The sequence below is a fragment of the Myiozetetes cayanensis genome, unplaced genomic scaffold (assembly GCF_022539395.1).
Source record: "Myiozetetes cayanensis isolate MyiCay16 unplaced genomic scaffold, myiCay2020 scf24, whole genome shotgun sequence".
NCBI classification, from domain to species: domain Eukaryota; kingdom Metazoa; phylum Chordata; class Aves; order Passeriformes; family Tyrannidae; genus Myiozetetes; species Myiozetetes cayanensis.
In genome coordinates this window covers 4,869,768-5,013,946 of record NW_026087456.1, presented here as the reverse complement: position 1 = coordinate 5,013,946, position 144,179 = coordinate 4,869,768, and the positions used below count along the sequence as shown (strand labels likewise).

At 37.9% G+C, this 144,179-nt stretch overlaps 3 long non-coding RNA genes across 5 annotated transcripts; all 3 read right to left on the bottom strand.

Moving 5' to 3' along the window:
* Positions 1–4,192: 4,192 nt before the first annotated feature.
* LOC126642784 (uncharacterized) lies at positions 4,193–13,203 on the bottom strand. 2 transcript variants are annotated; one of them, XR_007629550.1, is made up of 6 exons: positions 13,145–13,203; positions 12,907–13,021; positions 12,229–12,376; positions 8,841–9,007; positions 4,579–4,777; positions 4,193–4,412 (listed from the first exon to the last, which is right to left on the bottom strand). It is a non-coding gene; the product is annotated as an uncharacterized LOC126642784 (long non-coding RNA). The 2 variants fall into 2 exon arrangements; XR_007629549.1 differs by having other exon boundaries at positions 4,193–4,777.
* A 380-nt stretch (positions 13,204–13,583) lies between these two features.
* On the bottom strand, positions 13,584–44,468 carry LOC126642785 (uncharacterized). 2 transcript variants are annotated; one of them, XR_007629552.1, is made up of 7 exons: positions 44,366–44,468; positions 39,773–39,898; positions 39,004–39,067; positions 35,209–35,283; positions 34,613–34,672; positions 30,396–30,570; positions 13,584–13,768 (listed from the first exon to the last, which is right to left on the bottom strand). It is a non-coding gene; the product is annotated as an uncharacterized LOC126642785 (long non-coding RNA). The 2 variants fall into 2 exon arrangements; XR_007629551.1 differs by lacking the exon at positions 13,584–13,768 and adding an exon at positions 25,636–25,750.
* Positions 44,469–57,677: 13,209 nt separating this feature from the next.
* On the bottom strand, positions 57,678–122,299 carry LOC126642736 (uncharacterized). Its single transcript, XR_007629518.1, has 4 exons — positions 121,950–122,299; positions 100,120–100,180; positions 81,919–81,984; positions 57,678–57,737 (listed from the first exon to the last, which is right to left on the bottom strand). It is a non-coding gene; the product is annotated as an uncharacterized LOC126642736 (long non-coding RNA).
* Between the last annotated feature and the right edge of the window lie 21,880 nt (positions 122,300–144,179).

The window sequence follows — 144,179 nt, the reverse complement described above, 5'->3', positions numbered from 1 at the left end:
ACTGAAGATAGCAAAGGCTTCAAAATAATAACTACTGAATGCATTAAGTATCTAGCTGAGGTCATCTAAGTAACTTCAAAGTGACAGCCAAAAAAATAATCATTCAAATCACATTAGTTTTACACAAAATCTTACTTAATAGCAAGCACTGTGTATTTCTGAGAATATAAGTATTTTCCATTAATTAAGAGTTCTCCAAAAGTGTATAACGAATAGAAAACACATGCCATTAATATTCACTTGGGGCTAAAGAACAACTCTGATAATATCTGTTCTCATTAAGCTTTTCATTCCAAGTACTGTTTATCAGACAGATCTCTTGCATCATGAGAGTGCTTGTTTCAGATGAGCACACAGAAAACTTCCTTCTCCAAGGACAAACTCTCCAACTATTACCCTTTTTTTTTGTGCAGCAGAGAGAGGAAATGGAAAAAGAAGATTCCCCATGCTTGAAAGAAGTTCCTAACATGTCAGGATGCCAAAAGAAAATGTACCTTTTTGAGGAAGTAATATGAAGAAGTGGAAATGCCTACAAAGGACAATATTTGAAGAACAGCTACTTAATCTTGTAGCTCATGTCTAAGAGTAATAGGTTCTACACTCAACTAATCTTTTACATTGTATGCTACTTCAAAGCTCTAAACAAAGGAATACTGCTCATATAATTAATGAAAGTCAACATTTTTTACACTAAACCTTTCCTGTATTACCCTCTGTTTTCTCCTAGAAGTCAGTGACAGTGAACAGATGGTGAGTCCACAATAATATTGCTTGTGTATTTTCCCTAATCTCCCAAAACAAACAAGTCCCAGTACAAATCCTCAAGGCAATGCATACAAGCACACACATATAAATATATTTATAAACAAATACATGCATAAATATATAGAAAGCAGATATCCATTATTAATAAGTTTTTATAGAATGCAATGGGAACAAAGTCTGTAGAGTTATGGAGAAACCTTGTCAACTGTGCAAATAGTAGTAATGGTGAATAATTTTCTGTGGTTATTTTAATCATTCTTTAGAATCTTACTATAGCAGCTTATTACATTCCATGTGAGGGCCAACAAAAGAAGAGGAAAAAAAGTAATTTATTCATCATTTATTTGTAATATATTCCATATTTGTAATTTATTCTTCATTTTAAAAATATTTGTTACAATTATTTTAAATTTTTAAAATATTTTAAAGAAATATGTAGGACTTTCTTATATATATCTGCTTTTTTATTCTCCTCTGCTATGACATAATGATATTTTTTGCTAGCATACATAAGAATTGGTATTAAAATGGATATTTAAATATAGCCTGTAGCACTATTAAAGTCATAAATTTTAAGCAACATAAGAGGTTGGAACTGTCATGACTATAGCTGAGGAAATAATTGGATATATTAGTCACAAATTATTGTTTCAATAGATCCTTGAGTGAGTCATTATGACAGCCCTACTTGTAATCACCCCTGTTAATTCAATTTGTTTGCATGAACCCTGGAAAGTGACTATTTTTCAGACAAATCATTCATGTATATGGATCATTTCAGCCCCGACTAAACTCTTACTTCATTTCAGGTATTTTTGTCATTCCTTTTGGAACTGCTGGTCCTCTGCTTTTAAGGTTTTAGATACCACAATTGCACTATTGCTAGCTATTAATTAAATTAATGTTAAGAGAAGAGCTATACCAATTTCTGCAAGCACAAGCCAACTGTGGCTTCAGATTTAGACATCACTTCCCTGATGCCAAGATGGTAGTTTCTCCTTAAAACAAGTTTTAAAATGCCTGATATAAATTCCATCACTGTGAAACTTTTTAAAGGATTCTCTTTAAAACACAGGAGAAACACAGAACCATAGAATGGTTTGGGTTGGGAGGAACTTTAAAGACCATCCAGTTCCAACCCCCCTGCCTTGGGTAGGGACACCTTCCACTAGACCAGGTTGCTCCGAGCCTTGTCCAACCTGGCTTTGGACACTTCCAGGGATGAGGCATCTTTTGTTACACTTTGTTTCTGTTTGGAAAATTGCAAAGGCTATTTTTCAGGATGCAGTTTTATGAAACGCAAGTGTTGCATTAAAGATAGAAAAAGAGGTAAGTTTCAAACAATCTAATCTTCAAAACCATTCCACCATCTTTTGTGTTAAACTTATCACATAAATGGTTTGAGTAAACATATTCTGCTTGAAAAGTTATTGGTTTTAACCTAAAAATATTTTATGGCTGTTTTTATAAGAGCAATTATTAATAGTTCTGCTTCCTATCCCTTTAAACAGGAGTGAAGGGAGAAAGCAGGAGTCAAAAAGCCCTGAAAAAGCAACATTGTCTGAGCATGAAAAATGTAGAGGCTCTGTGTTCTATTGACTGGTCTGTATTACAACTATGTACATATTGATATGTTAAACCTTTTCACAGGCATTGCAGAAGTAGTTATTATTTATAGAGTTTTGCTCCTTTATTAAAGACGCTTTAGTTCAGAATTGTCTTATGAAACTCTATTTTATGGACTCATAAAATAGGACTAAAAATATTCTTCTCAATATAACTTGCTAAACTGTAAAAAGGTTTATAGTGAAAGTAATTTTTATGGTTTGGGGTGGGTGTCTTACTGAAAAAAAACCACAGAAAAATTTTATGTATAGGACTATGCTAGAACATTCCATGATATTTCCAGGATGTAAATATATTCCAGGAAGTATTATCCAAAGACTAAGCAACACTGAAGATGTACTGTTGTTAATAATTCAAAGAAGATAAGTCAAGACATAATAACATAATTTAATATTCTTAAAGACATTCCTAATCTCTTTTTCCCCTAGCTTATTACTCATTAGGATGTCACAAAATAAATTACACTCCATCTTTGCCCCGATTTGGGGTTGGGGTTGTTGTTTGACAGTATAATTCCACGATTCTCTCTCTCTCTCTCTTTTTTTTTTTTCTTTAAGGAAAAAAAAGACATTTCCTGCCAAAGGATTTTCCTAATTCCTCCCTTTTCCACATAAATCCTGTTCTAACCGATGTGGGAATTACTATCGGTACATGCTCACATCTGAATAGGGACACTGATTACAGAAGTAAAAGCAAAAATTATGAGTAAGAGATTAATGAGAGAAAGAATCACTACTGAGAAAATATTTACAATATTTTTTTTTCTCACTACTGAGAAAAATATTTTTGAAAATATTGTTCAGATGTTGAACTAGTTTCACCTCTGGAATAACTTTTCCTTTTTCACTGTTATTACATCAGGGAGCTTTATCCCTGATGTAATATTTTTACGTCTTAGTTAATAAAGCTTCATGGCTTTCCTGTTAGGTACCTATAGTAACTTCTCCTTCCCACAGACATAAATCATCTCCCACTTTATCTCCCCTTTTATTTTCATCAGCAGGAACACTTGTTTTACAGATTTGCAGTGTCACTTTAAATGTTGTATTGTGGCTTTAAATGAGCAAGTACCAATGAAACTCTCGATTTCTGAATGTTGGATAGCAAAGTTGTTCATACAAAGAACTTGCATTTTTTATCTTGACTCTCCCATACTGCTGTTTTCTTAGGAACAGTGGAGAGGCAACAAGCAAACACATAAGGGGGTGTTTTGGAGTTTTAGGTGTAACTTAAGGCCTTCACAATGCTGGAGCAAACACAATTTCTGAAAGGACCCCAGATTTTGACAGACCTATATCACCTTTACTGGGATGTTGAGCCTTCCCCTCTTCTCAGTCCTTGTGAGGCACATCAGGGGTATTGGGGCCACTGCTGGGCTCCCCAGGACAAAGAAGGACACAATGAAGCAAATCCCATGCATCTTCATCAGAGCTGACGAAGGGACTGGAGCATCTTCCTCATGAAAGACTGGGAGAGCTGGAACTGATGAGTTCTGGAGGAGAGAAGGCACAAGGGATTTTATCAATACCTAATGGAGACAGATGCAGACTCTTCTCACTGGTGCCCAGTGACCAGTCAAGATGCAACAGACACAAACTGAAACGCAGAAGGTTCCCTCTGAACATAAGAAAAAAACACTTAACCATGAGGGTCATCAAACACTGACTCAGGTTTTCCAGTGAGTTGGTAGGGAGATATTAAAAACCCAACTAGATATGGTCCCCAGCAATCTGCTTTAGCTGACCCTGCTTGAGAAAGAGGTTGGACTAGACAATCTCCAGCAGTGTCCACTGACCTCAGCTACCCTGTGATTATGCCACTCTGTGAAAGAAAACACTGCCCAAGCCACAGACATTTTGCAGAGCTGCCTCATGGACCTTTTGGCTTCATCAGTTCTTCTCAGTGTTGATGGGATGGGAGCAGGGGGTGGAAGTCTCTTTCTTCCCTGATCACAGTGTCTTGCCTATTTCCCCTCAGAGATAAGTAATCTTCATCCTGCCAGTTCCTATGCCTGCAACAGACTATCAGAGGAGATATTGCATTAAAGGCAGCAATGCTACTGATGTGGTTAGAACTCAAACGTATACAAACATGCCTGGAACATAAGGTCTCTAAATAGCTTTTTCTTTGAGTTGTGTTGGTGTTTTTGATGGTAGAAACTTTCCACCGCTGGAATGCAGACATTACCATCTCATTTCACTGTTCAGTAGCCATCAGATGATGATAACAGTGAACCCAGCACCGTTTCAATGCTTCTGTAACTTCAGCTACTTGGAAGCTTTGAGTTTCAGGTCATCTGTAAATCTCCAGTCAAACAATCACCATCAGGTGTTGAAGAAACAGGAGAAGGTTTCAAAGGCTCTCTGGTGCGAGGGCATCCGGCATACTGAAAGGAAAGGAGAACATAGAAAAGCTCTGGACTTCCTGCCATTATTTAAAAAAGCCCTTCAAATGTCAAGCATGAAAGAACTAAGCTATTGTAACAGCCAGCACTCTCACCTCCCAGGAGATGAAATACTTCAGAGCTTCATTACATCTCCAGATATACCATTAGCTGAGCCCACACTAAAATATCTGCCATTCTTAATTTAGTCCCTCGAAGCAATCAAAACTGAAAACTATGCCAATGTTCCTTCTTCATCTATGAAAGAATTGATTGCCTCTTTCTGGTTATTAAATAGAGAGTAATATAAAATAGTGTATGTTAAATATTTTTGGGTATTCATTGTAAGTGAACTAACCAGATGATTTCACGATCACCGGATGCCCAAGCAGAGGCTGGAAGCAGTTAAACCATCCCACCTATTGCAGTGTTTCAGTACTTTCATGTGCTTCAAATAGGAAGTGGACCTGATATTTCATATACCTTATATATTCATATCTCAGTTACTGAGCTACGTGGCAAAGGAAGTAAAATATAACCTAAGGAAATTCTTTTTAATGTCAGTTTGGGAACAAGGAAGACTTCTCCAACCATAGTCATTTGAATGGTAGTAGCTTTGCTTAGATACTGCTCATAGGTTTAGTTTCCTTTTTGATGGCAGGGAAAGCCAGATTGCAGCCTTTTCCAACACACCACAAAAATTGCATATTAAAAAATAGGATTTGGGCACTTGCCAAGATCAGACAATAAATTATGGGCAAAACTAAATATAGTGCCCAAATACAACCCATTTGTGCTACTGGCTCACAAAGGAAGGCTGGATGGAGGTATGCAGAATTCCCCCTATTAGATCACTGAAAAATTCTTGGCCTTTTATGCCACTTCTGGGCAAGATTTATGTAGAATAGAGGCAATTAAGTCAATATTTAACCCATTTAGTCTTTTATGTAGCTGGATATAAATATCTCATTATGATGTCACTTCTTTTTATTTCCACTGTTGTCATATGGGGTCACTTCACAACATGTGGAAGCTAAAATTAAAGTGTGAAAGTACTTTTAATTAACTTTTTCTACCCTAAAGATTTATTCTTTACAGAAGATTAATAATGTGTAAAAAGGGTCATGCCAATTATCAACACAAATATGTCTTACAGAGTATTTATTTTTTGTATGCAGTTGCAAGCTCTAGCTGAATTTCTTGCATTACAAAATGTGTCAATTTAAGTTTCAGAGCAAGAAAAAAAGTACTGTTTTGGTCCATGTCCTTCAAAGATCATTGATCTCCTGTTGTAAGAGATCTTCAGAAACAAAAAACAAACATGAGGCTGCAACAAAGTCAGTAAAGGTACCTGAATGGGAAGCTGTCATTTGAGAAGCTAAATGGCTTTATTTGCAGTTGTTCAGCTTTCCTTCAGCCACTTACTGCTAGCAATCCTGTAAATGTTTGGCTTATGTTTGCAATGTTTTGTCTTTTTTTTTTTTTCCTAAGGAACCTCTCCACTGAAATTTTGCTGTTTAATGGTTCATGGATTATTCATACATCACATTGTGACACGTATATTTAACTGCAAATCCTGTTTTAATTGGAAAAAGTCCACAACAGTGCTTGATATTCTTCTGTGCAGCTTAGCAGTGATGCTAAGTTAACTCAAGAACTCCTTTAAAATGATTGTGGCATGTTTCCAATTTAAAAAAAAAAAAAAAAAAAAAAAAAAGGAGTAAATGAAAAGCAGTATGATATCAAGAGTTAAGCCACTGTTAAACAGAATTAAAATCATGGACTCCATTTCTAGAAGCAGTCACACACGTTTTGCTTTAAACATGCTGAAGTTGCACTGACTTCAGTGAGTCTCCTTGCATTACTTTGAGGTACTGAAATATTGTATAGAATATATATATGAATATATATATGAACATATTCTCTCAATATTTTATATTGAGAGAAATTCTTACTGAGCTTTTTCCTTAAGAACGCATCCAACTGTTTCTATTGATGTCCATGGATCAAAATCTGGGCAATTAATGATGGGAGGCATTGCTAAAAATCCTTGCTGCCAGCTGAAAACAGTGAACACCCACTCCAAAACTTCAACAGAAATTCTGCTAGAGTAGACAGAAGCATCTGCTTTCAAAACAAGCTTTCCTGCCCAGAAGGCTACAGAGCTGAGCAAAGAATATCCCAGTCTTCTCTTTCTGCACACACTTTCTATTATTTATGATCCTAATTCGTTGTGATATTTCATGTTAATGAAGTGTATTACTTTCGCCATGTATAATAGGATCATAAATATTTGTATATAAATTTATAGATCTTAAACATCTTGTAGGGAGAAACTTACATTTTCTTATGTCAAAAGGGCATACACATCCTCCTCTATTTTTTTCAAGGTAATGTGAAAATATCTGGGCAATTTAAGAGACTGAAACAATTTCAAGCATGTCTGATTGAATGGCTGCCCACCTCCTCACGTGGAAATAAAAGCTTTTGTTAAAGTACAGATGAATTACTTCACTCAAACCCTTGGAAAAAAAAAAAAAATTTTGGCTGTGCATTTGTTCATTATATCCAGATGTACATTATTAGCTGTCCATAGCTGGTTCTACTAATAAATCAGGCCTGAAGGATTTTCTTGTGCAAGACGGAGAGAGAAGAGTGCTTTTGTTTGTTTTTTGTTGCTTTTTTTTTATCACAGCTGATTTATTTGTTATGTTTTGGTTTGTTTTGTTTTCTACTTAGGACCTCCTGGCAGCAATAGTACAATATTCAAATGGCTTTCAGAACAGAAGTGTATGTTGTATCAGGAGTCACGGCTGAAACGTCGAGATCTTACAGAACAGAATGTGCAGAACTTGCGGATGGGAAAACTAAAAAGAGACAAAAAACAATTCCATACACTGTTCAGCTGTTTTGTTAACACCTACCTAGTAACTGAAGAGAAAAATTTACATATGTATTTTCTTTAATGGACATGCAAAAGCAGTTGTTTTCCAGCCAGCCCGCAACTGCATTTAGTAGAAAACCCAGATGTCATCTCCTCCTCACTCTTATCTCCTATGTAAGATGAGGCAGAGGGAGCCCTTCCATAATTTTACATTTTTTTCCTAGCTTTCCTTTAGTGGGAACTCATCTATCCTGCTGTCCCACATAAATCCCAAACATCGTGAGCTGTGCTGTCTGAGCCATTTGTCCATGGAAATACACACTCATTTCTCTTTCTAAAAATGTACAGGATGCAAGGAACACTTATCTCTGCAAAAGCTGCAGGGAAATTAGCAGTCCTAGTGACAGCTGCAAGAGAGAAAGCTCTGTGACATCTTGCAGAACTGGACTTTATGTCATTCTATTGTAACCTATCTTGTCTTTTCAATGATAAACTTTCTCAGAGGATGGAGTGGATTTCTCACAGAGGATACTATACACAAACCCCCTTATGTTTACAGCATTTTATACATGGATAGTAACATTCCACATACATTATGTGGTTATACAGTGCATTTATTACCCTAGTTTATTAAATAAAACCTGCCATTTGAGACACTTAGAAGGTATTGGACAGAATTATTCCTATTTTGCAACAGACAACACTGAACTTTTTCCTAATATACACAATTTTTATGACAACCACTTGTGCTCTAACTGAATTACTTTCCAGAGCTGAAGTCATAATTTTGATGAAACCTTTTCCTCCCCTGAAAACACACTTTTTTGAAACACACTTTTTTGAACCTTTCATGATGTAGCTTTGGAGGTGTTTATTTTCCTCCTCTTTGATGTCTTTTCAGACAGACTGTTAGTTTTTCACTCTCTTGCCTCTGTTACACTGGCACCAATAATTAACAGACCACTTAATGAACTTGAAAAATATGGAAGAAAATTACTATGTCAACTGTTTTTACTGCCCTCCATTTCTCAGCTCCCAAGATCCTTCCAGTACACGTGCTGTCTAAAGACCCTGATATTATAGAAGTAGAATTTGAGCAAAGGGGCTTTATTTCCCATTTTCCTTTTTAATGGATGTTATATTTGGACACAACTAATTCCACAGCATCAAAGTGCTCCTTACCAGCAGAGGTTGGCTGCATTGCTGTCGTGGCATAATGTGGAGCTCTGCTCCTGAAGGTGAAATTTGTCATCGTAGTCACATGTAAAATCTAAGCAGCATCAGCAATTCTGAAGATCTATGATGTCCTCACTTGAATCAGCTGGCTTAACACTTCCTCCATGCTTACACTGTAAAAAGACAAAAACTGCTGTCACACAGAGTGTTTCATGTATAGAACAGTTGAGGGTTGCATGTTGGTGAGAAAGATGAGTTTTCAGTGACAATGGCTCCTCCTTTTTAATGAGAAACACTAAAACTAAAGAGAAACTAAGAGGATAGAGCTGCTTTAGACATAATTTAGAAGCTTTGGTATGGCATAAATTACGGCAAATTCAAGTAGTCCAAAGAGTAAATTTAATCTTTAATCCAGAATTGCCAAAGGACCATATGCTCCGGCCTCACTCCTCTCCGTGCCTTTCCTGACAATAGGATGATGTATATCCCAAAGAGAAAGGACTCTTCTGAAAGCAGCCTTACAAAAGTAAAATCTCCTTCCCAGAGAGTCCTCTCATGACATCTGCACTGTCACTTTCACAAAGCCCATTACGCTGGGGATTAGTGGTAAGCAAAGTCTTTGCACGCAAGCAGCTCTGAGAGGAAGGGAGCTGAGCAGGTTAAGCTACAAGTACAACTTGCAGGAAGTGAGCAGGATGAACCCAGCCTGCCTTTTTATTAAATAAAAAGGCAAAACCCCATAAAACTTAAAAACCATTATTGTAATGCGGGTCTATGGGAAATGAAAAATATTGCAAAAAGGAAAATAGTCTGCTTTGCATAAGTTGGCTAAGGGTGGAGATAATTTCTGACAGAAAATTCTTCAGTTTTATCTTTTCCTGAACACTTTGATTACAACAGTAAAAAGAAATGGAAGCATGTCAGCTCACTGAGATAACTGGAAAAAAACCTACTTTTACTGAGAACCGTAACATACTCTTAGTAAGCATTTATAGTCTATATTTTAGGACTGTTTCACTGTCTTTTCTAAAAATAACAGGTGGTGATTACTCCTGCAGCCTGTGTGACATACTCAGATAGGTATAAGCCATTAACAGTTTCCCAGGTTCTTCAGGGATCACGTCAAACAAGAATTATTGGTTTCACTTGTTAGAAGCAAAAAGCATTAGGCAGGGCAAGGAAAAGTGAGACATGCTAGAGATCATGTTTGACCCCAACCTTGATTTTCAGGGCTTTTGACATGTCACTGTTTATCACCCTACTTTATGCAGCAAGGAAACATATTTACAGCCTCCTGACCTCTTGCATCATGTCTCTAAGCATAACATATAAATTTACATGCATTCCAGGAATCCCTGTGCATCTAGTGAAATCCACATGTGACTTTCCGTGCCCATATTCCATCGTATTTTTACATGAACACATGGCTTTTAGAACAGATCCTGCTCATAATTTGGGGCCCTACTTTTTCTGTGATCCAGCCAAGGGATGGATTTTTCATTAATAGGGCCCTAAGACTTTACACTTGACTTTGGAAAAACAGCAAGCACTGGTGCCAAGTTTTGAACTCTGCACTCATTACAATGCAATCTGTTGTGTTACACACAACCAAAATCTAATTCTGGGAGAAACCAGAGTCCAGATCCAAAAATGGGCCTCAGTGGGCAGCTGGTTTTACTGAGCATGTGGCAGTACCAGTCCTGGGCATGTTGCTGTGGATAAGTGATGGCTCAGGGCTGATCTGTCAGTGTGCTGGAAGTGGAACTGGAGGATTTCTTCACCCAAATAAGTAGTGGGTTATGATGCATGCATGTCTTGGCAAAGTGCCTAAGTTTCAGTCATTTAGCATGAAAAAACCCTTCCTTTTTGTCTAAGTTTTCATTCATCTGTCTTCTAGCTCCCTTTATGGTAACAGATTCCTATCCACCAATGTACAGCCCTAGTAGAAAAGCACATCTCTTATCAGAAGTGTCCATATTTTTAATTTCAAATAGACTTGCATTTGCTGTAATTCAGAGATGCCAGGAAAATGAGGAATACTGCCAAGTGACTATCACTAATACCTCAAACTGTCATTACACGTTCCATCACAGGATCTTCGGACATCAGGAGGAACATCAATAAAGTCTATGATCAAGCACATCACATGTTCACAGAGCACCTATGTTCATCTTCAGCATTAAGTAGGTGCTAGTACACCTCACCTCTGTGGAACCTTGTCATCTCTAGTTTCAGAGTAAGTAACAGACATTCGTATAGAGGAAACTTGAAATACGGAGAGTTAAGAGACAGAAAACCTTTTGGCACAGCCAATATAATTCCAACCCTGCAGTTGCCTTGCATTTCTGTTGTTTTAAATTAAACTGGTTTTTGTAATTGAATAGAGTTGGGTTCAATACAGTTAAATAGCTTTCTGCAGGGTAGATATACCACTTAACTTAGAGGTTGATCTGTGCAGTGCCTGAGATGTGGGACATCCTGAGTTAAATAAAAACAGTGATGATAAATTAGGAAGGTGGCCTATATCTCCTTTGAGGTACCTGTGAATGTGAGCTGCCTATAGAGCTGTGCCTGGGTTTTATGCTGGAACTGGCCATCCTCCTGCAATTCTTTTCTGAGAAAACCATTCAAAAACACTTCTCTACGTTTTGGAAAAAGGGTTGAATTGACACCCACCAAAGCTGAAACTGTCAAAAAATAAAAAGTTTGGGCATTACACATTAAGAATTGCACCAACCTGTCAGCGCTTTGCAGGCTGTTCTAGAAGGACCATTCCCAGAAGTGAGAAAGCCAACATCTAGAATCTCCTTGGAGATGGTAGAGAGCCAACCAATACTAATTGTGGTGATGGTTTATTTCACGTACACTCCAGAACTGCCAAGCAGCAGCAAGGCCAAAACCATCGACTTCTTTAATTCAACCTTTATTATCTGTTTATCATTATAGGCATTTCCAAGTAATGCATCATTGTAGCATCTGGACACACTTTGCAATTACATGGAGCAGAACTGCATCCACTGGCACTGTTAATATTGCAAGCATTTATTATATTCTCATATTGTTTCTTTGCCTTGTACACAGTCTGAAACTGCTGGAAAGACAGACTTTGTCACAGGGATCTTGAAGTATGGACAAGCAAATTTTTCCAAGGAACACAACAAACTATTATGGCTATTTTTTTTCTTACTTTTAGCATCAATTCAAATGAATATACTTTGTGAAGATGAAGGCAAAAAAAAAAAAGACTGTGCCTTTGCAAAGAATGGAACAATATTTTTCATATTTACACAGCACTGATTCTCCAAAAGAAAACCATATCAGGAGTATCTGTAATATATATTCTTCTAGAGAAGACAAATTTTGATATATGCAACTAATAGATATTTCACTTCACCTCCAGGAATTGCAGTTTATGTTTCTGAGTAACTCCTGAGTTACACATGTTCTGATTCATTCCCAGTGAATATGGGGGATGCTCTACACGAAGCATTTCAGATTGTTGGAATGGCTGATGCAGGCTGGGAAGGCAAAGCCAAGATGTTCTGTGTGGTAGAAAGAGAAGTAAAAGAGAAGTGACTGACTGTCAGATTTAAGATTTTAAGACTGAAGTCAGGCAGCAGAGATGAGAGAAGGTCTTTCTGAACATATTTTAAAACTGCTGTTGAAGTGAACAAGCCTTATTAGATTTCATTGTTTCATGGTGTGTGATGTCACTAGAAATTTCAGATGTGAGCATAAACAGATTCCTTTAAATTTCTAGAATAACTTTTTCCTTATGCATTAGCCATTTTTGACTGGATATCATCTTGGATTACACACATTTGGACATGTAACTAATTTTACACCCCTATTCTTACATCCCAGGAAAGCACTCTTACACTGCAATTTTAGAGCCTCCTATACAGCAGGATTTCACTGCTAAGGTTCACTTGCTGTTCTCAGAAATCACTAAAATGTGTTTTCTTTAAGTATATTGGTATTTCTCATAATTCCCTTCAAGCCAAACCAAACAGTATCTTTAGATTAAAAAGGAAAACAAAATTCAAACCTGCTGAAGTTTTCCTTAACTTACAAGAATCTAAAATAAGGATAGTGGAATTAAGCCAATCCATAAGATGCACTTTTGTCCTGTGAATTTTCCAGCTAAAATCATGAATTGAAAATGGGAAGCTCATATTTGAGGCATCCTGAAAGAGAGAAATTGCAACAAATTGGAAAAGACAAGAATATCTGCACAAATACTGTGTCCAGATTTCCAGGACTGTGTTTATGATGAGCAGAAAGCCTGAAAGTGACTGAGTTGGACCAACCTGAGAGTCTGTGGATGTCCAGCAGGGCTGGTGTGTCCACCACAGGTTAACTGTGCCTGAGGGTACAAGAAATGTGAGTCAGAGCCCCAGCATTCAGATATCCCCCTCTGCAAGGAAAGGCTCTGGTGGCAACTTGGATCACAACAAAAAGCAGGTCCCACCACTGACCTTTCAAGCTCTGAAACTGCATTTTTCCAAGTCTTAATCACTATCTGGGATAAAAGAGATGCACAGAAGTGAATCTGGCAGTCACTGATCCCCAAGTTTCCTCTATCCCTTATACTGGGCTGCATTGTGAAAGTAGTGTAGCAAGTCAAAAAATCAGAGGTTTGGGGCTACTCCTTCTTCTTCTGTTAGGTGCAGAAGAAGCTCCCATTTGAAAACAAATTTCTAAACACGTGTGGAAGTGTTGGAGACACATGGATTATCTCACCTGTTGGAGAACTTGTTCACTGCAGGGCTCGGGTTCTTGACTTGCTTTTAAAAATGGTAACGAATAGCTCTGTTTTTCCTTATTTTCATTGTCACTTTAAACACAGAAAATAATCTGTAAAGAAGGTGAGAAGACTATTCCTTTTTGCTCTTTTCTCATGCCAAACACAAATGGCTGAACCTCTTCAAACTCTGCTTAAAACAAAAAAAAGATGCATATCAGTTACATAAAACTGATGTCCACAATAGAAAAGCTTATGCATTACTAGGATAAATATTGTTAGCAATAATGTCTACCAGAGAATAACAGGAAGAAAAGTGACATGGACATGCAAGTCCAAGTACTTTATATCACATAACATCAATAGACACACAGGTGCACACACACACACACACATATCTACAAACATTTGCAACCACATAAGACTTTCAAAGTCTCAGTTAAACAAGCATAATTCTGCATAACCTAAGCAAAAATTCTGGGTGCATTCTGCTTTCTAGATATCCTTCTGACTCTGGTGTTTTGTTAATGGGAAGTGACTGCAAGTAGGGGATTTGAATAAATATTTATTTATGTAAAACTATGTCATCTGCTGGAGGCTTCATTATTTTTTTCTGGTAAAAGGACTGATTAAATGGAAAGAGAAAAGAACGAATGTATGACATGTCACTCTTTTGTTTTTCTTACAGTGAAACAAGAAGGCCACGACACAGAAGCCCTCACCCACATCATGTCAATGTGCCACAGTGGTCTTACCATTGCCAGTATGTCTCCAATATTAACATTTTCCTCAAAAATGGATTAAGCTGAAATAGCTCATTTACTTTTTTTTTTTTTTTTTGGTAATTACAGTCTTTTCTTATTAAATGTAGTCTAAGAATTGGAGAAAATGTGTTGCTCATTAAAGTCATGTTTTATTAATAGCATTTTGCAAGAGTTCAGATTACACAGTGCGCTTTTTTTTATTCCTTTTTAAGGAGGTGTTGTAATTTTGGGAAGCAACATAGGCCCCATTTGAAGCCTGGGTTGCTCTGGCAAACTCACATTTTGATGCAATCATATTATAAATAATAACATGAAATTTTATGCAAATAGCTAGAATAAAGGTTAAATAAGCCTCTCAAATACCCTTAACTTGGGGCAAGATGCTTTTTTTTCTGTCAAGCCTAACAATTCCTGAGACCTCTTCCTGTACAACATCCTTTTGTATCCCTTTTTAACTGCATTTTCTTACTCTTTGGTGTTTTGAACTTCTTGGCTCAGGGACAGTTTCTGGATAAATTGCAAAGCAAAGTTCTATGGCCTTGGTGAAGATGAGTTTTATGAAGAGGCAGACTCCAAACACCATCCAAATCAGCTGAATACAACACAGCCAGCCTGACCCATCTCTTCATGGATTTACTACTTAGGATAAGCACCTGGCTCTTGGTCCTGCCCTAATCTAATGTAACACGGCAGGGGTCTTTGTCTCCCAAAACTGAGAGAAGACTTGTGGTGTTTAAAAAACAATTAGGAATAATAAAAGACATCTCCCAGGACATTCCCTTATTTACTCTTCTTGTACCAGAGGTCAGCTTGTTTCAACACACATTTTTTCATTTGTTTGTTTCTTTGACAATATTTAGTACATGTCAAGAGAGAACACTGATGGTTTGCTGATAGTGTCATATTAATAGAATAGTGAAAAGCTGTGTATTATTGCAGAGCAAATATAAATATACCCTAAGGAGGAAAGAGATCTTACTAATCACTACTGACCCCAGGGTGACAGATGAGAGAGCAGAAATTTGACTGAAAAAATTTGGCTCTGGGTCTCCAGTGCATTCACCCCTGTGGGATTTTGTGCTCCTTCCATAAATGCCAGGGGGTTTTATACTTACAGCTCTAAAGTAGAAAAGGAGGAAATTTTTTTTTCTAAAACATAAGGGAATTAAGTTATTGGTGGATTATAAGACTAAAACTAGCAATTCAAACATAAACAAAAATGATTCTAAATTAGTAGACAAATGAATTAGCTTATCTAATTTATTGATTTCCAAAGCTGAGATAATTTTATACCCTTCTGTGAAGCAGAATATTGAGACTGAAGGCCTTTTTGCAGGAGGCAGTGCCAGGAAGCACTAGGTTACATTCCTTGCTCTGTCTGCTTCTCTTTCTCTCTATCTATCTCACTTTGTCTTTTTGGGTTTCTATTCCCAAAGCTGCAGGGACTTTTTCATCAGCTGCTGGGCACAAGAGCAACCCCCCCAGGGAAAGCCAGGAGGGACGAGCTGAGGGCAAGGCTCGACCTCCCATCTCTTCCCATCTGGCCCCATCTGAGCTACCCTGTGATCCTGCTCCTTCACAGAGGTTTCCCAGGATAAATAAACAATGCAGATATTGGCCACAGAGCTGCAGAGACAGCGGTAGCCCAGAATTTCTGTCGCTTGGGAATTATGATATTTTTAGACCCGTGTTTAAGGTGTGCTGGAATTAAACATTTATTTAACTTCCATATGTCTTGAATCATGTTCTGAAACTTGCCTTTCTGGAATTAAATGTCAAATCAAAATTAAGCTATCATTATACTATTTTCCCACAGTTTTCATTTTCTCTTGTATTTTACTCTGCCACTGGTTGTATTATTAACAATAAAAAACTACAATTATTCAAATAATTGCAATTATTTTAATGGTTTAAATTTATTCAAATAATTTTAGATATCATGTGGCATGTGATTTAGAATAACATACCTTATAAATTCTCTATCTTGTTTTTTAATCAAATTACAGTTAGAACACCACTTAATGCAGACTGAAATATGAGTTGTTTCCAGTCCTTGTTGTAATAGTTCAAATATGAAGAAAATAAACAGAAATGAGAAAAACAAGCTATAATAATGTAGTGGATCTTCACACTACAGATTGCTCTTCAGTCTGGTTTTCCTCCTGATTTTTTTCACAGAAACTTCTGTATTCTTTTTGGTGTTTATTTTTTATTTTTTTGCTGTCCTTCCCAATTACCAAACAATCCAGCATCAGTTATACTGGGGGTGTTTCCCCACCAAAAATTACAAACTACTACTTCCTGTATCCTTCCTGCCCCATACTTGTGACAACACCAATGTACGTAAGGGAGAAAAACTACGTCTGATCTGAGCATCGCCTCGAGAAAAGAGAATAAGATGTTGGGTCTTTGCCAGTTCTACTGTCTTGGAACAACCTTCACTATGAAAACTCACACCACTATTATTGCCACAAAAAATTCCCTTCTCAATATTGTCAAGACCTTTTCTCAGATCTTACCGATTTCAGGCCAACTGTCTTTTCTTCAGCAACAAAGGGTTTTAAATCTCTGCAGGTTTGACCACCTGCAGAAGCCGCTAGCTGTTGAAGCTTGGAAAAATAACAACAAGTAGAGTATTTCCCATGATTTAATTCCCAAAATCTTGCACATGTGCTTAATTTAAAGTATGTGTGTATTCTCAGTGGAATCAGTGGGAATACGCAGATGACTAAAGGTAAGCAGATGTGTAAGTTGTAGGATCTGGGTCTGAAATTAAGACAAGCTTCAAGAAGTGAAAGCTGCAACAGAAGGGGAAATCACAGGTGACAGAAGCAATAAACAGTAATAATATTGTGGAGTCAACCTAAGACACATGTATATCATGACCATCATCACACTGTAATTTAAATTTTAAAAAGAAAAGTAAAAATGAATTCCCATTCACAAATCATTTTCTTAGAATGAGATACCTAGAGGCACAGGAGCTAAGTCACAAGGATGGAGTCAAATGAGGAAAAAGCAGGTTTTCAGAAGGACTGTTGACAAATATTGTTTCAAAGAGCATCTTCACTATACCATATAGAAAAAAAACACAACAAAACAAAACAACAAAAATGTTAGAGACATGCAGCTCCACAGCAGAGATGTTATAAAAGCAAAGAGCACTTGTTTGAGAGATGGCAAAAAAAAAAATCAAGAAAAGGTGAATTTGAATTTGTCTTCTGAAACTGAGGACAAGCAGTAAGCTCCTCTAGGGCTGCAAATGATGAGTCAATGGGAGGATCCAGTGGAGAGGTGACCTTAACCATAGTAGTGAGGAAGTGAAATCATCTATGGCAGCCCTGTCTGAATGAGCATTAGATAAAACAGAGAAGAGAAGGTGACCATTGTCAAAGCCAGAGATGATAAGAGCATTGGTGAAAGTCTCAGTTCTCTGAGCAGGAAAGCATCAGACTCAAGAATACTTTAAAAAAAAAAAAGTGTATGATTAATGTAATAGGAAATCACCAAACCCTTTTCTTTCACTGATTGATTTCAAAATTCTTCCTTGCCACTCATCTACTCAGCATTTTAAATGAACCTATAATATATAATCTGAAGGGATTAAAAAAAAAAAAAAAGAAAACAAAAAGAACTGGAAATGATATTAACAACATCCCCTGATTCACAGCTTCATTTTGGATGATAATACTGGCTTCAGTGTTTTACATAAGCATGCCTTGTACCATGCTGGTATTTCAGAGCTTATTTTGTACCTCCTGTTGATTTCTTTTCAGGAAGAATTCCTCCCCTCAAATTTCCAATCTCCATATCTCTACGGAGTTATTCCTTTGTTGTCACATACATATTCAAGATCTAGGCATTTAGTAAGAAGTAAACAGGTGTTAATATTCATTCTAATAATAATCTAGTTATATGAATTGTATATTTGACATTAAGCACCTGTTTAAAGAGATTTTTCTGGCTTAGCACCTATGCTCTTAGAATTAAGATAGTGAGAATGACAGATGACCTCCAAAGACCATGGGGCCTGTGGGTGGTATCTGTGGGTGGTCTTGAAGGGGAAGGAGATAGGGGTTTAGCAAGACTTTCAAAGGAAAAACACTTAAAAGAGAAATTCTTAGCTCAAATTTATGATGTACATTACCTGTGTCTTGAAAGTTTTATGCTGACAGAATCAGGGTGATTTCTCATGTCTGGCACTCAGTGGGAGCTCACAGTACAACTCAGAAAGGGGCTTTTGTTTTTAATATTCATTTTGACATTCACTCCAGCACAGAGATGGAGCTGAGTCACAGCTTTTGGAGTCGTAGCCACATCAGAAAATCCCTACAGTTTGAGGGCACTTGAACTGATAGTTTTGGCTCAAATCATCTCTGATCTACTTGTAAACAACTTGGCATCCCTCCTATTTGTACATACTCAGTGAATGATGTGAACTAGGAAAGAAAATAAGTATGCTAAAATAATCCTTTCCCCCCTGTTGTGCAAGTGAATGAATCTGAGTCCTTCAGAAAGGTGGATATCTGCCAGTATCAGCAGGGAAGGTATTATCTTTGCATATGTTGTTTCCTCAGAAAAACCCCGTTAAAGGACCGTTGTGGAGATATGTAGAGCTGTGTAAGGATGCATTTGCACTATACCACTATACCCATTGGCATCCATCTGACTTCTTAATTTCCTGGGTCTCTAAACCCCTCCTGTGTGACCAGTGTGACACCCTTAAAGAGATTACCTTGAACTGCATTCTGCCTCTTTTAGGTCCCTGTGTTGCATCGGCCTTCCCTTTCCACAAACCTCCACCTGTAAAAAAGGCCAAAAACCCAAAGAGAAGTGTTTTCTAAACTGCCTCATGTCTTAAATTTAGAGGTTAGCAACTGGCCAACAGGTGAGAAAGAGGGAGGGAGAGACATGACATCATATATTTGTGTTTGTGCCTGTTTGGTCACATCTGTTCCCAAACTCCTGCTTTTGATTTCATATGAGCACAAACCACAAGCAACTGCTGAAGGCTAGAGGAGGAGCAGCACGAAATTAGGGCACGTGAAATCAAGAACAGTCCTTAATTTGGGACAGAGCAGAAGTATTCCCCAAATCACAAGAAACAGCTTGCAAAAGGAGTAAAAAAACCAGTCAATAACAACAAAATTTTTCTTTTTTCTTTTTCTTTTTAGAAAAAGCAGGATCCCAAAATAAAACCCACACCATTGGTGGTCACTAGTGCTGTGCTTAAGCTGTCATCTGTTGAATCTGGCAGTCTGCACGTCATTCAACAGATAAATGCCTTTACCAGACCCCTCTGGACAACGAGAACGTACAGCACACACATTTAAACCAGACTGCTAGGGCTGGGGAAAACTCTGTTGGTGGTCACAGACACTGAAGAATCAGGTATAGGAAACTCTGAATAAAGCAGATGGATGCTCAGAGGAAAAAATAATGAGAAGCAAACCTTTTTCCCCCTTCTTATCCCACATCTTGGTAATCCAGACTAATTGCACTGTAATGCAGCCACTCATAAATCTCGGAATACACACGGATTACGTCTGTGTGGGTAAACTGGAAGTGGCCTTTCCTTTCAGGTAGCCACAGAGCCATACAATCTGCTTTGGGAAAGCAGGACATATTTTATCTTCTCTCATCCCAGTTGCTCTAAGGAACCACATACTGCCTACTCTGCAACCTATTAAACATGCCACAGCAAAGTGTTTTCAACTGAGTGCCATGTGGTGAGCCTCAGCAAAGAAATGGTGGGATCTTTTTGCAGATTATTACATGGGCTCAGAAATCCTGAGCCTGTGCAAACATTAAAAAATACTCAAAATATTTGAACTGGAAAACATGCTCATTTGCCGTAATGCCTATGGATTTCTTAAAAAAATAGAGGATCTTCTTTCCCAGTCATCCCCTCGAATATGAAGTGGGATAATGAAGAAGAATTCTAAACAATTTTATTGTAGCATGTTTTCATAGGCTATTTACAGCCGTTCCAGTTTATTCATTTATGTACATTTTGTCTCAGTTTTCAAACAAAACCAAAGCTTTCCTGGGGGTAGCTTCATCCAAGTTTTGTCTTCTGCTCCATTGTTCTTCAGCATACTCCATGGAAACAGGCATTTTGCTGGAATCTCCTCCATTCACATCAGCATTGGCATGAAGTTTCAAGGGCCAGCAATTATGCCTGGGGCTTTTAAAGGGTATTTCTGGGGCACTGCAGCCCCTGACACTCCAGGAAGAATGCTGAGATTTGGAACAAACCCACGGAGTGTGTTATTTTCTGAAGACACTTCTGCGTGACGCAGTGCAGCTTGAGCACTCTCCTGTGCATTTGCTGCCATCGCTGTGCCAGTGCTCTTTTGAGTATATTATCCAGATTTATAACTTAAGTCTCACTCTTTTTCTTTCCCTCTCATCAGGGATTAGCATTTTCTATATTATCTGTTGCATACACATGTAAGGAGACGAGGAAATGAACCTTTTTATAGCCAAGGGCAGAGAATCCTCTGCACACCATTCGCTTTTCACAAGATATTTTCCATCATATAATGTGGAAGCAAAGTAATTAAAATGTTACTTCTACAGAATTTTCCAGTTCCTTTTGTTTATTCCTAATCTACAGCATCCGGGCCTCCTGCACTTTTGGGCGAGCAGTTGCTTTGTAGTCCAACACATGAATTATCTTCACATGCCAAAGAAAGCTTAGGAATTGCCCAGTATATTTCAAAACCTTGAAAAAGTAGGAGGTTGTATCTGGCAGCAGCAATAAGCATTAAACATTCTCAAAGAAAGCTTTGTTATTAAAGAGAGGTAACCCGTTTGGATCAAGTAGGAACAACATAAATCTTCATTCAAGGCTTTAAGCATACCAAGAGCTACACTGAAATTAAATAAGTCTTTTTCTTTCTTCTTTTCTCCCCCTCTCCAAATGTTTTGTTTGAGGGTTTTTTTTCTGTATTTCCTCGGTCTCTACACTTCTAAATTTTAACCTCTTAGGAAACAAAAGACCTCTCTGATTATCGTTTGGATTATATGTTTTGAATAAAGCAGAATCAAAGGAAAACCCATTTTAGTCATGCATGATATTGTTCCTAAAAATGCCACTCAAGGGTTACTTTGGGCTGACTTGTGAAGCAGACAACCTCTACACCCCTGCAGGCAAAGGAGCCGGCACAATTTCTGGTCTCGTAGAATATCCTGAGTTGGAAGGGACCTTGTGGGTCCCTTCGAGTCCAACTCCTGGCCCGACACAGGACACCCCAAGAACACACCATGTGCCTGAAAGCACTGTCCAAACACCTCTTGAACTCTGTCAGGCTTGGGGCTCTGACCACTTCCCTGGGGAGACTGTTCCAGTGCGCTTTCACCCGCTCTCTGAGTGAAGAAACTCTCCTAATATCCAACCCAGCCACCTCTCATACATCCTCATGCAGTTTCCTTAGTTCCTATCCCTCCACTTATCTACAGAACTTGAGGCCATTAACATCTCTCAGACTGCTTGCCTACAGAACTGAGCCCTCTGCCAAATGTCATGCACATGACTACAAACCATAGCAGCGAGTCAGACCAGACCTGACCGGGCCTTCTTTGACACGTGGAATGAGACTGTGCAATCGTTCCCCTCATTGCTTCTCCACTTCTGTTTACATCCATTCCTTTGTCTCCTTGCTGTAGCAGAGGTTTGGATGCTGCACTGGAAAGCTCAGCCCTAATAGGTTCAACAATAGTTGAAAACTCTCTAGCTAGAGAGTGCAAGAATCTGCCCATCATGAAGTCTTCCTCTCAGAGAGGAGTGATACAATAATCTCAAAGAAAGCTCTTGGTGTGAGAGGAGAAAACCTAAAACAATACAGATGAACATGTCAAAGAAGTTGCTGATTCCTCTGACACAACCTAGAGCCCCCCAGTATTATGGTGTTGGTGTTACGGTCCGACTCTCAGAATCCTATCTGACATGGAAAACTCAGTTCTCATTAATTTATAAATAATTCACTTGTAACTCTTGGGATCACAGAGGAAAAAAAAATAAAAAAATAAACAAGGACTAGAATAGCACAGCAAAGAGGCAAGCAAATTCCTTCCCCCTCCAAATTCTATACCAGTCACATGATTTTTGAACAGTGTAACTTATTAAGGAGTTTCTGGTTTAAGATCTTTAACTGCATAGTACTGGCAGTATTCATGGTACAGCGATTTCCCAAGATAAAGCAAGTGTCCTACGTGCTCCCAGCCAGGCTTGGGAAGAGCAAGGCCCCCTCCCACAGCCCCATGCTGGGGAGGGAATCTCAGCTGGCTGACATTGCTCGTGCCACATGGCTGACTAACCTATACCCTTGAAGATCATGCATTAACGGAGGAAGTTCTGCTTAGGGGTGTCTGGAGGGGTTTTAATTTTATTTTAATTTTTTTTAAAACCTAATTTTAATTTCATACTGTATTTTTTTTTTACTATAAGTTAATTTTTTATTTTAGCTTTATTTTATTTTGAGGCAGAATCTGAGTAGCAGTAGTGGTGCCATATTAAAAAAAAAAAAAAAAAAAATCCTGTATCTTGTCTTCCATCTGTATCAGTTTGGCCCAATAAATGCCAATAGTCCCCTGAGATGGTAGCACAGAGAAAGACCACAGACAGTGAATAATGAATTCTCCTTCCCAAAGAGTCAATCCTGAAAATATTTTGGGTAGCAATCCACTGCTTTGTTGGCTGCATGGACAGGAACAGTAAGGTAAGGACGTGTGGATTTGGAGATGGTGCCTCACATCTGCCTAAGAATCTGAAATCTATGGAATATTCGGAACCTCTGCGGTTGCAAGGCTCTGGAACGTGGTTAAAATAATGTGCAAATTAAAAAATAAAAATCCTGCTGAAACGTTTGACTGAATGTACCTTCACAGAGCTGAGGCCAGCTGGGAATTTGCTTAAGCCCCAGAATGAAGTAAGGTTTCTGATGCAGATAGCCCACGGTGGAGCAACAATGTTCCACGGATTTTATGAGTTTCAATAACTCTGCTTTAATCAGAAAATTAGAAGTAACCAAGAAACCCCCCTAAGGCCTGATTTGCAACTCTATTAAACCAGTATAGCACCAGAGTAATAGCAAGGTTTCCAGTGGAGTTACACTGGCATAAAATTGATGTCAGAGGCGGGTGAATCAAGCCCCAAGACAGCTGTGAATTATTTTCTTTCTATCTGACATTTTAATGTTTAAGTGAAAAAACATGGTGGAGTTGGGAATGAATCCCAAACGCTCTCAACCTGAAAGCCTGATAAAGAAAGATGTGATTTTAGTGCTAGTTTAATCACTCAATTATACAGAATATAAGTTTTCTCAACAGAAAGCACCCTCTAAACAACCAGGCTGCCACAGTTCTTAATAAATTAACAACCCACATTTATACACTGACATTAGTAAAACTTTGTAAAGTATTGCAATGGACAAATCCAAATATTTGTATAAGATTTACTAATTATTATTTCATTTTTCTGAAAACAAAGCTAAAATATTTACCCTATGGTATTAGGAATAATCTTGTAAACTGTAGTGCAAGGAAAGAATTTAGCGGTGCTTTTTCTGTGTCATTTATCTGCAAGAAAATACATAATTACATTAAATTGAAGAACATTATGCTAATTAAAAACAACAAGAAAGAATAGACTTTACAGTGCAGTAAGATTTTAACTTAAGTGAGCCAGTTAAGTTTTGCACCACTTAAATCCCAGCATTGTAATGTTTACTAAATGTTTGCAAAATTACACATAATCACTTAAAAATTGAAATGTGCTAAATAAGCAAAAAGAAAACATCTGTAAGCAATCTAACATCTGAACATAAAAATATTAACCAGGAGACAAATGTTGCCAAACACACACATAATTATTTTAGTTCATTAGACCCAAGCCTGATGAATCTCAGTGAAATTATTATTGTATTCTTATAAATATTGCAAATATATTTGAGATTCAATCCATTCTCACACCACTTTTACATCAATAGAATCCTATTAACTGGAATTCAGTGGAGACCTTCTGGTGGTGTATGAGAAGGGGGAATTCAGGCACTTGGCTTATAGTTTTCCAGGAGAGACAAAACCACTTATGATTTCAGTTTCTTAAGTAGAATGAATACAAAAAAAAAAACCCCAAAGCGCAACTTTCACCGCCAGGAATTGTACAACTCAAGCGTGCAAAATGAAGCAATATGGTATTTTAGTGCCAAAGTAAGTTCACTCAAAATTTCTGAAAAACTACAGTTTGCCAACTCGATGTCTGCTGCGTACAACCAGGCAGTAACGAGGGACAAACACAGGAAGGTAAATGGCCAGCTTCCTGTACAAATACTTGACTTCATCTAAAATATTCGGCTGAAATCCCCCTACAGCCTTAGTTCAAAACTGAATCTATCACTTTTATGCCCTGTGCTTAGGTGGGGTTCTAGCATTTGTGCAACAGTTGGCATCACAGAAGGAGCTGAAGTCAGAACGGATCCTTAGTGAGCATCAATATGCCTTAAGGAAGTCCAAAATGGTGGGCCTTCTGTGCTTTTTCTGCTCCATACCACTGTCAGAACAGCTCAAGATCTTCCACCTAATTTATGTTTGGGTACTTATTTAGAGCTACATTCATCTACCAGTGCAGACTTCACACATTTTTCCTAGAGTAGTCCAAAAGGACCACCTGAGGTCCTGAACGCAGAACACAAATTGTTCTGTTCCATATTACATTTACTGTACCATATACCTAAGCACATCACCAACAAATTTTGGTGCTTTGTTCCCAGCTCAGTCTCACACATTCAGTAGACAACACTAAGCTGCAATCTTTTCAACATTCTAAGGGAGTAGTTACAGAGAAAGCAGAAAGCTTCAAGCATCAAAGTCACCTTATATCTACATTCCTAACCTCTCCCTTAAAAGTAGGCAACAAACTTCCATGAAGAAATGAAGCAATGCAGGATGAGAAATTGCAGGAACAGAATCTCACTGAACAGATCATGCCCTAGTAATGTCCCTATTGATGCTTTTATGTGCAAGAAATTAAGATTAAGAATGAATGTTTCATTGTTAAAAGCAAAGTCAACCATGCCATCTCCTTGAGTACAATCCTAGTATTTTACAGAATAAGGCTTTCACTACAACTCTCAGTGTCACAGGAAACAATGTCTCATTCTTAATCTAGTTGCTACTGAGAAGATCATTTTCAAAATGTCCATGTCCACTTTGATTGAGTCTTCTGGGTAAACTTCTCCAGTTAAAACTTGGGTGCACACTTATAAAAGAAAGTTATACTTGCCTTTTTCAGAGCATCCTTTATGTTCTTTGTTCAGATGACATTTTCAAAGAAAATAGGGGGATCAAAGGTATTTGAGCTTTCTTTTCCTTAATGACCTGCAAAATTCTACAGCTTTCCTGACCTGCATAGACAAAATGATGCTGTTAAGCTTTGCTATACCCAATTCACCATCACAATTACCTGAACATGGGAAGCCCTTGACCAGTGAGAAGAAACCATCCTGGTTTTTGTGCTTAAGTGTCTAAAAAGCAAAGAAATGTTCCTCTTAAAGCCTTATGAGCCACTAAACACATAAGTCTTGATTAATGTACATAAGCTCAGTGGTTCATGTTTTGGGACTGGATTGAGAAGGCCAAGTGATCCTGTCAGGCCAGATACCTAAATTGGAAACAAAATATCTTTTAACAATTTCAATCTACAGGTCTTTCATTAAAAAAACATTTTTCAAGTTGTCCAGAAAATTCATATTCAGTTCTCTGGAAACCATTTCCCATGCTTCAGTATTGTTTATAGTAAATAAATCATGTGCTGGATTAACAGAAAACCCAAGTCAGGCTTTAATTTGAGTCTTTAAGCTTGAGAGTTTACAAAGAGATTCAGCTAATTTTTTTTTTTCTTTTTCTCCATTGCTGCCCAAGACCAACTGAGAGAAATCAAGACTCCAGCAAAGACATGACAGGTAATTTGATTTTGTCACATGATGAATATTCCCCAAAAGATGACTTAATCAATTCTACTAGAGACACGAGACCTCTATTTTTCTTACTTCAGCTCTAATTCAGCAAGAGGTATTTCTTATCCTCCTAATTTCAATTATCCTTGAATAGGTTTTCAGTATATTCATAGTATTACTTCAGTAATATATTGACAGAAACTCTTTTCTCACAGCACCATATCACATCCATGTGATGCTGAAAGAAATATTTTTCTCAGTAACAACAACCCTTCCTCCCCAAGAGCTTTAATACCTTGCCCACTAACAATATGAAGACCTCTCACAAAGAGTAGTTTCATGAGTCCCCTGGGCCTAGAGTTTATTGAGCATGTCTTAGCAGTAAGTATTCATGACAACACTATCTTTATAGCACATGTAATTGTGATAACAATTACCCCCCATTTCCAATTTCTTCCAATTTAGTAGGATCAGTTGCCTTCGAAATCTGGCAGCTCCTTATATTGCAAAGTTTTCCAGTTATTGAAGTAGCACAGGTTTACCATAGCTTCATCACCAGATCCACAAGAAAATATACTGGAGATAGTATATAACATGTGCTAATTAAAAAAAAAAAGTACGTACTAACTTTATCAGGATCTATTTTGACTTTCAATTTTCAACCATTAAAAAGATTTCAAATGTCGAGGTACTGAAATTCTTAACATTAGCTAGGCTACTAAATTAAACTTCCATTTCACACAAGAAAATTGAAGCACCACTTCTTAAAATTTAAAAATAAAATCTACTAAATACGTTACCATTTCCCATTCAGTTTCCTGAAATAAAATTACTTCTTTTTTTTTTAGATAAAGAGCAAGATGTATTCATCCAAGTGAAAATACTCAGAGTGCATAACTAACTTTGTTTATTATGTTCGAAAGCTACAGTACCTAACACAGAATTGCCATGCCCAGCAAAGTACCTAACATTTTAGCACTGTGATATCATTCTGATGGCCAAAGACATGAATTTAGGATCTCTGACTTGCTATTACTATGTCCAAGTCAGTAAACAGATGGGAAAAATCTTAAATGAAGCCTGACTTTACTAATTAGGGCACAATAACAGCACGTCATGGTACATATTCTCTTTTCCCTGCTGCAGAAACTTCAGTCTTTCCCTGACACTCCCAGCAATATCCAAGAGGTCAGCATAAACCCTTGGCTCTTCTGAGCTGCTGGGTGCATCTCTACTTGTGTCTGGGCATCCATAGAAATCATTTCCCCATATTTTGTGCACATTTAGACTGGAGAGTACATTCACTGCAGTAGAGGGCAGTAGTATTCATTCAGAAGCCAGACAGAGCTGTGTACAGTACATATAAATACCAGAGCAGTTGTCAGACAATTTAGGCAAACAGAGTGTGTTGAAGGAAAAACAGTTCTTCCTTGGAAAGGAATTGTATTTTTAATACCTTGATCAGAGAGCATAATGAACTCACATCACACTCTTTACGGATAAAGACAGGTAATCAGATTGTGTAATCCCAATATTAAAATCATCCTACACATGGTAAAATTAGTAACCTCGCAGGAAATCAGTCCCAATTTATGAGTGAACAGAGTCTGCAACCACTTGTGCTTCACACAACAATATGAGTAATTTAAAAATCTGCAATATTGAACTTGGGGCCATCCCTACCCTGTTAAAAAGAAAAGTCTCCTCCAAGCCAGTGGAAACTGGCAATCTTCACCGAGTAACAACAGCTTACAGAAATATATCTCCATTTGTAATCATTTTAGTGTATGGATGATGACATCTGGAAACATCTGGATCTGATGATGTCCACAGGAGATTCCAAAATGGTAGTGTCTAAATGTGATGATACAATAAATACAAGATGTTTTATTTTAGATTGAAATAGCAGAATAAAGACAAGGGCAGATTTAGATAAAGCATTCAAGCCTGGGACTTCAGGTGGCAGCGTGCATGCCTCCTAACTCTGGAGAACACCTCCAGCTACAGCCACCTTCTGAGAGCTCAGAGCAGCCCTGCAGCTGCTCTCCAGCCAAAATTCTTAACAGCTCTGTGCTCACCAAACTATGTGGCTGTAATTCAAACCATTCACTGCTCGACATAATTAAGAACCAATCTCTTAGTCCAGAACAATAGTCTGCTCAAGCACTAGCACATGGGAGCAAAATGAGACTTTATGTCTTGGCTCATGTTTGCTTTCATCATTTTTTATTTTTTTTTTCTCTTCCAAACCTTAGCTTCCCCTCTCCTCCCTGCAGCACAGCCATGGGCAGCTTTCAGGTCACCACAGACTCCTTCAGGCTTTCTTCAACACCGAAACGGAGCCACAAAATGACCCCAAATGTATTGTCATGCACGAGCACTAAAGCAGAAAATTCTGGATCTCTGACTTAGGTGTCTCTTGGAGATCCAACAGACACCAAAAACCGACCTGGCACCATTACTTCTGGTCCACTCCGATGTGGAACAGAGGGGAAATGGTGGGCTTTACACAAACTTCTTAGCTTCTCAAACCCTGGATGACTCAAGAAGTACTTTATGCCACAGCCTGACCAAGGGCAGCCACAGGGAGATCTCTGACAGCCAAGAATAGCTCGTATGGAGCAGCCCAAGGTGATTTCTGGTTTCCCACTACATTCCCTGCTCCACGCAAAAGCTGAGACGGCCGAGAGAAATAAAGTCTCTTTTATGACACAGTTTTCCTCTGTCAGGAAAATTTTCTTCTAGACTGGGCGGGCACTCGGCTCTGTGGTCAGGAGGTTTCCAGTGGCCAGAAGAAGGCTTGGAGGTGGGTCTTCCTCATCCCTGAGGTGTCTGACACCGCTAACCACGTCTGCACAAAGTTTTTGTCATGGGTTACGTACGGCCACTGCTAACGAGATGCAACTCCAACACAGGTTAAAGATTTAAATAAGGAAATAGAGCAATGAAGAAAAACAATTAACACTGACAAAAGTGTGAGACTTTCTCGGCCACAAGCCGAGTGAAGAGCTACCCTGTCATCGAAAACAATCAGAAATGAGTTCCTCTTCCTACATGCACTGGGCTTTTTGAAAAGATCTTTCCCTACTTCAAGCTACTGACAAGATATAAACTCAGGAAATATTTTCTGTTTTACATAACAAAGACCTGCAAAGGAGGCCAGGGAAGGAAGAAAAAATATATTTTGAAAACCTGAAATCAAAACCACGTGGAGACTCATGGAAACATACAGCAGACAGGGGTTAACAAAGAGTCAATCTAAGCAAGCTTCACGTCAAACTTTTTCACTATGTGTTCCTTGCAACTGAATCAGTGTCCTTCCCCATGGAAAGGCTACCACTGGTCTCTGTAGGTCTGGAATTTGCACAAATTGGAGGGATCAGCTGAAAAATCTAAAGAGGGGCCCTACACTGCTAACGTCAGTTCTAGTTTTCAAAGAAATATAAGGGGTATGCAGCTCAGGTGGAGTCTCTGTCTCCTTAAAGGTGACTACCCAGCTTTCCATGGGGCTGGAATGCCTGAGGTTTTGGAGGTAGGAGGGTAATGGGGCTGGCTGAATTGGTTTCTGGTATACTTCCACTGGTAAAGACCAAGGGCCCATAAAACCCCTCCAAACTCAGTGAAAGAAGGATATTGCTGCCAACTTATTTAATCTGGGGCATTTCGTGAGTGGGAAGGGAAGAATCACCAGAAGGGCTGCTCAGCATGCTCCAGCTGGATATGCTATTGGAACCACCATTTGGAGGAGCCAAAGAAAATTGTATTTGCAGTTCAAAACCCTCCACCTTCACCATGCGGCATTGCTCATTGTACCATCTCTCTATCTCCAGCTGACTGAATTAGCATTCCTGAAACACAGAATAATAGGTAGATTAAGTTGAAGCAAGGCCTTTCTATCCTTAATTAACCTTTGCTATCATTAACTTAGAAGCTTCTGAGATTGTCTTTGTAAGAGATACCCACCGAAGCTGATCAGTAACTGTGCCTGTTTACTTACCTAATCAAAAATAAGGTATGTGCACAGTTTATGTCATCTTTCCATGGAAACATGGAAAGGATTAGAAGCCAGAAGGAACTGGAGTCATCCACTTACCATCCATTAGCTCATTTCCATTTAGGAAGTAAGGATTTGTTGCCAGGAGTGTATTTATGAGCTTAGATGCTATTGTGATTTCATTAAAATTGTTCCTAGACTTCCCAAATACTCTGTGGATGGGATGTACTTGCTGCTCACTCCTGCATGTGGCCTGAGTCTTCTGAATACAGCTCTGTATGTGAAAAGAAGGAGAAAATCAACAGAGTTAATGTAAGTCTTTTTGCTACTGGCAGCACAACTAGTCTCTTTAAAGTTAACATTTGGTACTAGAACTAGTTCTCCTTAAAGTTAACATTTTTCTGCAGAAGGTTTCTACGCTACTATTTTACCAGAGTAAAGAACAGCATTTCAAAGTCCAGAGCCATCAGGGCAGTCTTTTTTTCACACCTTGAAATCAACTGCCTGATGCTTCTGCATGTTTGAGCCAGAGGAACTATTTCAAATACTTCTCAGGTCTTAGAGCACAGAGCTCTTTGTTCCCAGGTCCCCTCCTGCCTTCAGAATACTTGTTACATAAATTTATCATTCTTCCCACTTCTTTGCTTCAGAATCCTAAAAATCACGTATTTGCCCCCAATTCCACACTATTATGTATGTTTTTGCACACACAGTCTGAGTGACAAAGCTGGTGTTATCACATCAGAGTTTATCCTACAACAATTCATCCTTCTGTATTAGCCATGTGATAAACTATGGAAGAAAGAGGGGCCTTCTTTCCAGTCCTCTTATCTATGGACTGTTGTAAATATTATCAGGAAAATGGTGACCCACTTCCTTCAGTTTCCCACGATAACTTTATTGGGTTTGTTTAAACAAACTTGTGTCCCAGTCCTCTATACACTAACATGTTTGTTGTAGAATCACTGCAGCTGTTGATAAATCACATATTTTACAAGACTTTTATCAAATTTTTAGATCAGATTTGGCTCTGTTCCCTGTCAGATTGAACAATGATCACACTGCCATGTTAATGAAGGAGGGTAAAATTCGGAGTAGGGATCAAAGCTCTTTGTAGGAGGAGGGAAAAGAGAGAGAGAAATTACAAAAAGATTTTCATTAAAACATACCTGAGTTTGGCCAGAATGAGGTTCTACTTGTTTTTATCAACATACAAAGAAGTAGTCCCTTTTCTATTGTCTTAACTTATATATACAGCCATGGTTCTTTTATTATAGGCATGTTGCTTTATGCTCCTGCATTTTGAAATTAAGCAGTTTAAAATAATATATATAATACTGCTCAAGTGCTTCAGGTCAACACACTGGCTTAAAGATATCTCAAACGTTCACTCTTTCAGTTAATTTTCTTTTCCACTGTAGATCTCAAAACTTTAAAGAGTTGTGTATCTAAATGGTATGTCTCATGCCCTTTAGCCAAAACTCACCTACTGCAGTAAATGCCCCTTATGTTTGATAACATTCTTCACTCCAAATCTGCATTCAGACTTTGAAACCATGCTCTTAATTCTCAGTCATCCAAAACCAGGAAGAGTATACTGTATGGAAAAACTTTTGGAACATCCTCACCTAACGAAAAAAGCCTCATAGTGCCCTGCTGGGATAGAATCTATACACATAGTGTCAGGAAGGACAGGTCAGCCAGGGATGCTGCTGCAGGGCTCTGGGAGCAGCTTTATGTGCCAGGCACAGGGTGTACCAGTGGCCTCTATCCAGCACGGGAAGAGAGACACTATCCCTGACTGACCCCACAGATAAGCCTAGGAAAAGGGATTTTTGCTTTTCTCCTTTCCTGGTCCAATGCAATCTCAACACACTGTTTTCCAAAGGTGAAAGTCACCAATCCTGCCCTTCCTTTCCCTTTTCCTCCCCAGACTCTGGAGGTTGTTTTTTCCTTGCTGGTCTTATCAGTTCCCAGGCCCCACCCCACTGAGATGGAGGCACACTTTTCTTAGAACAGCCTTTTCAACATGAACATTTCCTTCAGCTCTCCTTGACTCATAGACTTTGCCTCCTTGATTCTGAGGCCTGAGGTCTCCGTGAAGGCTGATGGAAATATTCTTTTACACAGCACAGCTCCTTTTAGAGCCTCACTTATGTTACTTGTGTGACATTTCCTGGGAGAAAGGAGCCATGCTTTTTTTCTCATGTGATTTGCTAAAAAATATGAACTGTGTTAAAAACTAAAACCCTGTCAATACCTGAAAACCCTTTGTTTGGGCATTCTCGACCTAAATTATTTCACTGGAAGTGGATCATGTTAATGAAGCAATAAATGGAAACTTAAAGAAAACAAGAAATTTGGAAAAAGTAAACATTGCATATGAATTAGCTGGCAGTCAAGTAAATGTCGTAAGTTTCTTTTCTACTCACAGGCAATTTTAATTCCAATTTTGTGCACTTAGTCAAACACTAACTCTAGGTACCCTGTCAATCTAGTTTTTAAAATTCTGGCTGATTTACAGTTCCTTACTGAACATTTTATAAATAATATATGCTGATTTGTTTTTATAAAGCTGTTGAAAGCTAATGCCTGCCTCCCTTTTGGTATTCAGTGTGGAAACTGAGAGGAGGGAGGAGTGGTGAAATGAGTACAGAAAATAAAAAATCACCAACGTAACGCCCTTCCTCTCACGACAACAAACTGGAAGTGGGGAGCCCTTTTCCCTATCTTAACTCTGGAGCTAGGAAATAATCAGATAGCTGTAACCTTTTGCAGAAATTGTGCTCAGACCTTTCCCAGGGTGAAATGAGCTGGATTTACAGCCTTAGCCTCTTAGGAAACGCCAGGGCTGCATCTGCTCCTTGTGCAGAGATTTATTTCTCCGTGGGCCTTGGCTGGATGGTGTTGGAGATGAGCCTGTTGGGTTGACTCCCACTGCCCTTTTAACCTGTGCAGCGATGCAGCACCTCCCTCCATGGGAGAACATTGGAGAAGAGACAACCTGTGCTCATCAGCTAAAACTGGTCACTGCCTCCTATGCAAGAGAAGGGGACATCTTGTCTGATGCTGGTTTAAAATATACAACACTGCCAACACTGAAGCTATAAAAAATGGACAATGCCTGAAGCCTGTGAGGCTTTGATTTTTATTTTACTGGTTGTGCCTGCTGTACACCTGTGATGTAATGTAACTTTCTACTGGAGATGAAATACATCCATATGAATTCCCACAAACAGAGTAGCACATAACAAAAATAAGACTCTCCTGGGCTTTTGCCAAAATAATTGGAAATCTCAATTTTTAAGAGTTTTAAAACGCAGTACCAGCTGGCAGCTACTGTTTGTAGGGGATTCATTTTGGTTATGGTAACAAATAATTACTTTCTTTTAAGGTAATAACAAACTCTAGTTTCAAATTAAAATCCAACATGGTTAAACAACCTTGCTCCAAAATACCTGTTACTACAGTATGCTGAGAAGAAAGATAACTATTCCTACACAGTTGTTCCTAAGCCAGCACCATGGAAGAGACTAGCATGCCTGGAGTTTGCAACTTTTCCAGCTAAAAGCCATTAAGTGGAATTATCTTTTATATACAGCAGAGCATTAGGTGTGCTCTGTCAGAGCTTTGTATTTAAAATGAAACTTTAATCCTTGTCCATCAATGCCAGTGGCAGAGATTAATATTCTGTACAGAAGGAGATTTGCATAAAGAAAATATTGTCCCAAGATCACTGGATATGCCAGAAATAAAAAAGTGTGAAAGCATGAAATAAAGAACTAAGACTATGGGATGTAGCATAAAATGACACATCAGCATTTTTCAGAGAAAGTCCCTTATTATCCTTTGCCAGATTGAAATCTCCTCTCTGCTGTTTGAGTCATTTGGTCCTGACCCCCCCACCTCCAGATCTAAGAATATATGTGAGGAACTGTGGTATGAAGAGAAACCACTGTCAGGATGGCCAGCATAAAACCCTCAGCAGGCTTATGTCACCAGAAACCTTCTTGAGTCACTAAGAAATTTTTTCTTGTGGCTTTGCAGCACTTGTATAGAATAACCTGGGAGAGGTCTGAAATAATACCTAGTTTTCTCCAGAGTCAGTGATTCTGAGAACAAGTAAACTGTATGAATCACTTAACATATGAAAGCATTTCACTCCTCTCTGACTTCATGTCAACTAATGAGTCCGACTGATGAGTGAACACAGAAGTATTTCAAAGTGAACAAGAGGCAGGCATGCTCAGCAGTCCCAGCAGAAAAGCCATTTTACCCAGATGGTGAAGTAAGCATCCAGCTATAAATGCTTTTACCAATTTCTCCTAGGCTGGCTTCTTCGTATCTCCATCTTTCACATACAACCATTTCCTTACCTGTATGCAGAAAGCACAGAAGCACTCAGGAACGAAAGCAGTAAATATAAAAATCAATTTGGTGAAGGGGCTATGGAAAGAACAGGAAGAAGACTTTCGATACATTCAAGAAATACAGTGGGTGTAAATATAAGGAAAATAGCGGATTCCAGGTTCAAGTTGGATTGGGACAATAAGGATTCATACATGTCCAGAATAAGCAATCCCATGGCTATTCAGTTGTAACCATTGCAATCAAACTACTATCTTTTTTCTCAACAGGACAATATTTCAAAATTTGCCAGATAATTACAATAACTACAGTCTGAAAGAAAACCTGGTATTATCTGTTTCAATGATTTTCATGTAAAATAGCTAACACTTGGTTTTTCAAAGTTTTCAAATTCTTCTGACATACCAGCCAATACAGATTTATAGGCTTACAGGCAGAGCTGGAAAGTGATGGCTTGTTCTCAGCTTCCTCTTATTCTTGAGTTTGGAGGTAGAGGGAGTTGGGAGCCTCAACAAGGTGAAACAGTGGCATGCAGATTGCCTACCTTTTGTTATGAGGGTTGGATGTGAGCCTGATGAGAAAACGAGGGGATCAGCTCCAATGTCCTGAGAATGGATGCCTGCAAAAGATGTCATTCCAAGAAACTGGGGGGACTGAATGCACATGACAGTAATTACATCATCTGGGAGAGTATGGAGGAGTAGAATAAAGTACCTGTACTTCAAATTTAGACTAAGAGATGGGAACGGGAAGAGGAGAAGGGCACAGAAGGCACAGCTGTCACAGTGCCAGCTACTGGTCAGGGAAGTAGGGAGCTGTGAAGCTCTTCCATGAGGACCATCAATCCAGGAGCACAAGAACAAGTGGTGGGAGCTCCTGCAGTGCAGCAGTTCAACATCAAACTGGATCTCTGCCTCCTGAATAAATGCACTAACCATTAGGTAGATCATCCAGCACAGTGTCACTCGGTTCAAGTTCTTAAGAAGGAAGAGTCTATATGCTACTGAGATATTTTAAAGAGGAGTTTAAGATCAGAAAACAGTTTTGGGATCCAGTACAGGGAACCTAAGTTCCAGAGTGGAATCATATTAAAAAGTTATCACCCTCATTGGCTTAACATCCTCTGCATCTGTAGGCAATCTCTTGCTGGCCATGAAGGGCTTTTTGTGATCCCAGTTTAAATTAACTGCTATGGTGGCTTTTCTGCACTAATTTAGAGCCATAATTATTCATTTTCTTGGACTAAATTCTTGATGTTTCACTAAATATATGCCCTGGAACTTGGAAACAATATCACTAATAACTTTGGGCAACCCAAGGTTTAAAAGTTCGTTCACAACCACCAAAGGAACTCTTTACTTCACCTCTTTGTGATGGAGTAGATATTTTCCACATGAGAAAGGGCCATGAGCCACCATAATGCTAAATAAAGTCGTGGATGCATAGGAAATCTGGGAAACAGGTTACACAGAAAACTTTCTTGGGCTTGCACAGAGGGGACTGAGTGTTCAGCTGAGTGTTGTCCCCCTGAGATTCCACAATCACAACATCAAACCTTTCACCTTTTGTTGCAGTAAATGGACTACACCTGCCAGGCAAAATGAATTCTGACAAGGAGAAGAGATGATTTGGGGAAATGCATTTTTCGTTGTCATTGATGTTTTAATAAAACCAGTTTTGTCCACTTTACAAAGACCATGTGTTGAAATAGAGACAATACATCATGATAAGACCCTGAAAGCTATTGTTTATTATCTCTCCATACTAAACCAAAGTTTTCAATGCTCCTCAAGCTGTTTCTGTCTTTTCCTTGTTTGGTTTTGCTTTTTTGAGTGCCTTGTCTGAGAGTTTCCTTTTAACTTCCCTGAGGAAAATAAATCTTGTGGAGTAGAGCTTTCAAAAACTCTTGCAACTGTGAACTCGAAATCTTTAAACAAGCACCTACACGAAAGTTTAAACTGAAAGCACGAGACAAAGCTAATGCTCCTGTAACATTTTACAAATCATAGGAATCCTACAATCACTAAAAAACATGCCTGGCACCAAGGACACCAAGCAAACGTGAAAGAATTTACAGATCTCTGGTGGTGGGTTAATACTGGGCAGAGCACACACATCAGCACTGCTGGGATAAATTACTTATGGGCAGCACTCAGAGTCACTTCTCGTGGGTCCTGGTACTGGTAAATGTACATGAGTGTGGGGCAGAAATTTGAGTCAGGTCTTTTGTCTCAGATTTGGAGAACAAAAAAGATTTTGTGGCATCCCAGGGATGTGACCATAAAAATTACTGGTTTTCCTTTTATTTCTGTGTTATTGTTTTAATTAGGAAACCACAAAAGTTATTGTAATGAACTGAACATCTAAAATAGAAAGGTAAAATTAAATCTGAATGTCCTTGATAGGAGTGCTTTGATGTAATGTTTAGTTTAGCTGAGAGATAGAAGTGTAGAAAAGAGGGGTAGGATGGCTTATGTCTGTCAAGTCTCCTACCAGAGCTGAAAAGAATGATCTGAACAGTCTGTTGTTAAAATGTCTGAGGCAGATGTTACTTTTACCACCACAGTCAAAGCAAGGGTCTTCAGTGTTTGACTTTCGAAATCCCCTCTAAGTTCCTTACAGAGACATAAAATGGTTTGTTTATTAAATCTGTAATTTTACAGAACTTGTGAGGTCCAGAATGAAATGCCTGGTTCTCTGCAATCTCTGGAGTGACAGAGATTTCCTTAATCTCTTTAGGAACACATCTCCTTCACAGCACACCAAGTGCCACATTTATAATCTTTTCCTTATCATTTCAGCTATATTCATCTTTCAATTTAGTAATTTTACTCCCGTGAATACATAGTGAAAATCCATGTCTCATTTCAAATGCCTGAATATATTCATGCTTACTTGCTGCTTTTTTGTCTCAAAAGATTTCAGAAACCTCATATAGTGAAGACTAAGTGTACCAGACACAGAAGATGGATCATTACTCAGCAGCAGAATGCAGGTAATGCTAAACAATGAGGACGAGGTCATGTGAAGAAATGCAAGTAGAACCTGCCCTGAAATACATGTTCAATTAGTATATTTTTGATTCCACAGCAATCTGACCAGGCATTCGCATCTTTAAGTAACAGAAATCAAAAATGGAATAACAGCCCAGTGGTAACACTGGGAAACAATGCAGCTAAATGGTTCTATTGTCTGTACTTAAACTTATCAGGAGTTAGATATTAGTGATTAATCCACATCAAAATCTGAGTGACAGAACAGAGCCAGACTTCAAGTAGGGAAAGAAAGAATCATTTCAAAAGTGTGTAGGATGTATCACCTAATGTGAAGGAGCATTTAAGTTATGGAGGAGACCCTAAACTTACTGAAGCTGGATAGACATTTAGGTTTTTTTTCCTGGCTGCACTGCGTTCACTCACTGCTCCATGTCAAATGACCAAAAGGAGTTTAAAGACATGCACAGCAGCCCCACAAGACCCCAGCATTCACCCAGGAGCTGCCCCCATCTCTGATACCACAGTAATCATCAGCCAGCTCCAAATGTTTAGAATCGCTGTGACTAATTGAGATGAGGACCTAAGCTCTTGCAGCAGGGTCTGAAAGGACCAACAGATGAGAAACACATTACCACAGCCTTAGCCAGTCACCATCAATCCACAGACACCGCCGGAATGTCACATGCTGATTGCCCAAATCTGACACTGAACTGACATAAACCAAACTGCCCGTGGGACAAAAGTGTGGCAGCCTGTCCTGCGATGGAAAGTGAGCTGGGAAGGGCAGGGAAGGGAAATGGGGGGCATAAAGAAGAGATGAGGAATCATCTTGCCTAGTCAGGATCTTGCCTAGGTCTGGTATTCTCCCCAAAAAGGGAAACAGAAAGCACAAGTAAAATAAAGCAAAGGCCATAAGATGCAGAAAAGAGAGAAAGATCTGGTTGAATAAACATCAAAATTCTGTCACTCAGGTCTACACGACCCTGAGACACTGATTACAACTTAAAGAAAGACTTGGAGTTTTCTCTGCTATTACTCCTGCGAAAAGAGAACAGTAACAGACCTCTCCAGGATGGGAATTTTCTTTCTTTCCAAATAGTTTACACATTTTTATATGTCTTGGTACAATTTGTACACAAGTGTGCAAAGAAATCAGCACACAGATGCATCAGTTCTTTAATATGTTCATATAGCAACAATCAGATTCAGGTATAGAAAGAGGAAATATAGGGGATCCCCAATATCTAGGCTTCTCCAGAAATATTCTTTCACTGATTATTTGCTGCAATATATAAGTATAAATATATATATATTTAAAAATATATAAGTATAAATAGGAATACCTGTTATGCAGTGCACTGTACATCCCTTACTTCTTAGGACCAATACAGAAGGAAAGCTTCTCCACTGATTTTAGGAATAAAAAGTAAAAAACATTTGTTAAAAACACTTCAAACAAGAACAGGAATTCTTTTGTGATGTAAGTAAAACTAAGTTTAATGAGAAAGACCTGTAATTCTTTGCATAAATACTGTGTGACTAAACGAGGAAAAGTGTAAGAAAATGAACATCCTCTATTTGGTGCACCAACTGGGAACAAGCACAACCTCAGATGGCATAAACTATTCCTGACCATCTTTAAAGACTTTAAGGATTCAGTCCTTATTCCCTTGACTCAGTCCCCTGAAATCAGTGAAATGAGCTCGGTTACCTTCAGTCACACCTCGTGGACTTTGTGAATGGAACAGAAAGCTGTGTTACAGCAAAGGCAGAGAATCAAACGCACAAGGAAAATAAAGTGAAATGTTTCTTTGATAAATACCATTATTTTTTACTCAAGGAACCCCGAGGTCTTATATAACTGTATGATACTTTATTTTAACTTGAACATATTTTTCCTGAATTTTTCCAGATTATTTTTTCAATTTTTATTACACTGCAAAATTGAGACATGATTTCTAGATTGTTCAGGGTTTGTTTTCTTTTAATTCTGTATTATTATCAGAAAATAAATGCCTCATGCCTGCTGTCTATTTTATTTGGAATCAAACAGTCAGAAATAGTTTGGGGCTGGGGCAACCAGTCAGAGCCATTTAATTGTAACTAACTCACATGACTAGCAGAGATAAGAGGGAAGTTTTGTAAACAACAGCAGAGTTTCCAAACCAGCCATCCTGCAATTCCATCACCCACACAAGAAGCCAGGTCCTGGTGTGCAATCAGTTTATCAGGAGCAGCCTGCAACAGAAAGTGGGGCTGAAGTCAAAGATGAGCTTTACAGAAAGGCAGTTTCTGCCACCTCATTCATCCCTGGGATGATTGAAAAGAAGGGAAATAAAGAAAGGAAAGTAATGAAAGGGAAGGGAAAATGGAATAGGGGAATGCTTATTTTGAACTAATTCTTATAGCCTCTAGTCAAATGAAAAGTGTTAAATTTTCAAAAGCCCACTAGGTGAATTCAGTTTTGGTTTCAGCAGGATATCATGAAGTCCTTTGGAAGGCTCATCCTGTGCAAGTGCCAGTAGAACAGAGAAATTTTCTGTTGGTACCTCTTTGCATTTTATCCCATGCTTCCCCTAGCTCCCCATGATTTTGCTTTCTGCTGGTCTCCCAGTGCTGCTGCTGGAGACCTTCTCCAGGAAGCTGAAGCAGCGGGAGCAAGGGTGGCAGCACTAAGGTCCTCATTTTGCTTGTTGTGTGGAACCATCCTGAGGGCTCTGATGAGTCATAAGCATTATGTTACTTGGCAAAACAGAATTACATTCCCAAAAATCTGCTCTTAGGAGTTACTAGTATCTTATCTGTTTCTGCAGTATCTCTGAAGAACATCAGTGTTTGAAAACACTTGCCAATGTGTTGTTCTCTCTCTCTGTACAGTTCTTATTAACATCTGGTCACAAAATGTACTTCCACTGGTCAATATTACTTCACTCTTCATAAAATATATTTTTTCAGGGTTGTATGAAAAGTGCAACTACTCCCTGGTAGTGCCCAATACCAAATGGTTACGAAAGAGTATCTGGACAAGCCAAGTGTGCAGTGGCAGTTCCTCAGAAAGCCCATTCCATTTCCTGTCCTCTAGTTCTTTATCTGTTGCATTCTGCAGAGAGCCATGTCACTGTCTTGATGGTGAGCTCCAAATGTTCACAGAAACAAGGAGATAACACCAGTAAAAGTAATTCTTGGAAACACAGCTTTAGGGCTCAATGTAAAGATGTGGTCTGACACACTGCAGTGTTTGCTCTCTCCCACTGGCAGAATTTCAGCAGAAGCCTAACATAGATTATTCCACTAAGCAAGAAGAACCCCCAAAACTCTGTATTTCTGTGTACCACTAAAAAGCATTTGAAACCTGAAAGGAGACCTGGGGTGTTGAAAAAAAAAAAAAAAAAAACCAAAAAAAAAACACCATAATTTTACAATAGTTGTAATCTCTTTTGGTTGCCTATAAGCAAAACATATTTTAAAAATCTTTACATTGAGGTCTAACCATGACAACTTTTGGTCCCGTTTCAAATTAATTCTACTTTTCTAGATGCAAAAAAACTTTATTTCTACCAGTTTCAGCAAACAGAGGAGTTCAGAAAACATCACAGAGGAACCTACTGTTGACGGAATCACAGCAATTTTTATGGCTGAGCTTACATTTACAAGCAGGAGTGTCACCGGGGTCACAGCCCTGCTTCATGTCATGTGACAACTGAACAAAGTTGAACACACACAGTCAGACATTTAGGTGGCCAGCTGGCACAGGAGGCAAACACTGCAGTATCACTTTGCCCACCCACATAGCCAGTGTTTTAAAACCAGTAAATAGAAATACAACAGTAGTTTTATAGAAAGGCTACACCATAAATAATTAATCCATCGAATAAATATGCTTACATCAGACAGAAAGGCAGAGCTCACCAGCCAAACCTTACCTTGTATAAAATTTTCTGGAGCACGTATTGTTGCCAAATGTCATTAATACAAGAAATACAGCTCTGAAATTATCCAAACTTTTTGTTGCTTCATGAAACCAGCTACCCTAGTAAAAGCCTTTCTCGGGAGACATGCTATATTTTAATACACAACTACCTTTGCATCATGGAAACAGCTCTGATATGCATCACATAGACAGTTTCCCTCAGAACTCAACTCATTCTGCAGTTATCTCATTAATGTGATGAGAAATGTATTAGCAAATATGAAAGCTTCCTGTGTTATAAAGTTAACTCTGTTAAAGTTATAAAGTATTTGAGAATTTAAGGGAATTTAGAGTACAACATAGGTAGGTATTAGGAAGCGTGCTCTTCTCTATTTGTTCTCAAGAATTTATGTCTGTAACTGTATCAGTTGGAGAAAGCCATACAAGTCTTCCTCATGAAATGAAAAATAACTTTAATTTTATCCTTTACAAGTAATATACATTTATCATTTGCATTGACCTAACTGTGAGCTAGGCAAGCACCCTTAGGACTATCAGATCTCTAAGTTTAAAAAAAAAAAGTTAATAAAAGTTATATTGAAAGTGGGTTTTGCCACTTCATTATAAAAATAATGCTACAGTTTAATATTATTGAGGACAATTCTGTGAGGTTTAATTATTAAAAATATAGGAAAGCTACTCAATAACACATTCAGTTTTTTGAAAGAGAAAACTTAATTTCAATAATTCAAACTTTATTTTATGTACAGGGGACAACTCCCTTCCTTACATAACTGCTGTTTTCACTATGCTGGCAGCAAAGGTAAAGAAGAGGCCAATAGGAGCTGATCTTCCTCTTATAATGATCTGCTCTGAGCTGAAACACCAAAAAGTAGAACTAAATTGTTCCCCATAAACTGCAGTCAGCTAATGAAACCTCTGGTCTTTTAATCCCTGCCCAGGGAAGCTACATGGTTCACAAATCGTGTTCTGGGCTACCAGGAGCCCCAGGAGGAGACAAACAAAGAAAAACTGGAATTAGAGTTTCAAATATCAACACCTACCAATAAATCTAGGGGTTTTTTTCTGTGTTTTGAGGTTGATACATTAAAAATACGGTTCAAGGTATAAAATTTCCTAAGCAATTCCCCTATGTGCTCCCATAACATTTTTCTTAGCTATTTTCCTACAGACTATAAAACAGCAAAATCAACCAAAAACCCAATAACTTTTTTTTTCAAATCAAGCTATTTTGAAAACAGAACTTTATTAGCCTGCCTTTATTATGTAGCTTTACAGACAAAAGTAAACACTTCTCAATGCAGCACACAACTAGCCTTTCTTTGTAGCAAGATAGCATCAAAGCTAAGAATTTATTACCATTCCAGAAAAAACTGGACAGTTATAAGATATCAGGAAGAGTCACTATCATATTGAACGAGAAAACCATACTTTGCTAGACTTATAAAAGAAGCTATAAGTCTCAGAACATGATCCAACCTGTACCGTGACAGGGAATTAGGGAAATCTTAGTTTCATGTGAGAACTAATATTAAGTTTTACAGAACATTGTTTTTCCCACTGACACAAAGCAATGGGCAGGATTTGGTCCTGGCTAGATCGATGCTCCAGGTACCCACACAACTTATCCAAGTATAAAATGAGGTCTGCTTTTTGTGTATGTGAGGATACGAGGCTCACCAAGCCTGCAGTGTGGTTTTCTGCAGCTGCTCCATGAATCCTGCTCATCAGATTTACTGCATGTTCCTTACCCAGAGCCTCAGGGGATTTTAAAATAACTCTGCACCAAGAATCAAAGTCTAACTCTCCCAATTCCCAGGCTGAATCAGGAAGACTAACACTTACTTGTAAGTTTGATTAAAAAATAACACAGCTAATAAGGGGTGGGCATGGAGGACTCCTCCGCATACCTCTGTTTTTGAGAGAGAACAAATACATTTTCAGGTTCTGTTTGAGGTTAGGCACAATTTCCCATTAGTTCTAACTTCATCTTTGCTTCGTTTTCACCTGGTTTTACTAGAATTCCTAAAGTTTGACTTCAGACATTTGCTCAGTTACACTTTATCTCTTTCAGATCACAGGTAGGGTTTCACTGCTGGCACGCTCCTCACAGCTACCGGAGCATGTTAGCAATTAGGGAAGCTCACTGTTTGGCTGCAAGAAGTAGGAGTTGCAGATCTTGGATGAAAACAGATCACTGTTGTTGCTGACACTTGGCTCTCCGGTACCATTTTCCCACTGGGTGTTTTGTCATGCCACATTGCTACGAAAGAAAATCTCCTACAGAAGCACAAGACTGTCATTGATTGCAGCCACCGGTCCATGAAAAATCACTGCAAGCTTCAAAAAGGGCTTTGAAGTAAAAGGACACATATACCAATAATAATCAGATAACAGCTTTCCCCTTCCCTTCCTGAGCTCTCTCCTGGGCCTTTTCCCTCACCTTTTCTCTCTATCTGCCACTCCATTCCTCACCAAAGCCTCAGATTTATGGTTGGACTCAATCTTAGAGGTCTTTTCCAACCTTCACCATTCTGTGCTTCTATGGTTATGACCACTGCACCCTCTCCTCTCTATTTTGTGCCACACATTTAGAAAACCCATTGCTCCACCTGCTTTACTATTTAGAATATGTATTTCTATCTCATTAGTACACATTGGATAAAATTACAGTTTTCAACAGAACACAAAAATAATGTGAATGGGATCCATGTGTTCAGAGTAAAGTTCAGTGTTTTGTTTTTCAATAATTAAGGCACCTTTTTTTTCCTTACCTGCTAGTAGGCTATCTTGATAATCATCACAATAGTGATAGCTACTATTTGTTGTTTAATTTTATTGTATTATCACATGTGCAATCAAGTTGGTGGTTTTATCTGCAAGAGATAAACACAGGGAAAGAAAATGTAATAAAAATCTCTTTCCTTTGTCATGGAGGCAATAAAAGTATCTGACCATAATTCTACCTGTAATGCTAAATGAAAAATGAAAAATCTGAATCATCTACCAGTGATACGATTTCCAATACTCATCTCCTCACAGAGAAGTCAGGTTGAGAAACACAAGAAGACCATTAGGAATAAAAAATGTCGAGAGAGGATGTTCAATAAGGGATTTTTAAAATTAATATTTCAACATGAGTTGAAACTTCACCAAATAACATTCATTACTGTACCAGGGTATCCTTTTGTTTGGTTTTTCTTTTCCAAATCTGTAAGTTTGATGCTTAAAATAAATACCTGTTTATTACCTACTTAATCAAATACCTGAAGAGTCAAAAAGACTATTAGATCATACAATTAAATTAGTGAGAAAAACTGTCTGGCTTTACGTTTATAGAATTCTTCATTAAAAAAAATTTGTTGGTTTTTTTTTTGTTCTGATAGTGAAATACATTTTGAATTAGGCATCTGATATCAAGTAAGGGCTAATACAACACAAATAGCTGAAAACATATTTGGTAAAACTTGGTTTAGTAGTTAAAATACCCCTTTATATCTGTGTTACCTTGTACTTCATGTCATACAAAATTATTTCAAGTTCAACACCTTCATTGTTTGCAGTAATCCTTTTAATATTTGGCATGGAAAGAGTCAACAGGTCACAAAAGTGACTTTCCCTTCCACTGTGAAATTTGATTTGGATTGAATAAAAAGCTCCAATCTTTTGGGGCTGTGACCTCAATCAGGAAGTCCACACAATTTCTAGTGTTCCTCAGTAGGCAGAAAACAAGCTCCTCCATCTCACAACCAACCTCAAAAACAGCCACATCCCTTGAGACTGAGACTTAGAAAGGGCAGCTTTGCAGCTCAGATGGTTGACATCTATGCAAAAATTCTTCATGGCCAAATCCCTCAGAGTATTGTACAGTGAAATTGTTACATTTACAGAGAATGGCATTTTGTGCAGACTGAGTTGCTTTTTTCCTACTTAAAAACAGCCACCTCCATGAAAAGCTGTTTCATCCCAAGGAATGAAGATCAATCCTGAATTTAGGATACTCTGCCCTCTAAGCCTCTTTTTTTGTTTGGTTGGTTTTGGTTTTTTGTTTGGTTGGTTATTTTGTTTTTGTTTTGGTTTGTTGTTTGTTTGTTTTTGTTTTCGTGGGTTTTTGTTTGTTTGGTTTTTTTTTTTAAACATGTTAGGTCTGCCTTGATATCATTAAACACCTCTTTCCCTCTCTTACAGCTCTCTCTCTGTAAGATGGAAATAACAGTCCTGTGTGTCAAAAGGAGATAAACGCCTTAATATTCTCCAGGTACTTTGCTGGTACATTGATAAATGTCCTAAATAAGGCCAAAAGTAAATGTATAATTCCACATTTAATTCAAGCCTTAAAGACAGAAACGACTCTGCAGTGAATAATGAAAAGAAAGAAGAAATAGTACAAAACTGCCTAGAGTAAGTGTGAACATGCAATTACAGACTGTACCTTAATGCAAAAGGCAGATGAATTAGAACTGCAAATCCACTTAGTGTTAGCACTCCTTGCTTCGCAGAACTTCACAGATTAATGTTCTTTTAATGTATTTGTGAGTAAGGTTGTACAAACCTATATATATTTAAGCATTGAAGAAGCAATGGCTCAAGTCTGGTTCAGGAGAGATTAACTGTGTAACAACTAAAGGAAATAAAATCTGGATAAGAAATGCCATTTGCTCTGAAAATTTAATTTCAAAAGCTCTAATAAAAAGGATAGATTTTGCTTTCTAAGTTAAAATTAGCACAGTCATTATATAAAAAAACCCAAAAACACATCATTACCTTAAACTTGTTGCAACCAACTCAGTCAAAAACTTCGTTTATTACAAACTGTAACTTTGCTGTCATACTCCTATCATTATTTCCCTACCATAGTGATGATTTACTCAGCTGCCACCCCTCATGTCTGGGTTCATCTTCCCTGCCCTCTTGGTGATCTCCTGATGGTGATCTCCCTGCAGTCACAGTGGTGTACATTTGAGTCCTGCTTTCATGCTCAGTGCAGAAAGGGTTGAGGACAGGCTGGAAAACAAAAGTGGAAGGGAAAGGCACTTGATTTCTGCATTTTTATGTAGTGTGGATATGACTACACCATCCCTGCTGATAACTTATTTGATGGCTCATTCACCTTCCCCTCTGCACCTACACCAGCAATGAGCCTCCTTTGCTGGGGTGACTTGTATAGGGCAAAAAAAAGAAAAGGACTAAAAAACAGACCAAACATGAGAGTATGCATAATCATAGCCTACATAGATGGTGGCTCCTCTCTGAAAGACCTCTTCAGAAGCTTCCCACTCTGCCCCTTCCTGCTCCTTGCAGATACATAACAGAATGCACATTAGAACTGCACTTCAGCTGATGTTAATTCAGCTCACTTAACTCAAAGCTCCAACAACAAGAGGGAACAAAGGGTAAAATAAATAAAAATAATGAAGCAATTGCTCAGTGAGTGTAATTGCACAGGCTTCAATAGAATTACGCTAATTTCCAGCAGCTGGAGTTCTGCCTCTATATTTTTATTTATTTTACCTCCTGTTCCTAATTTCCTACCCTCCCATTTGTTTGTTATTTTCATGTCCTATGGTGGCTTCATTTGGAGTGTAAATTTCTTGAAGAACCATGGGGGGTTTTTGGGTTTTTTTTGTTGTTTGGGGTTTTTTGTTTGTTTGTTTTAAAAAACAACCAGCCAAGTCTAAGACATAAAGTAAATGCATCCTGTCACAGGATAGGTAGGAGAAATGTGATAGGTGTAGAGACAGTATAGAACTGGAACAAAAATTATATCCATATCCAGCTCCACAAATATTTTTTACTTTGGACAAGATCCTATTTCATACACAATGTTCATTGTTCCATTTTACAATTCATAACTTAGGAATAATTTTTTCTTGGTCAGATTTTGTATGAAAAAGCCTTCATGTATTTCTGGCCAGACTTGCGTAGGTTTCTTGAAAATATGGTAACTTAACAATCACATTTCTTAATGGCCATCTTTTAAATTGACTGTACAACCCACTTCCACACCAACTGTTTGAGTAAGATTGGGGTGAGTGACATGCAAAGGGTTGTTTGGAAAGTATCACAGGACTCTTTGCCTAAGCTACTGCTGATGGGCGGACATGCTTAAAACCACAACAATTTGACATATATTCCACTTTCAGAGCTGTTTTCTACTTTTCAAAAGGAGCTTTGAGAGAACTGATAGCTATTTTTCAGCTGGTGCACCTTTTTTTGATGATCTTTTCTTCTTATATTTGTATCCCTAGCAAGGCAACCAATGGTCCAAATCAGCCAAGTTGTTTGATTTGCTGAAAACTTTTTTACAAACACCCTAATTTGAGCTCTCAAAAGTTTAAATCTGTTAAACCACAAACCAGTCAAAATACAATGATATTAATAACACAAACAGATACAGAGATGCACTGAAATACAGCATAGTACCCTCCCTTCTGTAATAGATCCCTGGAGGCCTTGCTGCTTGTTGACAACCAAAAAATTTATTGCTGACAATTATTGTGACCAACCTGTGACAAAGGTCCTCCAAATACTTAAGTTAATAAATTGAGCTCTGCTTTCAAGTTCCTTCTGAATAGCCAAGTTGAGTTTGCTAATATATTTTACCTGTGTTCTCATTTTTTTCTTAGCAATTGTAATGTCTTAGACATACGAGATTTAAGTATCATTAAGTATTGTATAACTATCACTGCAAATTACCAGCTAACTTAATACTTATTTGATATTTAATAAATTATGTGGAATCAGTTTTATCAATCTGTGGGGGGAAAATAACCCATAAAGCAATAAAATTCCTAGTCAAACAGTTCTCTCAGTACCAGTTGCACAAAATGCTTAGGACTAGGACTGAAAGGACGTAAAACATGCAATCTTGTAATGAAAATGTGATTAGACCTTGACTGTTCCCATGGGGAGGAAGGGTTTTTCTAATACAAAGCGTGCCTGTAGACATGCAGCAGGGGGCTGGGAGCCAGCATGTGCCATTACTGCACAGATGTATAAAGTTTAATTTTTTTCCACTAAACCAGTCCAAATTATATTTACCCAGATAGAGACACAGGTTACAAAACCAGGTCTTGCTTTTTACTCTCAATCTTTCTGGCAGTTTTTCAATTATATTCCTCTGATCTACCTATCAGCAGCTAATACTGACATGTGTTAATGTATAACATAAACCAGTGTTTTACTTACCCCTTGCTTCCACCCTCTCTGTACAGTGCTTCCACAGGTAAAGCAGAAACTTCAGGTGACATCTGTGAAGATATTTTCGAGATGTAAGTTTTAACCTTGGAGTTGTACTATGTAGCCAACTTAATGATAAAATGCCATTTAGGTGTTTATTTTCTAACAACGGGTAGGGGTGATGTCATGAACAACAAAAGGTCAAAATAATCTCGTTTCATGGTTTCTGTGGCAAAAGTTACAACAATCTTCTACAAAAATAGCTATAATCCATTATCAAATTCATGTTATTTAGTATTGACAATGACATTTTAAATACAAATAACAAAACATTTCTACATTTTAGTTCTAAAGCTAGATTAGTTAGGTAAACCGGCTCATAACTTTCACATGAATTTCAAAATAATATATTTTCAGTTAAATGAAAATATAAATGTATCCACTTACAAAAAAAAATCATTTAAATTGAGTCTAAATCATTCTGTCACCGACATTTAAAGATTTTCCTTTATTTTGCAGACCTCTTTAATATAAATATGCTATAAATATTTTCCCATTAGGTTTCCATTCCCTTATGTAGAAATGCCATTCTGAGATATAGTTTACAAAATATCATCCTGATAATTTATACTGGTGTGGCAGCATAGGTGGAGGCAAGTGTGAAAGAAATTGGCTTGTGGGACAAACACTGATTGCCAAGGAATCACGAGTACAGTGTTTTAATAAGACAATTCTCCTGTCAGAAACCAGATTATTTAAATGGTAAGTATGAATTAGATTTGCAACTGCAGAGTGTTACTGTTATTTTCCCAGAAATCTCTTGTTTCTAAGATTTTACACGTAAGACTCATAAAATAGTGCAAAATCCACCCCATCTTCCCCAGATCAAAGGCCCCAGTATTCCCCCTAAAATTAAGCCGGCACTCATGTAAGGATTTAACAAGGACAGTGGGTCACAGACTGAGCTGAAGAACGGAAGTCAAAATGGAAGTTATAAAATTTGGTCTAGGGACTACTGCAGAGCCAGTAGTTAATGAGTTTAGTCCAGCAGTAAATCAGGGAAGGTCTAACAGCAAAGGGACTAAAGAGCTCAATGGTGTCCATAGTGTTTTTCTAATATTTCAAGAGATTTCACTCTCAGAGTCATTACAGTAGATTAATTTGTTCAATTAAAGCCTCAAGGGATTTTCTTTTTTAGTATCAGACAGGAAGAGTCTAATTTCTTCAGTGCAGATTTTATTCCATTTATGATTCCTCTGAAATGTCTTTGCATACACATATTTATATCTGTTTACTGTGAGAACTCTTTCCATAAGAAAAAATATAAACAGCTTTTACCAATAATTCGCTGCAATTTACAACAGCTTTATATTGTAAATATCTGTATCAAATGGTTCCTAAAAATAGCTGAGTTTATACTGGCACAAAAATTACTATCAATTTTCTGAAATTTATTTCTCTTATCTCAGTTATTTTGTGTTGCCTGCATATACTTCTAAAGCCAGCACTCATTAGCATCTTAGTCTTAAAATCCCTTGTAAGACAGACTTTTTCCTGTGATGAAGCCCACCTAAATGAGAACAGAGAGATCTGTTGAAGCAGGAAGGAACCTACAAGTTAAGGGGTTTATTAGGTTTGTTGTGCTCATCTTCTGCTTTTGTGTTAAACCTTTCAAAAATTGCATCCTACCGATCGTCAGAAAAAGCTCTTTTATAAGTTCATCTTGGCACATCCTACACAAGACCTCTAAATGATATTTATTGTATGGAAAATACAAGTTTTATCATATTTCATAGTTATTCTTAGTTTTACATCAGACAAAATACAAATCACAAAGAAACCTGAAAAGCCTACTAAATCCCAAAATGTGCAATGTTTTTTTCTTCTTTTCAAATTAACTTGGCTTTTACATTAATAACAAACTGAACTGTATTGATCAACATTTATAGATTACTCCTCAACTTAAGCACAGGTTGCATAGTGTTTATTCTATTTTTAGTTTGAAATACATACATATTAATATTCCATTATAATTAATTTCAAAAGCACTCCAATTTATCTAGAGCATAAAGAGTTTACTCATAAGTTAGTAATCCCATTGTCAGTAGCATTTGTCCTATACTGCACTTATTTTTACTGTTCATGAAATCTATGAAGTAAAAAGAGAATAAAAATGTTTTTTAAAAATTCCTGGATAATTAATCATGCTGTAAATTTGTAACATATGTATAAAACCCTGGAAGTATCATTTAAAAGGTGTATTTCCCAATTATTGATTGTTGCTGTCATCATGAATTATTTGGTCCTGTCAGGTAAGAACTCAAGTTATCAATTAAACTCAGAAATGAGAAATCCCATTTAACCCAATCTGGTCACATAATTAGCATTCATTTATAGACTATCCCATTCATAACGTCACTCCATTTACAAATTACTATAATCAGGAGAAATAAAAGTCCCAAATTATTTTAAGTTGATATAAAGTGTAAATTGCAATTCCAGGTGTAGCAATAATGCCATTTATAGCACAGTTCTGTGGACAATAAAAATCATTGTAAGTATGCCATATATTTTTATAACCTTTCTACTGCTATCTAATGAGATATTGATAAGTCCATGTATCTTTAACAGTCAAGGCAGGAGTCTCTGGATATTGAAGTTTTTCCAATTTTAGGAAATAATTATTTTCCTGTAATGATAAAATTGGGGAAACCCGGAGAGCACCTTTAGAACCAGTCAAATATGTCCTAAGTGCCACAAAACAGATCGTAAAGTAAATGTTAAATTACTGCAGCCCATTCCATTTTCCTTGTCCTGCTAAAAGTTGAAAATAGATCCCTCACAAGGAGGGGGGGGTGTTATGTATAAATTCTTACTGCTCAACGACACCAAAAGACATAAACCCCAAAATTTTTAGGTCTCCTTTTTGCTTTTCCCAAAGGTAAAGCCCTTTTCCGTGACACACATAACTTACTCATTGAGCATTGCAGGAATTTTGGCCCATTTTAGGGGCTGAGGATGGTATAAATGTATGTAACTAACTCTTTGCCTTTGATGTTTTTTGCCCAGACTGCATTTTTTTTTTACTGTAGTAAAAAGCAGTACTTGCAAGTCGCCACTGTGCAACAGCTACAGCCACTTAAATTCCATTTAGACTTCTCAGAGAATAAAAAAGGAATAGAAGTAAATCGCTGTACTTCAAGAGGTACATCTTGTCATGTGTTAGCATTCCAAGAAATTAATTAAAATATATTCTGCTACAGGACTCACCTGAAGAAATATTTAGAACTCCAAGATTTTGAAACTCAAGCCCATAGTCCTTATGTTTATAGATTACACGTAGCATTAGTTGCATCAAATAAATTTACATTTGAACAGGGATAAATGAAGCAAATTATTAAAAAAAAAAAAAAAAAAGGAAGGGAAAATATATCAATTTTTTTTAAAGTTCAAAATTTTAACTGTAAGATTATTATACAATTTTTAAAAACAAACAGTGAAACATGAAAATACCCATTTTTCTTCTCCTTCAGATGGTATGGGAAAACCCTTCAACAAATGCATGTGTGCATTTGTACAAGAGTTTCAAATTACAAACTGCATTCTCTAGCTATTACAGAAAACCATTGTTTTTGGTGGCAGTATTACATTATTTTTTTATTGGCATAGGATGTGTACTAGTTTAAAGCATAACTATTTAGTCAACCACACATACAGGACTGTTTACCCACAACTAACGCAGCACAAATTAATCACGTGTGAGCAGTACGTGTAGACAGATAATGGGGCTGACTGCAAGCCCCAAGTTCACCTCCACAATCCGTAAATTGTCTCCAGTCAACCACTCAAACATTTTCTCTGAGCACAAAGAGGCAGAAGGACAGATCAACTCCGAATACTAAAGAACTGGCTTTGGAAAGAAGCTCCACAGATTTTAAGCTATTTCTGAAACCTTCTCCTCCTCAGCTGTCACAGCTGTGTTGACCTTACTGCTGCCTGAGTGGGCCAAAGGATGCAAACTTCTCTGTGTTCATTTAGTGACTACATAAAGCAGAAGGAACTTGGCACCACAGTCTCAAAGTACTCTGGAAATAGCACCAGTTACATTTAATTCCAAATCAATAGACCGTCAAAATTATTATTGAAAGCATATGAAAAACCACAAAGAGGGAAATACTTGGGAAACTGGAAAAAAAGTCGAGCAGAAGCATTACACCCCCAAATATGCTTTCTCTCCTCCTGTCATCATCTGCCACAGAGTCAGGAGCTGGATGGAAATGAGTCTACAGTGCTAGAGAAAGAAACCCTCCACTGACTGAAGTAACTGCTGCAAAGTGGACAGGGACAAGATATGCATGAACCTGGGAACACATCTCCACCCTGTTTTGCAGGCACTGTTGTTTTCCTGCTGTTATCATTCTCCATGAAAAAAAGGATACAAAGGCTTTCAATGTCCAACATGACCTTATATGAAATGTTTAAATATGTAAATACTTGTGCTTGGGTTCTCTCAGACAGCAATTCTTAATTTAAGGGTCATGTTCGGAGATAAAATACTATAAACAGCAGCAGTGACAACAGTTTGCATTACCACAGTCCTTGCTGGTTTTAAGATAAAACAGAATCTGTGACACAAGATATTCTAAAGCCTGAAACTGGTGTAGTCACAAAATAACCCAAACCAAGGGAAATACTGGATCTGCTGTGTTATCTGACAACAAATTAAACAATGTGTAAATGTATCCTATAAGGCTGCCTCCCATAATGCTTCTTGGAACACTTTCAGAGTGTTAATCCTACATGGAATCCTAGTTTGCATTTCTCACATGAATATTCACAACATCTCAGAAAGCCTTTTTTTTTTTTCCATTTGGAACCTTTGCTCCAGTGGCAGATTGTAAGGGACAAGCAAATTTTTCTCAGCACCGTGAATGCTAAATTCTAGATGTGGTACTTGGAAATAGCTCTATAAAAGCCATTTTATTCCAAATTCAAGATTCAAAAGCGTTATGCTTTCATTTCTGCAATGCCTGGGAAACTCTCCAAATAAAACCCAGGGTTGTACTATCCACATTTTGCAAACGTTTCCCAATGTTCTATGCTTTTTTCCACAAGTATGGCAGCCAAATAATTTCTATCCAAATTAGCAACAGCCACTCAACCAGAAAAAAAAAACAAACAAAAAACATTTTGACATGTCAAAGTTTTGGAGAAGAGGGTGAGGAAGAAGGAAAACTCTCTGTCAAATGCAGACTCTTCTTGTGGATGATGCAGACACATTGATTCCATCAGCTCACAGCTGAAGCCCCACTGCCACTGTGATAATAAAACACTGTGCTTTTGTGCACCTTTAAGTAGGTGAGACAATAAAGAGAGAATTATACACCTTCCTTGTAAGTCATGTGAAACTGTTTGACTATAAAACATGAGCAGTCCCCATCTTTTGTCCTAGACATAATAGCTTCTCTGTAGTGTGAAGCTTGGATAATTCCTGATTTTTTTTATCCCAGTTTCTTGTCCTCTAAGATACCACCCAGGCAGGGGTTTGGGCAACGTTGTGTGTGTTTGGGTCACAGAAAGAGAAAATTAAACCCTCTGCTTTTCATCTTACTGAGAGTTTGGGATTGCAGTCCATGCTGTTACTATTGACATTCCAGGACACACAACTATTGTTCTCTTTTGAATTTTTCTTATTTCTAGCCAGGACAACTGGTATTTGGACTTCTCCATGGACTTATCCCAGGCCTGTTCCCGTTCTTGTTAAAGCTAATGAGACATTTTCCATGACTCCAGTAGAGTGCCAGGCCTTCAAGGAGGACTTTCACAACACTCATCTTCAGCTTTTTAAGCTCCACATGGTTCAGCTCAAAAGCTGAGTCATTTGGGAGGAGCAATTTTTTGAATTCTTCTTGCCCACCAAAAATCACATTCCAAAAATAGTAGAGGCCAGTTTAGAATAGAAATACTTTCACCAAACATGCCACACTTTTCCCTCCATTTTTTCCATGGTACCTACTGTTTACTGTCACCTTGGTGAGTTCACATTGTGGCTTGCTGTTATTATAAGAGGATGCAGTCTTTCTAAGAGCAAGCCAGCAACAGTGACACTTAGGGACAGTTAATTTGTACAGATTTGGCTACAAAAAAAATACAGGAGTTGAGAGTGGGCTTTATCACCTTAAAAAGCCTCACTATACTCTGACTACAAATATTGACTGAAAGTGGGCTCCTTCCAGAACAAAAATACTCACGTTTGACTGGACCACCTCCTGCATGCATCACCTCCCAGTTGGTGGACAGCTCTTCTGTTTAACCACCAGGACATACATCTTTAATCTAGAATTATCATGTGCATCACCTTCTTGTGACCCACACCTCCCAACTCCAAAGGAATAGACTAATATCATGCATTTAAAGAAGCCAGGAAGGGGATTTATGTTGTCTGAAGAAGTCGCTTTCAGACGAAAGTCGTTTGTGCAACCATTTCCACTTCAGTGCAGGAACAGGATGATGGTCTCCCATCCAAGGAAAATAATATGGCTGCTGCAGCAAGGGTGAAACAGCTTTCATGGGGGAAGCTGACATATTATTTCTTTTGCAAAAATCTTCAGAACTTTCTGAAAAGGGACTCAGGTATTTGATGAAGCATTAAGGAGTGTTTGGAAAATGTGCTTTGCTTCGTAACAAGTTACTCAGACTGTGATTCGAAATATGTTTTTCTAACTAAAGAGAAACGTGTGGTGCATGAGAAAAAAATGCAGAAACCCATGAAAGATATCTTTGTTAAATGTCAGTGATATGTGCCTGTTATTTTTCTGTCTTGCAAGCTAATAAACTTAAGACCAGTTACTTTACAGACAGGGTAGTTATTAGCTCTCAGTAGAAAATAATGTACCACAGGGAATTTACAGTATAAGAAAAATGCTCTTAAATATTTGGGACCATCTGAGCCACCCAGGTTAAGTGTTTTCTGGCAGTAGAGGTGTTATTGTTGTCATAGCCCTGCCACATGATGTTATTCTCCTAAGTAAAATGTAGTTTTCCTCTTAAAGAACTCTGCTTAGGTCCAGTGGCAAGTAGTCATGATTTCCTTCTCATACCTGGGATGGAAGAGATGTTTTTGAGGATTGTGGGGAAAAAAACAAACAAAACCACAAAAACCAGAAAGAACAAAATTGCAATCAGTATTTTAAATAAAGCAGGTGGGCTACAAAAGAAATGCATTTCATTTTTGACAGTGTTCTTAGAAAATAGAACAGTTGAAGGACCACATTATTGTGTACAGTGACTGTAAACCTGTCACTTCTCTTTCATGAAGAACAGAAGACACCCAATCCCAAAAATAAGACACTATAAAAACAGTATCTAACCCAAATGGTTTTGTTTCCATGGAACCTTCTTTGTGCTATTAGACATCTTCTGGTTTTTCTTAATCGTAACTTGAATCTAGTTATTGAAGCTCTAGATCAGCCATAACAACAGCTACTGTTTCAAGCCCAACAGCCGACTGATTGGTGGGATTATCAGCCACGGTCCAGACAGAAAAATAAACATGGAATTGTGTTTTCAAACCCCTCAAACAACGTCTGTCTATATACATTCTTGGCCTTATACTCCGCTTTTAATAATGTAAATAGAAAATCATTCTTCATTAAAACTTGACAAAATTGCTTCATCCCTCATTCCAAGGCACCCATAGCGAAGTTGAGGTTTTATAAGTAGATTAGACCTGCAGTGTTATTTTTAGCCATGTAGTTATTCATGAGCAAAGGGCTTTTTAGATACAAACCAGGTGCAGACCAGCTGCTTTGTGTATCTGTGAAAGTGGCCCCAAACCGAACAAAAACATTGCAGATACCTATCTTTGAATAATAGCATTTTTGTGTCATACAATTCCTTCATGTTATTCTTGTGCAACATTTTTCCACAACTAAATAATTGGTGGGCTCCTCAGCTGAGGTCAAAGCCGTGTGATGTGATGTGATCTGCCTGAGCGTGTTCAGCAGTCTCCAAAGGGCACCCTCATGGCCACGCTGAGGTGGCAGCGGGTGCAGACTGCTCCTTCCCAGGTCCATAGAGCATTCTGGGGTCAAGTGAGCTGCCCTCCCAGCCCCTGCTATGCTCACACAGAGTCGGTACGTGCTGAAAGAGCCACACAATAGCAGCACAGATAGAAAAACAGCACTCTGAGCCAAATAAAACAGGCTGTTTGAGACAAGGACTGTAAATCCCAGGGGAGGTCAGCGTCTCCTTGACCATAAACAAACGATAATGATTAATATTAGCACATAAATTTGTATGGGGAAGGGAAGAGATGCCTTAAGAAAAGCTACAATACTTAGTAATAACCTAAACTTCATTTCATATATCTCACAGTGATTTCCACTCAGCTTCTGAATAAAGGCCGGAAGCAACATTTGATTGGAAAAATATTATGCAGCCAGAAAACAAGAGCTGAGAGAGAGGAGCCTACAGCACTTGAGACTAGGGGCTGAAAGTTTCATCTGATAGAAAAATGAATGCCTGTTGATCTGGAGAAAACATAATGCAAAACATGTTTGCTGAGTGAGAAAAATGTTGGTTGGGCAATATCAAAAGCAGCTGTGGTGTGACAGTCAAAAACCAATTAACTAAATGTGACATGGCAGCAAAATAGTCCATGTGGATTAGGGTCTGTGACGCTACCAGAGGGGACAGTGATGCAGAAGTCACTCTCTAAGCTGTAACTGTGACGACAGCATAGGGGAACTGCCAGGGGTGGGAGGCAATGTGTGTATTACTCAATGTTTCTACGTACCTTACTTTCATAATTATTATAATTACTCATTACATCTTCCAGTTTTCTATTTGATCAGACACAGCCCATGCTATGGCAAAGGTAAGTCACCAACATGTAGTCATGCTCACCTGACATTTACCTGAGAGTCTCCGTTTCCTGGATTTCTCTTTGTTCTTCTTTACACCAATCTTGAAACAAACAAACAAACAAACAATCAAATCACATAACCAAAAAAACACGAAAACCCCTGATGTGCAATTTATTCTTCCAAAACAGAAAAGTGTTAAACTCACTGTACTGTGACTTTCAACTCTGTAAGAGTATAATAAAATATCTATACATTTTTACTACTCTGAGCAGATCTTCTGCAAGCTGCCAATCTTCTCCTTCGAAGGAATATGCAGTGCCTGTAAAAGGATGGGGTTCGTTGCTTTTTGAGGTATTACCACTAGAAAAAAAATCACTGTTTTGTTTATAATACCAGATATAGATCACAGGCTGGATAGGTGAGATACACTGTCTATCAATGTTTTGTAAAGTGGCATGGGATGAGAAACTTCTTTTTGAACTAGAAAATACTGGTAAGTCAAAATTCAAACACAGAGAAGGTTTATGTGCTTTTCATCTTTTTTTTTTTTTTTTTTTTTGTGGGTTTCTTCATGAACAAAGAAACCAGTATTTGATTTTTCTGTTTATTTGAATCACTTAAAATGTTTCGCCAATGAGTCACTGTCAAGAGACTAGATGAAAAGACTTTTATCATCAACAGATAATGTGACAAAACAATGCAAATTCATGTTCCAGACTATTATTTAGTCATTTCAACTTAATGCTAGGCTTCTTGTTTCAATGTATGCTTGCAGAAGTTCAGTCAAACATGAGCTTTTTTATGCCCCAAAAGGTGTTAGCAGTTCTGGTTCCTGAAGCTTTCTACACTTCCATAGAATGGGAGCAACTTTCTTTCAAGCTTCCCCAACACACTCCCACTTTTTCCTTAAGGGACGACTTCAGGATGAATGGATGGTTTAGTCTCCATGACCCACTCACTCGCTGGTGCCACTGTGACTGCCAAGAAGTGACTGACATCAGATTTAACTGCCAGGAGAAGACCAGGAGTAGTTAGGCAGACACCAGCAATTCATCCTTCACATAATGCATATTTCTGCTACTGTTAATCTGCCTGAATCAGTGACCTACAGCTAATGGATTCAATAGGCTTTTTACTTAAGTCTGATCAAGCTACTACTAACACAGCTGGGGGAAAAAAAACACAAAAACCAAACCAAAACAAAACCCAACAAAAATACTTTGAATATGAATATGATCTTTTAATGACCTTCCCTATTCCTAATGCCTTCAGCCCACTTGTTTCCAGGTCAGACTAATGTCTAAAGCAATCATCCCAAGAAGCAACAGGTTATCTTTTGTGCCTACAAACCATTCCACTTGGTGAGCTTTCCTTTACTTTTTTTTTAACAGCGGCTGGGAAAGTAATTGTTTGTGGAAACACATGGACACAGTGAGCTTCAGCATCGCCAGGACTGCATTAGACCATGTGGTTAACTGGAACTGTATGAGTTTGGATTCCCTGTCTTAATTCTGAACCCACAACATAAGGGGAGCATATTTCCTTGCTCCCACATCATTAATTGCAATCACTGTTATCCAAATAATCTGGTTCATAGATAAAAATTGGAGAGAGACAATACATCAGCTAACAATAGACTGGCTAATCATTTAGGAAAACTAATAAAAATACAGTGACATATTAATAAACCTTCTGACTCCTGGCTCGTCAAGTTGTTGGTCTATGAAGTATAACAAATCCAAAATCCATCTACTAAATTCTACTGACACTGAAATCTATAGGAACTCCGATTCTTGTGTAGGGTGATGGGTCAGTTCAGTGAGTTCAGCCAAGCACTAAGGCCTGAAATTGGCTTCAGAAGTTCTGACATGCCTCCACCTCTGAGCGATCGCAAAGGCTTACCAAGGGCTGTAAATAGCCCAGGCACAAGGCTCCAAGTGAGCAAACAACCCAAGAAGCAGCTGCCTTAGGTTTTAGCAATAAAAATGTTGTTACCTTCTGCCTTACATAGATTTCCTACGTGACAAACATCAGAATTAAACAGTTGCAATATTCAGCACATTTTTATCCAGATAAATATTGAAAACATATTTAATGCAATATTGAAGGGATTACAGAATTCTGAAAAGGAAAGTCTGACTAATGCCGCAGCTGTGCAGCATTCCAGTGAATCCAAGCCATTGCCAGCATTTATTAGCCACTCAGCCTTTGACAATAAACAATCTTCAGCTCATGATCATATATCCAGACAGATAGATGTATAGAACTGCCTGCACAGACGCATTAACACTGTCCTGTCTATGCACCATGAATACCCCAGCACTAGCTTTAGTTCAGTGAACCTGATACAAAAGGTGCAGCTCATTTTTATTTTATTCTTTTTAAATGACTGTAGATAATTACACTATAATATATCTTGTTGTACATTTACTTTTGTTTTCTGGAAGAATTACTGTGGCCCGAAGTACGTGAAGGCTGCTTACTGCTGACAATAAAATGAAGACTTCAGCCATTTCATGAAATCAAATTTAAGGTTGGAAAGGATGTTTTTCCTGATAACATTTGGAATCAAACTACTTAAAGTTATGGTAGTAACTGCAATGCAGAGCAGGTTTTCATCCATTGGAGTAAGTGTGCTTTGAAAAAGAAAATACTAGTGGAAATGCCTAGGAAATGTCTGGAAAAGTCACTTCTCCAGAGAAACGCACAGTATTAGAATAATCAAAGAAATCATCGTGATACTATCCCTTTAGATCAGACAAAGAAAAAACTCCAGGACTGATTTAAACCATTCTGTGGAACAAGTAACACAAGTTTTGTTAGGTCTCTTCCATTTCAGCATACAGTCCACACTGCATTCAGATCACCAGGCACACACGGGATGGACTCAAAGCCTCAAAGCTGCCTCTCTTATCTTTGGTCACCACCACATTATAAGCCTCAGTTAAGAGATTTATTTATACTTGGTGTCTAGTGAAGGTTCAAAAAAGGAAGCAAAGAGAGAATTGTCATTAACTGAAAAGAACTTTGCAGCATGAAAGTGCTTTGGTGTCTTGAAATACCTGGTTTCACAAAGTTTATATCATGCAAGTTGAGACACTTGCCCTGACATACAGCATTAAAACTGGCCTAATACCAGGCGAGATGAATCTCCAATCAACCATTCAAGGATGGCCTAAACAAGAAAACAAGAATGCCTTGTAAGAGGAAAGCTAGGGAAATTATTCAATGCTTCTGATAATACAAAGCAGAAAGTCAGACAAGAGGGCCTCTCATGTAAAAATATGTATTTTTTCAATGCACATGATAAAATAATTACCTGGTCCCCTTTCTCTTCTGTTTCTTTTTCTAAATGAAGAATGAAATGTCACAAGTATTATCCAGTTATAGTCTTGTCAAAGTTCAACATATCAGAGAAAATCTCTAATAATAGTGAGAAAGAGATTGTTGTCAGCTGGAGCATGTTTTATTGTGGTACCTTGCTATGAGAGTTTTATAAATAAAATCCAAGAACAAGTAGAAAAAGCAAGAGAATCCTTGCAATATATGGAAGGATTAGAGTAAGAATAATATATCTATTTTCATTTTTACTCCAGTGCAGAATGTTCCAACATGAAATACAATGGGAAAGTATTTTAAAAGCATATTTTTCATTAACATAAAATTTTCCCTTCAGTGCAACCATCTCTGGGGCATCCAGACTTCTTAAAATGATAATTCTCAAGGTAGCCTTGGGTGGTGAGGGTGCAAACCAGCAGAAGTGGGATCAAGCACTCAAATGGGGACCCAACTAACATCAGCTCATTCCTGACCCCATCACACCGGTGTCTAAGCTGCCAGATTCCTTAATTGCTGCAGTCCATAGTGCATTTTAAGTTGAATATTTGGAGGCAAAACAAACTGTATTCCAACTTATGGCTGGAATAGACAGGCGGTTCAAACAGGTATAACATATGATGGGCAAGTCTAGCTAATATTTCATCAGTCATCCCAAACTGCCTGTACTTGTTAGTCATTACAATTCAAAACATCTCTCAGAGAGGCATTTTTGGAAAAAAAAAATGGACCCATATATATGTCCATATCCAGGATTTACAAAGAATTGCAGTTGTATGGACTTTGATCCTTTGACCACTCAGCCAGCAGAGCAGGGATGTCAGCAAAACAGCCCCAGGGAGGCGAGGGACAACTCTGATCACACCGAGCCACTGCTGAGCCCCACTTGAAGTTCAGCTATGGAGCAAGAGTTCTGAAATCAGAACTGGATTCAGCTGGCATGAGACAATTAAACACTGTGGCTGTTACACTGTTCTCAGATATCTGTAGTAAAACAAGCCTTGCACTTGAAGATAGCACTTCAGCCCAAAACCGCTCAGTGGCACAAAGTTGTCAGGTGGTAATCAAAAATAGTCAATGTCACAGAGTCATAACAAATTGGACCATTGATAGCACTTGCATTCTCTGTTATTAATGACTGAAGAATGCAGGAAAACTACTGAACATTAGTTTTGAAAGTCCCAACATAGATAATAATTCACATTTACTGGAATTTCACTATTTCAAATAGAATTCCACCTGGAAGAAGCAGGATATCACCCCTGAGTTCACATCAAGTTCAACTTGAAAAGCACCACAGTACAGTATGTGCTGCTGGATATAACAAAATAAAGAGAATGACTACAGCTAAACTGAGATTATTGAACCTGAGAGAGTTGCTGGAATCAATGATCTTCAATTGAAAGCCTACCACGGTGGTCTGATCCAGAGGACATTTTTTACTGTATAAGGAGCCCAAGGGACCAGACAAAATTCAATAAATACATTTTTCATTTATGAGTGCGGTGATAACCTGGACAGTCAACTAAGATCCTTTAACAACAACAAAAAAATCATTCATTTCTTTGGCCTTTTGTTAAATCTTTTTGATGCTTCACAGAGGTTTAGGAGAAGCTGTGGTCAGGGATCAGGAGCTCAGATGCAACTGCCTGCAGGTTATAGTTATAAAAAAGATAAAAGGGCCATAATACCATATGGCACTCAAGCAATCAAAAAGAACATTGGCACAGAAATAAGGAAAGAAAAGCCTGAGGTACACAACTCAAGTTGTATGTTTCCTTTAAAAAGAGATAAAGAGTAAATCCAACTTCTTTTCCATTATAAATTACTCTTCCTTTTAAATAACATGTGAAATTATGCCAATTAAGGTAACATCTATAGGTCAAAGTAAAAGAGTACCAGCTTCTCAGTTATCCTGTACAGGAAAAATGGATAACATTTGCAACTAAGACTTTCAGTAGCATCTGTCAAAAAAAGTAGCATTCTAAATAAAGGCTATCATTTTTCAATCATGCAACACTATTGTATTATTTCCACTCTTGAAATCAAACCAAATATTTAAGCAGATCATACAGTTTTATCGGCCATTTAAAAACCCAATTCTTTTTATTAGGCTTGTCTCAGTGAAAGACTGCTGAGATTCTCAGCTTGATCTTCTAATTATTTGGTTATGAGCAGAGTTCATTGTGGTTTGGAAGATCAATTTTAGTTCAAATTAAAACGCCATCATAGTTTCAGGATAATCCTTAATTACTGAATGAAGGAACTAAAGACTAGGATGAACAGGATTTGTAAGGAGATGATATTTCATCATATAGTACTCAGTGATTGTTTCAAATCTTTTTTGTACCTACAGGATATCACAATTTGGTAATGCCATGATGATAAATCATTTGAAGACTCATGGCTGCATTTCTATATAATATCAGGCAAAGTTTGCACAGGCTTTATCCCTCATTCTTCCCACCTCACTTTAGGCACCTACACTATTCCAAACACCCTCTAATGGTGAATCAGACAACTTGTATTTCAAAGCCATTTAGAGACTCCTGCAATTTTCCACTTCATAGACTCCCACATGTTATGTCCCATTTTGAGCCTGCAAACTGGATGTCAAATTGAAGGAATCTGTAATTTGCCTGATTTACCCATTGATTTCCTTATTAAATAAAAGCTAAGGAGGCCTCACACTTCTATAAACATTTCATTAGAAAAAACTTCCTAGAATTCCATTTTGATTGAAATTATACAGATTCTTGAAGTGACTCTACCTGTTCTTTGTCAGCTACCACAGCTGACATCTTTCCTTCACATTTACCTCTGATTGGCATTTCCATGGCATATATAAGTAATCATGTGCGTGGGAAAGCAGTATTAAGAATTATTTAATGTTATTCATTTAATATACCTTTATATGACTTAAAAACTGGCAATTAGAAGGAAAAATAGCATTATAGACAACCAGCTGGCTTCCCATGATCCACTAACAGACCATCTGTGAGAGTGACCACAGTATTTTGACCCTTTATCCACTAGAACACTAACCCCAGTCAGGACCCCTGGGAAGTCTGGCTTGAGAATATGTGTTGGCTGTGAGCAGAAATATCCCAAATGCTTTGGAGAGGGAGCTGTATTCACAAGTCTGAAGACATAATCACCTCTTAAACCTAGAAATACTGCCCCTCTGTATTCTGCTGCTCTGGACAATTTCTCCATACGTTAACTGGCTAAGTCCCCAGCAAGCAGTTGTCTCAACACAGTGTGGGAATCTCTGAAGTAAATCATGTCTGCGATCTTAATTCTTTAGAAAAAAAAATAACTACTCTGCAAAGTAAAGTGCTGAAGGGTTGCATCAAATACAAGTGATTTTTGACAAGTTGAACATTGCTGGAGACAATTCCAAAGCCTCAGAAGGACCACTGATAACCCCTTCCCATTAATGGCCTACAAGGCATCAAGACCCCACGTTAGCTTTGAAAATTTTAGAGTTGATGAGGGATATTTGTTCAAATTTCTATTTCACGTTTGGAGGGTCTATTCTGCTACAGTTGAGTAAAACCAGGTTTCATGTTCACTTCAGTAAGATTAGTCTCCTTCATGAGAGGGGACTAACCGAGATTCATGTCTTCCTATTGTTCTCTGTTCAAACTTTATCAAAAAGTGTAACCCCAGAGTGCCGACACCTGATGTATTCAAAACAGGGAGATATACTGTGCTGCTCTGACCTCGCCACATCCTGCTGAGAACCACCAGGTTAATCCAGGCTAAGTGAGACTCTGATGTTTAGAGCGGGTCTGGTTTACAGCAGAATATTCATCTCTAAAAGGAGATGGGAAGAAGTGTCCAGAAGCATTATTTATAAAGGAAGATAAGTGCTGGCTAACTTTCCTGCCTTATGCTTATATCATCTAATTACTTTGGCACAGTGTTTCACTCTTTCATGTTCCAAGTCTGGTTTGTGCTCTAGCAATTCACATCATTCTCCTTCCTATCTCTTAAATTCTCTTTCCCCTCCCTTTAGATACACCATTACCAGTCCTAAGTAAACTGATCTTCAGGGGTTTATACATGCTCAGTGTAACATAATTTCTGCTCCCAGTTTCCAACCAACACTAATTATTTTTTTGGCTGCAAGACATTACACTATGATGGGCACACCTTCAGTGGGATCTCCCAGACCCCCATGTCAATCTCAAAGCACCCCAAACCCAGTGAGAGCTATGAATCTCAATAGCTATTGTTCTATATTTTGGGGAAAGGGAAGTCTAGAACTATGACATTCTTTAAACAACAATGAAAACTAAGTGAGGCAAATAAGACCTAAGATACAAAACCTATCTGGCGTGTTTAAGTGTTCTCTTTTACAGCACATTAAGTTAAATGTTCCAACTGCAACATGGTTTATGGCTTGCATGTGCTATTAAAAGGTTTGTATGTGACACAACTCCTTCAGCCTCAACATCTTAAGATCCCTGAAGCCAAACAGGATTTTTAAATGCTTCATCTCTTTGATCTTCCTAACACTAGCAAACAATCCTTTTAAGCCCACTACCCATATCTCCTTCATTTTGGGTTAGCTCTGAGTTTTAAGAACCTTGTAAAGTTTCATAAATGCATTTTATCTAAAGGACGTTTCTTAATCCCAAATTGAGATAATGAGATATAATTCCTAACTCAAATTGTCTAATTATAGAGTATTAGAAAATGACAAATCACTCTCTTCAAGATTAAAAATAAAATAGCAGGTAGCTGGTAGAACAGATTATGTTTAATTATAAATATTTGCATTCCACTGTTATTAACATGATTCAGAAAAAGATTAGAAATGCAATGTAAATCTTTTTTTTGGATTCATTTTTAAACAAATCTTTAGTTCTTCTATACACAAATGTGTATCCGGCTCTAGCATTAATTTGTAGAAACTAGTTCAGTATCAGGGGAATCTTTGATCTGCACAATTATCAATTACATAATTAAAATCAGAAGAGTGAAGATGCTTTGAAGATTTATTAGGAACTTAATTTATTCTCAGTTATTAATTTTCATTGCCTAAAATTGAAAAACATGAAACAACAAAGCGTGCATGCTGGCTCAGTAGTGGTCTTTGAATTAACAAGTCTCCTATGAGTTCTAGGAAGGATATTCTAGGTTATCTAATAATATAGTACATGTATTCCTAAGAAAACATAGGCAGAGTATATGAGGGGTAGATTTTTAATTAGTATTGTAGCAAATATTTATATTTATGGTTTTATGAAAAATAAGTTTTGAAGGTTTTACTTACATTTTATCTTTCATTTAAATTGACTCTAAAAATGCTTTCTCCCTGAATTAAGAAGAGGGTGGATGTTTATCATTCCAGTCCAGCCCCTGTTTTCTTCACTACTATTGCATTGAGGGAATTAAACATTCACTAAACAATCAGGCAAAGCAGATCATCTTATGATTACACACAATAGCCTGCTGCTTACCATGAAATCATGGCACCTCAACCCTTCTTACATGGATTAAAGAATTTTGAACTTATGCAATGTATTTTTACTTACCAAATATGTTACACAGTGACATTGTACTCCCATGAGCATAGGTAAACCATCTGCCAGACAGTTTTCTTCCATTCCTTAGGTGAAGTGATTACTCTAGAATTACTCCTTCTGTGAAGCTGAGTAATATTGACTATCCAAGTGGTTACTTGGAAGCTTAAAGATCTGAAGAAATCTCTGGACTAGCTGACATAATGGAATCACTAGAAAAATTAATATCCACGTGGTAAAAAAAATATATTGTTTATGGAACACTTGAAACAGTTATAAGCCAAAACAAAGCAAGGTTTAGTCTACTTTATACACTCAGGTACATGAAAGACACATTGGGTATGAAGACTACAAAAAAAAACCATGGGGTTTTGAGGGTAGAGAGTTTTTTAAAAACATAGTGTGCAAGTCAAAGCAATGGAGAGGGATGCTGCATCTGCAGACTATAAAAGTTAGGAGGAAGTAAAACATTCTCAGTACAGAAGTAATGTTCTGAATTTTAGAAGAAACCAACTTATTTGAGAGAGTTTGAGGAAAAAAAAAGGAAGGAGGCATGTCCGAGCACTTTCATCACTAAGTCCCCAGCCTGATACCAACAGACTGATTTTTATAATTTAAATATCATAGAAAAATACCAGAAACAAAGCTATGGCATCATATCAGCCGCATAAATCTACCTCCTTAAGAAAGAATTAAGAGAATTCTATCATTCAAGATGTGATTGCAAACCTGAGTTTGAAGGTTCATGTCAAGTACTCTCCTCATTCACGTCACGTACTCAAACAGGGAGGTGTCTTTGTAACTGTTATGTACAAAGAAAACATGAAAAAGTAATGAAGTTCAGAGAACAGGTCTTCTGCCTGCAAGCCCATGGTCTCTGTGAAGTTTTTCTACAGGTATACAATTTTTCTCTGTATATAAAGGGTGAGTAACTGAAGATGAACTCTCATAATTACTCAATCCATTCATATACATCTACTGTGAACTGTTCTAGGAATCAGGCTTTCCAACACCACCTCATACATGTGATAATTTTAGTATTTCCTGGTTTCAATTAGAAGAGAAATCACAAAAACATAGCTTTTTAAATGTATTTTCCCATGTCTTTCTGTTGCAATTGCACCTTAGAAGTAAACCAGCAGAGAAACAGAGCACAGCAGGATAATGAGCATATGGACCATAAACAAGGGTGAGTTACTTCTTCCATTCCAATGAGTATTTATGTAAATGTTACTTTAATCAGACATGATCAACGTGGGTTTTTAAGCTAAATGCAAAAACCCAGCCCAGTGAACTGTTATCCCAAATATCAAATAGCATCAGATCTCCCAGAACCTCTTTTTAAAGTCAGGGAGCTGAGTTAAAACAGAGCTACAATTTCTACTTATAGCTAGAAAGTAGAATGGCACAATCTCTGGCAATCATGGGACAAAACCAACCCATATTATGATACATTAATTAAATGTTTTTTACCACAATATGGGTCTTTATTGTTCGGAGGGGTCAGACATTATGCCAAGCAAGCAGCATCATAAGCTATTCCTCTATGCCCTAATTTGTTCCAACAAAGCCTACAGCATCCACCTTTTTATTTCTTAATTAACATTTTGAAAGGATGCATGTGCTACTGTGTCTTTCATTGGAAAGGAGCTCCAGAAGACCCTGGCAGCTCTTACACCATGGTTGGCAACTGGTTTGGCCACCACTGCAGACTGGGTAAAAAGCAGAGCTTTGTCTCATATTCATATCCTACACAGTGTATTTCCCACACTGCTTCTGGGCAGCAACAGAGCCAGCAAGTTCTCAACAAAGGAATTTTTATGATAAATGAAATTTCACTGCTTTAAATCTAAATAAAATAGTTTTAATTTGGTCAAGTATTTGCTTGAGAGCTCATTGTTTCTCTGTAACACATCTTTCCCTTTCAGAACACAGTCTGATAATTTAAAAAAATGTTGGAAATGTACCTCAAATTTGAACATAGTTACTCTGAATTACTTTCCAAGGATTCAAAATACAAAGCAGCATTTCCAGTGATTTGTGCCATGCTGATAACTTGGAATTGTCAGGAACTGAGTTCATGGCTGCTTTGCATTCCCAAAATGACACAAAATGAATGGGTTTACTAGAGAATTCATCCTTTCTTAAGTACTCCTTCTCCCTTCTTTTTCCAGTGTTATATCAAATAACTAATCCACCAAAAGAAAAAAAATCCCAACTTCCACAGAAGAAATAAGACAGTCATACATAAAAGTTGCAATACTGCTCCACTGAAATTTTTCATATTCATTTTTCAAATGCTGCCTGATAATCCATAACAAATTCATTCAGCTGTGAAGGCACACTTGGTGCTCTGTAACGCACACTGCAAGAAAACTGTGCTGCACCTTTTCAGGTACACACCCTGTGCAGACATACACACACATGCAGGGGTTGAGGATTCAGATAGTAGTTATAAAACAGGTAGTAAGCATATGACCCACCAGGGAGTTGGCAGGACACTCCCTCCTGGTGCAAAAACTGAGCAAGAAGAGAGGAGGCTGTAAGTTGTTCCACACTCTGCCCACAACAGGCAGAGGAAAACAATGTTTCAGCCAAAACCAACACACGTGTTGCTCCTCTCCTCTGCCTCCCATGTCCTCTGGGGCAAAGAGGTTCAGAAGAGCATCCCATAAGTCAGAGCTGTCAAAACCACCCGTCAAGCTGCACATGAGTCCTGCCCTAGCCATAAACACATGGTAAGGATCTGTGCATAGAGCATTTTTCTTCACATGTCTGAGTACGGGTTCCTTGCAGGACCAGGGAGAAAACTGCCCTATCTGATATCCACTTACACAGAAGCTCAGCAGGGAGGGAAGAGCTCCGAATAGTAGGAGAAAATGGGAGTAACAGTTTCCTGAGGACCACTAAGGCAACACACTATTAAATGTACCGTCTAACGTTGTTCTATTCTTCCACTCTTGCAGCTACCACATGTGATGGACAAAATCCAAGTTAAACACTCTCACCAGAGCATGCTCCAAGACAGACGACTGGGTCTCGCCAAAACAATGCAGTTCTATTCTCTATTTATTTTTGTAGTTCAAAGACCTGGCAGTAGCCCATTTGATGCCTGCCATAAGGACCAGTGCACCCTTGATTACTGCCATGAGATTTCCAAGCCCACAGACGGCATGTATTCCAGCCTATGCCAGTCACCAAGACAGACTATGTACAAACACCAGCGGGATTCTCTGAAAGAAAGAAAAAAGCCAGCTCCCATTTCCACTTTGAACCCACCCATGATAGGCTGCCAACTTGAGGACCTTGCCTTAATCACAGCAACCACATGAAAGAGTTTATTCTGTTTATCTTGGTTCATTTAGGAAACCAGTGATAAGTCTGCCATGAAAAAATTTCCATCTTCTGGAAGCTGGCACACTTGGTCAAAAAGATACAGGCTTTGATTTCATTTGAAGTGTGGTTATTTAGAGTCACATCACACAGTGCACAAATTTTCTTATTCTACCAGATGACTTCTTTTCCCCAATAAGCAATCTTGTGAATGTTTCAAAATCCCTCTCAAGTACAACAGTATCTCAGAGTGGAAGTGGTGGGAGAAGGGCAGCAGATCCTCCTAAACCCTCTAGTGTGCAGGTTGCATCCTTGGTGTGTCCAGCCAGCCAGGAGTCAAGGGGTGCTGGAAGAAGAGCTGTGGCCCACACATGGGAGGGGATGAGATGTGCAGTGAGACCAACCTTTCCTTCTTGCACTGGAGTTTCTGAAGCAAACAGGACAAAGGCAGCCTCAAATAAACATATGACACTGAACTGAACATGGAGCATTACCCTGCCGTGGAATAGCAATAACAGGAAAAAACAATGGACATGCAGACTAATTGCAGACAAAGTCAAATAGGCCTCTTCTGCATGAGCTAGATGTGTCTTTCTTGGCTGTGGAGTATTTTGGATAAACACACATCCTCTGTAAAAGACAAGCATATATAGACCAACATTAACATCTATAAATGCTGGCTGTCCCCAGTGCTGTTGGTGCTGTAGCCAGATACTGTTGCATTAGTTTTCTGGGCACACCCGGTATCTCATAGGGTTTAAGGGTCAACAAACATGATTCTCTACTAATTAGAAGGATTAGAAGGTGCAGAATAACCAACAGGTTCTTTTGAACCCAGTGATGGAAGGCAGTGGCTGTGGGGATAGGAGTACACCCTGGAGACTATCCGGGCACAGGTTGCTGCAGGATTCCAGCACAGATGGTAGCAGTCTGCTGTAACCAACTGAAAGACATTTATGGACATATTGTATTCCTGGAAGCTACGTGAAGCCTCAACTTCTGGCAAAGACATAAATGGGAATGGACAGGAAGACTCTTCTCATGTTTGCAGAAAGGTGCATAATTTTCACATTCTGAAGGATCACTATCTTCAGTACAACAATTTTTCCTCTTGAAATGTAGGTTATATTCCTACATTCACTTCTGACTTCTCAGCCCTTGGCACCTATAATTCAATTTTCCCATTTAAAAAATTGCTGGGGTCTCTCTGCTGCTATCTCAGCAAACGCAGTATTTCATTTCTAACTGTAGCCTGTTTAGTCTGGATTTGTTCATGTTCACAGGCAGTAGATTTGAAATACAGCCTTGCAGAACAATCAGTAATAAACACACAACAGTGACAGGCAATAATTTCATAGTTTTCATGGGAGATAAGGTACAATATTTTGCAAAACTTTGCTTTATTGTGTGATTGTGCCAATTTACCTCTCACAGTAATATAGAGTTATTCCTATTGCAAGATACTAGGAGATGTTACTATAAATCTTGCAGTATCTTGCAAATGTGCAATTACTCTTCACAAGTGCCCAGATGGGGATTATATCTCATTATATCAAATGCTATGCAAAAAACAAATGTCTGGCTGTAATTAATGGGGTTGGAAACTTCAAGAAGAACAGATCTGATGATGAAAAAAACCCACAAACGTTCAGAGTTTCAGTTTGAATAACAACTCAAATGACTGGATGTTTATGTTAACCTTGTCCAAAGTACGTAATCGTCCTAAGAATGCTAAACTGGACCAAATCACAGGAGTGACCTTCCCTGTAAGCTTTCCACTAAGTCTTTTATCTGTGCGTCTATGTGTTAGAAGTTTGTCCAAAAATTTTCCTTTCTGATGCTACAGTAGCATTTAGATTTCTGATCTTTCTTTTTTTTCTTTTTTTAGAAACAGAAATAACAGATCCCTGAATGAAAACAAAACAGAAACCGTTTTATACAGCATTAAGGTTAGAAAAAGGTCAATTTTGGTGAAAGCACAAATGAGTTCCTATTTCACGTGTAAACCGATTCACTCAAACCCTTAGACCTGTGGTTTGCTCGCACAAGTGTAACACAGCGTAGCCAAATTCCCGGTAACGATCCCGAACCAAATTTTCCAGCAAAAAACATTCCCATTCCCCCTGCCTGGAACTGCAAAAAGTGTCACTGAATACTCAGTTCCCTTCATGTAACATCTGCAAACAGAAATCATCCCTGGATTGTCCTACTCAAGAACTGCTCGTGGCCAATCCTCACACTTTGCAGGATTTCAATTTCGTTTATCCCCCCCAATAACAGATTTCCCCAAAGAAATATCTTTGGATGATCTCACGTGCAAGTCAGAGACAGTCAGTTATACTGGGTCAGCCTTGGGGTTTTCCCTGAAGTTTTCTGTAACATTATTAGCTGACCTGGCTCTACTGAGTATGTATTCAGATATGCTTCTAATAAATTTAATATTAGTCATGAACAGATCTTCATATTTTGCACATTTTTTCCCTTAGTGCCAACATACTTAAAGAAAACTGCATCTGAATAAAGTTATTCTCATTGTCTAGTAAACATTTTGATTAAACACACCAAGTGTGGATCCATTTCTAAAATATTTTTAAATATTTTGAGATGTGAATTTTCAGTTTTCTCTAAAAATAACATATTACATCTATTCCAAAGGAAGTATGGGACAAGTCAGATTAGATTTTTAAGGTGTAAAGTGAAAACAGCTGAAATTTTTCATTCAAGAAAAATGACCTTTCTGAAAAGAAGACTTCAAATTTATGGTTCTGTGAAGCAAAGCTGAAAGCAACTCCTTTTCCTTGCTATTGTGAAAGGAGTCAAAAAAACAGAGGGGCGAGTTTCACTTTCCTGCCTTTAATTTCACCCCAGCAGTGTCATTTGTCAATCAGAACCAATGTCAAGATTACACACTTGTTAACTGAGCTCCTTTTAATGAATCCTTGCAACTCTTACTGCTGTGTAAGCCATGAAGCACGAAAGTCCACATTCATATTTTTAGTCCAGTTTGCAGAACAAATAACCAGGAAAACCATCACACCGCTTCTCTTTCCCTCCAGCTCCCAAAACCTGTCTTGACTATGTTTAATGACCCTAACCCTGCAAAACCACAGTGCAAATGGATGCTGCTTCTTAACAGCATCCTTAAACAGACTGTCATAAACCATGATGAACAAGGGGAGCTGTAATATCTGTTTTCAGATGGATGGCACCATTTTTCAGAGAAAACTCATTTTTTAGGAAAGGCTTTTGGCTCACCCTTTCTTATATGCAGCTACATCAAATTACCTCAGCTTCCTCTACAACAACAAAAAAAAGGGGTAAGTGATGTCCAGCATCATGCCTGGGCTTTCTGTTAGATGGAGAGGAAACATCCTGCTGGTTCCTCAGACAAGCAGTTCTTACTTGGCAAGGACTTGGCTGACTGTGGGAAACTCCAACCCACATGTTTATTCTCCTGCTCTACTAGTTTGCTCTTCTGACTTCTCCTTGCAGTTTCTTCCATCCAGCCTGTGCATAATCAGCTTTTCTCTCAAGACTCAAAATGAGAGCCTCAGGTTTTCCTCTTGCTAGAATTCCTGCCTATTTAGTCCCGCTCACTGGAGTTTTGTACTTGTTGTATCTGTCTGACACCATGCTCTTGCTAGAGAGCCAGTGTGTTTGCAGTAATTGGCTCTAATGGTTGCCCTTGAAGGACCACTGCTGTTTTATGTTTGGGAACACCAACCCTGACAAGATGTGTCAACACTTAATTTGTACTTGAACCATTTAGTAGGTGAATTGACTTTGATCACTGTAGCACTTAAATGAAGCCAAAAAAACAACCTAACAAAAATCATACACAATGTGAATAAAGATGCTGAAATATCTCTGCATTCTTGAACTCTCTCAGTTTCTTTTTCTGATCTGTGCAACTCCAAGCAGGATAAAAGGCATTTTGTGCTGTTTATATGCAGCTTGTTCAGGAGAATCTCCCTGCAGCTGGCAGAATACAACAGCGTGTTCTTATGACCAAATACACAACACTGAAACACTGCACTGAATTTTTTATGAGCAGGGAGTTAATGATACAGAGGTCTGCCTACAGACTAACTAAGAAAGTATTACCTGGATCTAATGACGTGCTGTTGCTTTCACTAAAATAGGATAATGCAAACCAGAATAAAACTCTGGCTGTGCATCCACAAAATATAATTTTTTCCACCAGAAACTAGAATATTTTAACGTGTTGATTTTTACATCCTGCTACCGGCCTTTAATAAAATCAGCCTGGATTTTGGAGGGTTCAGCTATTGTATTTAAAATGCCTTATTGTCTAGATTGCAAAGTTGAGCGTTTCCTCCTCTCTCTTGCCCTTAACAATATTCCAACAGAAAGGAAAGAACCAAACTGTGCTTGTGACATACTTACATAATTTTCATCCTAATAAATTTTGTGGGTTTATATGTTCTACTAACTTTTCTAACAAAGGCAGAAGAACATACTTCTAGGAGTTAACTGAGGCTTCTAATCCAGAAAATACAAAAGAGCAGAACTGGTTAGAAACAGTAAGCATAGAATCACAGACTGGTTTGGTTGGAAGGCACCTTCAAATGTCATCTAGTCCAAATCCCCTGCCATGAGCAGGGGCATCTTCAACTAGATCAGGTTGCTCAGAGCCCTGTCCAACTTGACCTTGAGGGTTTCCAGGGATGGGGCATCTACTCCCTGCTTAAAAATAAACCAAAACCCACCAACACCCCAGAACACGTTTCCCCCCAAACTTAAAAAAAAAAAAAAAGAAAGAAAAAAAAAAAAGCAGCCTTCTAAGAAACTAATCCCAAATCTGTACTCCCAGAAACATCTAAAAATATTTATTTTTTCATAGAAATTAGAAACAAACAGAAAGTTCTGGCCTCCTGAATGTGTGCCAGGAAAGCTCCTGTCATCTGCCAGAAAGTGAACTTACAGCAGGGAAAAAGGTGGCTTGAATAAGCCCAAGAAGGGAGCAATAAAAACAACAAAATTATTATAAACAGCTTGGTAGGTAGTAATTGCAGCCATAAAACCATTGCTATTTACTCACTTGTTCTTTTATAGCTATCATGGCAAAAGAAATAGGAAAATATTGATGAGATGATTTTGAGAAGCTTTAATAGTTAGAGAAGCTCACCGCTTTCAAAAGAGCTGTTAAGAATGAAAGCACAAAAGGATTCATCAGGAAATTTGATTAATGGGATGTGTGCTCTGGTTTTTGAGGAAACCTGATAAAAACAACTTTATGTGTTATGTGTGGGGGGAAAAAAGTCAACGTAATTTTTCCAGGGTGATGAATTTAGAGGTACTCTCTTGAATGAATAAAACCACCAGTAACTGTGGGGGAGTTACATAACTGAACTCAATATCTGCATTAACACTTCAGATGTAGCATTGTTAATGCCTGATAATCACTTTGCTATAAGTAGCTTCCCTGAGTCAGAGTAGAGAGGGTATCTTAACATTTATAATGGAAAGATAGCCATAAATTTTGTTTGATCCTGTGTTATGGAAGCAATAAGACTGAAGATCAGAACTATAAATGCAAGTTCTGAAATCTAAACAAAGTGCCCAAGGACTTCAAGGTTTCTACTTGGGTCTTCCCCTTTGCTTGCCATAACTGAGAAGCTGACTTAAAAGGAAAGAACATAGTTTGTTGTTTCAAAAAGCCATTTTAATGGACTACTCCTGTGGTTTTTTTACTCAGAGCTGCTGGGAAAAAGGATTAACATTTTCCGAAGGAAGTTAAAGTAATATGTGCAAATCACATACATTTGTAATGCGTGTGGTTGAAGAAGTAATTCAAGTTTCAAGGTTTAAAAAAAAAAAAAAAAGAATAATGTATACCTATCTGATTTGATACAAATAATCCATACATCCTTCTTGTTGTAATGCCACTTCAGAGTTCAATGCCACAACAGAGAATTAGCAACAGCCATATCCACAGCCAGGAGTTTTCTGCACCATAGCAGGAGACTGAGTTGTGCTTGAATTCCTTGCCAGTGGGAGTAAAGATGAAGAGGAGATCAAGGACTATGGTGCCTTCAAAGTCTATTGTGAAGATTTCTTTTACTATTTTTCCTAGATTTTTGCTCATCACCAGATAGATATTGACAGGAGAAACTATTCCTAACTAGTTTAACTATGAATTAGTCTAGAAACCAAAGCCAGCCTAGTTCAGCAGTGACATTAATATCCAATAACTAGATCACACTACCCATAATTACTATAGAGACTACAGAGTTCCTTGTGGAAAACAACTTCCTATAGTATCACAGGACATAAATAAAATCTGGGATACATCTATTTCAATAATGGATTCAGTCAAGCAGAAAATTAACCAACAAACAGTCCAACCACTAATCCTGTAACTCTAAAACTCCTGCAGGATGTCAGGTATCTGTTTCAATCAAACCAGTGGGGAGAAAAAGTCCAGAGAGTTGTCTCATGGAATGTTTGAAGAGAAGATAATTTATTTCAGAAATTAAAGACTAGATGATTTCACCTGCTGAGCAGTGCTCGGTGCAGCAGGTAGGCAAGAAGGATATCAGGTACACTTTCAGTTCTAAAGATCCTTCAGGTAAGAGTGGATTTGCTGTGTGTGCCTCATGCCCATTTTTTGGGCATGTCCTCCAACACAGTTTCTAAATCTGGTACAGGGAGAGTTGGCAATCAGCAGAGGAGCTCTCACTGGCAATGAATTCTTGCACGTGGGCTAAGTAAATTTAAGATAATCCAGATCACTGGATGCCTTATTTTTCAAATGTCTTCCAGTTGTTTTCTGTCAATCACAGGACTTTTCCATGCCATGAAAGTACCTTCTTGCTGAGAATGTCTGATGATGCAAAATCTTGGCAGATCATGAGCAGCAAGAATCTATCAGAAGGGATATATACTCTTGCCTCCTAAGGAAAACTCGACACAAAGTCTATGACTAATCTGTCTAATCTGCACATAAAGGGTATTAAGGTCCTGAATTTATAAATTCCCAACACGTTTCAGGCCTACATTGTATGTACAAGTATGTATCTACAAGTATGGACAGATATAGGTTAATCTGAGAAGCTGGCACAGGAATCTCATAAGCACATCAAGTACCCTATCCTTAAGTTCCAGCTAAGTATATAAATATTGTATCAATTTTTCTCACATGAAGAGAAACAAACAAAATAACAAAAATATCCAAAGCCAGCCATCAGTAAGAAAACATAGCACCCTTAACTTTCACTGATTTACACAGTAGATAAGGCATCAACTTTTCTCTCAGTGTGAATTATTAGCTTTTTTACACTAAACTAAGATGCTATTCAGCTTTGAGAAATCTCTTTCCCTTTTTAAGTATGTTGCCTCAATCTTTAAAAAGAATAAATAAAAATAAACACAAATAAATACAAATAAAACAAAGCAAAAAGGCACAACTGAAATTTTTCACCTTTAATTCTTTTCAAGGCCTAGACTAGGCATGTTAAAATGCCTTACTATATGTGATCAGACATTGGCATGCCTGTTCAGTACTTCTGGGAGATTTTGTGGTTATGCACCAGACAAATGTCAAGGTCCTTAAATTTTAACTGAGGTACATTCCCTGTGGTTTCATTGCAGAGGTCAAGATTTTAATTCCCAGGGGCAATTGTATTTTTAAGGTGGGATTATGTATTTACAAGGTTTTTTCCATTGTGGTTTATTTTTTCTTGTTAGAAGAATTGTTAAGAACTCTAATAATGTATAATCTATTAAAAATAACCTTTTTCTTCAGTCATCTTTGAAAATATACTCTGTTTTGAAAGTGATTGCGAGTCAGAACGACATGCATCAAGAGCCTCTAAGAATAAAAATAAAACTATTTTCAAAACTGCTTCCCTCACACTAAAACACAGTTTGAGAGAAGTGTAGTGTTCAATTTGCATGGTAAAAATGCAGGAACCAATTGGAAAGTGGTTGCTGCCAGGAACATTTGGTGTCAATTACAGAAGGCCTGGGGAAAAAAAAATAAAAAAATATAGATACATATATAATTTTTTTAGAGAAATGTTTTTCTTGGGGTTTTCAGAAGTGAGGATTTCCTGCATTTTCTGTTCTGTCAAAAGGCAGTTTGTCCCAGCAAAATGTCAAGATGTCTTTATCTAAGTAATTGCCCCACTTGCATTCTCAGTAGACCAGAAAGTTGTACTATTTTCATGAGTAATAATGAGAATACTAGAATGTGATTATTAAATGCAGACATCTGAGGGACAGAAATTGTAAAAATGGAGGACAATTTTCCACTTATTTAAATGGCTACCACTATTATTCCTGGAACTTTCCCATGACTGCTGCTATTGGTGGCCACATACCTCAGAGATCAGGTCTGTCTCTATGCCATGAGTAACTTACCCCATGAGTTTCCCACTCATTTCCCACTGATTTCATTCCCTACCCTTCCAATATAGCTAGGGGACAGAATCAGACCCTTATGATGTAAGAAAAAAGCTCTCACAGTGGACATGTAGAGGTGCTGCCCTTTTCTTAAAAGCCCTTTTTAAGAAAATAATAAAGTATCCATGGACCCTAGTTTTCAGTTTATAAAGAAAATCAGTGCTTTCTGGGTTGAAAAAATGACCTCCAATGAATAATAATGTCCTTACTTGTGGCTTCAGAACTTAACCCCCATAGGTTTTCACCATTTAAATCCCATAGTGCGATTCTTTTCTCCATAAACTAAAGTTCCAGCCCGCATCAGTTTTATTACATACCTTTAAAATGTCATTTTAGACTAAAAATGTGCTAAATGAATTTTAGGTATGTTCTCCCAATCATAAAAAGAAAACTACGTAGAGACCTCCACAGACAAAGTAGAGTAGAGAAATTGTGTCACATTGGGAAAGAAAACCAGTTCACAGACTGGTGGTGAAGCAGGGCGAGACAATCAAGCTAGTTTTGATCTCTCCCAAGAAAACACGGAATTTTTCCTTTCATTCTTTGTGTCCGTGGCACATGGATGCTCTACTGGTGTGTGTGCAGCCAAAATGACCTCTGAGCATTCTGGGTCACCTGTTGTACAGCTGGAAAGGCACATCCCACAGTGAACTGGAGGATAAGGTATCACTGGGAGTTATTATGCAAAGGATGAAGGTCTATGACCTGGCATGAGCAAACTCTAAGTAGACAACTTCTTGCTGGGAAAAAAAAAAAAAAAATTACAGAAAAAAGCAGCTTTCTTGAGCTGGCATAGTCTCTTGAGCAACTTTTGCAATCTTGTATCTCATCAGAGCTATAAAAGGAGGCCTAGTACGTGATCTCATTTCCACCACATCTGGAATGATTCCACTGGAGTCACTAAAATCCCTCTCGTGCCGCCAGAAGCAAAGGCTGCAATTACTTCGAAAACTGTTAGCCAGCAGGAAGGGTGGTAGGAATTCCCCTGTTCCAAGGGCACATTTGGTTACAACATGCAAACCCCTGCCCCACACCTTAGACTTCTACGTACTTGAGCAGGGCACCAGCTTTTGGAGTTGCTACAGATCCCTATTTCACTCCACTGAAACTCAAGACAATTTAATTTTCAGATGCCTCATCAGCACATTGCAAGGTGCAAAGTCACTGAAGGTTTTAGGTCCTATTTCTGGTCATAAAGTGCTCAATATTGATGCAAAACTTTATTACATATGAGAAGCTACTGAAAGTAACTTACATTTTTTCCCTCCCTCTCAGACAATACATTGGGGTCCCATAGCAAGGAGGGTAACTTGCATTTATGAGTGCAGTGCGACAAATATTACTGTAAAGGATATATTTTTATAAAAGTCCCTAAAATTTTCCTTGGAAGAAAACAGTATTTTCTGTAATTCTGTGTTAGCCCCGATTATGAGGCTTTCCACTAATTTCAAAAGTAATTGCTGCACTTATTTGAGAGGATCTGTTGGGATACAACCTCTCACAGTAAAATTGGCATTAAAATTACAACAGAACTCCAGTTTGATGTCTTACTGGCACAAATCAAGAACAACCAGTACAACTTATCACACAGCCATCTCAAACTAAAAGCCACCATTTATTCACACTACTTTATTTTGTGAGTTTCTAGAAAAACTTCACATATTTCTCTGCACCAGACACATTTCTTTGTCTAATTAACACTCCTTTAATTTTTTTTTTCTTTTCTATTCAATATTTTATCAGAAAATGTGTGGCAAAATCATATTCTTGACTTTAACGTCTTAATTAAATGAAAGGTGTTAATTCCATTTATGGAGAAAAATATTCAAATTTAAAGAAACAGATATGGCAATTTCTCTGGTTACCCACTGCCAAGACTGTTTCTAATTTTACCTTGGTGGAACCTGGGAAATATGCTGTAATAACTTCTCTGTATCCTTCTCCCACTACTATCAGGGAAGAGTTGGCATAGCCTCATTTTATTTATTTCATTCAAAGATCTTCTCACCTTCCTTTGGCTTATTTTTTTCCCTTCTTTCTCCTCCCACCCACTCCCACTCATAAAGCTTTCTGCAAATTATGGTAAGCTTCACGGCTCTGTGGGTTTCAAAAAAAACCCTCATAAAATAAAGGCTCTTATTTTTATTTTTAAAGCAGAACACATGCAGGGTGCTTAAGAGTGATGTGAAAATGCTCTCATTTGACTACCCTCATTTGAGGGCAATTTTTGGCAACAGATGAAATTCATAAAGAACACAAGGAATAAATTAGCAGGTCATCAACTTCCTTGCAGCCACAGAACATAAAGAGAAAAATAATGGGGAATAGTTAAGTTAGGTAAATCAATGGAAAAGTATATATATTAAAAAAAAAAAAAAAAGAGAGAAGAGGTACACTATTTGTTTGATCCTCCTGAAACTATTAAGTCAATTTGTTTTTCTTTTAATTTCTCTTTTTTCCTTCATCTCCCAGCTTCAGTGCCTCATTGCTGAATGCCTGCCTTGGATCTCCCAGAGCCTGACCTCAGAACTGAGTATTTACAGTTGCAAATAAAATGCTAAAGCACAGTTTCACAGTCAGGTTTGATACACTGCAAACAGTCACCCAATGCATATTACCCACATATTAGTGGAAATATGGGGAGATAACAGCACATCACACTGTGTGAAAGAGAAAATAATACAACATTTTTACCTTGTAACGATTCTATGTCTAAGCTAAATATTTTACAAGCATTGTTATATCAAATTACTTAGAAATGTGAGGGATTTGTCCTTCGTTTGAGTAGAAAGTAATTTTTCCTGCTTTCAGCTATTTTACTGTTACCAGATCTATTTCTGGTGCTGCAGAAACAAAGTGAATACATCAGCAAATCAACAAGGAAATATTTATTTTTCTTACTAGTTAAATGAATAGAAAGTGACCCGTCTAGAGTGTTCTCATGCCACAGCTGGCAGTTAAAAACAATTAAATAGTAGGAATATAGCACCTTGCTGATACAATTCAAGCATTCAGAAATTCACCATATGCTTGACATATGCTAAAGGTCACAGTCAGCAAATGGCAAAACATAAGAGAGTTTCTAAATGTTACAAATTATCATCTTGCAGCTAAAAAGGCACTGAAACCCAACACATAATAGATTTTAACACTGGAACAACCTGAACCATGATTGTCTTCTAGTCTGATCTTCTGCATTAAGTATTTGGACTGGTTGAACTGACAAAAGATGAATTACACAGTTTTCCATATATCATCCACCCTCAGATAAACCAGCATCCCCTGGAAGAATAGTATGGAGATAACCCTCAGATAATGTACGAGCTAATGCAGAAAGCATCTGGCTGCAGGCAGTAGGCAAGAGCTATGGCAGATTCCCTCCCTCTCAGCCCTTCTCACAGGACCCTCTACTCCACCCACCACCCCATCTCTCACACAAACTTCCCTTCACCCTTCACTCCTACCACTTACAGGTCGATAAATCAGCTCAGCACAGAGAGTTGGGGTGGCTGCTGAAGGCATGAGGAAGCTACGAGGGGAGTCTGGGACGACACCAGCCAAGGCAGCACCAAACACCAGCTGGGACAGCAGGACATGGAAAAGGCTTGTCCTTACAGGGCAACACATGACACGTAGGAAAATCACACTAACCTTTATTTTTATGGCTTGACAGCTCACTCTCCTTGCTGGGGTCAGGTTGGCACATGGAAGGGAACTCTGGAATTAAAAAAATTCCTTGTTATTGTGAGGCACAGGAATTCCTAAGTATGTTAAATACATACGTATGTGCGACCAAGTTTATTTATATAAGTAAATGTCTATAAATATTGGGATTTCGTGTAAAATGTCAAAAGTTCACATTTCCACAATAAAGTAAATCCAAAATGAGCCCTGATTTATTGTGCATTTGTGTGTAATAGTCACACTTGACCCCATCTCTGCTGATTTTTTCCACAGCACTTTTAGGTTTTTCCCCCATTCTCTAATTTTATCCTTTCCATGCACACAGATTGTTCTCTTTATTAATTAAAAACTGAACAAGAGTTAATTTATACTAGTTGGATGCCTAATATGGCATTTAGACTGAACAGATCATGAGCCAAGTCAGACAGGACAGCTGCTGAGCTCCACCTTTAGGAAAGAGGTAGAGAAAAAGGCACGGGACTCCAAATTGAAGCTTCTCCTTTACCAATATCCACCAATTTGACCTATTTGTAAGAGCAAATTTTGCAATGATAATTTCTTTCACTTTAAAGTGTTCCTGAGACTGCCAAACTGCTCATAGACAGATGAAGACAGAAAGCCCAATAACATAGTAGCATAAACTTTTGTTTCCCTGACTTCCCTCTCAGTTTATGTCCAGTGTGAACAATACTGTCTTTCTGTTTTCTCTTTTTTTTTTTTTTTTATCTTACAACTCATATCAGCCTTTCAATCAAAAAAAAAAAAAAACAAACAACCACACATTTTGGTATGTGTTTTGTTCCTTATTTTGATTTAGCTCATCCTTATTTGATGCAGCACCAAAGTCTATTCCTGAAGTTATATTACTGCTGTAGGATATGACTCCATGTATCATTAAAGTTCATAGAATGAGGTTAATTGCATTAGAATATTTTCCTAATTTTTTTTTTCTGCAAGATATACTGTGCTTTATAGAAGGAAGAGATGTGAATAGATAAGAAAAAATTAAGTCTGACCTTGGCAACTGAATGAATTAACTAAACTTAGGAAGAAACTTATAACAGCTACTGAAGATTAACTTAGCACTGTGTGAGGAGAGAAATCTGGCTAGTCTTTGACATGAAAGTCACTTAATTGTGTTGGTTCCAGATCTTCGATATACTGTCAGTAATTCTATTCAGCTTATCAATTAACAGATTATTGATCAATTACTACAGACTAGGCTGTTAGAACAAGTCCTTTCTTGCAATTGGATTTTACTCCAATTAGTCCAAAGCTCATGCTTTGGTGGCAATGGTTACCAAAAAAAATTATGTTTTCCTCTTTCAGCCTTTGGCAGTTCCAGACAAAATACTGTTGTGCACACAAAGTTTTGTATTGCTTTGTCAAAGAAAAGATCTGACTATTTAAAATTAACCTTAGAGTTCCAAGGCTTCCTTAGGGTGCAAATGCTTATCTCTTGCTTCAGGATGTAGCTTCTCTTAACAAAATCATTAAGTGATAGATGGATCTGTCACTTTCAATTATCTGTTTTGGGGCAAGAGCACTTCATTACATTAAACAAGAGAGTTATAGAAAAAACTTTCAAGTCATATTTGGTTTGGGGTTTTTTCCAGGGGAAAAAAAAAAAAAAAAAAGCTATTTACCAAATTTGAAAATCATACAGGCATTTAATTTTTAAGCTATTTTAGCAATTTTGAAAGGAAATCTTCTGAGCTTAAAGGGAAGACATTTATTTCTTTCCATATCTTACTTTTCAGTAATGGGATAGAAGGTAGAAAAAAAATATAAGAAAAAAGGAAAACATTCCATTTTTTTCCCAAAACTTCTAAAAAATTTTAAGAATTTTGGATAACTATCTTTGCATTATTTCCAATACATTTTCTAAAAAACATTTTTATCCTTTCATCCAAACTGCACGTGAGCTAATATCTAAAATAAACTTCTGGAATTCTAAAAGAAGGATTACTCACCTGCAGTTCAATTGTCTTCAGTTACAGCTTAGAGTAAGAGCTAACAATGAAAGATGCAAAGAGGTATCTCTAAGTACTCCTGTTGATGATTTACCCCCCTGTGGCAAATCACTGAGTAAAGAATGCCCTTGCTCGAAATAAAAACAAGGGGGACCAAGTGGGAGTCCACACTTTAAAAATTAAATCAATGCACAAACCCCCATTTGACAGAATTCGAACTTTTGACAGAGTTCTGGGATCCTGAACCTTTAGGGAAAGACTCGGGGTCTGTCTAAGTGACACAAACACCTCCTTACACAGCTCCAGACTCCTTTGTGACAGCCAGCTTTTAATTAACACGCGGGGGGCACTCAGCCAGTTGCTTTGGCTGGTGAATATCTGAAGTGGGCTTATAAATCTCCAGCCATCTTTGCTTTCTCTTCAGCTGCTAACTCTGTCATTCATCTGGGAAAGAAATAAATAAGGTACTCTCTGCTGTCCAGTGAGATCCAAGCTACTTTTCAGAACAGAAAGCCTTTCTTTCAAAGAAACCACGTGTTAGAGATCCCCAGAATGTGTCAGAACTGAATTTCACATCGTAGGCAAAATGTTTCTTATTTACTCTACTACTAATGAATTTACCCAGTGCTGCCTATGAGACCAACCCTCTTACACATCCCCTGGGATAAATCATTACAGGTGGATGTTTGATATTTTTCGAGAGGATTAAGTTGTAGTGATTGAATTCTTTTCTACTTGATGTTGTTGCACTATTTTAACCTAATTACTATTTTAACATAACAAGGAGCAGCTATCCAGACTCTTTAGCTGATTCTTTATCTATTTACTTTTAAAGATCAGTGTTGTACTTCTATTCTAAGTAACCTCCCCTCTTTGGATTTTATTTCTCAAAAGTAAGTTAAAAGAAAGTAATTCAACATTTCCTGCTGGATTTCCAGAAAATGGGCATCTTTTCATCATCCAAAATGAAAAGGCAAAAATAGCTTGTTATTTTAATTGTATTTTGAGTATTTTTCTCCCCAACCCCGTTTCTGATTTTTAGGTGGAGTTTTTATTGCTCCTCTTTTCTACAAATTAGAGTAAGTGCTTTAACACCACAATCAACTTCATGTATTTTGGAGAGTGGCCTGGAATATTGCCAATTTGATACTTCATTACAAAAGCAAAAAGACCTGTACAAATACTTACTCTTCATGAAATCTGCAAACTGAACCCACAACAGCCTTTTAATACTGAATCCTATTTATTTTTCAGTGTAATTTGTTTAACTTGAATACTGGCTGCATTTTACACTATCTTTCTGTTTTGTTTCATTTCATCACAGATAAAACAAGTAATCAACCAAAGCTATGAAATGGTCATATTACTGAAGCTTTTAAACAGTGGTTTTTAATACTGAGACAAATCAAACTTCCCTGTAAAGCACACTACATTCAGTGAAGAATTGCATGGGAGATACTCCAGCAGTCACTAAACTACAATGAAATTAAAATGTATTGGAAATCTACTGCATTACTCCCGTTTTGATCTCATTGTTTTGTAATCTCTATAACTATCACATCCAGTCCTATGTATACACTAACATGGATTAGATAGAACTCTGCTCCTCACATAGTGGAATAACTAGACCACTATTCAGGCTAGAAACGTGGTTATGTGCAATTTTTTTTTTTCATTTGTGTACCTTCATTTTTGTCTCATGATAAAAAACCAGCACAAGGCGAGATCAAATTTGCAATGGTGTTCTCTAAAGAAAACATGCTATTGCCTTAACTTCGCCCACCAAGGCAGGCTGCTGTCCCACAAAGATCTTGCTAATTGACTCCCTTTTAGGCTGCCAATTACAGCATGGCTATTTCCTGAAGATAATTAATCAGGGCACAAAATCTTCATTAAGCACTATAAGAGTTCTTCAAATTTGCATGGGAAAAGCCTGCCAGCTGCAAGGCTCAGGTAATTGCACTATTATCTCCTCAAAGTAGACAAAACAGAGCTTTATTTTTCAGTTAAATCCATACTAGCCTTTTAAAGAAAAAGGCTGTATTCAGAGTCACACACTTGCAGCACCCTCTCTGTAGTGCTCTCACAGCAGTTCACCAAAATACCAAAATTGGAACAGAGACTTACACTAGAAATAATACTGCGTAACTCCTTTTGTGAAAGCAAGTTTATATAAAATCTCAGATCATCTTTCCCACTAGCTAACGCTCACTGTGTTGCAAACCACTTTCATCTTCACAATTATCAAAAGTAATTTCTTGCAAAAATGCAGAATTACAGGTATTCCAGGCAGGCCACTCAGTATATTAGGTTTGCTTGTTTTTTTAAAATGCAAGATTTTTTTCTCTATCTTGTATGTATTGTAAATATCATTGCACTTTCAAAGATATTACTTCAAACTCATACTTTGTTGCCACTGATCTAAATCACTATTTGTATTTGTTTTTGAAAGCTGCTTACAGGTTTTTAATCCCTCAGAAATCTTCTTGACAACAAAGACGTGATGGAGGCAACTATAAAGGATCTCTGCTTTCACAAAGCAATTAGTTACTCAACTTGGAGAAGGATTTTCTTATTCTATTTAAGAAGAAAGAAAATACCATAAGTAATCAGTATACCATAGCCCACTGGACTAGTGTTGTTTACATAGCTGAATAAAATTCAAATCCATAATGTATCAGTATTTCTTTTTTCTTTTACCCTGAGGTAGCTCAGTTCCACTGAGGCTGGCAGAATTATCCTTGATGTGCAGAACTGTCACAACAGTGCTGCTCTACCCCTGCATTATGCACGAGATTTATCAGCAAGACAATTTTCCTCTCCTTCTCTTCAAACACTTCACAATCATTAATTCTCTTTTCTAATCAAATAATGCTCTGCAAGGAAGCCTGAAAGTGCCAGGGGTCAGATTTTCAGCCAGTATGAATGAAAGCAGATCTGCTGAGGCATCAGAGAGCCTGGTCTACTCACACAGCTGAAGCTGTGCCTTCCTCATGGCTCCTCTCTTCCCAACATGCTCTCCATCACTTGGATTGTGAAAGCAGTTCAAGTCGTTCCTTTACTTGGCACATTCCAATCACACTCCAGATTTAGCTCAATTATTACTTTGCCTTTAGACAACCTTGCCAGAGGGACATTTTGGCGGGTATTACAAAAGGCATTAGTTATCAGAAACGTGTGGTTCTGTTTCCTAAACAAGATATTTATTATCTGTGAGCAGTAGATTCTCTCATCATTAATTCATGCCCTCACAGTTTCTTGCATTTGTTACTGTTGTCTTTCTGAACTGTTATTCCAAGTCTGTATTTTCATTTGGGAAGATTACTAAACTAGTAATCTAATCTAGGTTTATTTTCTTTGCATTCTATACATACTTTCTTCTACTGTTTAAATACAGAGGCATTCATAGCAAAAAAAAAAAAAAAGTTGTAGGGGTTTTATCTCAATGATCCTTAGCTTATCAAAATCAGTCCTGGTTTACAGCCAGTTCTACAAATATTAGTTCCCCTTTGCCCTATCACAATTATCAGAAAAAAAAAATTACCACTTTATAAATTCATCTAAACCTCATTTTACTGCTGAACAGCTGGTTTAGAATGTAACTCTTTTACAAAGTGCATGGTGATTTATGTTATTTAGCATTAAATAATGGGCTTGTGTTACATCAAATGCATGCATTAAAAACCTGAGTACAAAGAACTCATTTGATGCACAAGAAATCTTGGAAATCATACATAAGGTCAAGTGTGCTTGTTTCTAGACGTGAAGGCTTCCAACACGAAGTGATATTTAACTTCTACAAAGCTCTACTCTCGGTATCTCATATTTACAATAAGCATCATACTGTATTTTCAAAGAATGAAAACTTTAAACTGCAGCCACAAATACTCACTATAGATTAGATACATAAGGAGAATGACACTTGAGTACAAATTCCTCCATTCAGATAGCCCGTAATAACACAGGACACAAACACATTCCCACAGGTAATATCAGAGTTGCCGTCACTGCTTCTTCACTACCATAACACAGTGGTTTCTCATTGATGTCAGATATTTGTATATAATACAGCAGAACAACTCTCAGCTTCACTACATTGGTACATCAGGTGAGTTGCTGAAGCAGAAAAGTACAAGGATGCCCAGAACAGTGTGAGATCTGTGCCTATGGAACAGAAATAGAAATGGTAATGTGGACCATGAATACATAAAGGGAGAGCAGGGCGACAGACACTCCACCAGCTGGCAGATCTGGTGGGGCACTTAGAGTGCAGTGCTCTATCATAGAAAACACAACATCCACCACCTCATTTCCTGAATTCCTGGGGTAGGATAATGCTCTGGAAGGAAACACACCATGCTCAGCTGACCCATGCGCCCTGGCATCTCGGATCACTGTCTACTTGGGAGCAAAGTCATCACAGCTCCCTTCTCCACAATGATTCAGACAGCTTGAAGGGCCAAGAAAGGTTGGGGATGATCTTATCCTTCCCCTACAGCCTTGGTTGTCACTAATGAAGGAATGCCACCTGGGTGCCATGGGTTAGACATAATCTCATTGGAACAATACACCAAGATGCTACTTCAAAAGGTCCTGCTGGCCCTACTGGTGACATACCCAAATATCCCTGTTTGTGGAACACGGAAGGAATTACTGAGAGCTCATTTACCCTGACTTTTAGACTTCCCATCTCTCCTGGCACCCTTTCCCTTCCATTGATAAGCTTCAGCTGTAGTGAAATAAAAGCTTCAAGAAAAATTATACTCTTCTTGCAAGTTCTATTGTCCAAGTATGAAATGTAGTAAAACAGGAAAGGGGAAGATAGAAGCAGGAAAATTTACACAGTACTTTAGAAATTCTCTTATTAATCAGATTGTACATGCCAAATGACAGCACCTTATTCCACCCCCACCACGTTTCCAAAAGATATTTACAACCATTTCCAAAGCTACCTTAATGGATTTTTTATCATGTCTACAATTACAAGGCTCTCCCTAGATGGAAAGTTGGATTTTGAACTTCTCCTGCTTTCATTTAGTGGAATGTCTCATTTGTATAATCCAACTGCTTCTGTTCCTTGGAAAGTATCCTGTTGTTTTTTTTAATTTAATATCTCTACGTTTCACCAGAACTTAGCTGGGGCAGAAACTTGCAGCTGCATTTGAAAGAAAGAAAAAATAGAAAAACAATATATGTGGGAATAATTGTGGTACAGAGGTGTTTGATCTTGTTCTGTGTTTCTGTTCAAGATACTGACACACAGATTGCTGTACCATGACACACACCTGCTCAGAGAAATCTTCCCCACGAGCAGCCAAAAATAACAAATAATGGAACACTCCATGGCTTTCATTATGTCTGGTCTCACACCCTGACAATTCAAATCAAACCCAAAATTAGGCCCATAGGCCACCAGAGATTCTTGGGTCTATGTAAAAGGTTCTAAAAATATTTATCCAGAGACACAGAACTCATCTTGCTCACAGAGGAGTGAGGGTTTTTTTGTTTTGTTCCATTCAGTCTTGCACACATGAGAAAGTATGGAAATGAGTGTCACTGCCTCTGTATTTAAGGATGGGTTTGTCTTTCTGATGGTTTCTAGGTGTAGACTTTTTTGGGCAAGGTTGAGGGGAAGGCAAGATGGGAAGAGGAACCTCCAATAGCTGTTCATCCCTTTTTAAAAGGGTTTCTGAGTGAAGACAAGGTAGTCTTTAAAAGGTGCCTGTCTCTTGCCTTTGAATAAAGAGTAGGCTTTCATATATACCTTAAATGAAATAACCCCGTTTAGGTGGGTAAAAACATGTGAAATGCACCACAAACCAAAGCAATATTTTGGCTCTCTACATGCTGGATAAGAGAATCCTTATGAAGCAAACATAGCTCTTAAAACCCATTTACACATGAACATTTCAGGATTTCCTGGGTGATTTTCTTCTCATACTATAACAACACACTACATCATTTCTTATACTGTGGCATACAAATAACTGTTTGACAATTCCGGTAGAACTTGTATAACAGAGAGATACTTTAACATGAAGTGTACCAGTAGAACCATGATCATTCCATAAATTATTTCAGACCAATTTCAGGGTAGTAGTTTTGCTCCACATCTGATCCAGTGGGACATGCTTCTTTAAAAACCCCAGCAAAGCTTTTTATCTCGTATTCTAAAAATGCACTGACTGCTTTCATAGACCAGAAAACAAAAGTACTCCCATCAAATTCCAACCACAGTTTAGAGGAGTGCAAAAGAGCAAAATGGAGTCCTATTTTAAAAAAAAACAAAAACAAAACCAAAAACAAGTATCTTTGAAGTCTGTGAAGAATTTCCTTCTTTTCAGTGATTTCAAACACAGCGCCAGCAGTTATTTCTTGCACAGCTACTTCTCTGAAGCAGTTCCAGTTCCAGTAGATGTAACTTCCTTCATATATCTCTGCCTCAAAGCCTGACTAGGCTGTCGCCAGAAAGCCTCAACAGCCAAGGGTCCGGATCCTCATAGATGGATAAGAGGGAGTAAGACATCTTAATAGGAATTGGGTGCTTTTACAGATCTGTGTCTAAATTTTTTATCATTTACAGCAACTACTTCTTCTGAAAATGTCAAAGAAATTTTCATTGATTTGAAAACTGCCTGTTTGTCCAGAGAAAGACAAATGTCCCATCCCTGAAAGTAACCAAAGCCAGGTTGGATGGGTCCCTCAGTAACCTGAACTAGTGAGTGGCAACCCTGCCCTTGGCAGGGGACTAGGAACTAGATGATCTTTAAGATTCCTTCACACCCTAATAATTCTATAACTCTGATTCTATTTTGAATCACTCTTTATTTCACTCAATGCTCATGTTGCATAAAAACCCTCGTGAAGCATGACTAAAAGAGTCTATTAAATCAGGTTTGGTGATTTGCAATGTTTTTAGCACAGATACAGCAATCAAATAAAATTTTCAAGTTTAAATTCTTCTATATGAGTGGAAGGCTAAATTTGTCAGCTTTGGTATCTGGTCATGGCACTAAGCAGGTAGAAGACAGGTGGAATTGATTCATCTCAGGAGTTAATATTTTCTATACATAAATGTGCCTACAGACAAGAGAAGAACTCTATTGCAGTTGTACAAGAGAAAATTCTGTCCCTGCCTGCCATCACCTTATATCTAACTTATATATACAGTGCATCATTTCCTATGGGTAAGGTCCTATATCTAACTCACCATCACTTGGCACTGGAAGAACATGCTGATTTTAAATCACTCCTGAAGTTTTGAATTGAATTTTGGCACCTCCAGCAACGACAGCAATATAGAAAATACTACTAGAACATCTCCTACCATCTCAAAGGAACAGGCTTCTCCAAGAGCAGCTGCAACAGATCAAACAAGTAGCAGAACCCTCTAACTCACATCCTTTTGGAAGACCTAAAAAGACAAATCTTGCCTCCCATCCTAGTAATTTACAAATTAATTTCAGCAGAAAAAAAGGATTCTGAATGGTCTTCTCTTCTGCCTTGTATAATTTAATTTTCACTTCAGATGTAAAGGACCTATGGCAAAACTCCACAGTTGTTTACAACAGTTCAGCCTCATGTTTACTCAGTTAGAACTAAATCAAAGTTTTCAGCCACAGCATTCTGTTTACTTGACTCACTTGGCTCCCCCCTCACAGTGCCTTTGGTGACACATCCAAACGTTTTGTGGTTGGTAGCTGTTGTCTCCTAATCTTTAGTGACAGCTCAGCTGAATCGCTGGTGTTTTCCAGGCTTGGATAGAAGACAGAAAATAAAATAACTTTTTTCCTTATTCTCATTGACACTTTTCCTCTGTTTGTTTGGGGTTTTGTTGTTTGTTTTTTTTACCAAAGGTTCTCTTCAACAGAGTTTTCCTACTTTTCACTTTTATCAACTGAGCTTTCAAATTCTGAATTTTAATTGATCTTCTCTGTGGCCTGAGATGTTTATCACCATTTACACAATGCTTAGGAAAAGAGGTTTCTAGAGATAAAGACTTTAAAAAAAATATTAATTTATTTGATGTCTGATGTAGTAAAATTGCTGTATACAGAAACAAGTAACTTTTCCCCCCCTTGTTTTGCCTCACCTCCTTTACTTTCCATTTTAGGAGGGAAAGACAGCTAGAAACGAGGGGGCAACACCAAAAGAAAAGCATGCTGAAGATCTTTCCCAGAGGATTGTCTGCAAGGCAGACTCCCAGTAGTTTTGAACACCTCTGGTCACTTGTAGTCATACAAGCAAGAAGAAAGGAAGAATTTATCAAGCCAACACAAGCCTCCCTGCTCCGAGTGCACAGACCGATCATTTTCTGTCTCTTGGCTAGTCTTTGTAATAAATATAGGCTTGGTGTGTAATGAAAACCAGCTGAGCGTTTCTCAAGGTACAGATGCTTTCTTTTCTTCTGATTCCAGCTAAGATTGTTCTTACTCTTCATAATCTCTCACAGCTGCCAAAAATCCATCTTATCGTTGCATGAGGTGAAGTTTCCATTAACAGCTATTATGGTAGCAGAGGTCAGGCATCCAGTGTCAAATGAGCTGCTAAAGAGAAACACTGTGCTAGAAAATCCTGTACTAGGGAAGAAAACCTCAACTGAGGTGTGTTTTAGTATTAATTTGAATAGTTGTTATGTGCAAATGTGGCTGGGCTGTGCTGCTTGACAGACCAGTTTCTGATGTCCAGGAAAAAGAGAGGGAAATTCAGGGTGTGGAAGAAGTGGGAATATACATCCACTTGGCTGACTGAAGAAGAATTTTAATAGTTTTGATGATGTTCAGTTTGAAAACTGTCAGCCAACCAGACTGGCTGCCCCTTAGGCTGGAGGGCTCTAATGAAGGAAGCTTTGACCACAAACATCATTTGCCTTTTCAGCACTCACATTGTTGCAGGTGAGGTTCCTCCCAGTCACCGCAGGAGAGTGAAATAAAAGCAATAGTAATAATAGCCCTTGATTCCCAATCATTTAGTGGAAAATGAGAAGTTCCCCTCAAAAAGAAACAACTCCATCTCAAACATTCTCAATTCCAAAAGACCTTCCTCTAGTAATAGCCTCTGGATTGAACATATTCTTTGTTGATTGTGAGTAACTGTATTTTAGTACCCTGCTAGTATGATGGCATCATTTTCTTTTGGAATTACCTACCTGAAAACATGTTTGACATTTTGAACAGTAACACTGTGTATGTGTCTTATCTACACGATAAGTTTACCAAAGCTATAATCATATGGGCGGATGCACTGTGCAGGTGCCAAATGTTAATTGTCAGTGTGCTACATGCTGAACAAAGACAGAAGTAAGCAAATCAAAAGGTAAGTTTCAATAAATTTAGGAATTGTTTTGTAACCCCTCTCAATTTTAAAATAATGAAATGCACAATTATTTGGGAAAGAATTAAAAAAATATTGACTATCACAATGTATTTTACTTTTGATAATTGAAAACATAACAAATTAAATATTTGCAGAAAATACTGGCTATTTGTCAAAGTATTACCACATTATTCTTTCTACAATACCTCAATATTGCAGGCTCTAAATTCTAAGTGCAGACTCTGCCAAACAATGCCAAAACTATCAGACACCAACACCATTGTGATAACTCAGCAACATCCCGCACCCTTCCTCTACCAAAAAGCCATCTTTTAAGTTTTTGGGTCAGGTTGTGTGGAGAATGAGACTTCTTTTGTCAACCACCAGCATTTTTATGTGACATGGAAAACCCTTTCCCACACAGAGATGCACTGATTTTAGTTCCATATTGTGCCGCTTAAAAAAATCCATACTATAGTTAAACCATTACAAAGCTTTTGCAAAATTACTCACAGGAAACTGCACTCAAAGCCCATCTTTGCTGACCTGTTGAAGCAAGTCCAAGGGAGGCCACAGGGTGATTAGAGGGAGGGAGCACCTCTCCTGTGAGGAAAGGCTGAGAGAATTGGGATTGTTCAGACTGGAGAAGAGAAGGCTTTTGGGTGAGCTAATTGCAGCATTCCAGTATCTGAAAGGAGCCTACAAGAAAGATGGAGAGAGACTTCTTGCAAAAACATGTAGTGACAGGATAAGAGAGAATGGCTTCAGACTGAGAGTAGGTTTAGATTAGATTATTAGGAAAATATTCTTTCCTGTGAGGGTGGTGAGACACTGGCACAGATTGCCCAAAAACACCGCTGATGCCTCATCCGTGGAAGTGTCCAAGGCCAGGTTGGATGGTCTCTGAGCAACCTGGTCTAATGAAAAGTGTCCCTGCCCATGGCAGCAGGGTATGACTCTATGATCTGCACCTCTAGCAGTCTGCTGGAGTAAATCCAGTGCCCAGTGCCCAAAGCTCCACCAGCAGAACTTGGGGAGCAGTTTATGCTCAGGAGGAAATACACCACCACCACCACAGACACCTCGACCTCAGAGTCCTGCAGGCCCTGGCACAGAGGGAGTAGTACAGGCTCTGAAGAGTAACCGGGAAGCAGAGATGATATCTGTAGCATTTTCACAGAGCCCCAAAAACATGACTCTTATTCTGTACCTTCTAAGATGAAGAAATCCTGTAGGAGCAGAAGATCCAGTATTAAGTAGCTTTTTCTACCCTTCTAACTCACTGCAAGTAGAGGTGGACATTTCAGAGATGAAGTCAAATCATCTGAAATAGTCTGCAGCCACTCCTTAGTTAGCACAGAGGTATACTGCCTCCCTTGGTGCTAAAATTTCAAGAAAGGCATTAAGTCATAGACCTGACTCAAAAGAATACTGATTTAAAAGCCACTGTCTTTTAAATGGATTACTGAAAATGTTTTTCACTTGTCTCAGCTACATAAAACCTTTTTTTATCGAACACATGGCTGACCCATAGACACCAAAGTGGTTTGGGTTTTTTCCTTTCTTTTCCTAACTGGGAGAAGATTAACATATATGTCAGGATTTCTGGTGGAAATCTGGTCTGTTTCAAAGGATACTGATAATAGGAATACCAGATTAATGGGCATTTCAGTTGAATTAATGGAAATAAGGCATGAAAGTGAAAATGTACATTACTGAACACAAGTAAAGAAAATATACTCTGCTGTTTAGAATTGCACTTTGAGTAACTTTGAGTAACCAATAGATCATAAAGAACATTTCTCAAGATGTTTTTTACATTTAAACAAATCTTTTGTAACCTATGTTCTGCTCCTTAATGCTGGGGTCCTCCTTAAAAGTAAGACTGAGATTACACAAGCATAAAGTGGTTAAACATATAACAGTTGGACTTGATATTCTTAAAGATCTTTTCCAACCTAAACGATTCCATGGTTCTACAACATCAGCACTTCTATTGTCCTCTCAAAATTACAAGCAAAAAAAGCAGTGTGTATGCATGAATCTCTGACAAACTGATTTTCAAGGCTCCTGTAGTTTAGCACATTTCTGTCTTCCAAGTAAAATGGGAAGCTGAACCCAGCCTGAAGGCAAAACAAGGTGGGTTGGCTGAGGAAGACTGACACAGCGTTTGCCAGGCAGTCACAGCTTGCTTTAGGGCTGGCAATCTTATGAGCTGCCCTTTTACATGCCAAGAGGACAAAGTCCAAGCTGCACTTTCTTTTCAACCTCCCATTCTGACTCTTTTCTTCATAAAGAAGGTAGGATTTTACCACCCCACTTGCAAATAGATGCAGAGAAAGGTTTAGCAAGTGGCATCCAAGGTGGACAGGGCCCCTGAGAAACTGTCATACAAATCAGTGATGAATGAGGTCAGCTACAATTCAAGTATGATAAATTTGAGACAGTAACTGAAATTAAAAAATTAGGAGAAACAAATTAAGAACTATTTCTACCACCAAGATGTAATTGTACACGTTAGTACCATGGGAAGCTGTGGAGATAAAACTTGAAAATAAAAAGCTATGCAGGATACATGAACATAAAAAATATAGAGTGGAAAGTAATGCTAAAAATGTTTGGCTTTTATCAGAAGCACACTCAATGTAGTTCATGATTCTTTCACTTACATAGTATTACAAACTTCTTTGTGGACTACCAGCACCAGCAGCAGCTGCAATGACGGAGTTTGGGGCTGATTTAGTGTGGCAGCTCCCATATTTCCTCTAGTTTCTCTCTTCCTCACAGTAGGAACCCATCACATTCATATGCACTGGAGCAGAAATAACAGTATTTCCAGTTAAAACTGTTACACAAATTAAGCTCTGCTTTGTTGGTCACTATTAAATCAGGATTTTTTTTTTTTCCTGAGAATTTCCTATTAAAGCAAGATGTTTTCATCCAAGTTTCTTAGCCAAAATTTTGCTTTCCTTTAAAATTGACTGTATTAAAAAATAAAAAGCATGACATTTGTTTCTGAAACATTGAATTGAGAAAATATTACAACAACTGGTGGTACAAATGCCTTATCTCTGTATTATCCTTTCTTCATTAGGATCAAGCAACCTCTTCTTTGATGCCTTACAATCCCTTTTCTTGTTGAGCTACCTGGTGTTTCATGAGAGATGGCTGGGCCCTGACCCACAGAGCAACAGGGGTGCATGAAACATCCAGTCATCATATCCACACTTCCAGGCAGATTTTCCTTTGAGCCACCTTTGGATTTCTTTCCAACAATAATTGAATTTCCAAGTAAAACATGAAACGTACAGTCTTACATTAAAAACCAACTTTGATATATAATTTTCAACCTGTCCTACTCATTATTATACACTTAGTATTTCCATGTGTGCTGAGGAGATGATATTATAACTGGGTTAATCACATATGCACTGAAATACATAACTGAATCTTGAGCATCTGCAAGATAGTTCTGACAGGTCTGGCAAATAACCTGGGAGCTGCACCAGGACTTGTTTCTCAGTTTATCAACTGGAAAATAAAAGCATCAGGGTAGTAGAACAAACAGTATGTACTGGTAGGGATTGAGCTGGGTTTTTATCCTTTGTGTAAGTAGAATATTGCATGGCTCATTTTTCTGCCAGTGAGCCAGAAGTTCATAGGTAGTGGGGCTAAGTCGATCCAGAAGTTACTGGAAGGGAATTACACTCCAGCATGTCCTCTCAACACAATGCTGGCTCCCTCTAACATTTACTTTCTTCTCCCCTCTACCTCCTCTACCCTTTTCATTATTACTGCTACACTCAATAAGGTAGCAACATATGTGTTATTTTTTCCCAGTCCAGCAACAGTAAGTGTTAAGCAGATGATAGTTCCAAAATGCAACGTATATATCATATTTTGTGACTAACACAATCTCCCAATCAGGACATTTTGATCTTCCAGTTATAGCTAGGGACTTTTTCAGGAAATGATCTTTTTACATGCTCTCATAAACTCTCAGAATGTCTGGTTTTGTTTCACTCTCTCTGCTAAAGAACACCAATAGTTTCTCTTTGGTTTCCCAGTGTATGTTTACCAAGCTGATAAAGACTGCAAGATGCATTGAAAGAAACACTTGGTTTATTTTATTTTATTTTGGCAACGATAAGAGTGTGGAATCCATTTTAAAACGAGGAGAAAAATAATTGGCATGTCCCTCTTATATTGTATTTTATACATGTGCACACATGAATGCATGCACACATAGATTTTAGATTTTTTATGGGTACCTTCTTGACTTGCAGCCATGTGAATGCAAGCCAGCTCATGTATTTAATTGTATCAGCATATAATGGCAGACAGATTTTCTTCCTTCTTGTGCTGCAGCATGAGAAGAAGCTTTCCTAAGAAACAGGAGAGTGTATGGCAAGGGGAGTAAAACCCTGACTTTCATCCTGCAACAGAGATTAAAGCACAGACTCATCCAGATGATAAACTGAAACAGAGTATTGTGCCCTCCATGTAATTTATGGAATACATGCCTGAACTAATAAACACCTTAGGGAATAGATCGTGGTGAGTGGAAGCCTCGCTTAAGTGCACTAAAATCAAGCTAGAGTAGCTAATGTTCTGCTTCAGGTGGAGGCAACAAAACAGAAGCTGAAGACCAAAACTCAGAAAATCTGCTGAACTTTCAGCCCTCTGTGTCTCTGTCTCCCTTTTCACACATGCAGAACCTTCTTTCTCAGTAAACTCCAAAGAGGAAATAACTAAAATTGCTTAAAAGACACAGATATTACTGTGCTGTTATTATGGTCAACATTCAGCAGACTATGCAAAAAAATGCACTTTCTACGTGTTAGGCTTAAAACTTACATTAAAGAGCGAAAAAGACTGCAAGTTCTTTATCCAGTATGCTGAGTTGAAGGTAAGGTCATTGCTTGCCAGCAGGCTATGACTGACTCTAATTAAACATTTTTATACCACTCATCTGCTGCTGGGGAACATGTCATTAAAACACAGGAAACATTAATCTACAGATTATTGCTATAAAAAGAAAACTTTTACACAATCTTTACTTCCAATTAAAAGAAGCTTAGAAAACATTAACCCTTAGAATACTACAATTCCACCACCTAATAAGAGCTCCAGGTCAATGTTACTCTGCTAATTGCCTGTTTCTTCATCCAGTCACACCAGTTTTGCACCAGTGTAAGTGTACTTATCTCAGTAACATTCACTCATTGCATATATACTCATATAATCTTTTGCCTGCATAATCACAGACCTTAAACTAGGATATTGGTTATGTGTATTTACTACATTTTGACTATCTGGAACAAACTTCAAACACTTTTCAGAAAAATGGTGGGTGATCTCTCTATAAATCCCCACGTCTTATGCTAGTCAAGAGCACAGCATATTCTATTATTTATTCATTATTTATTTTTATCAACCACTGTGGTCCATCTTGAAGCAATTGCATTGCTGTGTGAAAGCATCTCTATGCTCCATCTGCTTAGAAGACCAAGTAATGTTTTGGACTGGGTTTTGGGGTAGGGGGGTAGAGGCAAAGGGAGATTTATGGACAGACACAGATTTCTGTGCTCTTGTCTATTTACCAGCAGTATGCAATTTGCTTTTGGTTGTGAGGTGATATTCAGTCTCTTGAACCTCCAGTTCTTGCACTGAATCCCCCCATTCGTTCTCTTTCCCTTCTGCAAGGAGTTATGTTTAAAAGTTCAAACCCTTTAAAAAAGGGTTTATAGAGATTAGCAATACTAGTCTGAGATGGTGTAACTAGTAACATTCATTTTGTCTTAGATTTGACAAATCTATATACTTAAAGAAATCACATTTATTATATTTGTTCCTATGCAACTAAATTTGGGGACATTTGATTTCTATTGGTATCTATATATAAACCTGTATAGATGAAGAAACAGAATATTTATATTTAACATTGTCTCAATCTGCACATTTAGAAACTTAGCACACAGTTTCAACAGTAGCACATTATCACTGCTTTTACTTTTCAGTTTTTTTCTTAATAAAAAGCCTGTCATCCAGTCCTCACTGTTACACAAGCATTTAGTTAAACTAGTTAAACAAGATCAGATTGTTGCTGGAACCATGGTGGAAATATTTACAGTAAAACTCACCTGGCTTTAAGTATTGTTCCAAAGTTGAAATTCAGCCCAGTCTTGAAAGTTCACAAAGGTTCATTAGCTTATTTGAGCAAAACCCAGGCTCGTTTTCAAGTAAACTTTGGCTGATATTTACTTCTAGATAAAGGGCACAGTATGACAGTGATATGATTAAAATGGTTTGAATGAAAACCCTCTGTTCCTCTTGCGAAGTGGAAGAGAAACATTATTGTTTTGGTTACTCATTCAACACTCATAAAATCGGCCGCTCACTTTCGGAGGGAGGTTTACTGCCTATGCTCACAAATATTCACCACACAGCCAAAGGATTTACACAGCCAGTTAAGAAGAAAATATATAAAGTGGGTAAGGGAAAGCATCACTGGTTGTTCAAGGAGTTAAAATGTCTCCTAAATTGGAATAAGCAAAGTATATTCTACCTTAAAAAGAGATAAAAAGGGAAGACAGCATCCCCTAAATCCTTACAGACTTAAAACTATTCCACATCATTATCATCACTTGATGGATTTATAAATTAATTGTTTCTTATTGTCCATTAACCCAATGACCCAGATTTTACTGCAGCTCAGATCCAAACAAAAATCTTTCTAATCAGATGGGAATGGAAGATGCTTAATGAAGTTTAAGGATGCACTGAAACCCAGTCTGTCCTACCATTCCATATTGCATGTTACCAATTTGCAGAGAGTTACAGCTAGTTTGCCAAGATTAAACAAGGGAGGAATTATTACCTCTGAGGCTTCAAATCAATTTTCTATCTGTTGTGATGACTTTGGTCACCTTCAAGGTTCCCTGGAGAAAAGAAGGAAAGGAAGTTAATAAATAGGGATTCATAAAGATGGCTGCAGCTCTAAACAGCATCCACTGCTTTCCCTTTTCATCCCTGAGTATGAAGAAACACTGCCTCAACAATATGAAAATATAATAAAATGCATATGTTTCTTTTATATATGGAAAAGGTATGTAATTAGTTTTAGCTTAAAATAAGAAAAAATGGAGACTGGACGATTGTATGCTCACTGTAGAAAACAGCAGATGGACTAATTTCACTTAAGCTAAAAATAATACACAAGTGGAGAAAGCCAAACTTGAGTCTCCTTTTGTAGGGAGTGTCAGCTATAGATTTATCCACACTTTCCTTGGCGGCTTGGGCCAGGAATCAAACACATACCTTTACTGCTTAGCAAATCATTATCTTTACCTTTACCGCTTAGGAAAAGAGGACCAGAAATCTCAGTTGAGTATTGAACCTTCTGACTGTCCTCATAATTTTCAGTTCATTCCCTGGCTCCACTTTGGAGTCTCTCAGCCAGTTCTCTTCAAGACAAATGTGAAATAGAGGATTTTAATCTTTAAGTAATGTGGATGCAAGGAGTGACTGCTCCATGACTCTGGATCTAGAAGCTCTTCCTTGGTTTGTGCTTAATGGTATAAATACAACTGAATGGATTTGTCCAAGGCATGATAACATTTTGAGAAGGCACGAAAAGCTTTTAGGAGACAGCCTTGCTTTGTGACCTTCTAGGATATCAGAAAACCTGATGGAAGTTTAATTTTTATATATTCAGATGTGACCCAGTCCCAGTATTGTTCCTCTGTACTTTAACAGGTATGTGACGACATCAAGGAAATTTCACAGAATACCAGGTTTGATTGTTGATGATGGTTGATATAGTGCAAAAACTACAGATAAAAATTATCTTTAAAGCACAGATCTGCTCTATCAAAAAAAGTAGAATCCACCAATTTTTTTTCTCCTAATCAGCTGTATGCAATTTTTCTACTTAAGCAAGGCAATTTTCTCTCTTTCATCTCAGTCTAAAAACTATCTCTCCTTGCAGAGGAATCATAACATTTTTCAAGCCCAAATAAAAGGCAACCGAAGAATACATAACTTGCATTCCTCTTATGTCACTTTGCAGACATAGTTGCAACATATTAAAAAAAAAAAAAAGAAAAGTCTTGGCACTCACACGGAATCAGAAGAAAAACTACTCTGAATCACCCTTGAAAAAAACCCAAACAAAACCAAAACTGCAACTGCAGCTGGACAGAGGAGTGGGAATACAGGAGGGGAACAGCTCTGCAGACACCAAGGTCATTGGAGAAGGAGGGGGAGGAGGTGCTTGAGGTGCCAGGGCTGAGATTCCCCTGCAGCCCGTGGTGCAGACCATGGTGAGGCAGCTGTGCCCCTGCAGCCCATGGGGGTCCATGGGTGAGCAGGGATCCACCTGCAGCCTGTGAAGGATTCCAAGCTGGAGCAGGTGGATGCCCAAATGACACTCTGAGCCTGTGGGAAGCCCACACTGGAGCAGGGTCCTGGCAGGATCTGTGGAGAGAGGAACCCAGGCTGGAGCAGAAACCTGGTAGGACTTGAGACCCTGTGGAAGACCCACTGGAGCAACCTGTTCCTAGAAAGACTGCACTCCATGTGAGTGACCCACACTGGAGCTGATGGTGAGCAGCTGTTGTCCATGGAAAAGACTCATGCTGGAAAAGTCCATGGAGAGCTGTCTCTTGTGGGAAGGACCCTGCTTTGGCTGGCAATAAATTACAACTAATTTCCCCAAGCCGAATCTGTTTTGCCTGTGACAATAATTGGTGAGTGATCTCTCCTTGCCCTTGTCCTTGCCCATGAGCCTTTCCTTACATTTTCTCTCCCCTGCCCAGCTGAGGAGGGTAATGACAGAGTGGCTTTGGTGGGCACCCGGTGTTCAGCCAAGATCAACCCACTACATCAACGAAGCACACAAAATTACAGGGTTAAGCATAAGGAGAAAAGGGGAAGGGAAAAGGGAAGGGACAGAGCAATTTATACCATATTTATACCAGGTTGCCTTTTGGAATACAGTGACATTTTAAATCATGACTATGCAGAGTAAATAGGTAGTCTAATTTTTATTCATGATTTAAAGTATTTGTGAAGTGACCAATCACTGAGTGAAGAAGGAATGTAAACTCAGAGTATGTGTTCAGTAACATTTGCTTAGTGAAAAAAAAAAATCTTTAGAGTAGCTACTGTTGTTCAATATTAAATCTGAGTTGCTGGGTCTGAATGATTTATGTGCAAAGTTATTAAAAGTAAATCAAATAAACACATGGGAACACTAGTCATTCCATTTGTTCTCGCTAAATCCCCCTCAGGTTATTTCTTACATATCAGTAACGTGGCCAAGCAGAATGCAGGGCTGTTCAAGTGTCATGCTAATATTTTGGCATCTCCAATAAGCAGTGACAAAGGGGAAGCCTTTTTCTGACACTCTCAGAAAGTGTTTTGGAAGTGTTTATCCGTATAATTATGACAAGCTGTGTTAATTAATACCAAAGGACGTTTCTCATGTGAAGTTCCTAAAATACACTTCTTAGCATCTTGAAAATTTTCAGGACACATTCAAGATACTATGAAATATTTCTATATACATGAAACTTAAAACACATTTTCAGAGTTGCAATCCTGCAGTCTTGATGTATTTCCTGCTTCCAAGTTTCACAGTGATTAAGTTTCAAAATCAGTTTCCTTAATGAGTCATAATATCTGAAAATGATTTTAGTATAATTCAAGTTGAATCATAGAATGGTTTGGGTTGGAAGGGACCTTTAAGATCATCCAGTTTCAGGCTCCCTGCCACAGGCAGGGATACCTTCCACTAGATCAGGTTTGCTCAAGTAGAATGTCCTTGACCATGGCAGAGACAAATTCAAGTTGAGTTAACCAAGTTAAACAAATTTAAAATATATCTTCAATCAAAAACATTTACAGACATTGTCTCAGGCTTGTTCCCAATGAGACTTCTTTGTACAGAATACTGCAAACCATACATAAATTACATGCATTTTTATGAGGATATCTTTCAAATTATGTTCTCTGTTGTGGAAACTTGCCCATACACAAAGAACTTCCATTATATTTTACTTTATCCTAATCCCAGTTATGCTTGTCAGGATTCATGAAAGCTCAGCTCTTTCATTCAAACTGTGAAGGAATAGAATTTAGAGGACTATACCTTTTTGGACTGCACGTCTTTCAGGTTCATCTATGATGAAATAAATAGTCTGAGCCCACGCTATTTCTCAAGGAAGATTACAAAGAAATTGTCCATATATAGGATCTCAGCCAGTGAAACAATTTCCCTTTCATATCCTTTCTGACCTGAATGCTAGTACGGAAAATTCATCATGTTTGCTGAAGCTTTACAGGAAGAAAACATTGTTTTCATATGAGCACGTTCCCCAATTAACCAATTAACCAGTTCCCATGTCTGCCATAGACAAACATAAATACATTACTGGTTTAAATAACTAAATATGTATTATGACTTGTAAAATTACCACCATTTCAAAATGGGGATGTATCTGTGAAACTGCCTTTGAAGAAGTCTACCAATGCTTCCAATGCTTCTGAAGGCACACCTCATGGTGCTTTTCAGTGTGACCCATTATCATGTAGGATTTGAAAAAAAAAAAAGCAGAATTAAAGGATTTTTTGGACATTATATTCCCACTCCTGTCACTGCTTCCCTCTAAATTCACAGCTAACCTGCATACTCCAAAACAGGTTATAAAGTTGCATAGAGTTACTTCTGAGGACTAACATTGCCAAGCATTTATATTTCCTGTTATTTATTAATAAAAACAGGAGTTTCACATAAAAAGAGTATTAGTACTCAGTATCTTCTTTCCACATAAAATGTTGGCTTTCTTAAAAAACAACAAACCCCATTAATATCCCAACATCATTTTCTTTCCAGAGAACCTCTCCTAGTGTCCCATATAAACAGAGTTGGTTGATTTGTATTCCCAAGGACTGGGTTCTTACCTAGACTCCAAATACAAGTTACTGGGAGCTTTCATCAAGGATCACCATTCTACTCTGAAGACCAAAAAATGGAAGCCTAAAATGGCAGTGCATGAAGCATGGACAATTCTCTTAAGAAATTCTCACATAAACTGCAGCCAAAGAAGAGATTTCAGCCAAATTTTTTCAGTATTTGGATTGCCTCTAAAGCAACAGATAATATAGAGGAAACATTTATTATTCTGGAAAAAAAATACCTATTTTAAATAGCTTCCATTTTCCTATGAAACAGAATAGCACTGCCACAAAATAAAATACTCACATTAAGCCTTCTGTACTGACCAGCAGAGCAATCAAATATGAGATTACTCTTATTGATTCTTATTTCATTACACCTGAGGAATAGTCTGAAGATATCATTTAGAGGTAAATTTTGCAATTAAATTGGCAAAAACTGCAGCCCAAGACCACCTCTGGGTTTAAAATTTAGTCCCATTCATTCCAATTTGCCCAAGACATTTTCAAATTCATAAGAAGAAATTTTAAAACCCTCAAAAAAATTATAATATTACAAGGGTGAACAGCAAACAACTATTGTGCTACACCACATTTCAAACGCCAGCATTCTGAAAAAAGCTGACTTGTATTAAAAAAAAAAAAAAAAAAAGGAGCTTTTACAAAAAATAAAAGTTATAATTAGGCATCACAAATGGTATATAGAAATGTCCACAAGTCTTTGGAAATTTTAAAGAAAACTATAAGATTTTTGTCTCTGTAGTACAAAGTACATGCTGTCTTTTCCCGTCTCCCTAATAAGGAAAGGTTGAATTATGCTCTGAGCTACTTATTTTTGGGTCAGCAAAGCAAAAGCACTGCTAAAATGTAAGGTTTCATCTTGCAACAGGAAATGTCTGCCTGGAGTAAGATTTACATTCACAGCAACTCTGAATTTATGGTAGCAATCCCTTACGCTACAGGGAAAGCGAGGTAGAGCAAAAGTACCAAGTATTGCATGCAAAACTGTCAGAAAAGTGGAATAACTTTTGGAAACACGCTGTTTCCATTCTGAAGGGAAAGCGGTAGTGCTTGATTTATTTACAGAGATGCATAAGGTGCTCTCTCCTTGAGCACAAGTAATGTCAAGTAACAGGAGACAGTTTTCTGCTCACTTTTCCAAACCTCTGTCAGCCAAAATGCTCTCCCATGAGCTGTTTCCTCAGGGACGCATTCTCCACATCAGACCAAGCTGTGTCTCCCATCCCTTTACCAGCTCCTACATCAGATTCTTTCATCTTTTCATCATCTCTCCCACAGATATACAAACAATCAAAAAACAGTAGCTGGGAGAACTGTTCTTGCTTCCAGTTGCCTTCAGTGAGCCTTTCCTGTGTCTTGAGAGGAGTCCCTGTAGGTCACCCTTTTGGGTGGCAGCAAGAGTTTTACAACTGTTTCATATCCCTTACAGACCTTAAAATTACATTGGTCCATTAAGTCCCTCAGGTTTTAGGAAACTTAGTTTTAGCTATAGATTTTATCTTTTTTTAATTTTCTTTTCTACATTCGAATAATCTTTATTACATTTATTTTATAATGCATTTTAAAGCACTGATGAGCAGTAAGAAGAGGGTATTCCACAGAAAACAGGACTGTATGAATTAAGCATAATACCTAGAAAGCAACATTAGATTAATATGTATAGCTGTTAGCAGGAAGAAAAACAATTAACTAGAAGGGAAAGCTATCATCTGAAAAATTCAGATTATTAGCAAGCAAGAGCCAAGAATCTTTTCTAGGTAACTAAGATAAATTGCAAATTTCTGAGGATCTGCCACTTTATTCATAGATTTAGTGGTTTTTCATGCTAACAAACCTCAGAGCATGAAGGATATGGCTCTCATTTCATCATTCACCTCCGAGGCACAGGTACAACTGGTGTCTGTATGGGCATATAGGAAAGTAAAACTACACCATGGGTGACTTAAGCGAGGCAGTGGTGCTTCTCTTTTTTTTTTTTTAGCCCTGAAAGCAACCAATAGTCTCAACTTTATATGTATATCTCTGTGTTACAGCAGTAACAATATCATTAGGTAATTCTGACACAAAAAGCTGAGGTGGAGTTACCTCTACTTTCAGGATGGAGGTCCTGTATAAGCCCAGTTGGACTAGCAGCTCATTTCAAGCTTGCTGCTGAATTTATATGGAGTGTTAATGATCTCCAGCTAATTCTAGATTGGAGTTAAGAGCTTACCACAGAAACTGACCTTTGCTGTCCCAGAGGAAAAGTGGGAGTGAAATGATTATCTGAGGCTATTTGCTAGGTCTGAAAACCCACTTAATGGATCAATAAATCAAACAGTGAATGGAGCTGGTTTAGAAACCAGGTGTGGATTCTAGTACTAAATAGGTGTTTCATGTGAGAGAATAGTGTGGGTTATGTTAGACTGGATGAAATCAGCTGAACTGCATCCTCTAAATCCTTAAATCAGTATGACATTCAATCTAACTTTACTATCACTATCCCTTCTTATAAGAATTCAGTAAAACACCCTTGGATGTGTAGCTTGTGCAAAATGTGTCAACATAAAATGGAAGTAATATTTGATTAGTTTTAATGCAGTACACTAGTAATAGATAAATATCTGAGTGTTGATATAGGTAGAATAGTCAAGGGCTGTCAGGAAAAATCAGAGACCGCTTAGTATTCACATGTAGGATATTTTCTCATTTAAGATAGAAAAATACATCACTAAACTGCCATAGAAGAAAAATGATATACAGGACAAAAGGAAGACAAGCTTGCTTGGAAAAATTAAGAGAAAGTGAAGGCCTAAACGGACTTGGTTAAATCACACTTTTTCAAACTCTCACCTCATTACCTGCTCATGTATCACAGTGGAATAAGGCCAGAGCCTTATTCTATTCCACGTTAAATAAATAAACACAGAAGTAGGTTGCACACAAACTTATTTTTCACATCACAGGCCTCTTCAGACAGAGTACATATGTGCATCCCATTGCCCCAAGAACACTTTGTAACAGAAGACTGGAATATGATTCTTGAGGTAAAGCCAATTCCTACACCTTAGCCACCCATATTATCAGAACCTTTCTCCATACAAACTTTTCCCAGACAGTACACTTCTGAGCTAAATCCCAACAATCATCCTGAAATAGCATTTTCCAAATATTTTCCAGTCCAGTCTCTAGTAATGTGTTTAGTATAACCTCAGTGGAAGGAAACTTGTACTTCCAGTAAATCTTTCTAAGCATTCAGAAAATATTAAATTGGGAGGAACTGTTAGTCTGTTAGGACATGGTATAAATTCAGTACGAACCTGGACAATTACAGAAGTTACTTAGGATCAAATAAAGTCAGGTCCAAAATGCTCAGCTTAGATCAGATCAGGAAAATTGTATGCACAAAACCAGAATGTAGAATGATTAAGCAGCAGCTCTTAAGGAGAGGTTTAAAGGAGTACCATGGATCACAAGCTGAACACAAATCAAAGTTGTATTCTGGGGAAAGAGGCAGGCATCACATCAGGATGTATTTTACTATATTGCCTGTGAAAGACTGGAGACGGAGCCTTTCCTGTGACTGTGCCAGGAGGCTTCTGGATGCTTGCCCTGGAAACACCAAACTAGGAAAGAAGTCTAAAAAGGGGTGATGAGAATGAGAAGAGGTGATAAAACAAGGGGAAGGGGATAAGGAGACAGAGGAGGAGAAGAAAAGGAGAAAGGAAAGGCTGAAACTGAAGCTTCTTAATTAAGAGAAAACAGGACGAATGTGACAGTGGTGTTCAAATCAGCAAAACAAACCAAAAAGGGAACAGCTACTAAACTATTTAGAGTTCCAACAGTAAACAGACATATAGTTATGGGTTTAAACTTCAACAGCAAAGATAAGTTATGCACTGGGGGAAGGCTAATAAAGCTATCTGGTGGGCCCAAGGAAAGTGTGGGCCCTCCATCACTGGAAGCCCTTAAGAAAAATGTGTTAAGAGACACAGGTGTGCTTGATTCTCCTGCTGGGGCAGGAGAGACCTCAGAAGGCACTTTCCAGCCTTAAATTCAATTATCCTCTGATTCTAGAAAACTATTGCCATCATATTATTCATCTCTTTAGAAACTATACAGCCACTACAGAAAAAAAGTAGAGGGAGAAGAGGGGTGATGAGTTTTTTTAATAAGTTTCTTGTGATTGATGTGAAAGAAAGTCCCTGCTAGGCTCCTGGGTGCCTATTAAAGAAAGCTCCAGAGGGATACAATTCTAATATTTCCCATTTTGTCTTCTTTTTCACCCTCACTACAATTCTTTAGATTCCATTTTGTTTATACTAATCTTAGTGCATCACATCCTCCACAGCAATTTTCAAATACATCCCCTCAGAATAGTCCAAGAGATCTCCTGCGTGATAAAGAAGCGCCAGGAATCTTTCTCTTCTTCTTCTTCTTTTTTTTTATTTTTAATGAACATGTTTTTGAGTTAATAATATGCTGAGGGAGCAGCTGCACTCAGCAAAACTCCAGCTATAAAACCCTGAAAAGCCTGTGTTTCTTTCACATCGTACTGCAGCCAAGCCAGCTGAGCCTACATCTGCCTCAAATCACTGGCAGGTAAAGTTTGTGTCTCACTACAGGGATGTAGTCCCACTGGGTTATTTTATTTATTTGAAGCAGAGCAAACTGAAACATTTGGTTTAGCTTGAATTTGTGTTTCTCCCCGAAGTTCACATGAATTTCAACAGGGCTTTTTTTTTTTTTTTTGCACTGTTTTGTTTCAATGTATCTGTTTATGCTGTATCTGTTGCATACTTGCAGACACAAACAAAAGCCGTAAAACTTATAGAGGATTGTGATGGTCATTTGTGCTGCCTGTGCTTCAACCACCATGCCAAAGAAACACATAGCATTTGTATTTGTAAAGTCTATACAGAAACTCAAGATGGGCAGCACCATGCAAATTTCAGTCAACAAACTATAAAACTGGTGGGATATCTATGCATATAGCAGCAATCCAAGTATCTTAGCTTTTCTCTTTATCTAGCCCTCAACTCTCTTAGTTTCTCTTAGTTTTGACCTTCCTGTTGCTATTTGTGTCCACACTCCCTTAAATCATCTCTGTTCCCATAAATCCCTTCTGTATTGACTGGATTGCACCGAGTTTGTCTTTACAGATTGCCTTTCAAAACATATGCTGCGAAAAACTGTTTTCCAATCTCTTGAGTTACACATACACATATCAGACAGCCAATCTGGGCAGTACTGCGTGACCAAATCGTAGTATTCAAGGCTAATAATGCCAGTTAAAGAAGACACTGCCCATATCTTACAAGATCTGTATTTCCCCTACAATCCTCCCTGCTCATCCTTGCTGACCTTCCTGTTCCCACCTCTCCCATTCACCTGCTCCTCCTCAAGACTCAGGATCTTCAGTCACATGACTTAAGTTTTTTCCAGTGAGCCCTTCAGCACCTCTGCCTCCTACTCTGCCTTCTCTGGCATCAGTGACTCTTTCTCCTGCCTGAAGAGACCACAGATAAAACTGTTTACAGATTGTTTTGGTCTTCCTATTTACGGTTTTGAAAATATACCTTGTGCTTAGCTTTCTACATGACAGTTCTCCATTCTGAAGTCATTGAGTCAATGTATTTAGCCAGAATAAATCATATAACATAGGAACTTCTACAATTATGCCAGAAGAAATAAACATCAATGTGTTTGAAGAGATCAATTAAAAAACAAACAAACAAAAAAACACACAAAAAAAACCCAAAACAAAACAAAAAACCACACCAAAAAAACCCAACAACAACAAAAAAAATAAAAGTGACAAATGATCTTTCACTGTCATGGACACATACAGTCCTTTCCTTAGCTCAGGAATAACAGGAGGTGTATCTTGCTCATCTTTCACACAACTGATCCTCTGAAAAGTCTCCAGTGGGTAAAATCCTATAGTCCCTTGTTATGGCTTGCTCAAAAGCTTAATCACATGCATAGTTGTCCACAGAAATCCAGGTGGGAGATAGATTACAACATATTATTGACATCTAGAGCATGTGGAAACCCCTCTATTCCCAGAGGGTTCCAGAAGGTAACCACTAACAATCTACAGAGCACTGTAAACATTCATGGGTGATTTTCAATTTTCTCAAGAAGTGCACCTGAATTACTTTTTTTCCAACTTGACATTTTGGCTCTTCCCCTCTTGCTCCTCATTAATATTACTGTATTAACCATAGAGACACAATAAACTTTGTTGCTAAAGTCAGGGGAAAATCTTATCATCTACTCTGTATCCTTTATTATCTTCTTCAATAAGTACCTGTAAGAAATATTAGACCTGATGTTTTTTCTTTTTCTTGCTTCAACTACCTTCTTATATATCTATAGAACCATTACTTTGTGCCTATTATGTATGTTTTCCTGATTAATTGACTTCTTCTGTTAGGGCATCTGATTTTATTCTTATAAGCTTGTGCTTTTACTTTTTCATGATTCACTTTGGATTATCAGGACCATAATTTATTACAGCCACTTGCTCTTCTTGTCATTTTTGTGATTTAGATTTGCCTGCCAGAATGTTTGCATTTTCTCCTGATTCTCTTTTTTCCTTATTTTTCTTTCATAGACCTGGAGCTAGAAACTCTGATTTTGCTGAATTAGACTTCCTTGAATCCCTGAACTGTCTGGTTCTGATGATTTACATTTTTTATGATGGAGATAAATACTTATTAGGGATGAGGCTGGGTATTCCTTTTACAAATAAAACAATTCCAATATGACATCCCTGTCCTCTTTAGTGCAAAATGGTGACATGTATCTCACTGCCTGGTCCCTTGAGTTTGTAAAACTTCCTTTTTTCATGTTGTAACTCACAGGTGCTGACATATAAGATTCCAAATGTAAACCAAACAAGCAAAGGCTGAGGATGTGTAAGAAGCAGTTCTTAGAGATATAAAAGGAGAAAGGGCAATGTAAATATTGCCTGGCAAATCCTTCCCCAACTGCCACCAGTGGACTCACAGTGTGAATTACAGAGCACTTGCTGCAGTTTGCTTCTTAACTTTCAAGAAAACTTCTTTTGAGACCTTCAAATTGACTGTACAATAGGTTCACGGTATTTATGTGCCTTCATACACTGAAAACATACAACAATAGCACAGATGGGCAGTTTCATGTGTTTTTCATTAACATTTTTTTTCCTTTTAAACACACCTTCTCTGCTCAAGCTAGTTTCTGCTGGTTTTGTTTTACGGCATGATGGTTTATAAAATTTCTGTCAAACTGTGTTACTGTTTGATCATTATAAGAACAATCAGGGTGAGTATTGCCAGTTAAGAGGTTTTTCATCCCAGCCAAGTCACAGTGTACATATGGTACAAGATGTAAAGAAACACAAAGACTGATTAGCGTGCAAAGTGCAGCACAGCGGTCTTTACTATTCATCATTAATGTCACAGTGGATTTTAAGAAGCAAGAGACTTTTCCCATAGCCATAGCAGTCTTGCACATAACCACGGGAAAGAAAAGCCAACCCAAAATTATGTAACACGTGTGAGCATGGTCTTCAGCCATAAGGTCCTTTTCAGAAAGGGGAAGATTGTTCCTATCACATTTTCCTGCCACTCCTCCTAAAGGTTCAGGAAACATATGTCAGAACAGCTTTCCATAAGACAGAGCAGTCTACTTTTTACATGCATTTTCTGAAAATGTTGCAGCATCTGCCCCAGAACACCTGAAGCCCTATCTGAAGTTTGTCACAAAAAAGACGAAGATCACTGTCATCTTTGGACTTTTTTCTATATATGGATGTGGATTTTAGAGAAAAATGAGGATCACAAAAAAAAACAAGGTTAGCAACCCAATCTCCTGAAAATCCTAGAGACATCCCAGTTCTCTTTTGTCTTCTGTGTTTTATAACCAAATTTCCAGCGATTCTTTCTGATTATGTTTTGCCTTTTCTTCCTTTTTTTTTTTTTTAAGTGGGTAAAATCTAAATTCACCTTGATCTCTATGTATTAAAGACTAATCTTATTTGACAACCACCTAGGAAATACTTTGTGTACTTTACCTATTCTGCATGTGCAGACATTAATGGAGCACACATGCTCAATGGCCTAAAAGGCATGTCTTCAGTAGGAACTTTCAGAAGGAGAATCCTCATGAAATTGCTCATAGAATGATGATTTTTAAATACTTTTCTTGCTAGGAAAAGGTCTCATTTCAAGCAGCCAACACATTTTTATGCTTGACAAGAATGAGTAACAACTTACAGCATGTTGTCTGCTTCATTGATTAATACAAAAACTTGACATTTATAGGTGTCAGAACTCATCCAGAGCCATGTCACCAGAGGAACTGTTTCTGGAGCACTGCAGTAGACACAGTTCCATCACAATCTTCAAAAGGTATATATAAATACCCTTTCTGTATGCAGTCTTGCATACAGAAAGTATGCAAGTATTCTCTGAAGTAATTTAGGATGTTCTCAAGAACACTCCTGACTTTTGGGAGGAAGTGGAAGAAGACAGAAAGTTCATAGGCAACAAATCAATAAAGAAAGCTCTCACATAGCTTCTCTGTCAGATGATGTTCTGGAAGTGCCTGATGAATCATAATCAAATATATGTGATTAACAGAAGGTGACTTCAAATATATGGAGACCAAATGAATACAGTGGCTCGTAGCCACATCATTCTGTGTTATAATCCAGTCAGACCTCCCAAGATAAGCAGTGCTGAGCCAAGTCTGAATTTAAGTAGGAGATCCTCCAAGGAAAACTAAGTGCATGTGCTGAAGGAAATAGTACTGGTAGCCCTTGTCTGTCTGAGTTACTGCCTAACTAAGGCGCTTGCATGATGCCAACAATGCAGGACTGAGACTGCAGAAGAAATTCAAATCTTCGAATCCTAGCTCCTAGAGATCATTAAAACTGTTACCAGTTTTTGGAAAATTAATGATGTCCATGTAGCCAAATTTCATACTAGAGATCACTGTAATGCAAAAAAATATCCTGGCAGTTTGAAGCAGATACGATGTTTTCTTTCACTTCTTCCCCATTAACTTTCACGAAGTGTTACTGTAGGGATTTGCAAAGTTTTACTCAAGAGGTGATTTCTCTTCAGGTTCTAGTGTTAAATAAAAAGATTATAGCATATTGTGCTGGAATCACATTAATTATTGTTTTAAGCCCCATGTTACTTCTTTTCTTTGACTTGTTTCTTGCTCACAAAGAGCGTACTGAGCTAATCTGTTTGGAGATCTTTGTCTTTGCAGTGCATGAAGCTGAGTAACTCGTGATTCTTAGATTCAGAGTAATTTAGTCTGAAAGGGTCGTCAGGAATTCATGTAGCCTACTCATCTTTTAAAACTAGAGACAATATCAAAGTTAGATTTGGGTGTCCAGGGCCTCAGTGCAATCTACAGGCACAAATCATACTCTCAGAATTTGGTATGTCATATGAAAGAAAACTCAATAGTTAGGGAGAAATTTTTGATCTTTACTTGTTTTGGAAAAATCCTGTCCTGTAGCATTCCACAAATCCCTATTTACACCTTGCTCCATTTTGTTCCCACTTGGAAGATTTTCTGCATTCACAGCCTAATTCAGTGTGATAATAGTTATTGTTAACACCAGTAGCTCAGAATGTTCATTGGCAAGACTCTGTGAAATATATAGATACATTAAGGAGAGAGAGAGAAAAAGAGAGAGAGAAAGAAAATGTAGAAAACATCAAAAACTTCGAGGCATGGTCGTAATCTCAAGAATAGCAAATGAGCTTTTTGACAGTCTTCTGAAAACTACAGGTAATTGACTCCCATGACACGAGTGTTAAGTAAATACATTAATGTTTCTGGTGTCAAGTGTAATGCCCATTACTAGTAGATTTTATCAGATTAGGAGATGTTCCTGCATAGAAGATGCAATTAGCAGTACCTCAGGCAAAAAAACAAAAACAAAACAAAAACCAAACAAAGAAACAAAACCAAACAAACAAACAAAAAAAACACAAACAAACAAAAAATTAGAAAAAGGACAAAGGTGGGAGGGAATTCGAATTTGTATACCATCTAATACTGAGAAGACTCATATTCGGTATATCTGTCCTTTATATAATACATGGATTATTCATTTGCTCATCCTTTATTAGTCCTAAAAGTGTGCTCCTCACTGCAAAAGCAGAGACAGTCTGGGCTGTAAGCTCTATCAGCCAGACTCAGAGGAGCCAGAACGCACCAGGAATCTGTGGGATGGGATCACTCAAACTGGTTTTGTGCACGGTTCCGTGCATTTGCTGTTTAATAGTAATTCAGATTGCTGTTACCGTGGGACAAAAGGAACTTCTTAGGAGCACTTTGAGTGAGAAAAGGATGATTCCTTTGGCTATGACTAATGTATGGTGAGTAATACCTAGCCAGAACCATTTCCTGACTTCATACTAGGGGAAAACATAGGTTCCATCACCTCCCTGACCTTCCTTTCTTGGCTGCCATGGCAAGGAAAGGTAGAAATGAAGGCCAGAAGGACTGTGGATGATGGAGACAACGACAGCATGGTGTGCCCATATAGAGTTTGTGAGGATGGGGATACTGATTGCCTTTCTGACCGAGTGGCCTAACAAGGAAAATTATTGGAAATGAGTAAAAGTAAATCACAACTAGCATGTGGCAGAGACCAGCACAAACACACGCGTAGTCAGGCTCTTCCCACTTACACAGAATATGCAGCAGTGACAGAAATGTGCTTTCATCCAAATTTACTAAAGTAAAAATATCTGATTCTATCTCCACTTGCTCAAATCTATGCAATTAGACCTCTACTTCAACTCACCGAGTCCTTGAAGTGTTATTTGAATGAGCTCAGCAAATCTTTGAGGCACACCTTCCTGACAGCAGCTGACCATCATGCCTGCCAAGTGATGACTGCCAATGCTTACTACTTCTTACCTTTTGTGCCATTTGGATCTGGTCCTGTTCTTCACTTCTGATCTTCAAATCAAAGAGGTAACTTGTAATTCATCAGCTTTGGGGAAAATATGTGTGATCTCATGAATCCTGGATGTTGTAAAATATTGTTTTGTTGGTGAGGAGACAGAGGTCTGTACACCATTAAACTAGTAAAACTTGCAATTTTCCAAGGGTTTGCCAAGCAAGTCTTGAATGCCTCAAATCTTCCACAATCTGTTTGATATATCAGGAGGGAGATGCAGTAAACTATCCATGAGGGTAGCTAGCATAGATCATAGCATCAAATACATGACATTTATACACTATAAACTTACTTTAAATACCCTGCTACAACAAGTACTGTAACATTAGAGAGGGCCAAGTTGGAGAATACTGATTGTGACCATGTGTAGAACAAGGATAATTTCCTTTCAGATTGTATTTCTGTTCTAATGCAATTCTACCACCCAACACATATACATATGGATTTCCAAAACATTATCTAATATTTTTTAAAGCTGCCATAAGCAAGAGCCAGAAAATGAATAGGTGTATGTTTGTTTTACATCATGTTAGCAGTATAAAATGTATTGGGGGTGGGGAAAACTTATATTCCTTCAGGGATTCATTGAATCACATTTTCCTCTCCACCTTAAGGTGCAATTCCAAAATTTAGTCCAGAATAATGGGCCATCAATACCTCTGCTTCAATATTCCAGAAACTGGCAGTCTTCAGAGAGAAACAATGAAGTCACTGGCAGTACCAGTAGAGAGAGGATTTCTATTCTTCTACTCTGCTATGGCTCTGAATATATTGTAAAAAACAAAGTTACAACAGGAAGGCAATGAGAAGGGGAAAAGACAACTTTCCCTTTACACCTAAGTTTAGTGATGGTCACGCATTAGTTTATAGTTCTTCACTGATACAAAGGCTTTATGCAAGTATTGTGTACTATACTTGCAAAATATTTGAAAAGCAGAAGTATGACATTTACCTTTAAATTCCTACATTTGGCATTTGCTTGCATCTTTGCAAATTCCACTAAAAAGAGGGGACCTTCTGGGAAGGGAAAACCCACAGTGATCTTCTGCTCAAAACTTTATGACACAGACTTGTAGTCCTTCTCATCCATCATCTACAGCTCCAAATAAAATCCCTGTCAAGACAACCGTAGCACACTTTAATCCAAACTGACTGTGTCTTGCTCTGCTTCTTAAATCTATATGCAATTAGATTTTCTTTTCAACTCACTGAGACCTAGGAGACCTTGTTATTTGGAGAAGTTCAGCAAATCTCTGAGGCACACATTCTTGACAGCAGCCACGGCTGAATCTTACACCTATGAGAAAATGATGATTGACAACCTATATAACATCTGAAACATAACTCTACTGGTTGCACTTTCTCTGCCTAATCCCCCAAATGGTTATTCAAATAAAAAAAGTTTCTGAAGAGAAAAGCTGAGCACAACTCATATTGCATACTACAAAGCTACCCACCTTGTGAAAACCCAGCTCGAAATGTGCCATTATACTCATTATTTGGGCTACTAACTTTGCTAAAACAGTTTTGCACTTCCTGTGAAAAACTGAAAAGGCCTCCATGATATTCACAGGAGCAAAAAAAAAAAAATCTTCTGCATAAGTTCCATCTTTTTTCTTCATTTGTTTTTATTGTTGTAGTGGTTTAACCCCAGCAAGCAACTAGGTACCATGCTTTCCTTGCTCACTCCCACCCCTCCCCTGGTGGGGTGTGGAGGAGTATCAGAAAAAAGGTAAAACCCGGAGGCTCAGGAAAGAGAAGTTTAATAATTGTAACAAAGTTAATGATAATCATAATCATAATCATCATAATAGTAATGAAAAGGGAGAGAACAAAAAGAGAAGAATAAAACTCGAGACAGACAAGCAACGCACAATACAATCCCTCACCACTCGCTGCTTGATGCCCAGCCCATCTCCAAGCAGCAATCAGCAATTCTCAACCAACTTCCCCAGTTTATATGCTGAGTATGACAACCTATGGTGTGGAATAGCCCTTTGAGCAGCTCAGGTCCCCTGTCCTGGCTCTGCTCCCTCCCAAGTTCTTGTGTACCTGCTGGCTGGCAGAGTACTGGAAACTCAAAGTCCTTGACGCAGCAACAGCCAAAATACCAATGTGCTATCAACACTATTCCCATGCTAAATCCAAAACACAGCACTTAGGGATAAAATTAACTCTATCCCAGCCTAAACCAGGACAGTCCTCTACTCTAAATTTTTGTTGTCAGGCCAGCCCTGTGTGATATCGGCTCCAGCCCTCTCGAAAATCTGCACAAAGAGGACTGTTAAAAAGGTGGGAGTAGGGAGGGTTTTGGCCAGCAGTATCCTCATCAAAATGCTGAACTTCTACCCTAAGAAAGTGCCATGGGATCTTTAAGCATGAGGCAGATGTTTGCACATTTCCTTATCCAGTATCTTTGCCTTCTGAACAAGGAAGGGCAGAGTCAGTGTTGCCAGAAGCTGATCTTGGGGTCCAGATATTGTATCTATTCTAAACTTGATGACTAGGTCTCTGAATTATTCCCTCTGGGTTTAGATTTTAAAAGGCCGTTGTGGTTTCTGCGGTAATGTCAGAAGAAAACAATATTGCTGTTAGTGTTTAGCAGGTAATATCACTTACTTCATGGAGTGGGTTCTGTTCCAGATTGGGATTGAAATTGATTTGCATTAATGATTTAAGTTGTTGACAAATAAACATTTGACAAGAAAATATACAATATAATCCTGGCAAACCAAATCATGTCTTTAGCTTTGCCTTAAATTTAAATTCAGCTATTTATTATATCACCCTTTGCCAGAACTGGACATAAACTACTTTCATATTCAGAAGAATGTTTCCATTTAAAATTTACATTTAAAATTGCAATAAGATGCTGGAGCTCATTCTTTTTGAGGAAACTGTATTGCATTACATTAGATACATTGCTAGAGAAATGCATTCTGCTTCCTGTATCAGTTTCTGTTAGCTGGGTGCATTACTCACCATTTTTATCAAGTTTCACAAACCACAGCTACAAAACAGATTAATTAGCTGTTAAATATTTAAATACTGTATCCTGTGCATAACGAATTTCTTACCTATAGTCATGATATATTATGGACAGTTTGGAAGACTAACTCTACTGCTGTCCAGCATCATTCTGAAATATAATTTGTAGTGGTTATTTGGAAAACTCTATCAAGTACATTAAAGCCATATGGTACTGTGGTTTCATCCCCAAGAGATGCCTCATCAGCTAAGAGAAGCGTTATGATCAATATGTATATTACTCATTTTTAATAGAGTGTACTAAGCTGTAGAAGATTATTGTTCCTGCCAGTTACTTGAAAATATGAGGTGCAACAATTTTTTTAAGATTGTTGGAGAGTTATAGTATTCTCAAGATATAGAAAATATGTCTTTGTTTTGTTATGTTTAGAACCTGAAACATTCTCTAGCAGCTGAAATCCCCCTGAAAATAGTCTTCCTAACTAGGCAAGCTAAAACCTATAAAATGTAAAAACCCTATTTGAGCTGTAATGCTCAAACAATTTGCTATATACGGCTTCTCAGAAGGAAAAAAAAAAAAGAGCAAGAAAAAGATGAGAACATAGTTTGTCATTTCTCTTGGCAAAAGGATATAGCATCTACCACAACTATGCCTATTTCACTGTTAAAAATAAAAAGTGGCAAGCACTACAATGATTGTTGCAGCCTTAGCAATTCATGTTACATACACTCATTCCTCCATACACTTAGAAAACCATCGCATAAATACCAAGTATTTAATTAACCTCTGACCTGGTAGAAACCTTTGCCACTGCAGTCACAGAGTAAAACTACACTCCTAGCTAAGGGTGAGAAGCCACAGGCATGAAAGATGAAAATAAATTAAAAAATCCCACAAAGCCAAATTTCAGTTATTCAATCAGATGAAGCAAGTGAGGGGGGATAACTCAGGAATAACAAAACTGCAAATACTACAAAATTGGGTGGGAGGAAAATAAGACAAGGCCACTTTCAGTGACAATTCAGGTCCTGCTCTTTGAATATTGTCTGGAACTTTCACTCCTTTCTGCTTTAAAATCTGATTCAGTGAAAGGCCTGAGTTACTTCACTTTGAAATGGGGAGGACTCAAGGCAGCTCAGCAATCCATCAGTTACGCTTAATCAACTTTAAACATCCTTTCTAAAGGAAGAAGTTCCTTATGATTAGATGTGACTCCATGTTCACAGATTGATTTGTATTTTGTTTCAAGCAATTTTCAATGTTTTTTGAATGTTTGCTTCAGTATTTTCTAAAACCTAACTACTTGAAAAAAAACCTACCTTCATTACGAAAAATTATCATAGAAGTATAGGATAATGAAAAAACACCATGGTAAAAACCTTCATGTCCTCTTCATCCTGTTAAATGCCTCAGCTGGACTTCAGCTCTCATGATGGCTCACTGGGTTTTCCCATTTAAATGTTCCTCACCAGGAACTTCAGCAGTCACTGATCTGCTATTTACAAGTCACTCATCTGCACAAGTCCCTGGGCAGTTCAGCAGCCACAAAGGACAGAACTGTCAGATCAGAAATACCACGGCACTTCTGAGGATGGCTGTAGTTTTTCTGAGATAACTCTTTTATAGGGAAAAGCATTCTCCAAACCATCCCATTTAAATGTCCCAGAAACCCACTAAAAAACTGTAAAACCACTCTTACAGACAGCGGGAGCTAAAGTTAAGCAGAGTTTCTAAGCATACATGCATTTTTTCCAACTAATTTATGTGTTCTTCCATAATCCTCAGCTTTATTTATTTCCAAACCTTCTCTCCCATCTGTTCCCTTCTGCATGATCTGTATATTGCCTTATACTATTTATCCCTGGCAGATTTTTGCTTCCTCTCGCTTCCATTAATGATGCCAATACTCTCAGTATACATTCCTAGTCTCCTTTTTTTCTTTGTCATGAATCTTGTAGTCACACAGACACCTTCAAATACTTGTCAATCCCTTTGACCCTTCCACAATAATCCAGGGTTTTATTCCTATTTCACAAATGTTCTCCCTTAATAGTTTTTTCCTTTCTTTCTTCCTCCTTCAGACCCAGACTGCCAGTTATAGTGCTGAATCCAGCTCTTCCGATCCTGTCAGACTCTGTCTATCCCTTCCTTCCTTCCTTCCTTTTGCCCTTTCTGGCTTTTGTTTGGCTTTGTTTTTATTCTCTGGCCTTTATTTCTGTATATTAGCCAGAGGTTCTTTATCAAGATCTACCTCCTGAGACAGTTTAATGCATTAGTGCTTCTTTTCTTTTCTTGCAACGCTGTGTGCCCTGCGAACTGTTCACTAAACATGCTTAAGTAACTGTGGCATTAACTCTCTCAGCACACCATTTTGAAATACATTCAGGTTTTAATCTACCTCACGTCCATGGTACCAAATTTTGCCTGTGGCACTAGAAGTGTTCCTGCAAAAACTGCTTCTGTTATCTTTTCTCAACATTGATTCAGGAGTACTGCTATGCTTTAGATTGAATAAGTCCAGTACTTTTATTTTTAGTGATGGAGAACACTTTCTTCCTCTGGGAGATAAAGCAGTCAAATTACAACAAGTTGTTTTGCCTTGCTGCTTCAGGCTGCCTCTGGTCCAAAAGATGAAATCATAATAAAGCAAATGCCTCACCTGACTAAATCATCAAGCACATCACTACTTAGAGAAAGAGTAGAAAGCTGTAGGGTTGAAGAATCAGAAAGCTTGCAAAAATCAGCGTATATACAGCAATAAGTCTATCTAAGTTTCCATCCTTGTTTAAAAGACACACAAGTCAGTACCTATTTGGAGATAATTATGTGGAAAAACAAAATTGTCATGAATAGACAAGCAAAACACCAGAGAGAAACTTTATCCAGGCTCTGGGCTCTCACCATTCCAGGGACACTAAATTGCCAAACAGTCTCTTTTCTTTTTTCCCAAATCTTTCAGTGGAGGCAGCAGTTGACTCCGTAAAGATAGATGAACACAGGAAATAAAGCTGATAAAACTAAAGAAAAGCCTTTTTAATGTTACACAGGAGAAAAAGGATGAAATGGGAAAGTGCCAGACAGTGTTAACAGCACATTTCAATTGCAGTTTTGCTAACAGTGGACTATAACCGAGTATGAAATATTTGGTGAGTGCTCAGAGTCCAAATAAAGTGTTGACACACACACAATTATAACACAAAATTAGGAAACCGATTTGCATAGAATTTAAGACTGGAAGGGCATATCCCAAACACCTTATTGTGATACAGTCAAATTTCAACCTATAATTGAAATACTCATTGCTACAAAATACAACAAAAAACATCACTACAATTGAACAGATGGAATGGATGTATTCCCTAGCATTCCTAGTCCAACAACTGTGAATGTTGATTGGAGAGGGGTCAGGCTCACATAACCCTCCTAAACAGAATCTCTTTCTCCACTGATCTGATCCAACAGGCCCTTCTTATGTTTTCATATGTTATAAGAGAACTAAAATCAAATGAGTATCCATAGAGATGAAATTGAATACATGAATAGTAGCTTCCACCCCTACAGTGACAAAGCTATGCTCAAAAAATTCCTCTTTATCAGCTGGTCTGAATTAGCAAGTCACAAGAATTACAGCATATGAAGAGGACAGAGGAGAACTGCTAAACCTGACAAAGGCAAAAATAGACTCTGTAGGCAAAAAGCAATATCACAAGCCTGATATTAGCATCTGAAGTTCCCAAAGGTCTAAGACTGTGTCTTAAATACATGACCTGGAATCACTCACCATCTCCCAGACCCAGATGTATCCCGACTCGGCTGTGTCCAGACTCCATATCAGGGTGAGAGTTGAGCACATGTCATCTGCCTGTCAACATGATTTCCAAGAGAAAAATAATTAACAAACCTTGCCTCAAGGCGCAGTACAGATCACATTTACCTCTTCACCTTGACAGAGCCTTTAAGCTCTTCAGTTCAGAAAATAACACCTTTCTGTGACAGGCTAAACACCAGTGAGCAGCAAGCACACATATGCAACAGTCAAGTTTTTGTTAGAAGGCAAAAATTGCCACAAGTTGCACTTTGAATGAGGCACTGAGAAATCAAACTCGATTACTAGATACAGGCACAGTATTGAAAGAGTTCTCTTAGTAAAGAGTAAGTTAATTAAATAAGCACAGAGCCCTTTCCTTGCTATTAACCAGCACAGACTGCAAGCATGGTCTCATTTTCCAAAATGAGTCAACCTATGCCTTGGCTCTTGGCTGCAGTGAAAATAAGAAAGATTCTGACAATTTATAATTAATTATTTTATTTCAGTTACACTTGTGTGAATCTGGTGTAAATTCAGAGAACAAAATGGAGATATTTCTGATTCCAAGCCATATAATTCCGATGACGATCCGACCACCCAATATGCCTGTAGAGAAACTTTTATGCCTACTTATGCATGAGTTGCATGCATTTCAGACAGCCAGCTTGCACCTGGCTGGTCTACAATTTCTACCACTTCCTTTTTTCCCCTGTCAAATCTTCCTCCCCTTAATAAACGCAACTCATGTTGTTTGATGGATGGCAAAGAGTAGGTTAAGTTCTTGTCCCAGTTTTGTATGTAGGGTTATTAAGCATCAGAAAGGAGAGTAGCCCAAAAAGCAATGAATATCATTCTGCAGATCATTAACTGGTAATGTAATCTGCCCCTTTCTAGGTGTCACATCCAAGAAACGACCACAAAATTAGAAGCATAGTGCTCTGAGCAGGGAAGTACTCAGTGTTCCTTTCCTTGCCCTGTGTGCAAGAATTGCAGGGAACAGCCAAGCACAAATCAGCGTTTCACACAAAATACCTCAGAACCTGATAGCAGATCCAAACAGCTACTCAGCATCATGCATTCTGAAGTGCTCATGTAATTTATATATTATGATAATCTGTTTTTCATCTAACCTAATAATTCAACCGTTGTTTCATTCAAATAATTGGCTATCTGACTCCCCACCCATGTTGAGGAACATGCACACTACTGTACTGCAAAGACACCATCAGACTAAGCAAAATGTCACGACAAAAGAAGATAACTTTCCAAGGAAAAGAAACAGTATTCACTTTCACATGAGCTCATCTCTCATTATATATTTTAAAATAGTTAAATTTCTGAACATTTAAAAGGAGAAATTATTTCTAACACTGTTTGAAAGGATCAATTTCAACACTTTATTTTTAGGAAGCAAAGGGTTGAGGTTTTGTTTTCTGGATTTTGTTCGTTTGAAGAAGTTAGAAGCAAGAGAAGTTAGTAATGACAATTTCCTCAGTCAGATATTCTTTTCAGAATGCAAAAAATTCACGTGTTGCAGGAAATAATTCACTCAGTTTAATAGGCAAAGATATTGAATATGCATTTTGTACCTCTTCTTTATGCATTAATTAACAAGGGTGTTTTTTAAATTGGAAGAAGAATGGAAAGAAAAAGAAATAAATTGGGTCTTACTCTGGCAAAAAAAAAAAAAAAAAAAAAGCCTAGATTGCCTAAGTGTTTATTTAGCACAGTGTTATTTTCACAGCTCATTTCAAACTTTTAAAATGGTGTTTTTCATCACAAACTTTCAGGCCAATTCTGTTAAATATAATAACTGAAAAGTTTCCATAGACTCACCAATTTTAAGAAGTTTTTCTTTTCCTCATCAAAATTTTCTCTTTAGCTTTTGTTTCCTTTCCATCCCATAATTTAAACCAACAGGGAAAGCTCTACTCCTAAATAAATCTTTCTTCCCTATTACTTCCAATATCATATGTGTTTTCTATATAGTTGAGCTCTTCATGTGTTAGATAGGTTTGTGAGGTTTTTCTTTAAGTTAGATGTTACTTTCTTCAGCCTACTCATCATTTTAGGCTTCCTCTCATGTCTTAGATCTGAACACACTTATGAGCAAATCTGACTCTTCAGAACTCTCCAAGTCCATGTCTCAGATACAAGAGGTGAAGCACATTTGACTGAGCCAGTAAAGACTGAAAATGGGATAGCACAAGGAGCTGAACTTGGTTGCTCATTTTTAGCAGGGCTTCAGCTAAACTTGGAACTTATTTGAGGAGAACCTAAAATTCTAGGGCAGTAGCCATACACAAACTACACTGGGGTGGAAAGTAGTTCCTTTCTTGACCAAGAAAATAGAAAATCTCTTTCAGTACAGGAGTTTGGTATCAACTGTGGAAACATTTTGCTCCTAAAGTACCCAAGCTGTGTTTGGGCACAGAAGGAAATTCTTTGTTCATGCTCCTTTGTAAATGCCTGTCAGTGGAATCTGGGTGTAAAGAGAGCAGATTAGGCAATGGGGGCAACTGTGTGGACCTGCCTGTGCTGAGAGTGTCAGGTGCAAAAAATCAGACACAAGCCAAAGATCCTTCCTTGAGGAACTTTCTGGTACAAAAACTACTAGAACTTAGGGGCACATGGACTGAGACTGAGCTGAGGTTGCCATGGAAAGTATTATGAAAGTCAAGTGCCAAACCTGTAGGAACACCACAGGTTTCGATATCTCCCAGGTATAGTCATTGAGGGTTTAACATAACCAGAGCACTTAGTGGCTTGTTTCTGCTGATAGCCTCTGACTGTTCCATAGCCTTTCCATGGGAACTTCAACTTCCAATGCCCTCATGGTTTATGTTTCCCTGATTTCAAGCTCTCAAAATCTACCAGATGTGGCTACTGACAAAGAAACACATTAATCTTGGGAAGACAAACAAAAAGCAAATATGAAAATAACATGGCATACTAGCTAAAAGTTCCCTCTGATGTCTCTCTTTGGAAATAAAAAAAATGCAAGACAGAAATTCTTCTTTCTTATGATCTAAGCTATTTTTTCTCAGTCACATCGAAAGGAATTGAACAGACTTAATAACACTGTCAACTCTTTGCTTTCTACTACAGCACTTGGGATGAAAAACTAGTTCATTGCTATCACAGAGATCTTTCTATAGCTCTTTGTTTGCTTTACCTTCTGCAACGTAACAGCTTGTTGCTATGGTACTATATCAAATAAGCACATATTATTCCTTAGTCCCTTGATTCCAGACCCTCCACATCCTCTGGCTGAGCTTGGTCCTGAACCACGACTGACGATTTCTGTAGAGTGCACAGCCAGCTGCTGCAAAGGTACTCATTTACCCAGCTTCTGCTATCCTATTTCCTGAGCTAAAAGTCGGTGCCTAACAGCTTTAATTGCTGATCCTCTGTTCACCTGCAAGATACCAAGAGAAAATGCATAAACAGTACTTGTTCTACAAAACTATGTACTGGAAAATACATACTGCAACTATATCATTAATAGGATTTGTTAAAGTTGGAGAGAATAACTAAAACAGTCAATAATTTTCCTGACAGCTCCAGCTGAAGGGCAAATTTCTTCTGCCTGTTCTGTCCTATGGAGCTTTAATTGTATATTCTATTCCCAGATGGGGCAAATTATACTCTCAGTTACAACCATGATATAATTAAAGTTAATGGAGTTGCTGAGGTCTAATTGAGGGCATAGTTTATTGCAGCAAATGTTACATTACAATAAATCATTGGGAAGGATTCCAAGCTTTATATATCACTCAGTTTCCAGAAATCTGAGTTAAAAATCTTAAAATAAAGCTCCACTCTAGTTGATAATGGTTGTCCTCACCAAAAATCAATGACTATACAGTACTAGCAGATAAACATGGAGTAGTACATTCACCACTTCTATCAGCTTCAATCACTACCCTACTTCTTTGGTGGTTTGTTTGGTGTTTGGATGTGATTTGTTGAGGGTTTTGGGGATGTTTTTTGATCCACTTAAAATTGTTATAATGCAAGGAATCCTATTTACGAACTGATATCTAATAAAGAAACAGCACCACAAACATGCATGCTGTTAATTCCTGTCTCTGTGTGCATGCATAGCAGAGAGAAACGCCTTCCCCTCATATTAAACATTTAACTATGCTGCAAGCAAAGGCATCGTTCTACCTGTGGACAGAACCAACACAGCTGAGTTTTAACCCAACTAGCTTGAGTGCCAGTAACAGTAAAACCAGGACAAATTTGCCCATTTAAAAACCATTCTGTGGTGAAGCGTGACTTTAGATTCCCACAGAGAAGCACCAGCTTCTCTAGTACTCTCACAGTTCCCATGGTAAAACCACTGCTTTATGTCTCTTTTCTGCAATTACACCTTGCAGAGTAGAGTGAATGAGATCTAGAAAATGCAAAGTGAAAAGTCAAATGTTAGTCTGCATGACCCTGACGAAAAATCTGTATCACCTTGTCCTTATAGAAAATCCTTTATTACTATCACAGTTCTACAGATCTGCCACTGCTACCACTTCAATTTACCAGAGGCCCATTAACCTAAACCACCATTTAAATAAAAAGTCTGCACTTCAAACACTGATAGACAATACTGAGATTCGGTGCCTTAAATGTAGTCTTGGTGGTGTTATTATTAACTTCGTTTTAAAAGTAGCTGCTTGAATTCTGGTAATTACAAAAGATTTGGAAGAGATAACAGAGTATTTTTAGTGTTCAGATTATATGGTCAATGCTGTAAAGAAAAGCTTCTTCCTTTCATTTCATTTTGCCTCACATTTCCTTTTTTGCTTCACTCTGTGCTTTAACACCTTTAGAGACAATATTTTATTCCCAAGTCTGAAATAGCTGGAAACACTTTTTTTGTGTGTGTGTAGCTGTGTGATGTCTTTATTATATTTATCTTAAATTCTCTTTATGTGGTTTTGGTTTGCACAAGATGTTTCAGGAATTGCTGTTGTCAAAATCCACTCTCTCCTTTGGGCTTGGAGGGAGTCTTATGAGTCCACAGGGAGTCTTACGAGCAGAAACCTTGTCCCCAGCTATTAAATAAGTCTTCTTTCTTTAGTTCACAATTTTTATTCTGTAAGCATTGCTTTACCTCACTGGGCTTTTTACAATACAGGTCTGAATGAATGGATTATTATTTTCCCCCGGTTTTTTTTTTTTGGTGAGGGAGCAACATACGGTATTGACTTTTAAAGGTCAAACAGAGGATTGTCTCCTGCGACTCCGAGTGATAACTGTGCCATTAACAGCGGTTTATCCCATGCTTATCCAGGGCCTAAGGGTCTCCAGATTTCAAGTTCCAGCTCACTTGTACTCTTCTTCTGTTTTACTGACTGAAGGCAGGAAAAAGGCTGCTCAGGATGCAGATGAGACTGTTACAAGCTCCATTTGGACTCACTTGAGTCAAGATACAGACCTCTGTACCTCCCCTCCTGAAATAAGGAGGCGGGCAAAATATTTAAGGACCCTTTCACTAGGGATCCGTCTGCAGGTAGAGTGTTGGCCAGCAAATCGGAAAACATATCATGTCTACTCACCCACTTACGTTTTCCTCTTGATATTTTGTACTGCCTCACATCACTGTATCTTTTGAAGATTTCCTATTTCAAGTAGAGCCAGCACTAGGAGACTGCCTGTCTGGTTCTACCACCACTGAGCAAGTTTTCAGTCCTCAGAGGTACTTTAGATTAGCGTGTGTGTGTGTATAAATGTGTGTCTGTGTACAGGGAGAGAAATATATAGATATACGAAATTGTTTATAAGCAAATAAACTGAGACATTACTTACTTTTAAGTTATGCTTTTACACTGTTTACAGTCAGAGTTGATTTTTTTAACTTCAATTCCTTCCTTCTTCCCAGGTCTAGACTACCATAGATTTATGTACCATTCGCTTTCAAGTCCTTCACGTGCTGGGGTTTGTTCAGCTTTGCACATGTCAGAGGTGGCTTCTCAGGGTTTTCTGCCAGCTTCCTTCAGTCTTTAGAAAAATAACTTGTGCAACTCTGGTTACATTCCTGTAGGTCACAACAAAAAGCCCAATTAGTTTATTTGAAAGGAAAGGAATATACTTACTTTTCCCTCGCAGGCTGAGGTACATGACCATTCTGTTGGCTGGGGTCCTTTGTCTCTGAGTTCCTAACAGGTTCATCAGTAGTAGCCTACACCCTCCTTGAACTGCTGGCACATCAAGCACAGCCCTGCACAAACGGTTAAGCACTGGCCCAAGTCAACAGCTGAATTACAGGGCCAGTCAGAAGAGTGTGCTGACAAAAAATGATGAGGAATTCAAATGTCTGGCCATGGAAGGAAATGAGCCAGCAGCAGCTGCTAACGCCAAAATCAATGGGCTGGCTGCTCAGGGATCCAGCAGCACGGCTGGCATGAGCTAGACCTTCTCCACCATAAAAACTAATGAGCCCTCTGGGAGCTTTGTCAGCTACTGTCTATGAATCACTCCAGGACCTCCCATTCCCCTCCGTAGACAGTCTGCATCTTCTGTGGGTTTTGATCACATGAAGATTTAGGTATGTGACTCAGGAAAAAGGAGAATATTGGGCTAATCCCACACTAACATCCAAATACCATGCAAGTCTTGGAGCATTTATATCTGTCTTTCACAGTAGATGGAACAAGTGAAATCAGACACTTCTGTGCTTAGATTATCTCAAGCAAAAGCATTACTATTCTCTTGGGAAGATTCAGCCCACTTTCTAATATCAAGCACGCAGCGATTGTGACAGCAATCTTTATCTGAATACTTTTAGCAGCTGTTTCCATAAGACAGTTTGGGAAGGGGAAAAGCATCTTTTAAATTGATGGCTTATTTCAGCAACTTTTTTGAGGGACCATCTTCATTGCAAGTCAGTGCTTCAGTGAACTTTACTGAAGGCACAAAATATATGGAAATATTGCTTTGGTCAATTAAATTCAATGACGTTGTTACATTTAAACTTAGTTGGTACTATGAGGTTTTGGACATAACCACAAAGAGGCTGAAAAATTAGAAGTATAGGAGAGCACCAGCTACAGGTGCTTACTCTGTATCTGTACATGCCATTATAGGGCATTTTTTAGGAGGAACACATGACATGAAGTCACTACAGACAGTACATACACACTGTTTACTGCCCAATTATTTGATTTTTTCTAAAGAATTAATAAGAAATAATAATACAAATAAAATAGATTATATTGGGCTTGCAAGATCATACACGGCTTTAGAAATGTTTCAAAATACTGCCACTCCTACAGACAGGAAGAGATTATCTGCTTTATTTATTTTTTTTTAGTAATAACCTATTTATCCAGGATTGTATCAGACTGTTGCTGTAATGTCTAGCCATTTTCCAGGGACATTACGTGTGAGCTTGCCATTTTTTTCAACCTCTTAACATTTTTGAGCTTTTCATAGTCTTATAACCAAAAGAGCATTTAGTCTAAGGATGCTTGAAAGGACTATCAAGGGAAAGCTAAGTTGAATAATTGGGTTCTTGCACTGAGTGTTTAGTGTGGCACATGTGCTGGTCATTCTTATTTTGTCTGGCAACAAGTTCCATAGTCTTAGTCCAGCTTCTGTGAACATTTTGTTTCCTGTGGTTACGAGTCTTTTCCTATGTTGTTGACAGCTTCATTTTTCCAGAGGAGCAAAGCTGTAGCATGAGGTCATCTTGGTTCATCTGCTATCCCACAAAAAAGAAGGAATAGGAAGAGCTAGTGTATTACAGAAAGTAGGTTAGAGCATACTTAGACACGTAATGTATATATTAGAATATATAAAAAACATATTTACTCATTTCCCAGAAGAAAAATTATAATGCACTGACTTATAACTACAAAATGAATAACCACCAAATTATGTGATTATTCTTTCCAGTTTTATACAACATAACAGGCAGAAAAATCAATCAATAGAATGTATATACTAAACTGCATTTTTCATCTTTATTCTAAGGCACTGTGTCACTTATCTTAAATCAGCATTCCAGGGAAATTATTTATCTTTATTTAAGAATCCTTATTTTTTAATTTTGTTTGTACAAGACCAGTCTTGTACAGACACAGTATCATCCATGTGTCCAACTTAAGCTCTTGGTTACCAATGTGATTGGAAAAATTATCATTACCTCTGCCACCGTTATTATCATTGTCACTGGCAATATAGGAGAGTGTCCCACAAGCAGATGCTCCTTCCTTTCATTCCCTGTGGTCATGAGCCTTTCTGCCTTGACTGCAATACAAATATGGAAGCAAGACAAAGGTGCAAGGCACAGGAAAGTATTCAGAAATGGTTAGACTGACAGAAATTCCTAAACTCATGGAATCAATGAGAATTTTCTCTGCAGTGGGTCAGAATTCCACCCTGTCACTTTCCGTACCATCTACAAGGCCTGTTAGAACACAGCTCATGCCAGCTTTCAAGTCAACATCTCCAGTTTAACAGAGCATTTCAAAGCACCACCGTCTGTGCAGCCACGTGTTAGGAGTTAAGGCAAGGGCTGAGCCCATTCCCACGAATAGATTCACTGAACTCTCTTTCCCATTATCAGAGAACTGTTGAATATCCTGAACTGGAATGGACCCATAAGGATCAATGAGTCCAACTCCAGGCTCTGCAAAGGCTGGATGTTGTATAGGGATAGGGACGTATGTGTACCATGGCACTGAGTTGCTTCTGGAGGCCCAGCTGAGCTTTCCGAGTTCAAGCTGAGCAGCCAAAATGACTGTGGGTGAGATGAAGCTGCACTATTCATAGTAAACTACTGGGCTGCATTGTGTCCTCTCAGTTATCATTTCAATCAAAACAAACACAGAATGAATAACTGCCTTGAGTATTTAGACTGTTAAGCTTTTTCTAACATTGCTGTTTATAATTAGATTTCACAGAAAACCAGACTGGTGGGTTTCTCTGAGCCTGACATTTTTATCACGTGAAATATGTTGGATCAGCTAATCAAAAGGCCTTAAGGTCAGGTAACATGGTTGAATTGCTGTTAGTAATTAAATGTGCGATAAATAACAGTATCTGCTGTAGCTAGAAAAGACCATGTTGGTAGCTCCATGTTCTGTTTTATAAATCATATTTAAAAAAAAAAAAAAAAAGTGTATGGGTTGTTTTATATTAAACATGGAGGTTATATGTGCCAAAGATTTATTAGTCCAGTCTGTCTTATGGTGAGTGGCTGCAATCCAGATTCATGTGGTAGAATAATAAAAATTTTTAAATGGCTGTAGAAGTTGATGGACCAAAATGGAGTTAGTTACCACATTGGCTGCCCATGATGTCATAGCCATGGCTGCAGCCCCATATATGTTTATGAGAGGTTTATTCCCCTTAATTTCTACCTATATGATAATAACAATCAGACATTCAAAACCAGGCTGTTCCTAAGAAATCACTGAACTTCCCTGGTGACTGCAGTTTCTCAGCCCTATCGACTTCATCCTGAACCCAGGCTCTGCAACAGCACTCCTGAATTTTTCTGTCCCTCAAGGCTGATCAGCCCTTGCCTACACACTTTGCTGCAAAGCAATGGCTGTATTTAGGGTTAAGGTTTGGGCAGGCTGTGGAAGAACTTTGTGTTCCAAGCACTTAGAATGAGATCCTGCAAACACTTAAACACATATATAATTTCCCTTTTGCAAGTAGTCTCACTCGTTTCAATGTCACCATTATGTGAACAAAGTTATAACTCTGCTTAAAAGTTTTCAGGAGACTTACTACATATATTTTCTGAGGCCAAGAATGCTGACAGTTCTTAAAGAAAATAAAATGAAATAGAGACACGCGTGATTTGGACTATGTTCAGAATTTTCTCTAATTGCTTTAATCAAATTCCCACTAGACATTAAAATTAAATTGACTACATAGCTGAATTCCACTGGTCATTACTGGTTGGCAGTGGTTGATGTATCAGACTTAGAATTCCTTGTTTTTCTTATGCTTGGGTGTATTACATATAGGCGTTACTGGTGTGTCTGGCAGTCTCCCAGAGAGAGCATGCCTTAACTTCAGGACAGAATTTTTTTAAATACACTATATGATGTTTCAAAATGGCTGCAAATTCCAATTTTAATCTACCTTTTTAAGTCTTTATATCATGCAACCTCTTGCATGAATTTTGAATGGTACCTTGTAATTCTATCTGCCTACCATGAGTAGGCAGATAGATGTTCTCCATCTTTGTACTCAAAACATCGTTTTGAGGGATTTCCTTATAAATTCAAAATTGGAGAACCTGGTCTGTACTAAGCAAAATATTACACTGAAGGACACACCAAGTTTCTCATGCTGAAAGCCCTAGCTGCCAAAAAAAAAAATTAGTATTTTGATTATTATTTAAATAAATAAATAAATTCACAAGGGGAAGAATTGATCAGGTTCATGTTTTTCTTTTTTCTCTTTAAAACTCCTTTATTTAATAGATATGCCTTCCAATTAGCATTACTTGTTATAAGCAACACTTTACACATTCTTTTTAATAATCTATTTCTTAAAAACGTCTGAAATGATTTTGTGGGGTTGTTTTTCCAGTAGAAACTGTCTCCAACCACAGTAACTGCAAAACAAATTGATTCTCGTACCCAAATAGTAAAGAGCTCTTGTGTCAATACCACATCTCAGCATCCCTGAGGAGCAGATGCTTTGTCTAAACTGAATAATAAATAATACTCTGATGAAGGAAGTAATAGTCTAGTAGCACTTTACCCTTAATGTCAGACTTGTGTTTATTAGTTTTGGCTGTTTGATAAATAGAGAGAGGTTTTAATTTAACATAATAGTTTTTGCATAGATACAGACCCATTACTGGTGCAGCCAAGTAATATCCCTTCCCATGGGAGACCCTGTCAAAAACGAAATAATATCGATTTAATTATTTTGCTTTCTGAACATGCTGCAGCCTTGGGTATTGACTTCATATTTTTCTTCAATAAATGTAGCACGTATTATGGTATCAGGTTTAATGAACCTTTACTCTTTTTTCTTTTTTAAATTGAGAACTGAAGGGTTCTTTATTAAACAGACACATAGAGAGCTGTATTAGCTTTCTTCTATGCAGCTATGATTCCTCTTCCAGCTCTGTAATTTCATTGTAATTTTAGAGCCATACTGTAGCAAAACTCCAGGGATTTCACATGCAGGGGTGTTTAATGCTCCAAATGTCTTTAGTTGTGCATTTCTAATCGCAAAGGATTTGGGTTAAAAACCATTCTTTTAAGCAGTAAAATATTTTCAGAAGTTACAAAATGAAAAGAAAAGAAAAAAAAAAATAGAAAACTGGCTAGAAAAAAACCACACTCTCCAAAATATATTTGAGAGGCCTAATGATCACACATGAGCTCCTATAAGAAGGCTAGTAATAGCAGTAGAAAATTACTCTTGGATTATTGCTTCCTGTGCAAGGGAGTGTTATTCAAAGCATAATAGAGACAAATCCAGTGCTCAGCGAGTGCTGAAATGTTTGTGACTGGAGAGGGCCAGGCGTTGGACGCTGACCCCACAGTCATTTAAAAGCCTCCAGGAGACCCAAAAGCGGTGGCTGCTCTCAGTGTGCTTCCTGACAGTGCTGAAGACATAGAGTGCAGAGCTGGCATGCCAAGTATCTACAAGATTAATCTGTATTTACGTTCACAGGGATTTCACATTGCATTGATAAGAGGACAGATGACAGCCTGTGATGATATGGTAATCTCTGCGATATAAGCACTTACAGTTTGGAAACATTTGCGTTTTAAGTGGTAGCTCTATCTACAGTCATGGCTGCCAAAGAATTCTTTTTATCTATGTTTTCTGCTGCTCATCAGGGTTTTTTTTTTTCAAAATGGATATTTTAGCCTGATATGTTCCATATCTATTTCACTTAGACTCAGATGTTCAGGATAGACTAATGAAATTCTTGAGACATATCTTGTCCAGAGCTATCCTTACTCTGTATCCCAACTCCTTTTTCAAAACCCATAGTACCATTATGCTGTAAAGAAGAAATCGAATTTATAGACCAAGATGGATGGTGCACTCTTTGAGCTTCTGCCTGCAAATTCACCTGAATTTGAATACATCAGTTCAGGATTAAGACACATTCAATAGAGCTTCTTGGGGACTAGCTACGAGTAATTTTTCACAGGCAATTTGCTAAGGCCAAGCTGCACCTGCCAATAGTAATCAGCATGCTAAAACAAAGCAGGAATGGACCTGGGCTGCACTGGACAGCTCTTGTAAGATGTATGAACAACAACTTTCTACTAAGAGAAACAGCAGAAGGTGCTACTACTCACTCTCAGAACAGTGCATCAAACTGGTAGTAGGAGATCACCTTGAGCTGTAATCCAGCCCTTTCTAATAACTATACTTTCAGTACTATGAAAGAAGCTCTCATAAAAAGATCTAACCAGCATTTTTATTATTGATATCACTTGCTTACAGTTCTGCAAGCCCAGAAAATTATGACTTTCCAGTTAGAAGCCCAAAGGAAAGAGTGTGGGATGAGGCACTGAACCAAAGCAAAAAAATCAAACATTTTCACAGAAGGTAGACTTTCAGTGGAAATTTCATTTGGTCAAGAAAATTAATTTTTTCTTACACTGCCACTATAAAGGAAGTAATTTCAATCAACTCTACTTACTCCTTGTTGCTCGATGACCTTGGAAGTATTTTCCAGCCTTGATGATTCTATGATTCTGTGTAGATCACTGTGCTTCTCTAGTCCCAGAATGCGAACCAGAATTTCCAGTTCCCAACTGTTATTTCCTCCACAAAAGGGTCCACATTTTTGGGCTACAAGATCTTCTCTGCACTAGTTTATAAAAAAAATCATGTTTACTATGGGGACCAAAACCTAAAAGCCTACAAAACAGAAGGGAATTTAAGTAATTTTCAGAGAGCTGGTGTTTTTTTGCTTATTAAATGAAACTGCTAATTATTATTATTTGGTTATTCCTAAAAGCTAGGAAGCTCAGTTCTAAAAAATCTTCATCAAAAGAAGTGTTTCACTTGCAAAATCCAAACTTCAAAGCTTAAAAAAATCTCCAATTAACCTTCCAATGCATCCACTAGGGAAGATTTTGCAAAAATAAAATCCACCTCAGCAAATTTTAGATGATCAAAAAGTAGGCATAAAGTCATCTAAGCTTGTAACTTGGTTCAGGAGATAGAGATAATTAAGTACACAGGCAGGGGAGAAGAATTGCTCTCCAGTGGAGTATCTTTTTCTTACTGACTATCTTGGGCTGGCTATTCTTGGAGATACAATGGATCCCACCAGACCTGTCACCAGGAAAACTAATTGAAAACATCAATCCAGATACACAGTACAAGTCATCGTGTATTTTACAAAATCTACTCAAGTTGCATTCAGATTATTCTAAACCTTTCTACCGCATTCAGGCACTTTCAGAAGAAGTCTGTAAAATAAAGGGTAAATGGCAGACTGACAGATATGATCACCTACGTGCATCAATCAACCTGGTGACAGCATATGTTGAGCTATTAGCCAAAACCTGTGCCTAACCCTAGAGACAACTGCTTTTAAACATTATCACCAAGGACAAGGAAACACCAGCTTCATTGTTTTTAAGGAAAATCAGTCATTTGGGAGTCTATAATGGAAAAAAAGGTCCCAGATGGTTTTGAAATGTCATCACATTGCTCAATTTAAATACTATGAAGGGGATAATACCAGTCTGGTAATCCTTTCTGCCTACAACCAAATAACCTTCTTTTGAAACTACCTATGAGCTTTGCTTACACTGAAATGTTTAGAAAGGTTGCAGACAAATCTGCCGACCCATTCTCCATGCACACAACCAACAGGGTGGGCTCCTCCGATAATATCATCAGTTTCCTCTCCAATTAATTCAGCTCCCTCAAAGACCAGATAATGAAGAGCACTCATTGCTCTTGTGTTACTGGAAAGATTACTGGGATAAGAGCTGGCTTTCAAAGTACCTTCTTGTTTCATAAAGAGGCCCTTCCCCTGCAGCTGGTTTCTCATCTTACTGATTACCTGCTACATGAGAAATTTCAGTCTGGTTTCAGGGCTGGACCCAGCCCCGAGGTTTCTGTCAACAGAGGTTGTTATAATTTATTTATTGTAATTCAGAATCCAACTAAACCAAGTCTCTAGCTGGCTTCCTGCGTTGGCAACATTTGGTACTGTTGGTCAGTGAATGCTGGACCACCTTCAACACCTTATGAAACTTTCAGCTTGGAAGTTAATATGAGGCAGGACACGCTTCTCAAAGATGTGAATATATGTGCTTAAGTCCTAATGTAATGAACAGGACTTAATACCTGCTAAAAGTTAAGCATGTACTTATGTATTTTTATATATAGGGTAGAATTCCCCCACGCCTACAGAAATGGAAGTGCTCAAATGTTTTGGAGCCTTGAAGCTTTATTTCTAAAATAAAAGAGGTTCTGTGACTTTTTCAAAAAAGTTTTTCACACCTTTTCTGAGAGAAAATATATTTTCATGAAAGAATTTTCACTGTGGTGTGTCAAGCTGAGGAGTCTTTCAAGGTTTAAGAATTTATTTTTTAAAAATAGAAATGTAAAAAGTGTAAGTGAAAATGGATTTTTTTCTAGGCTTGCTTTCAGGGAATAAAACCAAATTGCTTTTGAGCATTTCCTAAAGATCCTGTTCAACTCCGTTATACTGAAACAAGGTCGATAGGTTTATCCAGAATTCACTTGCATTTTCCACTAGTCCATAATTTGGGAGCCCAATCCCATAATTTGGGATTTATTCCATAATTTAACCTGATCAATGCAGTTCAAAGACGAGATCAGTGGAAGAATGATTCTGTTACTCCTCTGCTGCTTTTTCTGTCTCAACACATGTAGTTCAAATATGAACAAAGAAAAATGCATTCAATCTTTTTTCAGGAAAGAAATGGTTGGAAATTATGAACAACAATTTGGGATATAAATGCTGGAAAGAAACTGATACAAACTAAAAGCTCATCTCATCATTGTTAATTCTAGTGACAATATATATAGCTGCACATAACTTTCACATTCCTCCTATGAAATGGAAAATCAAGGGATGTAATTAATGCTATATAAAACTTGTCTTCCAGATGTTGTCTCTTTCTGTAGAAGAAAGAACCAACACATATCTTTTGCCAGTTCAGACTTCATCTCCAGAACAAGAGAGCTGTCTTTCCTTTAGACAACATATACAACATATATCCCCAGAGCAGTGGGGAGAAACAAAACTAGAATATTACATTGCAGTAATAAAATCAGCTAAGAGATTAGAGGTAGAGCTTTATAAAATACAAGAGCCAAAAAACAGCTTCCTGAGTCTCCTAAAGGAAATATCAGTATGTTGGCTAGTCTACTTTTCATTATCACTTCATGGTTTAGAAGTTGTTGTGTTCGCCCCATGACCCTTCTCCATTCCCCTTTTATGTTAAGTCTTTGGGTCCAAAATCTGTTAATGCATTTATCATACGCTTTAGGGACATATTTAAATAGCAACAACTTGTATGAGTGCTTTAAATTATCCTGACTTATGCAAGCACAATTTAAGATGCTTCTGGCCTAAACTATTAATGAGGCTACACACCATTAATGGTGGAATTCGCCTGCACAATTTCCTCCAAAAAAGCATGGAATACATGTAAAAATAGATGTGATGCAGTTTTGCTTTTCAGAGAAACGTCTGTAAGGCTGCAATAAGCTCAGCACTTCTACAGCTTTAACAAAGAGAGCACACAGCTGAAAGAGAAGCGGCAGCCAACACCAAAGAAGTGATTGAATACACAACCTTTGCCACGTGGCTACTCTCAGATAGATAACACAGGCACATTAATGATTAGACACACAGAGACAAAACTCAGTGACACTGTAGGAATTAAGCTGCATTCAAACATCACAGTTTCTTTAGCTTTCTGATTTCCCTCCCAACTCCTTACACCTGGTGCTTGTTAACTTACGCATTATAAATTTTGCAATGTCACAGCTAGAAGATCTAACTCAAGAAACTTGTCAGTCATCATCTACCTCAACCACAGTAATACATCTGCAAAAACATTCACCATTTTCACAAAGGCAACAAGCACACAGTAGAAGATAATACGGACAACCTGGACCTGCTGAGTGCACTGCCAGCACTTAATAAATAAATTAAATAATGTGAATAAAGAATTAGTAGCACCAAATAAAGTACTACTTCTGCAATGGATAATGTACTATTACAGCAACCAAATATAGAACGGAAAGAACTGACTAAATGGTGCTTGCTGCATGTAAAATTATTAACATAAGGTAAAAAATAATTTATTTTTAAAATATACAGAAACAGTGCTGACATGGACAGCATCCTTTCAGACCGCCTTGCACCACAGGTACGATTATGCTGCAGGCACCAGAATTTTCAGTGCTGCCATGCCAGAGTGACGGCTACAGACTGAAAGCACTAAAACATTTTGGGACAGGAAACAAACATCCTTCAAGTCCTTTAAAGACATTCCTCCACATCTATCATGCACAGTGCTCTGGACTGTCACATATCATCTCCCATGTTGGAGCAAGAAGAGGAGCACGGAGCAGTTTTCACTAACCGTGATTTTCAGCTCTCACCCACGAAGAGCAGGTGTGCAGTAAGACTTGGGCAAACTACACAGGCCAAGATTTCCAGCTTCAAGGTTATCTCCAGAATTATCACAAATGGAGGAGACAGCAAGAGAAGGTCTAGGAAAAGAATAAATAGTAGTAAAATTACAGATCCAGATAGCATTACTTTGAAAGTTCTTCAGATACTTGCAATGTGAAATTGCTGAACTGCAGAACCCAGCCTGATGCTTAAATTGGTCTCATGAGTAAATTTCACAGCAAATGATCCATCTATAAACAAATAACAGAAGATTTGCCTGAAGACTGCCTGTCATCTGGCAGTTATAGAAGATCACCCCTCCTATATCACCCTGTCCTTTCATTTGTATAACTGTCAAAAACTGGGAAACAACAATCATACAACTTCTAGATGTTCACAGTAACTGAGCAAAATTTTACTGTTTGTGGTTAAAATGCTCTTTGTAAAAACAAACACTGATTTGCCTCTGGTAAAACTCAACTGTGCCATTCTTGATTTCACCTTTCATTAAGTAAATTGCCAATCAGTTCTTTGTTTTCCTTCTTCTGTTCCAGACCTTATTGAAGAACATTCCATTATTAAAGCTGTAAATAGATTTGCCTGTGTAAAGACTGAGGAGAGGTCTAGGGGATTTGGACTGTAACGTGATAAGGTTAGAAAGTTGTCAAGCTGTCAAAATGTGAAGTACTCCAAATACTGAAGTGTGAGGGTTTAGGTATTTGTTTCCACTGATATTAGGAAGAGTTACATGGCCTAATTTCTGTTACTTCCTCTCATAAGTGCTCACCTCACTGCTCACAGAAACTGGAGATGACTTAGGGAGAGATTTTGAACCCCAGCTCAAACCAGCAATTCCACTGACTGCAACAAAAGCATTCGTGCATGAAAGTGCTCATCAGTGGGAATGTCTGGTTCAGTGTGATCCTAAAAACACTTTGGTTAGGGAAATACAAAAGCATTACTGTTCTCATTTTACAGTGCAAGAGAAGAGCACAGTAGATGACTTTTCTCAAGGTAAAAGGGACTACAAAGCAAAAGTGCTATTGTACATTGACAGTTTTAGACTACCCTGTTCACCAAGTCCTTTGGCATATTTCACTTGCATGAATTAGAAAACAAATAAATGCAAATGAGAAAACAAACCAGAGCCCTTAGGCTAAATTTTCCAAATTTGGCCATAAGTGGGTTATTAACTTAGGAAAAATACAGAAGAGTGTGGAAAAATTTATTCTCGTAACAAAAATTTCTCAAGAATATAAATTGGCAGAGCATTAAGACACTCTGGTGATATGACTGCAATACTGATGGAAACAATATGTGGAGAGACCATTGTCATACCAATGTGAGGAATGTAAGGAAGACTGGTATCTTGTGATCCTTTTGGATGCCATCTCAGAGCTCAACACAATGCAGATGCCTCAGTTGTTAAAACACTTAACATCTCATAATATACACAATGCCAAGGCATATTTTACTGAAGGCAGAGAGAGTTTGTCACTTACTTCAGAAGAAAGTTTGGGCCCAAAGTGAAAGTGCAGTTGAATTAATAGATGGAGCCTCGCCCTAAAGAAGTAAATGAAAGCAAGTTTTAATTATTTCAGTGGGACTTGGACCAAGACTTTTAATCACAGAACTGGGAGAATAGCCAGGAAACATCTAAATAAACTGCAATTCATATATTATATTAACTGTATGCACTCTCCCTCATATCCACTGCTGCGAACCCTCACACACACAAAGTACAAACACTGTTCCAGGGACAATAAGTATGTGATGCACATGGTCCCTGCACATTCAGCACAACTGCTTCTTCAGCAGCTGCACTCTGCTTTTATGCTTTCAAACACAGTGACAAAAAATTTACACATATGCTCAGGCTATTCTTCATATACATATATGGCTTCTTGCCTTTCATCTGCTCTTACATTTTATGCTGACTGATGAACAGTCCAGAGGATCATAAATGGAAGTAACACTGTTTAAAACCAGTAAAGGCACAAAATAAAAGCTTGATACAAAAGCATGCTTTTTTTCCTTAGCGTGTAACTCATATAAAAATAATATAACAGCAATACTGAGGATCTCTTTCAATGTATGCAAAGTGATATCCAAAATGGCAACAAAAATTAATTTAATTTATTAAATTATTTATTAATTTACTAAAAATAAGTCCTAGTGTTTATTTTTGACTGGTCAGATCTTCAGCTGCTGCTAATTGCCTCAATTCAATAGCATTCTGCAACTGGAAGTCTAGCCCTAACTTTACAAAATTGCAGGAAGAAGTGTTAAAGACAAGCTTGGCTCTATCACAATGCTGCCATTAAACCACCTGTAAAAGGTTTTGGTAGCAAATACCAAGAACAAAATCTTTTCAGTTCTTGTCCAGCCCAGTGAAAAATAAACTTTTTTTCAATTAAATAAAATTAATGTGTGGCAGTCAAAGATCCTTAAATTCAATTCCAACAGAAACATCACTAAGTACTGTAATGTACATGTCTGCATCTTGGAAAAAGTGTCGTGGCTTTGAAAATATCTGGGCAGACTAGACTCAATATGCAATCAAAACCCTATAGCTCTCATTGACAAAGTTCAGAACAGCAGTGAGTTCTACAGCCATTGGCTCAATTTTAAGTAACACTATAGTGAAAACTCCATCGGTCTGTGATGTTCTATCCTATGTTTCCTGCAGCCTTGGGAGGAAAACCGTTTGTGAGTGAATTTTCTTTGCCTAGACAGCCTAAAAGGATTGTTCCTTACATGAGTGATTTAGCAAAGATTTAATTTGTATCTGTGTCATTAGGACTGAGCAAGAGTCATTTGAAAGAAAGATATATCATAGAATGGTCTGGGCTGGAAGGGGCCTTAAAGATCACCTAATTCAACCCTCTTGGCACGGGCAGGGACACCTTTCAGTTAAATGGGCTCAGAGTTCCATCCAACCTGGCCTTGAACACTTTCAGGGTTGGGACATCCACAATTTCTCAGGGCAAGCTCTCCCAGTGCCTCACCACCCTCACAGGGAAGAATTTCTTCTTAATATCTAAACCGTGCACATCGGTCCCATACTGTGTTATGGAATGAGTGGATAAGTATATACTGTAAATTGTTCCGTAATGACTCATGTAGTAAGTGGGGGCTGCTTTAAACAGAACATTCCTGAGCGGTAAAGTAAGGCCTTTAACTGAAGCTTACCTGGAAAAGAAAGGAAAGGGAGCATTTAGCTGCTTACCTGGCTTGCGCTGGGGTATTTCTAGGCTCCTTTTCATCATCCTGTAACACCAGATAATTATTTCAGCATAGTTCTGTATGTCAACTGAATAGAAAATTCGGCTAAACTATGTCCTTCAGGAGTAGTGACTGATGATCAGTAAAACCTTAATAACAAGATCATCTCCCATTGTCTTTTCAAGACAGTTTGAGAAGTTATATATTTGTTAGACAGTCACAGGAGTAAAGGCAAGAAGCTTTTTATATGCTGACGCCTAAAGTTAATAAATAAGGAAAAATATTAAAAGGAAAAGATATTATAAAATTGATAAAAATTACAGGTACCACATCAGATTTACAAGCAATACCTTCAATTTCCAATGTGGGGAGGACCTACAGGAAAAAAGAACACATATTTTCTATTTTTTATACAATTCTCAAGTAGCATCCCTTGAAAACACACTTTCATCCAAGAAAAGATGTAATTTTTCATCTCATCTTCCAAGCTTCAATAGAATAAGGCAATAATTGAAATTGACTCTTCAAGGGAAAAATAGTAAGAAAAAAATCAGCAGCTTTGCTAATTCCACATCCTCAATACCTGGGTGAAGATCATAGGCTTGTGGCTATCTTTCTCTGTCATTGATATGAAAAAGCTTTAAAAATGCACAATTCTAAAATGGTTTGTAGAAAGCAAGAAAGAGAGGTATGAAAACTTAAAAACTTTTGGATACTGCTGAATACATTTCTATTGCCTTAAGTGAGGAAGCAAAGGGAACATCTCTGAAGATTTCAGGCCAGATAATTGAGGCTTTATTAGTATGATGCCCAACACTTGAGAAAGAAATCCAGCACAGGAAACTATCTCCTGGGTTAAATCCAGTTCCTCACCATACCAGCCACTACATCACACAACCCTTTCAAAGTTAAACTAATTGCTTTCAATAAACTGAAGCACAGATATTTTGTCATCAAAACACACTGTTTGAAAATACACTAACCTTTTTCCTTATTCATAGGAGTGTAATGTCTGAACTTTTCAGTTGCAGCTCAGTAGATGCTTTGATGACAAATATGAATCAAACAGTGCTTCACACACCAGACAGAGTGCACTGCATTAATTTAGTCTCAAGGTGACAAGGGAATGAATTATAATGATTAAGTCTGCATTAAAAAAAAAAAAAAAAGTTGAAAACTCCTAGCCAGATGGAAATGCTCAAGAGCAGTATTCTAAAAGAATAGCTGGGGACCAACTAGTATCAAAGAAAGAGATCTGTGGAAATCCATTCAGTGGCTTAGATGCACATTTTCAGCATATTATCCAACACTTTCAGATGTTATCCAACACTTTGCTGAGATTAAGGTGCAAGTTCACTTCACCTTCTTTTTGACTTATCTGTAGGAATATCACTTACCTATTCTATCTAGTTCAGGAAAAAGACACACAGAAGTGCAGTGAAGCAGCAATATTGTGGAAGATTTCTTCAAGAAGGGGCTATACACATTTCCAGTAAGACGGGGGTCATACATATTTTCCAAAAACTTTTGGCACTGCAGTGCGATCCATTTCAGATTTCCAGCAGCAGTCTACTCCTTCAAAAACCTTTAATCATCTTCACTGCTGGCAAGACATCTGTTGGAAGCTTTGGAAAACTGAGAATGAAAAAGCTTATTACTCTACAGAAATCACTAATAGAAAGTGAGAAACAAAACCTGCATAGTATTACTTGAAACTTCAAAATGCACTAATAATAAATGGAATCTGGCTAGAAACAGTTTGGGGTTGAAGCCCTGCAGTAAGCATATCCAGAGCTAGGCAAATCAGTTCTTACAAGAATTTAGGAATCTACCTATACTGCAACCTCTGTCTGAACCCCTAAAAAAGTCAAAAGTTACTTTTTATTCATGTAGAGAACGTACTTTTCTCTTCCTAACATATTCCTATTTCTTCTCTCCTCTCACCACAGCTCCTTATTCTACATTTCCAGTTGTCATAGAACCTGTTACTGTGTCAGCTGGTGCACTTCCTGTCACATGAAGTTCAGTGTTCCCACAAAAAGCTATTCAAGATGGGTAGTTTACAAAAGCAAAATCCCAAAATATGAGAATTTCAAGGTCAGCAATCAGAACATCACAGAAGTTCTTGTGCTCCTGCATCAGAAAATCTGAGACATGTATGGCCCCAGGAGATGAAGTGCTGAGAGCATTTGAAAAGAAAAAATTGGACTGGGGCTTGCTGAGAAAAGACTGTCTCAGTTCTTACACATTTGAGAAAACTGACATTAAATTTCAGGTTATAATCTTCCTCCAAATGGATCATATTTAAAGATCTTTGTGAGCAATTCTACTCCACTGGGAGTTTCCACATTGTAAGACTA